Source organism: Phaenicophaeus curvirostris, chromosome Z (genome assembly GCF_032191515.1).
Source record: "Phaenicophaeus curvirostris isolate KB17595 chromosome Z, BPBGC_Pcur_1.0, whole genome shotgun sequence".
In the NCBI taxonomy this organism is placed as follows: domain Eukaryota; kingdom Metazoa; phylum Chordata; class Aves; order Cuculiformes; family Cuculidae; genus Phaenicophaeus; species Phaenicophaeus curvirostris.
Window position 1 is genome coordinate 24,007,472 of NC_091431.1, and position 144,179 is coordinate 24,151,650.

General features: G+C 41.6%; 1 protein-coding gene across 4 annotated transcripts; it reads right to left on the reverse strand.

Moving 5' to 3' along the window:
• Positions 1-10,178: 10,178 nt before the first annotated feature.
• On the reverse strand, positions 10,179-120,353 carry RNF38 (ring finger protein 38). Of its 4 annotated transcripts, XM_069879983.1 has the most exons (13): positions 120,289-120,353; positions 104,717-104,801; positions 61,606-61,676; positions 39,965-40,158; positions 35,144-35,357; positions 32,630-32,797; positions 28,719-28,889; positions 26,814-26,975; positions 24,236-24,342; positions 22,756-22,840; positions 18,424-18,545; positions 17,414-17,513; positions 10,179-10,927 (listed from the first exon to the last, which is right to left on the reverse strand). In XM_069879983.1, exons 2-13 carry the CDS (start codon positions 104,763-104,765, stop codon positions 10,865-10,867), a joined length of 1,506 nt encoding a protein of 501 aa, XP_069736084.1. In that variant the 5' UTR covers positions 104,766-104,801; positions 120,289-120,353; the 3' UTR covers positions 10,179-10,864. The 4 variants fall into 4 exon arrangements, with proteins under 4 accessions (XP_069736084.1, XP_069736087.1, XP_069736086.1 ...); XM_069879986.1 differs by lacking the exon at positions 104,717-104,801 and having other exon boundaries at positions 120,289-120,347; XM_069879985.1 differs by lacking the exons at positions 61,606-61,676; positions 104,717-104,801 and having other exon boundaries at positions 120,289-120,338.
• Between the last annotated feature and the right edge of the window lie 23,826 nt (positions 120,354-144,179).

The window sequence follows — 144,179 nt, forward strand, 5'->3', positions numbered from 1 at the left end:
AGAGGGTTGTAGTGAATGGGGCTACATCTGTCTGGTGACCAGTCATCAGTGGTGCTTCCAGGAACACCCTTCTAGGGCGAGTTCTGTTCAGTGTTTTTATAAGTGATCCCTTGTAAAGGGAACAGAGGGCCTATCTGCAGACTGGACCCTCTCCACAGGGAGGTCTGCTGCCTACCCAGGACATCAGTGAAGGACATCACTAGAAAACTTCCTTCCTTGGCGAAAGAGACAGATTATTACCCTCTGCTAGTATTTCAAATTGGCAACAATGACACACAGCACAGAAAGCTGGAAGCCATTAAGAGAGACTTCAGGGCTCTGGGGAGAACAATGGAGAGCTCTGAGGCACAAGTAGTGTTTGGCTTGATTCCAACAAGCTAAGGAATGAGGAGCAAGAAGTCAAAAAGAAACACTTGATTAGTACCTGTCTCCAAGCCTGGTGTGAGGAGAGAGGCTTTGGGTTCTTTGATCGTGGACTGGCCCACTCACCCCCAGGCTTCCTCACTAGGGATGGGGCACGCTTGTCTCCCAGGGGGACTAAAGTCCTTACTAACAATATAGCAGGGCTCATAATTAGAGCTCTAAACTAGATGTGAAGGGGGAGGGGGACAAGACGAGGCTAGTCGGGAGTGAGCCTGGAAGTGGAACTTCAGTGCCTGAGAGATGGTGTGCTGGCAATGACCACCAGCATGTCACCACAGAGCGAGTGGGGGCAAGTATGTCTGGAGACAGTAAGGATGAAACTGGCACTGAGGGGTTAGATATTCCAAGGACCAGTCAATTGGGAATGAACTCTATTCTCTTTATGAGGGCTGAAGTTTCACCAGCCCAGCTGAAGTGCATTTACACAAATGCGCACAGCATGGGCAATAAGCAGGAGGAGTTGGAAGCTGTCGTAGGGCAAGGAGCCTATGATGTCGTTGCCATCACAGAAACGTGGTGGGACAACTCGTATAACTGGAGTGCAGCTATGGTGGGGTATAAACTTTTCAGGTGGGACAGGAAGGGCAGGAGAGAAGGCGGAGTAGCCTTCTATGTTAGAGAGTGCTTTGATACCCTTGAGCTCAATTATGGTGATGACAGGATCGAGTGCCTGTGGGTTAAAATCAGAGGAGCCCACAAGAACGCAGATATTGTTATATGCCGTCCAGCCAAGAAGAAGCTGATAAGCTCTTCTATAAACAACTGGGGGTAGTCTCAAGATCGCTACCTCTTGTCCTCGTGGGAGACTTCAATCATCCAGATATCTGCTGGAAGTACAATACAGCAGAAAGGAAGCAGTCTTCCTGGAGTGCGTGGAGGACAACTTCCTCACACAACTGGCGAACGAACCGACAAGGGAAGGTGCCCTCCTGGACCTGCTGTTTGTCAACAGAGAAGGCCTTGTGGGGGATGTGACGGTTAGAGGACGCCTGGGACAAAGCGATCACGAGATGGTAGAATTCTCAGTTCTAGGTGAGGTGAGGAGGGGGAGTAGCAGAACAGTCACATTAAATTTCCAGAAGGCAGACTGTGGACTGTTCAGAAGGCTGGTTAGCAAAGTCCCATGGGAGATAGTCCTTAAGGGCAAGGGAGCCCACGAAGGCTGGGAGCTCTTCAAAAAGGAAACCTAGCAGTTCAGGAGGAAGCCATCCCCATGCTCCGGGAAAATGAGCCCATAGTGGAAAAAAACAGCTTGGTTGAACAGGGAGATCTTGAGAGATATCAAAAAGAAGAGGAATGCCTATGAGCTTTGGAAGAAGGGACAGGCATCTTGGGTGGACTACAGGGAGGAAGTAAGATCCTGCAGAGAAAAAATCGTGAGGGCTAAGGCCCAACTAGAAACCAGATTCACCAAGTCTGTGAAAGATAATAAAAAATCTTTCTATAAATACATTAACAATAAAAGGAAGACTAGGGAGAATATTCAGTCCCTACTGGATGCAAATGGAACAACTGTGACGGGGGATGAGGACAAGGCTGAGGTACTTAATGCCTTCTTTGCCTCAGTCTTTAGTAGTAAGTAAAGTTGTTCCCTCTGTGTACACATCCAGGAGTTAGAGGACCAGAATGAGGCTCCTGTGAGCCAAGAGGAGGCAGTTAGAGACTTGCTTACTAAACTAGACACCCACAAGTCTATGCGGCCGGATGGGATCCACCCAAGGCTATTGAAGGAGCTGGCAGATGTGCTGGCCAAACCCCTTTCCATCATCTTCCAACAGTCCTGGAAGACTGGGGAAGTTCCACTGGACTGGAGGCTGGCTGATGTTGTGCCCATCTACAAGAAGGGTCACAGGGAGGACCCAGGAAACTACAGGCCTGTCAGTCTGACCTCAGTGCCAGAGAAAGTCATGGAACAGGTGATCTTGAGTGCTATCATGAAGCACACGCAGGAGAACCGAGTGATCAGGCCCAGTCAACATAGGTTCACAAAAGGCAGGTCTTGCCAGACTAACCTGATCACCTTCTATGACAAAGTGACTTGGCTGCTGGGTGAGGGAAAGGCTGCAGATGTATCTTCCTGGACTTCAGTAAAGCTTTTGCCACAGTTTCTCACAGCATTCTGCTTCAGAACCTGTCAGCCTCTGGCCTGGACAGGCACACACTCTCCTGGGTGGAAAACTGGTTGGGTGGCCGGGCCCAGAGAGTGGTGGGAAATGGTGTGAAATCCAGCTGGAGGCCAGTGACCAGTGGGGTTCCCCAGGGCTCAGTGGTGGGTCCAGCCCTGTTCAATGTCTTTATCAATGACCTGGATGAAGGCATCGAGTGCACCCTTAGCAAGTTTGCGGACAACACTAAGCTGGGTGGAAGTGTGGATCTGCTGGAGGGTAGGAGGCTCTGCAAAGGGATCTGAATAGACTGGACCTCTGGGCTGAGTCCAACGGCATGAGGTTTAACAAGGCCAAATGCCGGGTCCTGCACTTGGGGCACTGTGGGAACATTTTACAGATAACAAGGCCTGGATGCTGTGAGACTGAACAAGTCTAACAAGGCCTTGAAACACAAAGCCAAAAGATAAACATAGGCCAGCTGAAAGGAATACAGCAGCTAGTTCGGTGGGAACGAGTACCAGCTGAAAGAAAAACAATCAAAGAGAACTATCAACATAATTAATTTTAGTGTAACTTGGTTTTTTAACATGCACGGTAGTTTAGCAAATAATATGTTAGTAGTAGCTTTATGGACAGTTACCTTTATCCAATAATACACTGTAGATACCCTCGTGGGCACCCAGTTATGTAACCGAAAAGGGTTTATAAAGAAACAGCTAAGCTCAATAAATTGAACACTCGCTGATCATATTGAGCTCTGTGTTTGATTCCATGATGCTCCATCAACAGGGCACAACCCTGTGCAGTGCTACAGACTAGGAGAAGTCTGTCTAGAAAGCTGCCTGGAGGAGAAGGACCTGGGGGTGTTGGTCGACAGCGACTGAACATGAGCCAGCAGTGTGCCCAGGTGGCCAAGAAGGCCAATGGCATCTTGGCTTGCCAGAAACGGTGTGACCAGTAGGTCCAGGGAGGTTATTCTCCCTCTGTACTTGGCACCAGTGAGACTGCACCTCGAATCTTGTGTTCAGTTCTGGGCCCCTCCCCACAAGAAGGATGTTGAGGCTCTGGAGCGAGTCCAGAGAAGAGCAACAAAGCTGGTAAGGGGGCTGGAGAACAAGTCTTATGAGGAGCAGCTGAGAGAGCTGGGGTTGTTTAGGCTGGAGAAGAGGAGGCTGAGGGGAGACCTCATTGCTCTCTACAACTACCTGAAAGGAGGTTGTGGAGAGGAGGGTGCTGGCCTCTTCTCCCAAGTCACGGGGGACAGGACAAGAGGAAATGGCCTCAACCTCCGCCAGGGGAGGTTCAGGCTGGACATCAGGAAAAAAAAATTCATGGAAAGGGTCATTGGGCACTGGAACAGGCTGCCCAGGGAGGTGGTTGAGTTACCTTCCCTGAAGATGTTTAAAAGACAGGTGGATGAGGTGCTCAGGGACATGGTTTAATGATTGATGGGAATGGTTGGACTTGATAATCCAGTGGGTCCTTTCCAACCTAGTGATTCTGTGATTCGATGAAGTGCAGACAGGGTCTTTATACAGCTGTGGATGATAAGCAAAAGGATAGTCAGGACAGTGATTCCTCCTTTTTATCAGAATCTGTCACAGATGCTTCATATTTCCTTTCAAAATACATTATATGACACATATAAAGTTTTGGCTGTTTTATTTGTATCGTTTGCTTGCAAGGTCCTGGTTCTGTGACACTTAAACTGCAAAGTCCTTTGAGATTTCTAAATTGTGAAAATCAAGTGGTTATTGGAAGGAGATTCTAGTACTTCTGCTTTTTGTTTTCCAGAGTTATTGATGGCTTGGCGACCCTGGATGAGCTGGAGAAGTTGCCTGTGAATGAGAAAAACTACCGACCTCTTAGTGATGTTCACACTAAGACATTACAATTCATGACAACCTTTTTGCTCCGTAGCCGCAGAGCTCCTGGACACGTTCTTTAGAGACTGGTCAGATTGACTGCTGGATTATGGGGTTTAAAGTACTCTTGAAAAGAGTTACTTGAGGTGGAAGAAGCGACAGTCAAATAGGGTCCCACACCTGCAAACATTACTTGATATCTTTATTACCTACCTTTCCTACTGCTCCCCTGGATAGTCAAGCTAAGTATGTTTCTGAGTATGTGACAGATTTGGACCATCACAGATTTCTAATAACATAGAAGCAACATGTTAAATAACTCAGATATTTTTTCAGAGTCAGACTGCTGGTTTCTATGCCTAACTTCAGGAGCTTAATTCAGGCAACCATTTTTACCATCTTTTTCATCAAAACCAGCCTGAATTTTCATCGGAAAGTGTTGTTAAGTTCTCATACCTGACCTGTTCTGCGGCTCTTACAAATGAGCATTTGAAACTTGTTATTCCTCATGGCTGAGTGAACAGATTAAATCTGGAGCTTCCTGGATGATGTACATCACAGGAAAGGCCAACAGCATCCCAGGCTCTGTTAGAAAAGGCTTCACCAACCGGTCAGGGGAGGTGGTGCTCCCCCTCTCCTCAGAGATGACACCCCCAGAGCTGCAGTGTCATGTCCAGTTCTGCACTTTCCACTACAAGGGAACACGGCCATGCTGGAGCAAGTCCAATGAAAAACAGCCAACATAATTAAGAGACAGGAACATCTGTTATACAAGGAGAGGTCGAAAGCCGCGCCTGTTTAGCCTAGAGAAGAGAAAGCTCAGGCGGTGTTATCAGTGTGCATGAACGCTGATAATGGATGAGGGGAAAAAAGACAGCAGAGCTGGACTCTTCTCAGTGGTGTCCAGAGACAGGACATGAAACACATGCTCAAGCTGAAATACAGGAAAGTGTTTAACCATCTCCAAAACACCTTTCTCCCTGCAAGAGTGAGGGAACACTTGAACAGGATGTTAAAATGTCTAGGTAGACACGGCCTGAAGCAAACTGCCCTATCTGACCCTGGTTTCAGCTGGTGGGTTGGGCTAGACCATCTCCAGAGACAACTTCCAGCCTCAGCCACTCCATGGTTCTAAACCATGGAGTTCTAATCCAAATTTTCGTCACCAGAAGATGGTGCTGTGCAGTGCGGTTTGAAAAACAGGTATCAGAACTGCCACCGATTATAATTGTTTTCCTGTCTTGGGAGCCTGATATTAGAGGTGCATTTCAGCAAGACTTTATTTGGTTGAGAAGCTGATTAATCTAGGCAGGATTTCTAACCTTTACAGCACAGCCAGTGGTCAGTTCCACAGTCTGCCTTTGGAACCAGAATTCCTCTGGAAATTCCTGCCGGCACTCCTAGGAGTTTAAAAATCTGAGTGGTTTAGAACCATGGAGTGGCTGAGGCTGGAAGTTGTCTCTGGAGATGGTCTAGCCCAACCCACCAGCTGAAACCAGGGTCAGATAGGGCAGGTTGCTTCAGGCCGTGTCTACCCAGACATTTTAACATCCTGTTCAAGTGTTCCCTCACTCTTGCAGGGAGAAAGGTGTTTTGGAGATGCCCACACTGTGCTGCCCACACTGGCTGATAAACAAGCCTGCAGTCCCAGCGCTGATTCCCAGTCCTGAAGATCCTGACTTTTATAATTTTTTTTTAATTTAATATTAAAGAGAACTGAGAGAAGTGATAAATGAGGCAAACATATATGTAAATGGGGTGTTAAGAATTTCTTCAGTTTATGGTCTTTTACATAAAACTGAAAGCAAAAAAAATAAATTAGACCCCCTTAAACAAATTAAGCCTTAGAGTTTGGTGCAGAAATTAAAGATGTTCAGAATCTCATAAAATTATGAGAGATCATGAATGTCATTAAATTTGACAAGAACAACTGCTGGATTCTGTAATTGGGATGTCGTAATGGTGGATGCAAGTACAACTTGGGAGAGAAGTGGCTGGAAATCACCCTGTAGAAAGGCATCTGGGAGTGCTGCAGGCAATTTGTGTGAGCAGTGCGCCTTGGCAGCCAACAGGGCAAAACTGCATCCTAGTTGTAACCAACCAGTCATACGAGGTGATTATCCTGCTATATTTAGCATTGATGCAGCCTCACTTTGTGTATTGTGTGCAATTCTGGAGCCCCACAACTTAAAAAGGATATTAAGGGACATGAATGTGTCCAGAGTAGGGCAGAGGGCAACAAATTTGGCTGAAAGGAATGTCCTGTGAGGAGGGGCTGAGGGCATAGGGTTTATCTAGTTTGGAGAAAAGGGGGATGAGGTGCAACCTCGTTGCTTTTTACAGCTTCCTGAAGCAAGGAAGTAGAGAGGGAGGTGCTGATCCCTTCTCCTCGTTATCCAGTGACAGGATGTGTGAGAAAGGTTCAAAGCCACCTTGGTGGAGGTTCAGACTTGACATTAGGAAACACTTCTTTACCGGTGAAGAGGGTGGTCAAACACTGAAACAATCTTAGTTTACATCATCTCATTAAAAACAAACTTTTTCTGTTTGTTTGTTTTGTTTTACCTGCAGCTTATTGATAGACCCCAGCTAATCAAACTCTGAATAATTCAGTTTAATCCTTAGCTCAGGATGCATTTTTTTTCCATTGTTGGAGCACACCGCAATCTGTAACACATCTTCAGCTGACACACAGTGCAAATAGTATGTCTAAAGAGCACATCTATTCCTGCAAATTTTTCCTTGGACAAAGTAACATCTTTAAAAGCTGATCTTTTAGGCAAGGCTTTGAGTTGTATGAATTACAGTTATTTTACACTTTCAAGAATAATATCCTCAAAACAGATTAATAAAAAGTCTACCTTGCACTACAATTGAGAAAGCAAAACTTCCCTCTACAACACAGTATCTAGAGTTGCATGATCATGCAGAGAAATACGCATGGTAATAAAAGGGAACAGTACACCTTTCTAAGAGAAAGAACAGGACAGAATTGTGCAAGTGTAGATCATACATTTATTAAAGAACAACTGTCTCAACTCCAAAATTGGGCACAGAGATTAAAAATAAAAATTCATTGCACTACCTAGTAAAGCATTACTAACTCGCATTAAAAAATGTACAAATTTTGTTAAAAAGTTATCGAGCCTTCAAATTATTTGGTTACAGATATTTATAATACATTTAAAACTACATGTTAAATGATACAGTAGAGGATGACTTAAAGAAAACTCATAAACTTCCATAAGGATAGACAAATCTGAAACAGAAGTAGCAAAATGAGGTAACAATGTACTAAAGAAAAAAAACCAGTTTTTACAAAGGCCCAAAGATAACTCAAGTCAAAAACGCGTTTTCTAGAATTAAAATTAAAAAGGCTGGTAAATCTCATTGCATATATCACACAATGTATTAACAGGCATGAAATCACATTCAAGAGCCTGTACAAAATGGCATACAGCAAAAGGCTTTATTTTTTTGTAAAGAAAGCCACAAACCAAGATGTTAGAATTATCTGTAGGCCTTGATATCCCCTAAAATGCCAAACTAAATCAATAGTTTATGTAAAAACACAGCAGTGCCAATAGCCTCCTCCTAGTAGGAGGTGTCCCTGCCCATCACAGGGGCATTGGAACTGGATGGTTTTTAAGGTCCCTTCCAACCCAAACTATTCTATGATTCTATGATAATGCAAACATGTTACAGGTTGTGGGGTTTATTTTCCCCAGGCTTTGTTGGTTTGTTTTGAGAAGAAAGACACAGGTGACAGCAGAAAGGCAATGAAAATAGAATAAAGTCTTGCTAAGTTAAGGTGCTGCTGGGCTCTATGGCAGGCTGTGGAATTACACACAAATGTGCACACCACATGGCAGTTAACAGCTGAACACGAACCCCCCTCCCTTGACAGCCACAACAGAGAGGACTTGGTTGTAGCTTGTCTGAGCCGATTCAGAACATATACGTGTGATATTTATACACACCAATTGCAGGAAGCAAGTCCAGACACACCTGCAGGAGTCCCATGCAAACAAAAAAAACTGTTCCAGAAAACAGATGCTGTAAGAGCACAGCAATTCATCTCAGGATTTTACCAGCTGGGACCGTCCATCTTCTAGATCTCCCAACTGTCACAGAGTTCTACTGGGGAAAGAGGGACATTACACATCAAGATTTCTCCAATTCTAGGAAGAGGACCACTTTCCTTTGGCTTCAGAAGAATGTGTCTTGTTCATTTGTACCTTGCATAGAAAAAGTGCCCTCTTTCTGTGCTCCAAACTGAATACTGAGCACAGTATTGTTAGTTACATTTAAATCTGTACACACAGATTTTTTTTCTTTTGCAGCTACGTGAAAGAATATAAGTTTTGTAAGACATGTGGCATATGCTTTTTTAAAAAACCAGAATTTTATTGGTTAAAAAATTACATAGTTTAACCTGCTCTGTTAATGTGAAATGCCTGTTCTTTACCTCCACTGGAAACAGAAATTCTATTATTTTGAAGTTGATGTAACAGCATATTTGTTTAATGTTCTTAAGTATGGAGAGGTATGTTAGATATGCTGTTTTTCAGAACTACCTATGTAACTAAACAGAGGGAAAAGCATCTCAAATAGGGCAAAATTGTGCTTTTATTGTATTTGCACCAAGAGCTGCAACTGGTCTGTAGAATCTTCAAAGAGGGAAATCAGCATGGAGAACATCTAACACTGTTTGAAATTATAGCTGACATTAAGCATAGCAGCATAAAAAAAAAAAGCATCAAAAATTACGAAGAATAAACTTAAAGCTGGGACTGTCAGCAAGTTGCAGTAATATTGCTAGTTGTGCCACTTGTGTTGCTGCAACCAAAGTAATGACACTGAATTTAGGAGAATTTTGTTGCGAAAAGTGCATCCTGTGAATAAGTATGGTATATGTAGACCTAAATATTTTGCTATAATGTATCAAAGATGTTAACAGTCTGAATATTATAAATTAAGCTAACTTTTTTTAATAGCCCAAACAAAGCATCATTCAGAGCACCTGAACAGAGGTTATCACCTCCTGCTTCACAGAACTATTCTCCTATAGTGGAGTGGTCTGGAAACTTGATTGCAAAAAACAAACAAACAAAAAAACAAGAGAGTTCCTTCATGAGATAAGGAAGGGCAAGAAGCAGCATATGGGCAACTGAATTTTGCAGTCAGTGACCAAAGCCACCTTCTCTTGTGGTAGAGTGAAGAAAAAAAAAAAAAATCAGAAGTGCTACTGCTTTGAGAAAGTGCAGAAAACTTTATTTTATTCATGAAACTGCAGGAATAAAATCATAACCTTTAAGAAGTAACTTCAGTTGTATACAAACTCCTTTATAAATGACAAAGAACGAACATGACTAAAGCCAACGTTTACAAGCTAAAAGATAACGTTCTTAGCAAGTGCAATGGCCAAAAGTGAAGAACTGTTGCACAAGACTCTCAGCATACTTTCTGCTTCCTTTCATGGAAGAAACATAACTGGCAAATCCAGCTAGAAAAATTTATAAGGAGAACAGAAAAGCATTGATATTCATATTAGCAATTAAAAATGTTAATAATGCTAAATGATTTGTACAATATTGCAACATTACATTGATAACATAACTTGTAAATCAGCCATTTAAGAAATCAGACTTTGTAACATTACTCTTGTACGAACAATCAATGCACTTTAGTGGTACACATTTAAAGCCTTCAATGAAGGGGAAGCGTAACAGCTGTTCGAATAGTACGTAGAACGGTCTTTATACCTGTAAGTACATTAGGGAGGGAATACTAAATATCTGTAACTGCTGCACCCTCCGCATTCAGTGTGCAACTGCAAACACAAGGAAAGGAACCAGTGTACAGTACTAGTACTGTTTAAATAACACACAAGATTATACATTGCAGCATAATTATTACTACACACATACATTCTCAGTACATGCTGGTACACAGGTTCTCAAACACACATGCACACTCAGCCACAAGCACGCTTCACGTATCCTCTCACAAGCAAACATACATTCACACCCTTCTTTCCCAGTCCTCCCACTCACAGTATCTGAAGGCTCTATAAAGGGTAGATTATGATATTGTTTGAAGCTACCACTGTTTTTTTTCTCCTTCACTTTCTTTTATATAAGCACATGCTAAAAGATCACAACCACAGTAATCTTGCAGCAACACTCTGAATGATCACACAAAAACCAGGGAATGTTAGTGCACACACAAAAAAATAAGCCAAAAAAAAAATCTTTGGAGTTCCAAGCACACTGTTAGTATAACAATCCCGTAACTGTGAAGACTAGTTATAAGCTTTGTAATCTATTAAGTCACACAGTGCAAAGTAAGGTCCATTCACCCTTCTGTGTAAAGGGCAGGCTGGAAGCCACCTGGGTAAGTTCAACAGATTGTTCATATATACATGTGATCAGGAACATCCAAACTGGATTTGTGCTCTTAGATTGGTCATTCTGAATCACGATGCACTTCTGAAGCATCAGCTCTACAAATCGGGCAGGTACGATTGGCCTGTGAAACCAAAAACAAGATTTACTGTACTGACAAATACATTGTTAAGGTAATGTGTAGATGACACCGAACACCTGGGATCATAATGACTTTGCTGCCTTCATCACCCTAGTACTGAAAACCAATTCCAGAGTACTCAAACTAAGTGAAAATAAAGCATTCTTAGTTTATGCCTTTTCTTTAGTTTGTTTTGTTATGTTAGAGTGGTGTGATAAGTTGGGCACTTCAAAATCATGTTTAGAAAATAATCTATGCCTTTTAAGATAAAGCAAAAGAACAAACTAGGCCTTATTTAACTGACGCTGGTTTTATTAATGCAGATTCATAGTTACAGTATATTGCAGTCAGTGGGACACAACTTAAAAGCTGTGCCATGTGCTGCAGAGAAACCCACCAAAACCAGACTAGCAACCTTGGGTTGCAAATAAATGTCCTATATAAGAGTGTCATGTGGTCACACATTCTACTGATGAAGGGTCACATGTCTTCATACCCTTATTCAGTTATTCTCACAGAAACCTACACTGGGTCAAAGCTGAAAACAGACTACATAAAAAGGGTTGGGGGCTTGTTAAACAGAAAGGAGGAGGGAAAAATAAAAAAAAGAGAGAAGGAGAGAGAGGTGGTGACCTGATGAAACAGGTATAAGTAACACACCCACGCAGGTCTACATTTAGTAAAGCACTCACTGAAAATATGTCCTGTAACTCTTTTACCGCTTCCTTAAACATGTAAGTCAGACGAGAAGTAACATCTCTTAAGCCACTGCAGAAGTATTTATGCCTTCTACTTCCCCTTTTCCAAATAAAGCCTAATTTCATTTTAGCAAATGAGAAGAAGCTCAAACTACGTAACATCTGTGGTAAAATATTTCCTTTTCAAAGGGAGAGTGAAGAGAACTTCTCCCTGCCCCAAATTCTGTATTTCACTGTTCCCAAAAGTGCAGGACCAACCACTGTCAGCTCCAGGTTTTCCTATAGTAGCTAAATTTTTCAACAAAATACATGTGACAGCATCAGGAAATGTGGCTCTGCAGGCCAGAGTTCAGAAGCCGGAGGCAGAGATCACTGCCACAAATTTCAAACCCAAAAAATAAATGCCAGTGGAAGTAGTACATTATTATTGGAAAGCATTACTTAGTAGTAGAAGTTAAAATGAGGGAATGTTTTTTCCATCAATTACTCTTATTATTGTTTTATAGTTTACATTATAGTTATTATTTATAGGTTTTCATTGGAGAATCAATACAGAATTTATTTCTTCTTCTCTCTCTGGCAGTTATATAATTACTTACTGACATTACATTTCTCAGTCACTACTTTGTACTTGCATAATTCTAGATACAATTCAGTTAATGCAACTTTTAAAATAAAAGGAAATGTTCATCAGAAGTCAATGAATTAATGGATAAAGTTTAATTAAGTATCTGCTATTTGTAGCAAGAAACAGCATTGAGTGGGGGTAATCTTCTGAAAGGGACTGCAGAAATAAATCCACTATGTAACAATAAAAAGAATATTCATGGACACCACAGCACTGCTTCTTAAGTAACTTTTCAAAATCCTACATGAAGACTTTTTAAAAATTCATTTGCATTCTTGTGCCTTTCATGAAATTCATTCTCCCTTCCCACCATTCAACATGACTGGTGTAAAAAGAAGAGTAAGGTAGATATAGTACAGTAATATTGGCCTTCTAAGTAGCCACTCTTTCAGGCAAATTTACATTTTGTCCTGTGAGGAGAAAGAGAGCTGTACAATTAACTAACAGTGTTAGTGGGTTTTTTATAATTTATAAAAATCTATAGCTAAAGTCAATGGCATTTTGAATTATGAATCTGTAGAGCTATTAGAATCCTCTTAAAAACATTACACTACTTTGGTATTAGTCTATCAGAATAAAGTTAAACTACAGTTACAGTTTGTCTTTTCTTATAGATAACACAGCATTTCTTATCAGAACGTTAAATACAGAGGCAAGTTTCCTATGTTATCTGGTTCTAAGCTCTCAGGGTGAAGACAGGTCATGTTTTAAAACTGTCCTTTGGAATGATGACTAATTCTTACTTAACAAAACAACAGATTTCTCATTTCATTTGTATTTGACCAAGTGGTTTAGGATATTAAATAATCAAATACTGTGAACTAAGAGAGCTGACAATACTATGAAAAGCAAGAGGATAACCTCCCTCTTGTTAATTCTGTTTCCTCCACTGTACTACATCTTCTTTCACAGATCTTTAACCTTGCTCAACCACAGAAGTTTAAATTTAAATGGGTAGCCTAATGCACTGTAAAAGAACATTTCTTTTCACTTGCTTACATTACTTAAAAAGGCAGCACTGCACATAGCATTATACCAGCAGAGCAGATTAAACATTTCATCCAAAACCAGATGGAGATCAGTGATTAGCGGTGTCACTGAGGGGTCTGTTCTGGAACCGTTGTTGTTTAATATCTTCATCAATAATACAGACGATGGAATCAAGTGCAGGAAGTTTGCAGATGACACCAAGCTGAGTGGCAATGCTGACACCCTGAGGTATGGGATGTCAGCTACAGGGACCTTTACAAGCTGGAGAAGTGAGCTTGTGAAAACCTCATAAGGTTCAACAAGGTGAAACGCAAGGTCCTGCATCTGGACAGGGGCAACCATCAGTACTGATACAGGCTGAGGATTGAAAAGATTGAGAGTGGCTCTGCAGAGAAGGAGCTTGGGGTCTGGGTGGATGAGAAGCTGGGCATGAGCCAGCAACACGTGCTTGCAGCCCAGAAAGCCAACCATATCCTGAGTCACATGAAAAGAACTGCTGCCTGGTCGAGGGAGGCAATTCTGCCCCTCTACTCACAAAAACGATCGAAGGCCTGGAACACGTGCCGTATAAGGAGAGGCTGAGTGAGTTGGGGTTGTTCAGCTTGGTGAAGAGTCCAAGGAGACCTTACTGTGGCCTTTCAATTCTTAAAAGGAGCTTATTAGAAAGATGAAAAAAAACCTTTTTAACACAGTCTGTAGCAATAGGACTAAGTGTAATGGTTTTAAACTAAAAGAGAAGTTCGGTCAGCTCAGTGACTTAATCAGCAAGTGACAGCAGCAGACATGCTAAGTGCTGCAGCTGGGCACTAGACTGAGGCAGAAAATACGCTCTGTGGAGCAAGGAAACCCCTCAACAGGGAGCAAGGGGCAGGCAGCTCCTGACTCTTGGTCACAGCAGCTGCCACAGAAGATTTAAACAGCCCCTTAGGAGGGCAGTGTGCGAGAGCAGTTCCTTTGTGAAGGCAGGGTGTACAGGAAGGGCAGTGTCTCCATGCTCAGGAGGTGAGTTCAGTCAGTGAGATGGAGCCCTGTCATGGCATCCACCCAGTGGGAGCCTGCATCCTCTGTACCTGCCAGAAGGGATGTGTCATTTCAGACCGAGCTCCCAGGAAAACATACACCCTCCAGGTCTCTGGCTGCAGGGAGAGCCACCAGCTCGCACTGGAAACAGAGGGCAGCAGGGACAAGAGCTGTGTGAGATAAGAGCAGGTGGAACATTTCCTCAGCCCAGTGGCAGAGCTGTGAGAGGGAGCAAAGAGGCTAAGGAGCACCAGGGAGTCTGAGCTAGAGACAGACTGGTAGAACCACACCCTGAGCTCCCTGATACAGGAACAGAAACAGCCACCAGAAAAAGCCCCTGATCACAGGGATTTGGTATCCTCCTCCCCACCACGATGTAGGCAGGGACTTAAAAGGAATGTACTGAGTGGAAGCAAGTCCACCAATGGGGCAGAGAACAACCCCCTCCTCCTTGCCCACACCTCCCTAGGTGCCTCTGCACAACAGATATGAGGCTCTAGCTGTGGAAGACAAACCAGAGGAAAATGTGGGTGATGACTTGTCCACATCAGAACAAAGGCCAAGACCAGAACACCACTCCCCTCCTATTACTACAACTGACAAGGGGAGGAAAAGACAGTCACCTACAACTATGACTTCCTTGCTGAGAGGAACAGAGGGTCCAATATGTCAAACAGACCCTACCCACAGGGAAGTCTGCTGCCTCCCAGAAGCCTGGGGGGAAACTCCCCAGTCCGGTAAGGCCCTCAGACTATTACCCATTACTGCTGTTCTATGTGGAGGGTGACAAAACTACAGTATGTAGTCCAAAGGTGAACAAAAGAGATTTTAGGACCTTGGCATAGCAAATGATGGAATCTGAAACCCAGGTGATTTTTTCCTCCCTCCCACAATGTCGTTGCCTGTAACTTGAAAGGCTCAGATGGGTCCAATCTATTAATACATGGCTCCGTGGCTGGTGCCACCGTAACAGCTTTGGTGGTCTTGACAATGGGATGGCCTGCATGCCACCATGTTTACAGGTATCAGATGGGAGCCGCCTTTCTCAAAGTGGGAGGAGGGTCCTTGCTCAGGAGCTTGCAGGGCTCATTGACAGGGCTTTAAACTAGATATGAAGGGGGATGATAACAGACTTGCCTATGACAAGTGGCAGGAGGACACAAAATGGTTGGAGGAATGGGGTGCTAGTATGGGTCCTCCACCTGCTGCCCTGGCCATGCTGGGGACACCATGGCATAGCTGAAGTCCTGTGGAGATAAGTGGGAGGCTCCTGAGGTAGCAGGTGCCAGGAAGGAAAGTGCCCCAAAACACCTTAAAGAAAATAAAGTGTCTTCCACTAAGAAGGTGAAGTGGCAGCAGCCCAGCTGAGTGCCTCTAGACAAACACATGAAGCTTGGGCAACAAATAGGAGGAGCTGGAGGCTACCACGACACTAGAAAGCTAGGATTTGGTTGCCACCACTGAAACTTGGTGGAATGAATGCCATGACTGGAGTGTGGCTATCAATGGCTACAGGCTGTTCAGAAGCAACAATGTGCAGATCTGGTGCTCTGTGAAGCAGAGGTACATTTTTTCATTAATAGCCTGGAAAGAGTTGTCTTTTTCAAAATTTAAATAATCAATCTTACCTATACAGACCTATAGCATCCATGATCTCACAGGATGCGTCAAATCATATTAGTTCTCTTTTCATAAAATAGAGTGACTATCATTCCTGGATACTCTGTTCACACCACAAATGATTTATGAAGCTTCATGCAATGGAAAGACTTGACATATCTAGTGTAAACACTCCTCAAGAGGAGTAGGGCGTCCCTGGAGAATAGCACCTGAAGAGATATCATTACTCTTAATTTGCAGTTACTGAACAAAGCAGCACACATCTATATAAATATTTTGAATATTATGTGGAGGGTGTGCGTGTGTGGCTTTCTAATCTGACAATAAACCAGCTAGGTGTTTACATTCCTCTTGCTGATTCTCAAGTACATTGATTCAGAAAGACATCAGTTCTACTGAAAGTTAGGACATTGTTGTAGTAACATTTACACTGGCCCTCGATTTTGTAGAAGCCTTAGGCTACCGTGGGTATTCTAGCCCAAGATCAATTTCACATCCCAGTTTTCAAAATGCTTCTCATTATTCTTGTTAGCCAAAAGAATGCTGTCAATGTTAACTTCATTTTTATATTCTCTGCACTTAATATTTCAGTGTATGCATAAGTTATACATTTTCTTGTTTTTATGAAGCCATAAAGATACGGCTTTTTAATACCTTTTTCCAAAACAACAGACACCATCTGTAATTCTCTAGCGACTGTATCCTATACTAAATTACGATCATTGCAAATTCAAATGTTCTATACAACACACTACACAAAGATTAAACTAAAGCTGAATACACTAAAACACTGAAACAAAGTGAGGCAAGATGGGGTCAATACCTTATTAGAAGTACATCTGGCTAATGCAATTTGTAGAGATGTCTGTATATCATCACCTCCTTATTTGTATTTCCTGTTTTTCACACCTTCTGTACTGCTGCTGTTTTCTCTGTCCTCTTACTGGGCTGCCCTAACGCTAGATCTTTTCCTTTCTGCTCAAATTCTCTTGAAAGGGTATATCATAATTTTGTAAAACTACAACTTCTATTTGTATACAGTACATTTCTCTATATATGTATATATGCATACACACAGTATTTTATTTGCCCCAGAACCTATTATTAACAGTAAATGGGGGAGAGAGGTATTAGTACTCATTGACATGCAGGATAGAACGAACAGTTAAAGCTACCATCATCACAGAAACTAATTCATACTTCCTATATCATGTTACTTTTTTGTTTTCAAGCCTTAATTTCATGAATTACTTGAATTTGCAGTCATTATTCTGTGCAAATGGAAAACACAGTAAGATCTGTCAATGAAAATAATTCTCTTGGTATTGATTTTACCTTGTTCCAAAGATCAACAACTTGCATCAGTTGTTAGAAAAATATAAGTAGGCAGTGCTTCCACTCTGTTGGCATTTCCAGGTTAAGTATGAGAAATGTAAAACAAGATGAAATCAAGTGGAACAGCAAAACACTGCCCTTCCTCCTCCTAAACCACATTATGAATTCTGTATAAGATAGGATTTTTTTTTTCTTTACCTTCAGCCATTTATCGACACACTTGGCATGGAACTCGTGGTTACAGGGTAAGACTCTAAGTAGCTGCCTTGACTCAAAATCACACATGCAAACCACACACCTAGAAAAGACAACAAACTTCAAAAGTATCTGCTATGTAAGAACAACAAATATATATTCCATCCAAAACTTTACAGGTATGACTGCAACATGACTGGTCATTTACCCCTTAGGTAGCTGTGTTTATATATATTTGTAGTTTAAGATGCAGAGTGTGACAATGTAAACTGAGAATTGCTGTTACATTTTTCCCTCCCCCGTGCTTTCAAAAAAAACAAATGCTCGTGCTTATGGGAGTTACCAAACCCAACCAACAGAACAGATGTTTAATCAAAATTCAAAATGATTGAGATAATGGTCTGTAGACTTCACTCCCTACTTATACTAGTATAAGTCACACTGAGGGTCACTGAGGCTGGAATATCAGTGAAAAATCCTTACACCAAAGTTCAAACATTAGATAGCATTTGGTACTAAGTCACTTTAACTACCTTTGTATCTTTACTGCCTATTCCACTTGGTTGTGCAGATCTTTCAAACAGAGTAAGTTAATGGCTTTTAAAAATAAGGAGATGTGCTCTTAAACCACTGACCAAGCTCTACCAGGAGCACTTGAAATTTCAACACTTCAAGTTATTTTCACAAGGGCCAAATTCAAAGTTGACAATCTTATTTTAATTTCTAGTATACTAAAGCCTAGAACACCTTCTGTCGTTTCAATCTAAGTGCTGAGGAACTAGATTAAGAACACAGCTAAATGACACGAGACAAAAGTAGAGGTTTCAACGTATGAATAAATAGTATTGGATCTGGAAAGCAATCCACACACATACACACAAAGAAAGAAAATTAAACTGTTTATGGACATAGCTGTTTTTATAGCCCTTCTGGCAGAGCTGAAGCTGCCAGTTAACGAAACAAAGATACAACCACTGAAGTTCTGGATCTTTGAAAGAGATCAATGTACTTACAATGTCTGTTCTGACTGGTGGTTGTTTGGATTGAACCTATAGGATAGAAGCTGTTCAATGTCTGCCTTTGTCAATCCTCGTGGTTTGGCTTCTCCAAGACGTTCTGCCAAATTCAGCAGTGCCTGCAAAACACGGAAACCAAATATTTAAAAATCCACTGCTTAAACAGGCTCTGGTTCCACTAGAATTGATGCTGATATTACACCTCACTACCCCACCTGGAAGGCACAAAACACCCTCTCCCCTACAACAAAACCCTTACGAAAAGTCTTTCAGAATTTAGCCATCTTTCTAATCACGTAATGTATTCTCTTCTGGGTTTCAAAACCTCCAGGACCTAACTTCCAGTTAGTCCTGTGGCTGCATACACAGTTACATAAGTATTTTACTCCTGAAGGATCCCCTCAGGAAGGATCCCATTATGAAATTAATAGTGCTGGGAAACAAAAATTCACAACAAATTTGCTTCCTAAGAACACATGAATCTGGTCTTGTAAGAGAAACCAAGAATTTAAATAGGCCAGGTTCTGATTCCTACTCTACTATCTTGGGCTAGCTGAAATGAAATGCAGCAATTTTATTCTAAATCTGGAAATCTGAAAAACAAATACATACCATCAAACTAAGTACTACTTTTGCTAAATTTTATGTTAATTTTCTACAAGCCAAGCATTGCAACTAAAAGCCTCTCATGCCAATAATTTCACTGTGTCATGTATGTACCTTGCACTCCTTCACAAGAATCTAGGGAAAACATTACTACAAACATGACGGAGAACCAAGACAGAAAAGTTAAAAACTTGGTGCAAGCTGCAAACAGTACTGATCAAAGAGACTTCTAATATAGTCAAACCTCAAATTCTCAGAAAAAAAAATGTTATGATGCTTCTGAACTAGCCTATAAGTTATTATAAAAGATGCAAAATGAAGGGTTGATGACAACTGTTTAAAGAGAAATCAAATAGAATCCAATAGTCTCGGAACTAGCAAAGACACAATAGCTGGGACTGTCCCTTAATTATTTATGATAAAGAGGGTTCTATTAGGCTGGTGCAAAAATAATTTATTTCTTTTTACAATTTTAAACTGTGGAAACTGCTAGCAATATCAACAAAGCATTTAGTCAGCAAGTGGAATCATCCACTACAACTTCCTGAACCTTGGTGTAAGCATCACAGCAGAGAAGTACTGCCAGGAAACAAAACAAAAGCACCAAGAACTGCAATGGTTATATTCAATATTGGTCAGTCAAAAAGGACCAGTTGCTCTTCGTGACAATACCCAACTGCAAGTTTTACAAACGACACAGCAGAAGCTGCATGAAGTGGTTTATGAAACTCTGCCTCATTCGGCTTACTCTCCTGACCTCTCTCTCACCAATTACAACTTTTCAAGCACCTCAAACACTTCCTGAAAGGTTTTCCACAGCCAAGCAGCAGTTCAGTGTCTTCAAAAAATTAATCAGTTCCAGGATTCCAGGATTCTGTAAGTGTGCTATCAAAATAGATAGGCTTGTTTCACGTTGGCAAAAAAAGCATAGATTCTAATAGTTCTTTCAATTCATAACGTTTATTCTTATCTGGGATATACTGCTTTAAAGTTGATGGTTAAAACCAGCAATTATTTTTGCACCGATCCAATACATCTATAGATGTGTATTACTGTATGCAGCCTCTTGAGGCCCAAGAAGAAAAAGCAGAAAATCAGTTTTATAAACACGATATTTAGATTAATTAATCCTATTACATTAACATTATTTGTTTAAACACTGTTCTGCGAAGTAATGCATATAAAACCAGTTACTTACCCTGTTCTTTTGAAAGTGCTTCAGTTCTGTTTGATATTTAAAATCCATTAAAATTCAAAAGGAGAAGAGTAACATATAGAATATAAAAGCTGAACAATTTAATGACTATTTAATGACAATTTTTTGACGGTAGCATTAAATTTCCAGAGGGCAGACTTTGATCTCTTCAGAAGGCTGGTTGGTGAAGTCTCATGGGAGACAGTACTCAAGGGCAAGGGAGCCCAGGAGGGCTGGGAGCTCTTCAAAAGGGTGGTCCTAGCAGCTCAGGAGAAAGCCATCCCCGTGGTCCGGAAAAAAAGCCGGCAGGGGAGAAAGCCAGCTTGGTTGAATAGAGAGATCTTGAGTGATATCAAGAAGAAGAGAAATGTTTATGGCCTCTGGAAGAAGGGACAGGCCTCTTGGGTGGACTACAGGAGGGAAGTGAGATTGTGTAGGGAAAAAATCAGAAGGGCTAAGGCTCAGCTAGAAATTGGATTGGCCAAGTCAGTGAAAGATAACAAAAAATCTTTCTACAAATATATAAATAATAAAAGGCGGACTAGGGAGACCATACAGTCCCTATTGGACACAGAAGGAACAACAGTAACAGGGGATGAGGAAAAGGCTGAGGTACTTAATGCCTTCTTTGCCTCAGTCTTTAGTTGTAAGGAGGGTTGTTCCGTCTGTGTACTAACCCAGGAGCTAGAGGAGCAAAATGAGGCTCCCGTGATCCAAGAGGAGGTGGTCAGAGCCTGGCTAGCCCGACTAGACACCCACAAGTCTATGGGGCCGGACGGGATTGACCCAAGGGTATTGAAGGAGCTGGCGGATGTGCTGGCCAAACCCCTTTCCATCATCTTCCAACAGTCCTGGAAGACTGGGGAAGTCCCACTGGACTGGAGGCTGGCTGATGTTGTGCCCATCTACAAAAAGGGCCACAGGGAGGACCCAGGAAACTACAGGCCTGTCAGTCTGACCTCAGTGCCAGGGAAAGTCATGGAGCAGGTGATCTTGAGTGCTATCATGAAGCACACGCAGGAGAACCGGGTGATCAGGCCCAGTCAACACAGGTTCACAAAAGGCAGGTCTCGCCAGACTAACCTGATCGCCTTCTATGACAAAGTGACTCGGCTGCTGTATGAGGGAAAGGCTGTGGATGTGGTCTTCCTGGACTTCAGCAAAGCCTTTGCCACAGTTTCTCACAGCGTTCTGCTTCAGAACCTGTCAGCCTCTGGCCTGGACAGGCACACACTCTCCTGGGTGGAAAACTGGTTGGATGGCCGGGCCCAGAGAGTGGTGGGAAATGGTGTGAAATCCAGCTGGAGGCCAGTGACAAGTGGGGTTCCCCAGGGCTCAGTGCTGGGTCCAGCCCTGTTCAGTGTCTTTATCAATGACCTGCATAAAGCCATTGAGTGCACCCTTAGCAAGTTTGCGGACAACACTAAGCTGGGTGGAAGTGTTGATCTGCTGGAGGGTACGGAGGCTCTGCAAAGGGATCTGAACAGGCTGGACCGCTGGGCAGAGTCCAATGGCATGAGGTTTAACAAGGCCAAATGCCGGGTCCTGCACTTGGGGCGCAACAACCCTATGCAGTGCTACAGACTGGGAGAAGTCTGTCTAGATAGCTGCCTGGAGGAGAGGGACCTGGGGGTATTGGTTGACAGTGACAGAACATGAGCCAGCAGTGTGCCCAGGTGGCCAAGAAGGCCAATGGCATCTTGGCTTGGATCAGAAACGGTGTGACCAGCAGGTCCAGGGAGGTTATCCTCCCTCTGTACTCGGCACTGGTGAGACCGCTCCTCGAATACTGTGTTCAGTTCTGGGCCCCTCACCACAAGAAGGATGTTGAGGCTCTGGAACGAGTCCAGAGAAGAGCAACAAAGCTGGTGAAGGGGCTGGAGAACAGGCCTTATGAGGAGCGGCTGAGAGAGCTGGGGTTGTTTAGCCTGGAGAAGAGGAGGCTGAGGGGAGACCTCATTGCTCTCTACAACTACCTGAAAGGACGTTGTAGAGAGGAGGGTGCTGGCCTGTTCTTCCAAGTGACAGGGGACAGGACAAGAGGGAATGGCCTCAAGCTCCGCCAGGGGAGGTTTAGGCTAGACGTTAGGAAAAAATTCTTTACAGAAAGGGTCATTGGGCACTGGAACAGGCTGCCCAGGGAGGTGGTTGAGTCACGTTCCCTGGAGGTGTTTAAGGCACGGGTGGACGAGGTGCTGAGGGATATGGTTTAGTGTTTGATGGGAACGGTTGGACTTGATGATCCGGTGGGTCTCTTCCAACCTGGTTATTCTGTGATTCTATGACTACTACCCTGGAAGGGTGGATTCTGGGGAAGAATAATAGACAAAAAATAAACTAAGCACTTCTAATACCCAGTACTGCAAAAAAAAAAAAAATCCAAAGGGACGGTTTCTGCATTCTGTTTTCACAGGTATTACATTTATTTGAAAGAAAAAAGAAGGATTAAAAGCAAAATATAATGACATTTTATTTATTGCTTGAGCTAACACCTATTCTTTCAAGGCAACTGTAGTTTGCACACCAACCTCATAGTTTTCCACCTCTCCGTCTTCCACATCCAACTCAAAGCTGAAAGCTGGTCCAACTGCAGGCGGCACTGGGAGTATTGATCTACCAAGAAAGCGAACAATGAGAAGGTTCAGCATTTGGCGGAAGAAAAGCACTGAAATGTCCGGCAGAGGAAGTTACCTTTACTGATCCCTCTCAAATAAATTTTCAGAGCTGGTAAAAAAAGTAAAGTTTGAAGTAAAAAATAGACATTTGAAGTGAAAGAGTCAAATGAAAAAGCTAATTCTGCCACTTTTTGATACTGAGAGTGCTGCTGCCTTTTTAATTGCATGCATGTCTCAACTGACACTTCCAACCAGGCTAGAGCTTATCTCTTGATTATTACAGGTTTTACAGAGAGCTAAAACTGACAATGAATTGATATTAAGGTTTTAAATACACTTTATTCCTTTAAGTTCTTTTAAATCATCAACAAAGATAAGGAATCCTAAGCCTACATGGCTCTCCAACTCAAAAGCTTTGCCATTTTGTAAGCCTGAAACACAAAATGATGATAAACAGGATATCCTACTGGACCAATGAGAGGCAAGAAAGAGATGGCTTTCCTTTTTTATATTTGGCAAGTGTTTTTAGCTCCCAAGATAAGTCCTTTGGGTCAAAAATGCACAGACATGGAAATCATGAATTCACAGCACTAAAATATACTAAAATCCCACTGAAATCATCAAGAACTACTGTGCTACATTGTGTCCTCAATGAACAGGTAAGAAGCTATATCACTCTCAATACTGTGTGCCAAGATTTGATTATTTCCTTGTCAATGTCATCTTTGCCACATCAAAATAATCTTTGTCTTCCAAACATTAAATACCTATTTCCAAACCAGAACACAGAAGAGTAATAAACCTCATGCCATACACCCAAACTCCCTGCAGCGGGTCTATGAATACACACTATTCCTAAATGTTAATTGTCCTGCATATTTTCCAGAAATACCTAATCACAGGCAGATCAGAAATTCAACACCTGTAACAGATTAGCAGTTCAGCCAATAAAGTGTAACACATCACAGAAAAGCACTCACCCTTGTATTTCATATAAGAACCAAACTACATGAATTCATTCTTTAAGAGAAAACTCCTAGGACTTTACCCTATAGTGTAATCATGCCTCTCTAAGAGCATCCAAGAACCAAGTTTTAAAGTCTGTTGAAGATTTTAGGAAGATTTCAGAACAAGAGGCTACTATGCGTCAAAAAAACTCTACAAAACTGCATTGGACAAAATTGCTCACCTATATTTTTCCTTGCTCAAGGACATAAGTTATTCAAAATAGGCTGAAAGATTTACACAGAAATGGAACTTCCCCTGCTCTCTAGGACAGCTGAACTATGCCTGTTCTCTGGCAGAGTCCAAACATAAAAAGTGCCATGACTACTGTTGAAAGTCACATGACTTCTAAATAGCCTACACTGAAGCAAATGTACTTTGAACTTACAGCACATAAGGTAGTAGGCTGGGATGGTAAGGATGTGGTGGTAATGGCTGCTGTGATCGGTATCTGCTGCGCCCTGTGAGTCTTCGAGGCATAAAAGGTGGGTAAGGCTGCAAGAAAGAAGAAAATAAGCTTCAGCTGGAACTCATGGAACTGGAACTCGCATCCAGTTCTGTGCTCCCCAGCACAAGAGAGACGTGGACATGCTGGACCGAGTCCAATGAAGGGCCACTAAGATGGGACCGGAACACCTCTCCTACCAAGAAAGCCTGAGAGAGCTGGAATTGTTCAGGCTGGAGAAGAGAAGGCTCGGGGAGATCTCATCAATGTATAAATACCTGAAGAAAGGCTGCAAAGAAGACTGAGCCAGCCTATTTTCAGTGGTGCACATCTGACAAAACCAGAGGCAATGGGCACAAACTGAAACACAGGAGGCTTCATCTGAATATCAGGAAAAACTTCCTTACCATGAAGGTGACTGAGCACTGGCAGAGTTTGCCCAGAGAGGTTGTGGAGTCTCCACCCTTGGAGATATTCGAAAGCTGTCTGGACATGGTCCTAGGCAACCAGCTTTAGATGGCCCTGCCTGAGCAGGGGTTGGACCAGATGACCTCCACTCTAACCTCATCCCATCTGTGAGTCTGTGGTCCAACATTTTCTTTTCTTAATCATCAAATAAAATGAAATCTGAAGATTGAAATCCAATTTCAATAGAGCATTCTTAAAAATATCCAGGCTAGGTTCAACTGTAAAAGAACCTCAGCCTCAATTCAAAATGATTTCTATCAATAATCACACCATTCCACATGAAAAAGCAGCAGCATACCACAGAAATCCTTGCAAGCTCTTGTGTGCTTAATCTACATGAAAGTTGGTTTGGGAAACAGGAGCTGGAACTCAATTTATTTAGTAACTGAAATTCATATATGCTATTGAATTAATCTTTGAAGGCCTTGAGAGTTGGTTGTTTTTTGTTTTTTTTTTTAAAAAAAACTTCTCTTTTTTTTTTTTTCAATGAAATTAAGAAAACACAAAAGCCTAAGAGCAGCAATAAATAAATCCCTCTAACTCTACAACAGAAATATTATTAATAGGTAGCCACGGTCATACATAAATTTTAAAAATGAATATAAAAACAATGCAAAAGAGCCAAGGTCTTTTTCCTGAAAGACCTCAAACTAGACACAGCAAATGTCAACTTCACTTTGTGAATTCTGCAGTCCAAAAATGTAACTAGAAACTGTTGCAGTCACTGAACAAGAGAATCAGAAATGCAGCCATTCCATCGCAATTTTTATAAAAATAAAACTTCATAAAGATTTAGGATTGCTTTACAAAAGACCATATGATTACTTCCAATACAACTCTATTCTACTCTTCATTGATACACAACCCAGAACAGGAGCATCAGAGAGGACAAATGCCATATAATCCACAAAACCATGGAATCATGTTCCTTACATACTCTAAAGCCTGAACTTAGAAATCAAGAAAGCCTCAGCTGAACCAAATATTTGTGATTAGACTGTAATTCATCTAACAAGCATACTGAATAAAAGAAAAACAGTCTGTGGAAGTTTTTAAGCATCTTGGTCTCCAGAGTGACTCAGAGCAAAGGAAAACTTTACTGAAAATCTGTACACCTTTAGTCTGAGTGGAGTATTTTTTTTTTAAATGGTGCAGACTTATTTGAACCTTTATAAAAACTGCAGCAAGCAAGCAATGATTTCCAGAAGACTAATTAAAAAGAAGTTATCTGTATATTCTGTAGTTACAGGGCCTAAAAATTTCATTCTTATTTAACATTTTAAATAACAATATCCTCTAAAACCTTCTCTCAACTTGATGCACATACTGAATATTAAAAAAATAGATTCTATATTTGACTTCTAGTTATTTCTTCAGGCATTACACAGGCAGGAGAAGTTTTAGAAAAGGTAAAACAAAAAAAAACCCCAAACATGTAACAAAACCTCTCAGGACAAATATAACTGCAGACTGAAGATCCTAGAGGTAGCACAGATACTGGACACACCACACAAGCACAGAATTCGGCAGAGTTTACCCTGCACCAGGTTTAATTTCTTTTGTGCTGCTGCAGCTGAGCTGCATGTGAACCTCCAGAAAGTAAGCCTGGCTGTTTTTATAATGGTACAGTCTAAATTACAGAAGCACTTTATACAACTGGTTGCAAATAGTCCGGAGAAGGACTGTTTTTAAAGCATTTTAGCTTTCCTGACTTTTGGAAACTCAACATATGACAAAGAACTAGCTAACGGTTATGTCAGCTTTTCTAAACTGTAGAGATTACTTTCTGCAGTTCAGGACTGTGCGGCAACATGGAATGTTTAAATAACTGCAATGACACTCTGCAGATAACATTACCTCAAACCATTTGCTGATATCATTAAATTATCTTTAACTGCATTAAAACAGGCTTAAAGAAAATACCTCAGTATGCAGATACAGCCAATAGTGGAATACAACTGCAAGAAGTGCCACTTTTCAACAAAATGTACTATATGATAAAGATCAAGAATGTTAATGTGGCATGAATGAGAAGGTAGCACAGAATACTTACTACACCAAATGACATCTCCTGGTGTAAAGGATCATGGGCTAAGAACTGTAAAGGAGCTGAGGAAGGCAATGCTGGTGGATGGGCTGAGGGAGGGTATGTAAAACCTCCTACAGGAAGATGTTCTCCAAGCAGTTCTACTTCATTTTCTATCCTTTGAAGAGGCTAGAAAATAAGAGATAGGCTTTGTTGCAATAACAAAGATATGATTTTTGCCCAATAAAGAATTGCCATCCCCACTGTATATTCTGAGCTGCTCTGGTCGGTTTTAAGGCAAAAAAAAAAAATTACAGTTTCATGTAGTAAGTTCGTGAACAATTCCTGTGTCATTAACACTACCAAAAAAGCAAAAGACAACACTACACAGTTGATATAAATTCACCTTTTCCAGCTAGCCATGCTTATAGACCAGGAATTTATGCGGTCTAGCAAATATAGGAGTGGCTGTAATTTCCTGTGTCTTGCATTTTTCAGGACAAATATTTGCTCTCCTTCTTGCCAGGCTGCTCTCATTGTACAACTATGTGAGAGAAAAAAATAAACAACCATAGACAAGAACTGAAATTGTGCCAGAAAAACTGAAAAGTGGTGACTCCAGTGGATTAAACTCCTAATGATATTCAGTAATCAAGCAGATGCTTTCCTAGAAGGGTCATGCAAGCAGTCCCACACACAGTCCACAGGTTTCAGAAGGAGATTCCTATTCAGTTTTGTAATCTAGTCAACTGTAGTACGTCACTCAGACCCAAAAGGGCTCAAGAAATAACCAGGAACTGTCATTGTTTCATTAATACACCTTTCCATTCCTGACACAGAATTCCACAGTTTCAAGAAACTCAGCTAAGAAAGCCACCTTGTGAACCAAAGGAATATTCTCTTTCCCTGTTATGCAGAGAAAAACTTTAAACATGAAGTATTCTTAGACAATTAAGATACAAGCTTTTTACCAGAGCTGAAAATTCACAGGCAATCCTAGTCAATAACCTAAGTAAGCAACACAAGTTAAAACCTGAGCCCATGCACTTTCCAAAGGGAAGTCTTATAAACATTACCACTGAAAACCATATTTTCCCAGCTGTTCTCCCATCATCAGAGTGACTACAAACGCTATCCGCTCCCGAGACAGGGTATGGAGAAATCTCAGCAGTGTCTGTAACAACTAAGATGTTTTCTATTTCTGCATTAGTGAAATACCAGCATCTTCCAGTCACAAATGGGCAAACAAATGGACATGAGTATACAGATAATCCCACAGTAAGAGCTATAGGCAAGAACTGAAAATTCAAAATTCAAAATCCAAAACAGGGTCACATTCTTCCATGTTTGCACAGTCTTTACCACTAAGCCAAGTCTGCTTAAGCAGAAGGCATCAATAACTTTCGTAAGTAGAGACAAAAAAATGAGAAAGAGGACTATAGGCTCCTGAATCTGCCTGGATCACCTAATGTCATTATGTTTTGGAAAACCACCGGTCATTTAAAAATTAACTGAGAAGTAATAAAGGAGAAGAATTTAATGAAAGTAACATTCAGTGCTTTCTTCTCTCTCTGCTAAGTTGTTCTCAGAGATCACCACTGCACTACAGAACCTCTCCTGGATTCTCTTCTGCTTCCTAGGAAAGAGATGCCTGAAGGAGCAGTTGGTGAAGAAACACACACCTTTTTGACACCAGTAAAGGCCTATGGAGAAACAGCACAGACAACAGCTAGCAAAATCTGAGGAGAAACACTGTAAGTTGAAGATTATTTTTTCATCTTCGCATAAGTGGTTACAGACTTAAGGAAGCATATGTGAAAACAAAATAGTAGTTTAAGCAATATCCTTCTGTTTCTTCAATAAGGTATCAGTACCATTTGCCCATCCAGCCCCACCAACTCTACAGAGAGAGGGCTAAGAAGCATTACTTACCGACCGTGACTGCTGTGCTTGAAAAGGAATAAACTGTCCTGGAGGAGGCAAGTGAGGAGGGTGGTGTGGAGAGATATGAGGAGGATGCAAAAGGAATGGATCACTAGAAATGAGGGGTGGAAATGCTGCATATGGTACAGGTAGATGCTGGACTGAGCACGCCTGAAGCATCTGAAATAAAATAAAAATAACATTTTTTTTTTCCTAGCACAAACACTCACTGGAAATACCTACTTAAAACAAAGCAGTTCTCTTGCCTCCTTGGCAAAGCTTCCAAAGCACACGCAAATAGCAACTCATTCAAATATATAAGGAAGAGTGATTAGTACAGAAGAGGCTCTAGAAGTACCATAGTGTGACATCTGCTAGATGCAAAGTAGCTCTCGCTTCCCATGAGGTCAGTGAAAGTTAGGGTTATCAATACTCCGGGATTACACAGACTCCCAAGTGATAAGCAGATACATTTACCCTACTTGATTTTATTTTTCCCACATATCACCTTCAAAACAACATGCCAAAATAACAGCCTTACAATCATTTTATGCTCTAGGTGAAGCTGGGGGTCTCCAAGCTGTCAGACTGTACCTAATATACCAAGTATAATTCATAAACTTGGCTCAGTTCTGCACTTTGAGGGGAGTCTCATGCTCAGAAGGAAGCTCCTTAAATGACAGCTACTGTGGGAAATAGCCTTTTTGACCTTCCTCATACAAAAGCACCTTCAGGCACTAAAGTTTGAACACTAATGTGATGAAGGCACTGCAGGGGAACTGGAACTGGAAGCAGAAGTGTTAAGTTTTACTCCCATCTTTCAATACAGAGGAGCAAGAAAACCTGAATTATTTTCTTCTTGCTCTTTGGTCCATCACCAGAATGTCAGGCATTTGTTACATTCTTTACAATTAAAAAAGCAGTTAATAAGACACTTGTTATCAAATCTTATGAAGAAAGAGGACTCGGTTTTGATCTCTTGCTTTTTCTTTTTGGTCCTGTCACACAACATGTAACGTGCATACTGACTATAATGGCATAAAATGGTAAAAAATCTAGTTTAAAATCACTGTACAGTAGTGGAGGTGGAATTATCACCTCAATTTACTGTGATTATTACTAAACAAATCTTTACACGCAATGAAACAGTAGCAGATTAATTTGACCACTATTTTTATTTAAACGCTATTCTTCACCCTTAGCTACTACATAATTTTTCTAGAAGAGAAATAAAACAGGCAAGTGTTTCCATTGTTAAAATACATTTTTAATTGTATCTTACTAAACTGAAAACATGAGTGAAATAGCTGAAAATAAATTTGCAGGCAGAACATCACATATCCTTCCATAAAACAGGAGTCACTTTGGGGAACATATTTAAACAGGTTTCATCCCAAGATCCTGTATGTTAAAGACTACCATGGACCCAATAAATGCTTGGAATGCTCTGTACTATGCCCATGGCACTTCTTAAGTTACAGCAAATGAGGCAAGTGGAAAGAATTGAAAACTACCTGTTCCTCATTCAGGCTTTTGGAAAACTTCTGTTTGAACATACGCTTCAAATTAGTTTTAAAACTGATTAAGGCATTTCATAAATGCCACTTGTTTATTTTGTAGCTACACATGCAGTGAGACAAACTAATACTGTAAAAGTCACAAAAGGATACTGGGAAGTTCACAAATGAAGATGGTGAGCAAACTGACGTGCTGGACAGCCAGGCTACCTTCCGGATGCAGTATTACAGGTTGAGGAAATAGGCTGACAGAAACTATGTGAAGTTTAAAGGCAAATGTGAAATATGGCAGGGGAAGAGAGTAAGTCCATGGAACAGGACATTTTGAAACTGACTGGATGGTGAGTAGATTTGCAAAAATAAAAATTGGGTTCGGGTGGATACATCAAAGGAGTTGCATACTGGCAGTAAAAAAGGCCTACTGTAGGCTGGGCTGCATTATTAACAATGCACCTGGAGGGCCCAGTGAAGTGGGACCAGGCTGCAGCAAATAAAATTCAGTCAGAGAGACAGTTCACTACAAGGACAGTCAAACACAGGAGCAGTGGCTTAGAGCAGTTGTGGAATCTCCATCCTTGGAAAGTGGCACTGTTCTTACCAAGTGACCACCAGATGACCACCAGAGCCCTCTCCCTAACTTACATTATTCTGCAACTCTGTGACATAACAGAAGAAAGTGCTAAGTCTGCCTGCTGACATCACATATACTCAATCTTCATTCTTTATAGAATCATAGAAAGAATCATAGAATCACCAGGTTGGAAAAGACCCACCGGATCATCGAGTCCAACCATCCCTATTAAGCACCAAACCATGCCCCTCAGCGCCTCGTCCACCCATCCCTTAAACACCTCCAGGGAAGGTGACTCAACCACCTCCCTGGGCAGCCTCTGCCAGTGCCCAATGACCCTTTCTGTGAAAAAATATTCACTTGTATTGCATTCATTCTCTCAACACACTTGATTAATTGTTGCATAATCAATCTAAACAACCTGGTTACTGCTTTATTCCTGTATATATTTAAAGGACAGCTGCATTGTTGAATTACAGTTTGAATTGTACAGACAATATACCTGTTCAAACCAGAGGGTAAGATTAGATGCTGTTTGGATTTCCCTAGGCCCAAAATAGTCTTAGCATTTTCTCTTTTGTTGTTTCCTAGGACATGTTGCTCTCTTCCCTTGCTGAATTTACTACATATGTATTGTTCCAGTCTCTGGGTACCCATTCTGAGATTGGTTTACCCCACTATCACCACTAAATAGAAGAAAAAAGTTCTCTCATCTTGCCTCAGTTATATACACTGATTCACATAACAGATTTACACCAATTTGAAAGGTAAGGGGAAATTCTGCTCACAAATATTCCAGACTAGTCAGCAGTATGCTGCAGACTTTGTTTTCTCTCATGGGCATAAACAGCACCTAGGCAAGATCAATACAGATTAATCTCCCTCTTCAACAAGCAGCTTAAAGAAATCAAGAGTTATGTTTCACTGTGTTCATGTCCTCAGGCCACAGAAAGTGCAACATGAAAAGTTCACTTACACACTGCAGGCAAATACATAGCTGGTAGATGCTAATGCTTATACCAACATTATAGATGTTTACTGGACATTGCATATCCTTTTGATGTACCATACTACTATGCTAGAAATAGGTGAGGGGAAAAAAGCTGTAACTCTTGCAACAGGTTCTGCAACCTTCTTCTGTACAGCTGAAACTTCCTGGGGCACACTTCTTCAGCCCTGGCATTTGTTAGTACGTAGTGATGAAATTTCCACTGAATGGTTGCAGCAGAATGCTATGACCTGGAAAGTAGTATCTCTGATCTGATACATAAAAATTCAAGAAAAAATTTGAAAAAAATCAAACTGTTAAGTTTGTTTGAACAGTTTGAACTGTTAAGTTCAGCCAGTCAAGGCACTTTATTTCATTCCCAGAAAGGTACAGGCGCTTATTTTTAGTGATCTTTCAGGATCTCAATATTTCTCAAGAAGCAAATCGACGTTAGAACATCAGAATGTTTTGTATATAACCAGTCCCCGAACAAGTTCTCTATGAAGATATTTTTCTAAGTAAGCTGCCAAATAAAAGCCTTAGAAACCTTCCTCTTACTAACCGAGAGTATGTAAAATAGCTGCTGATAAGAAGTCTCTTCATAAACTAGCATTTATTTTGACTAAAAAGCAATCACGACTCTATACTGTAGTCATACTCTATAAAGATAGTAGGCAAGTACCATAAGCTTACCAGCTGTAAGGCCTACATTGCTATACCACTGTGACTTAACACAGATTAAAAAAAGAATGCCTATTTCCAAACAATTAAAGCCACAGAGACACTGAAGCCCCAAGGTGCTATGTGCAAGATGGAAGCTGTGTAATTAGAGATATCTACTTACCGGGGGAGGCACACTGCAAACTGGAAGATGCTGCCCACTGAACACCACTGAGCACCCTGGGACCTGTTGTGCACTGCAGGCAGGGATATGCTGGCCTGTGCAAAGCGGTATCCCATGTGGAGCCACATTTGTAACTGTGTATGAGACAGGAACCGCACCTTGATGGATCTGCAGCAAAAAAAAAAAAAAATTACTAACTTAGTGTGAATTCATAACAGTGTTGTACAGCACAGTGAGGAAGATAACAAGCTTTTACCCACACATCAGAAAAAAATATACTCATAAAGAACATGTAAAAGGAGACACATGCTTGTAATTCCTTTTAATTTAAATATTCTTCTCAATGGAGTATTACTTACTGATTAGCAGTTTCTAGTCAAGGCCAAAAGGGATCTCAGCTCAAAATATTAAAGCTTCCAAGGAACCTTAGAGTCAACTCAGAAGTACTGCGGTTTCTATTAAGCCTGCCCTCCCCAATACCAAGTTCAGTCCTTACAAAATAAGAAGGCAGCAATTCCCACATAAATGCTAATCCACAAGTAGCTAAAGAATCTTCCAAGCTCTGAAGAGGCTGATTCAAACAGAGACTTATCTGTAAGGAACAAGAAAAATGTGTAGATTTTCTTTTCTTTCAAAGAAACTTATCTCTGAGATTCACTCACAGACCAAGACTTGTGCTAGGTTTCCTAACCTAAATATGACAGAACAGCTAATCAGATAACTGTAAAGGAAAAGTAAATATGACTATGAAGCAGCAGAGCCTAAGTACCCACATTTATATTAAGAAACAGGCCCACATAATCCAGTTGTCTAGCTAGTGATATTCCCTAGAATTGGATTACCAAACTATTATCCAAAAGTATTCTGGACTTATAAACCACTTGGGTTTTTAAGTCAGGTTTTTGTTTGTGCTTTTTCCCCCCAGCTCTGTTTGGGTTTGCGCTTTTTCCCCCCACCCCGCCCTCTATGTTTGTGTTTGTGCTTTTTCTAAATCAAGAAATCTCTAATTCTCTAACAAAACTGTAAAGGCTTAAGTGTCACAGAGCACAGAGTAAGAAAAGGTAATTATTTCAAGGAAGACCCCCCCTTCCTGCCTTATTGGCTAAAATGGAACCTTCTTGCTTAAAATGGAACAAGCAACAGTAGTATCATTAGGAAAGTGAGAATGAGTAAAGACAGCTAACCTACTGAACTGGTGGTGTACAATTAGAAACAGAGGCCAAAACAGAAAACAGATCACTGAATAGAACTTAAAATCTTAACCTGTGTATTATTAGTGACTGAAACCAGTCTCTGCAGAGACACTGAATTTCATCTGGTTCTGGCTCATGTACAAAAGTTGGGAATACAGTGCAATGCTGGATGCGATTCTGAAACATTTACTACTCAGAGTAATAAAAAAATGAAATCTCAAAATCCTTATGACCTTGAAGTATAAAACATCACCACAGGAGACTTCAGCAAGTCTGATAACACTGACTTCTGATCAGAGATGATGCTTGGAAGGCAGAGGCAGTGAGATAGAACAGCTGTTTATCCAAGCTTGTCATGATGGAATCTTGCAATAGAAAGGAAGTGCACAGTTTGAATTCTTGAGATGCTACAGCAGTACAAGTGTTCATCAGAAAGTAAGGTTGTGAGATGGCTAAAATACCTTCCACTCTTGAACTTCATACCAAATACAAATACTTCCTTACTGAGACTACAACACAGGAGTGATATGCACCTGCACTGAATGCAAACCAGTTTTTAAACAAAGGTGTTAGTTACACTATGTACATGAATTTTAAGAAGTGGACATTTAGATAACCGGTTCTATTTCCCAGTTCACAACTATGTAGCAACTAACACACTTGTACTGCAGCCCGCTGATTTAACAAACAACGGTTATTTCAATAGGACAACTTCTTTTACAGGTCCTCAGTTACAGAACTCTATGCCAACTGCTGTCACGGAGAGAAATTATTTACTTTCAGGACCAACCACGTCTCATTTTTTTCATGTCATTGAAGGAGGAACTGATTAGGTTTGGATGGCTACTTTGGTTGTGCAACAATACTATCATGAGTTCTGCTGTCAAACATCCAACCAATTATACACACTGTAAATTGAACTCCTATATAACATATTTTAACAATTTAAAGACTCCTAAGAGGTATTTTACATGAAATAGAATGCATTCTTAATCATCATATCACATCTTTATCATGTTAGTTTATTTCAGAAGCAAAGCGATAGCATTTCAAAGGTAAGAGTCGGAGGCCTCCAGAACTATGCCAATACATGCGCTGACAAATTGTTAAGTATCATTCTTTACTAAAAGTCTGGACTTTCAATTTGGTGGTTTTGGTCTCCCCCCCACCTACTACAGTGTTTCATACACCAATAATAGTCAAAAGAAAAACTTCTTTAAGAAACCAGATTTGAGGAGGAGAGAGATCTTGAAGATTTGAGAGAAAGAAACCCAAACTCCACATCTTCAAAACCCCTAAAGGTGTACTCTAAAACTCTTACTTGATCATGAATGTCAACCATCATGGCATTCTGCTGTGGTGGGTGAGCAGCTCGGTGGAACATACGAGGAGATACATTCGGCGGGTGAAAGGCTCGGGGCTCTTCTATTGCTGGCTGCTGTCCATAAGAAAGATGGTGATAGTTTTCATCCTGGCTGATGGAATTATGTCTAGACAAACAATCTCTCCTTGTTCTCTGACGTCGAACTGGAGGACTGGAAATGCATTAAAAAAATATAGATTACTTAAGTGACACAAATCACTTTTAATAACTAAACCCAAAACAGAATCAAGTGTCAAATATTTCACACTGGAAACATGTTTTTAGATTGGAAACATGTTTCAATGTTTTTAGATTGGAATAAAACTTCTTACTAACAAAACTGCTAGAAGCCTAAGAGATGACATTTTTTGGCAGCATAATAGTGCTTAATAGAGCATAGTTTAATGCTGTAAAAGAAACCAGGAGAAGAACTCTTATACAGAATGGCATTTGGAATCTTTAGTTACATGATCACAGATTTCCCAGTGTCCTTGCACCAGCCAGGCCACAAAAAGACTGATGACTTAGTGATGACAGACAAAGCAGTAGACTCCTCTGAAGAGGCAAATGAATTTTTCAGTTCTCATGTGTTCACTACATAAAAGAACACCTCATAGAATTCCCTCTACAAGATCTCAGAATTGTGACTGTGGTAACCTTTCATTTTCAGAGTGAATAATTGTTGTGTAGATCGATTTAGACCAAAACAACCACTTTTTTTGAGCAATTTTTTTTTTTTTTGAGATCTACAAGTGTAGGCTTTGATTATATATTCTTACATAATTGTGTACTGCTACTATCTTGAACCAAGAAGACTTCTATAAATAAGACCACCTCAGGTTAAACACAGAAAATCACACACATACAAGTAAAAACCTCCCTATTAGAAGTTTTGATCAAGTCACTTCTTATTTATTTGGAAGGGGAAATAACTGAAAGAACAAACCCACTCCCAGTACTTTCATCACCTACCATCCAATCTCCACCACATATACATGAAAGGTCCCAGAGGCAACAGCACATAAAATCTGCATGGGATGAAAAGGTTTCTTACTCATGGAACAGGCTGAAGGAACCAAATTGTAGAAGAGACAAGAAGGGTCTGTGACCGTTGGAACATGTCCTCTCCAACAGTGTATGGAAAAAACCTTAAGATTCTTCACTCTCACTATTCCCACTGCTATTTGATTAAAATTAAACAGATCTGAAACCTGATGGCAAATGCTATTCAGGTACTACCCTGTGTGATACAATGTCTCAAGCCACATTTTTCTGCCCTACCTCACAGGGACCACATGTCCAAACACAAAAAGCTGTGTTTTCTTCTAAGCACCTAGAACCTAAATTTACAGTCTTACTAATGTATTTATCTTAGTTCTAGTCTCTGTTCCCAGAGACTTTCTTGCATTCTCCATCTCCTATTACTAGTATGATACACACGTGTTACATTTTCATTTGTTAAAACCAGTATATATGATTTCTATCCACTGAGCTACTACAGCAAAAGATGTTTTATTTTTTGCAGTACTAAGGTTACCTTAGTTGCTATTTCCTGCTATGAAACAGAAATGCTCTAAATATTTTAAAATAAAATGTCTACGTGAGGATTTTTGCTCAGAAAAACTGCAGGAATAAAGTTACAGAATAGAGTTCCAATGTTTTGGAATTAGTAGTAGAGAAATTCTCAAACTGCCATCAGCACTTCAACAAGGCAGCTTCTCATAAAACTGTTCCTACCCAGTCTTTGTCAAAACATCTGTCTGTACTTCTTTATGAACCTAGAATTGTAAAGCACAGCCAGCAAAAGCTGGAAAATCTTCTGCAGTGTTTTTATTTAAAAATAATGGAGTATCATTTTCTGGAAAAAGCAAAACTGGGTTTTTTAATGTGCAGAGTTATAAAGAAACTACACTTTTCATTCAGCAAAATTCAGAGCATCCAGATACATAACTCTCTGGGCTTCTGGATAATTGGAAATGGCTTCAGAAGAATTGTCAAGACATGGCACCGAAGTATCATTTAACATCAGTAATGAACTTGTGCTTGAAGTCTTTAAAAAAATCCACAAAAAGCCTCCTCTGGTTCTACGTGCACAGTAAAAACAAAGAGACAGGATGGAAGTAGTGACACAAATGCAGAAACCCCTACCTTTAGGTAGGAATAGACATTAAAAGGTATTCATTAAGCAGAGCTAGTATTTGCAGAGCTTTGCATTTTCTAAAAAGGGTGATTTCTTTGCAGTAAAACAAACAAACATTTTCAAATATTGTTAGTTCAGAATTATGTTCAAGACAAGGAGGAAAGGAAACACAGACAAAAGGTGAGTCACAGCAATAGCACAGATATTGCCATTTCACAATGACTGGTAAACACAAATTGTAATGGCCTTTGCTGTTTCACACAGGCATGCATCGTGCTTTTACATTCATGTTTTACCTGTACTCTAAGTAGCTGGACAAAAATAACATTTTTCTGGAAATTCATAGCAGAAAGCTACCTTCCTAAATGCAACAATTGCTTACAATGAATCTGAAAATTCCCGCAACAAATTCGGGCGTTGTTGTGCTAGGCACAGTGCAAAATCCCTGACACAGATAAGGACTAAATAGTTAATCAGGTAATGGAAAAAATCCAGATACTAAAAAAACCAGCACAGCCTGTGCTGACTAACAAGAGTGAAGTGGTAGAACAGAAGAGTTAATGCTGATGAGTTGGGTCAGAGTCACTACACAAACTACAGAGGCTTTGTGTGCACTTGCCCTATTCTGTTCCCTTGATCTGAACGACCACTTTCAAGTGGAGTGGACCTTTCATCTTCATCTGAAAACTTCATTAACTCTGCAATGGGAAGAGAGAAAACAAAGCAGGGAAAACAGGGAATTGGCTTCAAAAGCACAGGCATAACCTCATCTAGACCATTAATAACAGATGCACCCACAACGATGTTAAGAAATCAAGTTTTGATACATGGGAATAGTTATTAGTTCTAATACAGCTCCAGAGCACCCTAAGATTCAGACTCCTGCAAAATAAGAGACATGTATATGTTGTCCTCCCTAATGACCCAGTTCTAGGAAAGGAGATTTGATGCAATACTACTCTGGAATTGACCTAGAGCCAGCTCAATCGGAACAGTGCACCCAAGCTAAAAAATGCCCCAACTCAAGTGCAGGGACATGAAGTACTTAAACATTCAAATGCTTTTATTTAGAGCAAAAGCAGGTGTTATTACCCAAGAGTAGATGAGATGACTCAAGGAAGAGTAATGCTTTCTGTCCACAATACTAACCTAACAACTCTTCTCAGACTGATGATGGCTCTGCACTGAAGGATCTCTCCATTTGCACTATGGTTTACTTGCAAGACACAGACCGCTACCCTGGTAATACCTAACTGCATTTGAATCTCAGATACTTGTCCTCTGCACATTAGTCTCCAACACATACCATCCTCCTCCTTCATCCCACAGTATATCCAAACTGTCTAGAGTCCACTGTCTGGCATTTAGCTTGTTAGGCACTCAACTTACCGTGCAGAAAATGTTAATGAACATTGCAAAGAAATCCATGTTAGGTTGGGTGGACATCAAGCGGAATGCAGAATATTCTAGGCAACTCAGTTCAAACTATTTTAGGGTTAAAAAACCACACTGTGGACCAAATACCCCTGTAGAGCATCCCTATATCAGTTTGATCAAAAGGCCTAATTTCCTGTCTTCACAGTAACCACTGCAAGTTCACAATTCAACCTTCTCAAACTGTTTTGAGAACTGTGTTTCTGAAAGCCACTGACCGAAAACTTTCAGAGTAATGAACCTGAAGCAAAGATACAGAACTAGTATCTCTTAGAGCCTATTGCCTCAAAATTACTCACGCCTCAGCAGAGTTGACAAATTTGGTTTGTGGAATCAGAAGAAAACCAGTTATTTATTTCTTAAATATTTCTGTTCATGAAAATAATCATTAAAAAGCAAAGACACTTCAATTTTAATACAAACCAAGCCACAATATACCTCAGAAGCAAAGAAAGGGACTGTGTTTTGACTTGTGTTAGATGACTAAGCATTTTTGAGACAGAATGCAAGGCAATGAAAGCTTGTGTTTGGGACAGTTAATTTAACTGGAATACTAAGTCTGTGGCTTTATCCTACACTATCATTCATTCAAGCATCAATTCAACATGGCCATCCAAATCTCTACTCTTCCATGACCAACAGAACTTCTTCCAAAATCTCCACTTTGAGAGGTTAATGAGCCACAAGCTAAATCCAACATGAAATTCTAACTCCTATCACATGTGAATCACACACCCCAGCATCCATTTGACACTACCTAGTCTCCTCACTCTCCCTAGCCAGTATCCCTAATCTTTACTTAGATTGTTATTATGTATGAAAGCAATTGTGCCTGCAGTGAAAATTATGGTATTACATCAGTAATATCTTAATATCTTTAAAAGTACCCTGACGAGAAAGATTTTCCTCACATTTTTCTAAATGCTTATTGCTCTATTGCAGACTGAAAGAGAATCAAGCTTATAATTAAAAATGTTAACAAGCATTCCTTTCCCCAAGTTGCCCATTTACAAATTATAGGATGAGGCACCAATGTGAACTACTTTCAGTAACTTCAGTTACAACTAAACCAACCTACAGCTCAACAGAAATGTTAACATGCTTACCATGTGTGATGTAGCCAATGCTGCCTGAAATACACCTTTCCCTTGAGCTGCTATCAGGAAAATGATGAAATTATTTCCCAATCTACATAGCTTGCTTACCTTCTCCTGTTTCGTGCAGGTGTGTTGCATCGTTCCCCTGAGAAGTGGTGATGGTTAGGTCGAGCCAACGAAGGCTGCCTATTTGATGTCATCTCCCATGGTCGCATTGGTGGTGAAGGGGCTGGTGATGTGGCTGTGTAGTCAAACACTGAATGGGAAAGGCGTTGTCGCTTGGGACTGGGACTGTCTTCGCTCTATGCCCGTGCAAAGAAAAAAAAAAACAACCCAAACCCCATCTCCGCATGAGTGGTGAATTACAATCCATACTTCAGTATTGCTTTGCAGCTAGCATTAGGAAGGACTTACTGAAGACTGCACTAAACCACCATGAACTTAAATACCTGCAAGTAGTTGCCTATTTATTATCTTTTTAACACAGATTTGTGATGGCTCCCTAACCACTAGAAGAATTAATACTAAGTTATATTTTAGCTCCTTTAAAAAACAAAAACTCTAGCATCCATGCAAAACCAAAGCTACATCAGAAAGGAGAAAAATATGAAGAAAATAAAGCATAATTCATTTGACATCCCTCCTGCCCTAGCATTTACAGGCTGCAGAAGCATCTTCACAACAATCAAATCTGGTTTTATTAGTAAGCAGATGTCACAGAGAGTTTACACTCTACATTGCATCCCTTTTCTATCAGGCCTGTACTTACATAGCTAATTAGACACTTGCTCTGAACTGCAGCCTATTAAGGTGCTTCATTTGAGGCGCTCAGGGACATGGTTCAGTGATTGATAGGAATGGTTGGACTCGATGATCCAGTTGATTCTATGATTCTTCTTCTACTCAACAGCAGAATTATGGTCTACTTATTAGTATAACAATGGTAACTGAAAAGTACTTACACATAACTTGAAAAGAACCCAGATCACCGATCTCTGATTAAGCCTGTGCTCTTTACTAAAATTCTGCAGTGACTACATAGTGCCTTGTCTTCAGTGCTAGAGATATGAAGGCCATTAATGTCCACATAATGTTCTCCTAGGTGGTTCTGAACGCAAGTAACTACCTCTTCTCCACACTGTCTGTTCACACTACTGAATCATTAAATAGAACTGTCACTCTTCGCAGAAGTTCATACAGATGCCTGTATCCAGCAGTGAATGCAATAACCATCCCTCCCCTTCAAACCAATATTCTGTCAAAATTATAACACAGCAGGCTGTTAACAAGCTTAATTTTCTGAAAATACAGAAAAAGTTCTGCAGAGCTCACCAACACAAACTACCACACTGGATCCATCCACGAGTACGAACATCACACAAACTTCTACGACAAAACCACTCCTGGTCAAAGCCAAATTGTAATGTTTTGCTGCTCACCAGCTTGTCCACTCAGCCCAACGATTCCAGTTCAGTCCACAACAGCATTATTTTAATTAACAGAAATCAAGCCAAATTTGCATTTAATTGCAGATAGCTGATGCAGAGAAAACGGAAATTGTCAGCAAGAGCTTTGTATTCCTAAAACACTCCTCTCAGAGCCTGGTAACCCAGATGTCTTAGAGGTCTTACTTCAAATTTACCTGTTGCCTGGACTATGGAACTATTCTGGTTCTCAGCTTTTCAGGGGCTTGTAGTTTTCAGAACACTATTGGTTGCTTCTTGGTAGGTTACCATTGACATATAGCTTGTCCTCCAGTGTTCTTTCCAGTGAAAGCACACTCTTTTTTAACACCTAAAAGTTTTGTCAAGACATTTAAGAGGAAAAAAAAAATCGTTTTTCCTCTTTTTTGACTTGGTGCATTTTTACTAAATTTCACTCCTTTTCAGACCCATGCTTTCAAACATTTCAACACAAATTGCAGTATTCAAAGAAACCCCCAAAACACCAACATAACCTAAATAAATTGGAGTATCCATCTGTCCAATGCAGAACATGGTTTTCTTAGGGAAGCAAGCTGATGATAAATGTATCTGCTTCTTACTCTAATTCTTGTAGCTACTTAATGAACTGCACTTGAATTTTACATACAAAAATAGGTCAGAAGATAGATATTAAAACTAAAGGTTTGTTAAAGTATTACATCCAGGCAAAGAGTGACTCTTCCAGAAGACTGCCTGCTCTCAGGACCACAACACTAAAAAAATTTAACAGCTACCTGAAAAGTGTCTTGAGAGCAAAGCTTCTGTGAAAATATATATTTTGTTAGGTTTCAGAGAACCTTATCAAAGGACAACTCAAAAAGAAGCCATGCTATATTTGTTCTGCCATTCAGAATTGCTTATTTAATCAGTTTTAGTATTGTGATAGAGCAAGTCAGAAAGAAGAGTGATTTGTTGCCCAACTTCAACCTTTCAGTGTGGGAGATTTTTTTACATCATGATGACTGAAGTCTATTAGGACACACAGGTAATAAAAATGCAGGTAAAGAAGGTCTGCTGGGGTCCTGCGAGCATGAACGGAGAAGTCAAATGAAGAAAGGAAACACTTGGTTTAGCGAAGCTGGCAGAAAACAAAACACTGAAACAAAAAACCCTACTGCTGTTCCACTACATTTTATACATGGCTTTGACTGGGGATCTCCCAGATTTAAATCTAGCACTTTTCCCAAGAATTAACACTAATATGCCCTGCCTCACAGAAAGCGGTCTACTTTGGAAAACAGTTCTTTTCTTATTTTTCCTTTTGTAAGTGGAGCATATCACTTAAAAAAGACAGTGGAGACGCAAATTGCTAAGTAGTTAGCCTTCATCGCCACTCTAAATTGCTAACTCACACAGCTATTTCAAACTCCATAATAAGCGCTAGCTGCCTTCAGCACTAAGCAACTGTATTGTCACTCAAAATTTTTCCCATTAGAAAGAAAATAAAGACAAAATCATTTTTAGAGCTATAAGTCTAGATTTAAAATGTAATTACATCTTCCTCTGTACTGAAAAAGAAGTAACTCAAAGCCAAGCCAAATTTATTTGCAAACAGATGTCATAAAAAATCCCCAACACAAACCTAAACTAAAAGAAGACTTGGTGTTTCATCTTAGTTTTTATTCAGAAACAATTCTAATGTGATAATTGTAGCAAGGCAGTACTTGTATGGAGGAAAGTATACGGGGCTAATGAAAAACACATAACCTATATAATTTTTGTTTTCAAGTCACTTTCAACAAGCCTGTAGAACAACTAGATATTACCAGTATAACTCTGCTATTTACTAAAAGGCTAATACGCTGTGCATTTTGCCTACCTTACCTGCAAGAGATCTATACACTCCAACAACAGTGACCTGATTTATATTCCAATGTATCCCATACTCTGATTTACCCACAACAGTAGTAAATTTTTGAGTTGAACAAACCAGTTTTGTCTAAACACAGCGGTTTATTCGTATGTCAGGACTAAGCTCACGTAAAGTACATTATTTAGCTCAGGCCTAGTAAACTCTGGAAGATTTGTGCCCCATAACCCTAGAAACAAGACAAATAAAGTCTTATTGGACTGGATGGAGTTGATAAAGCCCAGAAAGTTTCATAAGCATTATTGTCTTCTTCCACCTCATGCTCAGAAAGCAGCAGGGCAGAAGCTTAACTGCAGCATTACAAGGTAGAGTTTACAAGCCAGTTTAGTGCAGAGGTGTATTTAACTAACCTGTTATACTTCAAAGGATACTGTAAAGCGTAGTTGAGATTCTTGGCCACCAGATTTCTAAACAAGTCCTGGTTAATGTGTTTTCTTCCACTATCTAACCATTCCCCTAATCTATCATTACTCTCAACAATGAAGAAATATTAAAGATGCCATCTCTTCACCAGTCTGTCCCTCACAAAACTTTGAGTCCATCAAGTAGCTCCAATGGAAATTGGCCAATGTCTAAGAAAAATAATGATATTCCAACACCTTTTATGACAAAGAGCTAGTATCTGGTAAAGGGGGAAGACAGGGAGTGTAATTTCTACTGAGGAAAAGGTATACAAAACTCAACAGTTACATACTCTAACAAACACACGCTTACTGATCAATGACAAAAGTGTACATGCAATTATAATCCAGGATGCATATTAGAGACAGAGCTCTGATCTTTATTCTGTTCTGCATATGAGAGAAGTGGAAGCACAAATTAAGCCGCAAAGAGCACTGGAGTCTTGTTTCCAAACATAATTTATTTCTGCTGCAAGGATGACAGCAGTGTATTTACAGAGAGTTATTGTACACTAGTTTTCCTGTTAAAGTTTCTCCACGAATCCTGGCTGACAGATCATGAGGACCTTTTGTATTTGTCTACAATTTCTAAGCATCTTTTGAGGTGCATGGTACCTTTTTTTTTTTACCTTTCTAAAAAAAAAAAAAAAAATAAAATCAACAGATAAAGGTAAATACAACAAAATGCCCCACATGTAATTCTCCATTCTTCTCAAAATCTTACCTAAAATGCCACACAGAAGTGAATAATAAAAGTGGAAAGTTTTTGAAGAAGCAAGCTTAATAACAAAAGCATTTATTTGGAAGATGCAAAAGAACACATGTATAAAAATAATCTGAGACAGACACACACCATCTCATGAAAAAAAAGACCTTTGAAAAAAATCAGTGCTAGTACACTAGTTTTATATATTGGCACTGTCAAACAACTGTAATTTTCCAAGAAAGCAGAGCTTTGCCTTAGAAATCTACAAAGTTTTCCTGCTTATAAGAGAAGCAGAAAACTGTATTAAAACACTCTCTACTTTTCAATTTTGATACTAATGATAAAATGTAACTAATAAATACTATTATGAACAAGGAAATAGTGTTCTATCTGTTGGCTTCTGTGTGTGACTGAGGTACTTGTTAGAAGACTCTTCTTATGTACCTACAATCACATCTCATCCAACTTAAACGCATAAAAAAACCCCTTAAGTTTAATCTGATAGCAAATGAAGGACAACATAGGCTACAAAAACTACACCACATATTATATCACCTTTCTCTACTTGCTTCCACGCACCAAAGACAAAGTAGATTCCTTTAGACAGAAATTAGCCTTAGGTCTATTCTCAAGAGTCCTTGCCTGTAGCCTATCAACTGTATACAAAAGCCAGCTAACTAGATCTCCAAACAAATTTTGCTTAAAACATTTTCAAGGAAACACTCTCTAATACACTATTTTCAGGGCTAAGCCATCAGCTTGATTAATACCAAAATTATCAGTCCTCTGAAATGTACCTTCAAAAAACATTGTTTCCTCTGTCTACTCCAAAAACCATTGTTGCCTTCCTGTGTTTGATCCACATATGTATTAACTGTGTAAGAAGTACGGTTTGATCTTTGTCAATCTTTAGTCTAACTAAGGAAATGTGTTGGAGAAAAGTACTTATGGTTAAAAACTAGTAATAAGACTAATTATTTACACTACTTGCTGTTCCAGTGCATGGACCAGTTATCACTATGCTAACACATCTCATGTCTTTTCATTATGGTGACAGAACTCTTGATGCCCTGCATGTTGGAGGCTCTGAATACAAACATCAGGTGACAAAGCAGGAAAAGAAGCAAATCTCCTCTTTAAACAGTAAGGAAAAGAAAATTAAAGGGAAGTTACGTGAGGAGCGGGCACCTTCTCTGGGCCCAGTAATTCCTCCTCCCAGTCCAGCATGCTCAGGGAGCAGGATGGTGCTGGTGTCTTCATCCGAGGGTCACAGCTGCTGCTTTCCTGTTTGCAGGTTCAAACAGTAGTAAAACTAAGTATGCATCCCAGAGACATAGAACACAGAGAGCACTGACATGGCACATGACTTCATAGCACATGACCTCATGTGCTACCGCAGACAAGGCACTGCTTTCAACAGCACCTAACATATGAGACTCAAACACAAGAACAGAGACCCAAGCCTTCTCATGGGCCGTCAGGTATAGGTGGCACGCACATGATGTTCTCCAGGTTCCCAAGTACATTGGTGTATTTTTGAAGTACCATCACAGCCCCTTTGCCAACCCGGCCCAGGCCTCTCTTCCTGCCCCACACATCCTCAAGTCATCAGTTGTTCCAGCCGCATGCTCACTGCGGACACACAGCTCTCACACACTTGTCCCACAAATACACCACATACGCAGGTTCCTCAAAATACTAGCATGGGCCCTTGGCCTGCCTGACACGCCAATCTGGTCCCAAGGCTCCTCTACTCACCAAGTGGTCCAGCTTGAAGATGGCTAGCATTTACAAATACCTCCTCACCCTCACCATGCACAGCGAGTTTGGAGAAGATACTAACACTCATTCCTCTATAGCAGCTGACACCAGGCACACAGGCTATGACCTGTAGTCCTGTTCTGGCCACTGACATAGAACCTCACCCACCCTGGTCCCCATAATAGGCAGCTTTGGGAACACACCAGTCCTGCTCCAGGGGCTAGCAAGCGAGACACTCTTCCGTCCCAGTAGCTGGCACTTACACCGTACTTGCTCCAGTAATTGATATGGGCCAAGGGTGCCCACACCCCTGGCCTGACTCGAGTAGCTAGCACCAAGACCACTCACACTAGTCTTCACAGTGGCTGACACTATGGATATTATGACTGTAGGAAACCAACAAGATAAACCAGAGGAGTACACAATCCCTTCAGCTCCTGACATCAAGACCCCTACTCATTCCCACTGCTGGCACCGCAGACCTGGTAGAGCATCCAGCAAGACTCCACTTGCTGGCCTACACTCCAGTCAAGATGGTCTCACTTAGTCCCCGCAGCACTTGCACAAACGGGATAGAGTGAGATTACACCAAGAGACTTTTAAGAAAAGAACTAATAAAATAGGACAGACTGCAGTGATGAGGCACAGGGCTTGGCCAGACAAATGTGAAGACTGGCCACATTTTACATGACTGGCCCTTTTTCTGTCTGATCCCATTTTGTCTCTCTCCAACTCTACTGCCCTTGACATTACTTCCTCAAGCTAACATAGTCCCCCATAATCCCTCCAACAACCTAGACGCTCAGGCTTGCATTCTTACCAGTCACAAAGACTCCATCTGCAGTTTCCAGTTAGTGTGACTGACCAGGTTTGCTTCTTGTCTCTGACTCCATCAAGTTTGTCTGTCAGGTTTGTGCCTCTGTTTTTTGTTTACAGTTTTCCCCTTTCCCTTATAATCCTATTTGACAAACTCTTGAATCAAATAACCTCACAAAAAAACAGTCCCACATTCCACATACCCTCATCAACTCATCACTGACTAGGTTTAGTCCTTGTTACTACCTCCCTTACTTTTTTTGGTCAGGTTTTTGTCTCAGAATATTCCTATTTATTCCTGTTTTTCTTGTTATCTGCTTTGAGCACTGAAAAGGTCCTTGATTAGACACACCATACAAGCTGATAGTCCTACATTCCATATACCCTTACACAAAACATACAACTCTTCCACTAACAGTACACAGAAAAATTGTAAGGATACTGCCAGATCCTACAGTCCAGGAAAAGCAAGACGACTACTTCTGAAAACAGTAAAAACTACGGAGAGAGTGAAAAAAAAGCAACAGCCACCCTTTGCTCTAAACAAGACTATTTAACAAAACTGAAAAGGATGGATATAGGGCACAAGAAGACTTTGTTATGGGAAACAAGGACAGGCTGCCTCCCTCATCCAAGTATGTGAAGTCCCAAGCACATCATTGTGATAACCTGGAATAGTTTGTTTTCCTACCTATCTACACCTATTTTTGCCTAGGCACCTGCAAGGTCAGTCTGGTACAGATGTTGGAATTCAGACAACAGCACATGCACTATAATCAGCAAGTTCACTATTAAGCAAAACAAGACACTGCAGTTATACAATACGCTAATCAGCACCAAGTGTAATATTCCACCCTTGTAGTGCTTTCTCTTGACCTTCACTCCCGAGCAGGGCTCCACTGCATTAGATCCCCATTTGATCAGCACTGGTGTCCCAGGGCTTCCACTGTGGTAATGCTACGCTTTTATTTACAGCGAAGCATTCACTTGCTAAGTGTGGTGCCTCACCACTTTCCTTGTTACAATGAGTAAAAAGAAAGAAGAGGAAAAAAGTGTAATCATATTAACTGGTAAACTGACAGATGAAAAGCTCTTGAGGTTTATACATAAAGCCGGACATTTCCTCTGAGTATACTCTTAAAATTCTAGCTCTAAATAGATCTAGAAAGTAGCTAACAAAGAAGCAAATACACACAATAAATGTGTGCCACATTGGGAAAAAAGTTACCCATTTTATGGAAAGATGGGGTATTTCCAATACTATCTACTGCGCTTTTTCCAAGACAAAATAAACAATGATTATCTAGTTGGACAAAGGGCTGGATGACAAAGGACTTGTCTATGCATAAAGATTTGTCCACAGAACCATACCATGATAACATACAGCTTTTACTGGGAAAAACCTCTTTAGAGCACAAAATACTGCTTGCTCCTCTTCTAGAGCATGAAGCAGGATTCGGAATTCTGCTCCAACCCACCACAATTCATATAACCATTTCACCTGTTCTCATGAATAACAATGCCTGGAACAGACACCATGACTTTTCTAGTAAGAACTGGAAAATTTGATGGCTGTTGATAATGAGCACGATCTGGTACAACAAAGTTGTAAAGCGAAGGTAAAGGGGGTACATGGTGAGAAAATAAAAATTCTAATATTGCTGTCCACACCTGGCATCCTCAAGGCACCAAATTCAAACCCTAGAACAGGAACACTCAAGACAACTGCTTTAAACAATGCATCAGACCTTCTAAGTCCCATTCAGATTTTACTCAAAAACACCACTACCATTAATAGTCAGAACCAATTCTTTCTAGTCACATTTTGATTTCAGAGTTGTGACCAAGAGACAATTTGGAAACATGGCTGGCTGAGCATATACACAAGACAAACGCTAAGGTAATCTGAATTCAGCAAAGTAGTACAGTCCTTCCTAAAAGTCCTTCTGAAAGCTGGCTCAAATAAACAAGGCGCCTGAAAGGAAGGCTAAAATGAGCCAATTATTAGGGTAGGCCTAAAAGTCCTAAGAGAGTTCACCTGGAGTACTCTGCATGGTTCTGGGCACAAGAAAATCATCGGCATACTGTAATCAGTCCAATAAATGGCCTTGAAGATAGATAGATCAACTAAAGCATCCCTACTATCAAGTAAGACTGAGAGCAGGGACTATTTAACCTGGAGACGGGAAAGCTCAGGGGTATCTCATCAATGTGTACAAATACTTAAAAGGAGGTTGCAAAGAGGACACTGTCAGATTCTTTTCAGTGTTGCCCAGACAAGGGCAAGAGGCAACAGGCACAAACTGAAACACAGGAGGCTCCATTTGAACATGAGGAAACACTTCTTTCCTCTTTGAGGGTGACTGAGCAATGGCACAGGTAGCCAAGAGAAATTGTGCAGTCTCCATCCTCAGAGATATTCAAAAGCCATCTGGACACGATCCTGGGCACCTGGCTTAAAGTGGCCCCACTTGGGCAGGGAGTTAACCAGATGACCTCCACAGGTCCCTTCCAAACTCAGCCATTCTGTGATTCTGCAATAGCACAAAGGAAAGCAGAAACCGATTTTCATTCTATGCTAAATATTAGGCTTTTAAAAGCAATCTCCTGTGAAAGAAGCAAAGAGCAACTAAAATAGTACTTTGGGGCAGAGCTCCAAGAGCTAGCCTTGAGACACACAGTATCCCTGTAAGCATATATGCTTCCCCACTCGAACACTTTCCTTCCGCACTTCAGAAAAGACTATCAAGAATTAAGAAAATCAATATGTAACTAGTATTTGGGATGAAATTCCACAAACAGAGATCAAGAAACACTAAGCAAAACACACAGGAAAAAAAGTACAGAAGAAAGCCCCTCTTTGTATCCACTCTGTGGGATTAGGGAGAAAATATTCTCTATTTCAGTTCCTGAGATAGAAGAGTCCTCAGCAAGGTATATCATTCAGAAAGGAAGCCTACAAATATTGCCTCACCTCCAGCTTGCTTTTGAAATTTCATCTATGGCAAGAAAAAACCTAGTTAACAGCCCCTCAGAATGGAAGCCAATCTACAATGTCAGGTTGCCACTACAAAATTCGACATAGTAGGTATATATATACACATATATATATCAGATTTCTTAATTTCTGTGAATTAAAGAGCTCTTTTGATAGTGAAACTTTGAAAATTTACACAGTATTTAGTAAAAGGCAAACACTCTGTAAAATACGAGCAACACTACCAAACATGTTATAAAGAGGATGGAAGTCCATCTTATCTTTTTTCTGTTTCAAAGCTATAATAGTATATATCGATTAGACTGTTTTTGTTATCTAACAACTGCACAACACTCATCAGTAATCTTTTTTGGGCCATCCATAATTCACTCACTGTTAACAGGATTAATTCATTATTTACTGACAGTAAGCACAATGGCCAGTATTGTTCTTCAGCAACCATAACTGACAATGAATCCTCCATGCAAAGTGTTTCTGCAAAGATCTGAGGCACACAATAGCAAACCACATAGCAATAGCACAGAATATATTCCACCAAGCACAGCTCTTCATTTTACTTACAACCAAAACATATGAATAACCTGAAAATTTAATTTGTGTTTATTCCACATCAGACTGACAGCCATTTCCAGGGTATTACCTGTATTAATTTCTTCTCTGAAATGCAATTCTCATTAAGAGACCGCTAATCCTAAACTGCATGTTTCACACAGTAAATATTTCAAACAGTCTTAAGCACTCGATACTTGTGTCAAATTCTCATACCAAATGCTGGAATGTTTCTTTAAAACACAAAGCAACATTAAAAAAAATGAAGAAATCTTAACATTCTATTTGGCACACAGTAGCATTCTCAGTGGCAAGAAGAAAACATGCAAGTTGTGTTTAGTAGGACTTGAACTTTCAAGTTCCACTGCTCATACAAAAAGCACAACGCAACCCATAAAACACATTTGAAGAATCTCCCTTTCCAATACTGAAGGAGGTTTAAAAATCAAGGAAATGCAAAACCATATCAAAGCTCTTCATATTGAATTTCATTAGTATTTGTTAGCACCTGAAGTACTTGCTGCACACAAACAAGAATCCTTTCAAAAAAAAAACCCTGCAATAATTTTTTTTAAATATATGAACCAAAGCAATTTCAATGCTGCTCACAAAAAGGATAGTATTTATTTTTATATCACACCAAGGGTTTTTTTTTCTGAATAAAGACTATTACTTCTCATACTCCAACATACCAGCAAAACTTCAATAAGAGGAAAAAACTCAGCTAGATCTCCCTTTGTATTACAGAACAAAGTTGTTCAAAAAATATTAATTTTACTTCAAAATCCCAAATTTATAGCCTCAATTTTGAACTCAATTTTGTCAACAGAGTGGGTGATAAATGGAGAACAACCTGTGCTGTTTCTGCAGATGTTTCGTGCATAGTTAACTGAAGTGCTGGAGTGCATGCAAAGAGGAGCAACAAAGCCCGTGAAGGGTTTGGAGTACACGTCTTATGAAGACCAGCTGAGAGGACTGGGGCTGTTTATCTCCAAACTAAAGGAGCTGATCGCTCTCTAGAAATACCTAGAAAGAAGTTGTAGCAACATGTGTTAGTCTCTTCTCCTAAGTAAGAAGTGATAGGGTGAGCAGAAACAGCCTCAAGATGTGCCAAGGGAGGTTTACATTGGGTATAAGGAAGTATTACTTCACAGAAAGAGTGGTGAAATGCTTTAACAGGCTGCGCAGGGAAGTGGTTGAGTCACGCTCCCTACAGGTAAAAGAATATATAGCTGTGGTCCTCAGGGACATGGTTTAGTGGTGGATTTGGCACTGTTAGGTTAACATTTGGACTCTATCATCTTAAGAGCCTTTTCTAACAAGAACCTGTTTTAAGCTTATGTGGGCCACTTCATTTTTACTTATATACAGACTTGTTTCAACAGAGTTGTTTTATAAAGCTCTGGGGGAAAAATTTGTTCTTCTCCATTAGCTGAGATTTGTATACACCTTCAGACCTCAGTAGCTTGTAAAACTTAATCTTTGAGTGCATTAGGCTCACCACTGGCTCTATGAATATATTAACTGCTGCAACAGCAGCTTGTTCCTCTGCTCCTACAAAATACACATATTGGAAGGCTATAATATAACAGAAGTAATCTACATGTGTATATAATCCTTAAAATGGGATGTAATGGGCAGAGAACTTGGTCCTCTTAATTTAACTAAAAATTACGGGAAAAAGCAAAAGGAAGGAAGAATTTATATTTTCTGCTGAGTTAACTTAAGAGAAATATGAGAAAACACTGCAGGTCTTCAGCTCCAAGAAACAGCTAATACTTGTGTAGACTTTTTCATTTACTGAGAAAATAGGATTGCTCTCAAAGACCAGCGTAAGTTTTGTTTGAGAAAAAACAAACCACAAAACATACCAGGTGATACGCAAGGAAAAAAGCCTCACTTTCCCAAATGCATTCAAATAAGCATTGCCTGTTTACCTCTCAAACCTCACCCCACATTTTCACCAAGAATAAAAACCATTAGTATTGAAGAAATTGCAAAAGAAATTGCAATAAATTTGGTGAGATGTATACTTTTTTAATGCGGTCTCAAGCTGCTCCCTGCACTGAACAGTCACCATCACAGCTATAAACATCCACATATTGAAAGCGGAGTCAGAGAATACAGACACAACATTAGGCGTCTGTATTTGGATTTGAGGATGAGTACTCTAACTGTTTTGATACAATAAGGAAATGACCAGATGACATTAGTCTTGCCAGGTAATGTGTGTTCACGTCTGAACACTTTTCTTAAGTCCATACTCACTCATTTGGAACTTTCCTGTTCATCTTCACAAGTTCCTTCCACATTATTTAAAACAAATAACTTTTCCCACTCCAGTGCCTACAGTCTCTTCATTTACCCTCTTCTTCTACATTCCATTCCAAACGTTTTCCCAGAATTACACACAGAGGACACTAATCCAAAAACCCCTCCCTCAGTACTCGCCATCAAAATAGTTCTAAATGTCTTTGCAAGAGATTAGTTCCTATGAATTAGATTTTGAAAATTCAGCTTATCAAAAGTTCCAAAGCATCACAGCTTTTTAGATGAACAATCCCAATACAGGTCACCTAAAAAAATTACCTGAATAAGGAAAACAATGTCTTCATTTTCAATTGTCTAGTGACAAGAGCACTTCCTAAAGATTTCAGGAAGACTGCCAGACAAAGCATCTGCTCAGCAGCACCCTAAGTTATGCCATGAATGCTCTCATCCCTGCTTGCAAAAGGACTTACTGCAAGGTTAAAGAGAAATTTAGACAGTCCTGTCAGAAACACAGAGAGCTGGCAAAGGCTGACCACAAGGCTAAGATAAGAGCCTCTGGAAAAAGGACAGGACTGAGTTCATAATGTGTTCGCAGATTTTTGGGGACAGAAAAACTGCAAGACTGATACCATGAAAGAGCTACTTAAAAAAACACTAATTAAGCTAAAACCAGTACATGAATTTGTGCTCACATGAAGCATCACACTTTTTTGTAGTATCTGTGTGGAAACCACAAAAGCAGTGGTATTCCAAGCAAGCCAGGAGAAGTTCTAGGAATGCAAATCTGAAACATACTCTCTGAGAGCCATGAGCTGTGGACATGAAAGATAGAGAGTATTTTTTGGGATTTTTTTTTTCCCCCAACATGGGGAGAGCAAAGGCACCAGTATTGTTACAGCTAGAATGAAGCAAGTTTATGCAGCTTCACCATTTTTCTACCAGGTGAGGAACAGTTCCACTACAACCCAGAGAAACTGGCTGGACAACAATCAGTAAAATGCTTAAGGTGTAAAAGGGCTTCCTTCTTTTTTTTCCCCTTCCCACTGTTTTTAAAGAGCTGATGCTGTTAGCATTTTATTGCTATTACAAGACCAAAAATCTTCGTTTCGATGTTCTTACAAACAGGAACCAGTAGAGGGCACCAAAAACCAAAGCAAGTTTTACTGCTCTTTCAAGAGCTTAGTAAAAGAGGAACCTACCCACTCCCAAGTGAAGCTAAAGAATAAACCCCATGGAAATCACTCCATTGAATCAGACACCTAGACAAGCTTTGCCCACAACAGAATTTAAATATGCTGTATTAGATTATTTAACTTCACACAGATCCTTACATAGAGAAGGAAACCACAAGCTGTATGTCTGATTGAGCTCAGTAAGTCAAACCCATACCTTTCCAGAAGTTTCAAGAATCAGTCTTCAACGGTCAAAACAACTCTCTGACTAGAAACAGGAAAAAAAGAAATGTCACATTCTATCTGTACTCTTATTCCTACCTTTCTAATCCTTCTGGAGTAGAGGGTAGTGGTAGCTACATGCAAAGATTAAATGAGAAAACCTTTAGAAGTCTAAGACTTGCTCTGTACAAATTCCCATTACCTTCACTAGCAGTTCAGCCCATGTACCTTCCACGTACAACAGCTCTGAAACACAACATGACTACAGTTTAAGTTTTACTCAAAAGCAGCCCTTAAGTAACTTGTCTTCCTAACTGCATCCCTTGCGTAAAACCCATTTAGTTCTTAAAAACTTTCTTAGTAAAGAGTTGAAAAAGTAACTTGACTTCACCAATACCACTTTAGATCACATAAATTATGTCCTGTTACAATGTCAATAAAACATACTGAAAAAATGTAACTAGATAAAATGATGCATGAACTTCACAAATCACAACAGCACTGACGTCAGCTTCCAAGTCAAACCTGTAACTTTCAGAAAAAAAGACTATTACACATTATCACTTCTACACCACTGCAGGTACAAAGATAGGTATAATCAACTTGCAGCTTCAATTTAGTATTTATTATACTTTTATTTAAAAAAAATAAAGTTTCATCTGCTCTCTAAGTTTCACACAGAAGAATCTTGAGATCCCTAATGTATAAGCCCCTTCTATTTATACACCACTTGTTTTCTTGCAACTCTTAGTATGTACTGTCTCCTGATAACAATTCTCTGGAAATTTTCCTCACATTGTTGTTCCACGTATGCAGAGTTTTCTTCCCTACGGGTTTGGTGATTAAGGAAGATGAACAGCATTATCAACTTTCACTGGCCACTAAATCTGCCATGGAGGTAATTTGCTTTCCCATCTCATACTTCATCCTCTAATGACTGCACCTTCCTTTCTCTTACTGCACAACAAAGTATCCAAACAGAATTTTTCCGGACTTTCTCACAATAGTGATTCTAATAACACAGCTGCAGTACCCTCTCGAATAGAAAAAAAAGGTGGTTTGGGTTTTTTTTAATTCTTACAGTGCTGTGGTTAAGGAGCCTGTTGGGCCAGGAAATAGCAAGATCCCTGGATGTGGATAAATCCCATAAATTTGGCAATTGAAACCAAAGTAGTTGCCGTAGTGAATGGTATTTAAGGATAAGCATGTCAGCAGCAACACCTAATCAAGAAGTAAGCAAGACCCGAATAAGGCAGACTATTAGTAATCATACTCACCTTACCATTCCAGTCACCTCATTATACATCTGAAGAGCTTATTGGAACGTTTACATTTTCTCCAAATACTAGCCTTGAAAATCTGTTTAAAAATGCAAGTGCTATACATTCATAAAGTTTCTCATGACTTACACTTCCATGAACTTCTGTTTAAGGAAAAAAATACTCACTACAAACAATTATAACTTTAACATATGCTTCTTGAAAACACCTCAAAGCAAAATCAGTTTTAACACACACTTGTTGAAATAAGCATCTTTCTCGCCTGAGTACAAAAACCTGCCTCTTCACATTACATAGGAATAGGAATTTGCTCAGATATACTGAAAAATACTAACAGGATGCCCTAAAACACATGTTTGCTAACATCAATATTTCCAGTTGTTCTTTCTCAACTAATGTGAGAGTAGGACACGGCCCTGCCCACAGCCAGGGGGAGTGGAACTAGATGGTCTTTAAGGTCCCTTCCAAGCTGAACTATTCTGTGAATCTATGACCAAAGACACCTGAAATCTTCACCTTACTATGACAGTGGGTGGACAATCCGCAAAAGCTGATTCAGCGTTCACTCGCTCCCTCCCTGCTCCCAACACAGAATCACCAGGTTGTAAAAGACCCTGAGGATCATTGAGTACAACCATTCCTATCAATCACCAAACCACGCCTCTCAGCACCTCATCCACCCATCTTTTAAACACCTCCAGGGATGGCGACCCAGCCACCTCCCTGGGCAGTCTGTGCCAATGACCCTTTCTATGAAGAATTTTTTCCTGATGTCCAGTCTGAACCTCCCCTGGCAGAGCTTGAGGCCATTCTCTCTCGTTCTGTCCCCTGTCACTTGGGGAAGAGGCCAGCTCCCTCCTCTCCACAACCTCCTTTGAGGTAGTTGTAGAGAGCAATGGGCCTCCCCTCAGCCTCCTCTTCTCCAGAAGAAACCACCGACCGAACCTGCTTCGTCTGCTCGAGGACGTGTAACTTCTGCAGTTTTGGAAAGCCAGGAGATTTTTGGGTCTCGGTTTCCACCTTTCGCCACGAGCAGATAAAGCAACTTCAGGAGACCCGAGCTACTTAAGACCCGACCTCGCCAAGCTCCCGCCCTCCCCCACGTGGGAGCACAGGTTCCACTCTCGCTCCGACAGCGGCCGGTGCCCACGCGGTGCCGCCGCCTCCGGCGCTCGCAGAGCGGGCTCTGGGCTCCGCTCCCCGCCCCGCCGGTACCTGCGGCCCCAGCGAGTTTCCCCCGCGCTGCGGTTCCGGGAGCGCCGGTCCAAGCTCTCGCGCTCACCCGAGGGCGCGCGCCCCGCGCCTTTCTCCGGCGCGGCCGGACGTCACGCCGCCCGCGCGGGGCGGAGGCAGAGCGAGCCCCGCCCACTGCCCCACAACCCGCCCCCCGGCACGTGCGGGCGGCTACGTCACCGCCGCGGCTGGAAGAGGAAGCGGTGACAGCGCGCGACACCGCCCCCTTTCAGTTTCGGTTTAGTTGGAGCAGCTGCCGACTATAGAATCAGAATTGTTTGCGTTGGAAAGCCCATCCAGTTCCACCCCCCGCTGCCATGGGCAGGGACACCTCCCACTAGATCAGGCTGCGCCAGGCCCCATCCAACCTGGCCTTGAACACCTCCAGGGATGGGGCAGCCACAGCTTCCCTGGGCAACCTGGGCCAGTGCATCACCACCCTCACGGTGAAAAAGTTCCTCCTTATGGCTAGTCTAAATCTGCTCCTTTCCAGTTTATGCCTATTGCCCCTTGTCCTGTCACTACAACCCTTTGTGAACAGTCCCTCCCCAGCTTTCTTGTAGGCTACCAAACACATCTCTTCATTTTACTTGAAACCAAAACATATGAATAACCTGAAAATTTAATTTGTGTTAATTCCACATCAGACTGACAGCCATTTCCAGGGTATTATCTGTGTTAGTTCCTTCTCTGAAATGCAATTCTCATTAAGAAACCGCTAAGACCGAAGTGCATGTTTCACATAATAAATATTTTAAACAGACTTAAGCACTGGATTCTTAACTGTCAATTTCTCATACCAAATGCTGGAATCATAGAAGCGTTTGAGTTGGAAGGGACCTTAAACCCATCCAGTTCCAACCTCCCTGCTATGGGCAGGGACAAGTGCCGCTGGATCAGGCTGCGCCAGGCCCCATCCAACCTGGCCTCGAACACCTCCAGGGATGGGGCAGCCACAGCTTCCCTGGGCAACCTGGGCCAGTGCCTCACCGCCCTCATCGTGAAAAAGTTCTTCCTTATGTCTAGTCTAAATCTGCCCCTAAATATATGGAAGATTAATTGGGACTAAGGTAAAGCGTGAAGCTGGTATCGAGCATATTAGAATTAACATTATTAAAAGGACGAGATGTTCCAAGCTAGACACACAGGACGTCACATCTTGAATGTATGAGAAGGCTAGGCTGGAAAAAAAAGCCTGAGGATAAGTGAATTGGAGATATGACTGAAAACAGTCACAAGGGTGTAGAATGGACAAAACCAAATCCATCCTGTTTGTCTGAAGTTTGGAAAACCGAGGAACTGTATAAAGATCTGCCTGAATGAGATAAGCCAGGAGGAGGAGTAGCAGTGATAGTACTTTCTTAATTTGGCTTCTGCACGTCATGCTGATTAAAAGAACATAGAGAAATCTGCGAGGTCTGCATCTCCTTCATCGCCACAGCCATCCCCATGCTTTAAAAGGCAACAGAGCAAGGGAGCTGGTGGGAGACCCTGGGGAAGCACCAGTCAGGAAATACCCCTCGGAAGAGAGGGCGGGAACCAGCTTTGGGAGCACAACAGTTATTGCTGCCACCAGCATGGGGGACTTGGCTGAAAACTGATGCATCACAAAAGCCATCGGGCTTCTCAAGAACAGCTCCCTGCGGCCTGCTCAGGTCGTACTTGCACACTCTGAATGTTCATCTGCGTTCCTGATAAGCAGAAGGGGTGAGACTGACAATAAAAAGTCAACAAAAATCACAGGAGCAAAGCCAGCTGTTGATGAGTCATTAGAGAAGCATGACCAGCCTTTTGCTACCAGTACCACTGGGAGATGCAGAAATGCTGAGCAAATGAGGTGTTGGGGAACTGACCTACTGAAGCTGTTCCCCTTAAGTAAGGTATCATCACCGTAACTATGTTTACCTTTCAAACCTGCCTCCATTCTGTGTACTTAAGTCTAACTAAAATTTCCTCAAATGTGATCCAGGAAAACAAACCATCTTCTGTAGAAATAATTAATTAATGCTCTAAAGCAGGCAATTCATCAGGCATGAAACTGATTTAAGATCATTAAGTTACATCATCACAGCTGCCGGACGTGAAATGAAAATGGAAAAGGCATGAAGCTGCTTGGTAAGATTAGGTAGAATTAACTGAAACTAAGACTGAGGGGGCAGACAACACACATCAAGAGGAATGAACTACTGCTGTCCTAATTGGACAGGAAGATTTTTTTCTAGTTTTGAAATTGCAGAGGGCAAAATAAATTCTTTCTAATAGTCCCTTTTTTTTAATATACTGTATGTGTCGTTGTCCCCTCCTCCAACAGATCTGATTTTATAGATCACATATTAATTAAATGTGATGGACCTTAAAGGATCTGAATTCCTAAATCATTTTGAGTTCAGCTATGGATGAGTCTGTTAGGGTTATCCTACCTCACTCTGCACCATTCAAAGAGGAAAATGAAGAAGTGGATCCATTTTTAAGGATCAGAACTTGTAAAATACTTCCCCTTTTGTGAAAAACATCTTTTTAAAGAGTTGAAAGCCTTCTAGATTACAGACTGAGGACTGTGCCCATCGAGATAGACAAACAAAAGTAAGTTCAGGAACAAGAAATTGTGAAAGAAATGGAAGATGTACTAGCTGTAACTGGGACATTTTAAGGTTAGAAATAATGAATCAAGTTGTGTAGTTATGTATTTGGGCCATAAGTACCAAAGAGAAATTCCTTAAAAACTTTTAAGAAAGCAAATCTAGTAGGAGTAATACAATGAAAGTAAAGTAAGTTAAAATAAGTTAAAAAGGAGTAAAGCAAGGTAAATATTTGGAAATAATAGTTTCCAATGCCTTAGTGCTAGTGAAAAAAAGCTCCACTGGATTGCTCCCACAGTACTTTTCTTTACTCCTGCTGGGTAGTCAATTTTGGTTTTAACTGTGTGAAAACTAAGGAATATGTAACTTGATGAGAACTCTGAAAATAGATATCCCAAAACTAGTTAAGAGTTGTATCTTTGGAGTTTTCAAACTAGCAAACATCCTCTAATGGAAATAGGGCACTTGCAAAACAAACACCCAAAGGACAAACAATATTTTTCAAGCTAAACAAACTGAATATAATTGAAAGGCTCTGCAGGATAATATTCTTGCATCTATCTGTTGTTTAACACTAGCAGGACTGCTCGGACATTAAAGCAAAGTAATATTCCAAGGAATAACATTTCCTTGTTGCAAATACCTTTCCTTAAGTGCTCTATAAAGAAATTTATTCTGTTCTGTTATGTAATATTTTTAAAATGACAATTCTGTCTTTAAGTATTTAATTCATTTAAAAATCATAGGAATTAAACAAACACAGCATGATATACTTCAAAGAAAAATCAGAAGAAATTAGAAGCATAAAAAAAAGGGTCTCCCGACTCATGCACTGAGGCTTAAATGCTTCCACCTCCAAAGCCACAATTATTTTAAGAGGTACCTCAATTATAATCACTTTACAATACCAAGTAAAATGGAGAATGTACTCTGTATCTATGCTATTCTTGATCTTTTAATAAGGCATGAGGCAAAGTACTGGTTTTGGTGCTACAAAATTGACCTGGTTCCTAATACTATCAATAATTCACAATAATTAACAATAATTATCAATAATTAACAATTACATGCTTTTATTACAGTGAGGCCACACATGAGAAATCTTAGACTTTGGTTTCCTGCTGATGCCACTGAACATGAATTCAAGATTCCCATGTGCCAAGTCAATAAAATCAAGTAATTGGGGTGGAAGCCTGCGAATTGTTTTCATTAAGATTGCAACATTCCTGTAGCATGTGTGGTAGTAGAACTTTTCTCACGCTGTTGTCCAGGAAATGAAGACTGGCTTTTTGGAGAACCTACTATAAAATATATGTAGATTACGAGTCAAATACATTCCTTCACATTTCTCCTTTAATGCAAAAACTGTTTGCACATGCTCAGGCAGAAAGCAGTAAATTATTCCACTGAAACATGTGTCAAAAATATGTCAAACTATTCTGATGATACTATCTTCATAGTGTTTCTAGAACGAATACAAAGAAGTCCAACAATTAATAGAAATCTTAGATAAATAAATCAATTCAAGCCTATATTTTTATCTTTAAATGATATTCCCACCAAAATGAACAGGTGCTGTCTCTTAGTAATGGCAAAATTAATCAGAACTCTCATTTTATAAGTAATTCACCATCTTCTCTTAAAACAAGAGTTCAGAGGCACATTTGAGAAGAGTGCAGATGTCTGTTCTGAAGATTGTTCACTGGTTTTCCAAACAAGTGGTCATTTTAATCAAGGGATCAACAAGAATTTCCTATAAAATACAAGGCAAAAAGCTTCGTGTATTCTGAGAGAAAAATGAAAGCTCTTACCACATAAAACTGACATTTGAGAGAAAACATGTCTTTGAAATACACACAAAACACATTCTTTCTCCTTTTATACTACTTCAGTCAGCTTTTACAGTTGGGAGTTCTCATTTGGTACAGATTCAATACCAATGAGAAAGATTATTTTCTCCCGCTGTCCCTAAATATGCAAAAAAATAAAGCTGTAGCCCAGTTTATTAATATGGAGGTATATGGTGTGCCAAACATCTCAAAAGGTTATGTGATCTTACAAAATTTAAACCAGTTAAGCTGTCACAGCCTCACTCTTTTCCTTCCCCCAAACCTGTGTAGCGCCTAAAATAATTTCCAACAAGACTTAAACCAGTCTTAATTACTCTGATATGAAATAAATTAAGGGAAGACAATCTAACACAAAATTGATTTTCCATATAATGACAGAAAAGAAAGAATCTTAATAGGCAGTGCTAGTGTTAAGTTGGTGTACTAGGATGACTCTGAAAGGAATTTTCCCCTGCTCGCTCCTCACTCAAGAATCTTCCAAGAACAGAGTGCAAAAGGACCATGAAAAACCCCAATGCACATGCATCTTGTGAAGGAAACATTTATGTAAGCCTCACCTTGTCACTGTCATCACTACAAATGTGATCTTGATGGATTGAGTGGCATTGAAAGGATGTACCAATGCTACCTACAAAAGAAGGGGGAGGGAACACAGAAAAATAATCATTAAAATGACAACCCAATTCCTGTTAATGCTAAAAATAAAGACAAATTTAGTAAGCATTTTTCCCTACACAGAAGATTTAGTTGCCAGCTACATTTGACAAGTCATGCATTTAATTCTGACAACAGAAAAGGCATCAGAGAGACATTTTGCATAGTGTGCCAACAATGTCTTCACATATTTTTTCTAAACATTTAAGCAGAACTGTATTAGAACTTGTTTATCAATCCAAAACAAACATATGCAGTGAAATACATATGCACACATATAAACAAGAAGCTACACACTTCATGTTTAGGCCGTGAAGTCCTGTCCCATATCCATTACTGTAGAAAATTTTCAATACCCTGAGTAGCCACAAGACACACAGACCAGGTTGGAAGAGACCCACCAGATCATCGAGTCCAACCATTCCTATCAAAAATTTCTTTCCAGTGATAAGAATAATGGTGAGTGAAAAAAATCCAAGGTCAAAGCAGAAAATTTTTAATGCTATCTGTTTTGTTTGTGGTGGAATTTCGACCTGCTTATGTTCTTTCCACAGCTTTCTTTTTGCCTAGGAAAAAAGGGACAGCGAAGGCTTACCTCAGTCCTGAGACTTCTTTCCAAGGAGGGAGACAAACTAAAGTTTGATTGTATCCATACTGATTCTCAGATTTATACACTGTTTTGACACTGTAAAGGTTTATTTAATATGCTGTTTCCTTGCTCAGAAAGTACAGGAGAGAGGTTACTGCTGTTGTTGAATTTATGCTTCCCCAAGATGATTTTTTCCTGCAACTACTGAGCAAAATAATTAAAAAAAAAAAGCAGGGAGAAAAAGAGTCTCATTTATAAAGCTACAGTATTTTGTGATTTTCCTTAACAGAAGAACTTTTCTCCACAAGATTCTTGTGGTCCTTCTGTTATAATTTTGAAATGTTAGTAGCCCTATTCTGCAACATTTATAACGAATCCCACGAAAAAAAGTTTGCCATAAAGCCTTGCAGTCCATGTGTTGTTTCAGACCTGGACAAAACTGACCAAAGAAGATAAATTGTTTAAGCACCCATCCAGCCACAGACAGAAATAATGGCCAAATAGTGCAAGCCCCACCTCTAAATCCCTCTCTATTGTTTGGGGGAGAGGGGAGAAGGAGCATTCCTCACTGCTTATCATCATCACTACCTCACATAAGAAAAAATATATTTAGCACTAAAATTGCATTCCCCCTCCCTCCCCCAAATTCTGAAACAGAAAGTAAAGATTGGGAGAGATGGAAAATCAGTTGCCTTCTCCTTCATTCTTTTGTATATGCACGTGCACGCATGCACACCTTTTAACCAGGCTCGACATCAGTTAAGAATATCTTGCTGAATTCCAAGGAATATACTGTCTTGCATTTCAACTGCAACTGCTATTGCTGTCATTATGCCCCAAGAATTCTGTTGAAATTGGTTGTGGTAGATTTTCCTTCTTAGCTATAGTACAACACATCAATAAAGCAGTACTGTACAGTAGTGCATAGGCACTACCCCAGCAGTCAGCAAGAACAAGCCACTTAACGTTTGGATGTTGTTTATTGATGAGCTTGAGCCAATTCACATCATTCTGGGCTTGAATCACACCACTTGCAGACTACCTGCCTTTACAACAGCTACAAGGAAACTATTTATGGCTGCATGTAGATACTGTCCTGCAGTCTCCAGGTTCCAGCGAATAGTGCCCAGTTTTTCTGCCCAAAAGTTTGAAATTGTCTATGCTGTCTAAATAAAATTCAATCAAATTTCTAAATAGGTTTCCTCATCCACTCAAAAATTCTTTTCCCAATCAAAGAACCTCCATCAGATCAAATTTAATCTACAATAAAATTCCAACATACATTGACATTATTAAAAGTAATAAAGCATTCAACTTTTTCCTGAAAGGTACTATTAAACCTTTCATCCCCAAATGCTTACAATTTCCTTCTTTTCCACACCTGAATTGCTTTTAAACCTAACATTTCTTAAGTCATTTTTTAATGTGTAAGAGTGCAAAGTGGTATCTTACAAATGTTCACCAGTAGCATATTTTATTACACGCACTACATAAATCTCTTTAAAGGGATGGTCTCAAAAGATTCCATAGGTTACACAATGTATAGCTCTGTATCTGGCTAACGTACTGAGGAGGTAGCTCTCTTTCATTTTTACAACAAGTCTCTAAGACTTGATATGGACGAGTGCTAGTGAAAGTGATAGACATCTCAATGCTTACAGAATCATAATTCAATAGCCATAGATGTGATTCATTAGACTTTAGACCTTTAATTAGAAGCTTTCTAGATGAGCATAATAATATGCATTGTAATGTAACAGCAAATCGATCTGATGGCCTACCTTTGACTGTTTTACTGCTCTACCAATTTCCCAATAATGTGTTCAAAAATTAATGAACTTCTTAATTGCTTTGCATCAATTATGTCTCAAGTCTCCAGTTACAGATGTCAACTCAAATCCTGGCAGTACAGCAGACGTAGTGCAGTCAACATCAATGTCATGTACCTCCATGTGTCCGTTCCTTTGAATACACTTGTAGTTCTGCATTGTCTTAGGGTGCCGGTTCACCATAACCAAAAGTGCAAGTTGATTAATATTATTGTAGATTTAATGACATTTGGGGTTTCCCTTAAACATCTTTCTTTTTCAGTAATGCTGTAAACATTCCAGAACATTGTGAAAATTTACAGAAATATGCTTGTGAAGAAAAGCATAAAAGAATTCAAATGCAGCAATTGGGGCGGGGGGGGAACACACAAAAGGAAGAAGATTAACACACACGTACACCCTTTCCCCGCTGTGCATTTACATTCCCTTTTAATAGAAATTCCAGGCTTTTTGGTGGTCACCCTCATTTTGCAGAAATTTTGAGCTGGATGCAGAGCTATTAGATATTTCAGGAGAGTTTTCTATTACACGAGTAATGGATTGTAGAAATCCATAATAAACAATACAGTACATGTGGATATATATTATACACATACATTTATATACACCTATACATATGTGCAGGTATATATGTAAGTGTATATATATATATGAATATAAATAAAACATTCTGCATTTATGTGTATTATTCTATTATTTATAACAATATTGTATTATTTCTAGGAAATATTCTGTTATTTATAAACAGCCATTACTTAGAATTGTTTACTTTTGCAGTCAGAATACTTAAAATGTTACAGGATTAAACGACAATGGGACATAGAATCATAGAATCACTAGGTTGGAAAAGACCTTTGTGATCATCAAGTCTGTGCCTGTCTACTACTATATCATCTCCCTAAGCACTTCATCTGTCTTTTAAGTACCTCCAGGGACTGTGACTCAACCACCTCCCTGGGCAGCCTGTGCCAGTGCTTGGTAACACCGTCCATGAAGAATTGTTTCCTAATATCCAATGTGAACCTCCCCTGGCACAGAGTGAGGCCATTCCCTTTCATCCTATCAGCTTCCATCCACCTCCCTACAGCTTCCTTTCAGGTAGTTGTAAACAGTGATAAGGTCTCCCCTCAGCCTCTTCTCCAGGCTAAACAACCCCAGCTCTCTCAGCCGCTCCTCATAAGGCCTGTTCTCCAGCCCCTTCACCAGCTTTGTTGCTCTTCTCTGGACTCACTCCAGAGCCTCAACATCCTTCTTGTGGTGAGGGGCCCAAAACTGAACACAGTATTTGAGGTGTGGTCTCAACAGAGCTGAGTACGGAAGAAGAATAACCTCCCTGGACCTGCTGGTCACGCCGTTTCTGATCCAAGCCAAGATGCCATTGGCATTCTTGGCCACCTGGGCACACTGCTGGCTCATGTTCAGTCGCTGTCAGCCAACACCCCCAGGTCCTTCTCCTCCAGGGAGCTCTCCAGCCAGACTCCCGTAAGCCTGTAGTGCTGCATGGGTTTCTTGTGTCCCAAGTGCAGGACCCAGCACTTGGCCTTGTTAAACCTCATGCCACTGGTCTCAGCCCAGTGGTCCAGCCTGTTTAGATCCCATTGAAGGGCTTTCCTACCCTCCAGCAGATCAACACTCCCTCCCAGGTCAGTGTCATCTGCAAACTTGCAAAGGGTACATTCAATCCCCTCATCCAGGTCATTGATAAAGATATTGAACAGAAACAGAACTGGACCCAGCATTGAGCCCTCGGGGACACCACTTCTGACCAGCAGCCCTGGGGAACACCACTTGAAAGCACCGCGACCTGGAGCACCGCAAAGAGGAGCGGGGCAGTTTGACCGGCAGTTTCAGCGGCAGTTCGAGCAGGCAGGGCGCAGAGAGGACCTAGAGACTAGGCAGAAGACACCGAGGACCATGGTGGCCACCCGGCAGAAGACTAAAGCTGCTCCGTGTGCTGCAGCAGGCAGGATGGATGCTGCCACCCAGACAGAGCCACAGGGGGTGCAGGCAGCTCCCCAGACCCTGGGCTGCAGGCAGTGCCCCCCTCCCACACCAGCTCGGGCCTCTGTTACTGGCTCCACTTGCGAAAGCTGCGCTCGAGTGGGGGAGCTCCTTCACATGGTGGAGGAGTTAAGGGAGGAGGTAAAGAGGCTGAGGACCATCAGGGAGTGTGAGAGGGAGATAGACCAGTGGAGTAGTGCCCTCTCACTAACTCAGCAGCCTGCCAGAGCTGGTGTGTCCAAACACCATCCACCTGCAAACTGCAAGGTTGGGATTACAAGAGATGGGGAATGGCAGCAAGTTCCTGCCAGATGAAGGAAACCTGCTCCCCTCACCCAGACACCAAAACCCCAGATCCCCCTGGTGAACAAGTACCAGGTGCTGCGGGTGGAATCCAACCCTGAGGATGATGGCTCCCACAGCCTAGAATCCTTCCCTAGGCTGCAGCATCCTCAGAAAAAGATAAAAACATCCTCCATCGAGAAGAAGAGGAGGGTGATTGTTGTAGGGGACTCCCTCCTAAAAGGAACGGAGGGACCCATGTGCAGACCGGAACAGCTCCACAGAGAGGTCTGTTGCTTACCGGGGGCATCAGTGAAGGAGGTAGCTACAAAGCTTCCTTCCCTGGTCCAGGAGACTGACTACTATCCTCTGATAGTAGTCCGAACTGGTAACGATGATCTAGTAAACAAAAAGACCAAAACCATCAAGAATGACTTCAGGGCCATTGGGAAAATGATGGAGGGCTCTGGGGCACAAAATGTATTCTGCTCCACCCCAAGGCTAAATAGAGAGGAGCGGGAAGTCAGGAAGAAGAACTCCATTAATGTCTGGCTCCGAGCCTGGTGTGGGGAGAGGGGCTTTGGCTTCTTTGATCATGGGGTGGCTCACGCACCCCCAGGCTTTCTTGCTAAGGATGGGACACGTGGGTCTCCTAGCAGGGCTAAAGCCCTTGCTAAAAACCTAGCTAAGCTCATAAATCAAGCTTTAAACTAGATGTGAAGGGGGAGGGGGTTGAGCCCAGGCTAGACAGGAACGAGCCTGGACGTGGGGCAATGGTGATTCGGAGACGGTGTGCTGGTGTGGACCACCAGTACCTCACCACACAGAAAGTGGGGGAGAACACACCTTGAGGTGCTAAGGGAGATACAGGCACTCTGGTGCTAGCTACTCCAGTTACCAGGCAATTGGGAATGAACTCTGTTCCCTCTAAGAGGGCTGAAGGCTTGGCAGCTCGGCTGAAGTGCATTTACACCAATGCACGCAGCATGGGGAATAAGAAGGAAGAGCTGGAAGCTGTCGTAGGGCAAGGAGCCTATGATGTTGTTGCCATCACGGAAACATGGTGGGATGACTCATATGACTGGAGTGCAGCTATGGTGGGGTACAAACTCTTCAGGCGGGATAGGAAGGGTAGGAGAGGAGGCGGGGTAGCCCTCTTTGTAAGGGAGGACTTGGACACGGTTGAGATGGATTGTGGCGATGAGGAGATTGAGTGCCTGTGGGTTAAAATCAGAGGAGCCCAGCAGAAGGTAGATTTTGTGATGGGAGTCTGTTACAGACCACCCAGCCAAGGAGAAGCAGCTGATGAGCTCTTCTATAAACAGCTGGGGTTAATCTCTAGATCAATGCCTCTTGTTCTTGTGGGAGACTTCAATCTTCCTGATATCTGCTGGAAGAACAATAGAGCAGAAAGGAAGCAGTCTAGGAGGTTCCTGGAGTGCATGGAAGACAACTTCCTTGCACAGCTGGTGAATGAACCAACAAGGGAGGGTGCCCTCCTGGACCTGCTGTTTGTGAACAGAGAAGGCCTTGTGGGGGATGTGGCAGTAGACGGATGCCTAGGACAAAGTGATCATGAGATGATAGGGTTTTCTGTTCTAGGTGAAGTGAAGACGGTGGTTAGCAGGACGATAGCATTAAATTTCCAGAGGGCAGACTTTAAACTCTTCAGAAGGCTGGTTGGCAAAGTCTCATGGGAGACAGTACTTAAGGGCAAGGGAGCCCATGAGGGCTGGGAGCTCTTCAAAAAGGAAATCCTAGCAGCTCAGGAGAAAGCCATCCCCATGTTCCGGAAAAAAAGCCGGCAGGGGAGAAAACCAGCTTGGTTGAACAGACAGATCTTGAGTGATATCAAGAAGAAGAGAAACGTTTATGGGTTCTGGAAGAGGCGACAGGCCTTTTGGGTGGACTACAGGAGGGAAGTGAGATTGTGTAGAGAAAAAATCAGAAGGGCTAAGGCTCAACTAGAAATCAGATTGGCAAAGTCTGTGAAAGATAACAAAAAATCCTTCTATAAATATATAAATAATCAAAGGAGGATTAGGGAGACCATACAGTCCCTATTGGACGCAGAAGGAACAACAGTAACAGGGGATGAGGAAAAGGCTGAGGTACTTAATGCCTTCTTTGCCTCAGTCTTTAATTGTAAAGAAAGTCATTCTGTCTGTGTACAAACCCAGGAGCTAGAGGAGCAAAATGAGGCTCCCGTGATCCAAGAGGAGGTGGTCAGAGCCTTGCTAGCCCGACTAGACACCCACAAGTCTATGGGGCTGGATGGGATTCATCCAAGAGTATTGAAGGAGCTAGCAGATGTGCTGGCCAAACCCCTTTCCATCATCTTCCAGCAGTCCTGGAAGACTGGAGAAGTTCCACTGGACTGGAGGCTGGCTGATGTTGTTCTACAAGAAGGGTCCCAGGGAGGACCCAGGAAACTACAGGCCTGTCAGTCTGACCTCAGTGCCAGGGAAAGTCATGGAGCAGGTGTTCTTGAGTGCCATCACGAAGCACATGCAAGGGAACCGGGTGGTCAGGCCCAGTCAACACGGGTTCACAAAAGGCAGGTCTTGCCAAACTAACCTGATCACCTTCTATGACAAAGTGACCCACCTCCTGGATGAGGGAAAGGCTGTGGATGTATCTTCCTGGACATCAGTAAAGCCTTTGAGACAGTTTCTCACAGCATTCTGCTTGAGAACCTGTCAGCCTCTGGCCTGGACAGGCGCACACTCTCCTGGGTGGAAAACTGGTTGGATGGCCGGGCCCAGAGAGTGGTGGGAAATGGTGTGAAATCCAGCTGGAGGCCAGTGACAAGTGGGGTTCCCCAGGGCTCAGTGCTGGGTCCAGCCCTGTTCAATGTCTTTATCAATGACCTGGATGAAGGCATCGAGTGCACCCTTAGCAAGTTTGCGGACAACACTAAGCTGGATGGAAGTGTTGATCTGCTGGAGGGTAGGAGGCTCTGCAAAGGGATCTGAACAGGCTGGACCACTGGGCTGAGTCCAATGGCATGAGGTTTAACAAGGCCAAGTGCTGGATCCTGCACTTGGGGCACAAGAAACCCTGTGCAGTGCTACAGACTAGGAGAAGTCTGTCTAGAAAGATGCCTGGAGGAGAGGGACCTGGGGGTGTTGGTTGACAGCTGACTGAATATGAGCCAGCAGTGTGCCCAGGTGGCCAAGAAGGCCAATGGCATCTTGGCTTGTATCAGAAAGAGCATGACAGGCAGGTCCAGGGAGGTTATCCTCCCTCTGTACTCGGCACTGGTGAGACCGCTCCTCGAATCCTGTGTTCAGTTCTGGGCCCCTCACCACAAAAAGGATGTTGAAGCTCTGGAGTGAGTCCAGAGAAGAGAGACAAAGCTGGTGAAGGGGCTGGAGAACAGGCCTTATGAGGAGCGGCTGAGAGAGCTGGGGTTGTTTAGCCTGGAGAAGAGGAGGCTGAGGGGAGACCTCACTGCTTGCTGTAACTACCTGAAAGGAGGTTGTGGAGAGGAGGGTGTTGGCCTCTTCTCCCAAGTGACGGGAGACAGGACAAGAGGGAATGGCCTGAAGCTCCGCCAGGGGAGATTTAGGCTGGACGTTAGGAAAAAATTTTTCAGAGAAAGGGTCATTGGGCACTGGAACAGGCTGCCCAGGGAGGTGGTTGGTTCACCTTCCCTGGAGGTGTTTAAGGCACAGGTGGACGAGGTGCTAAGGGGCATGGTTTAGTGTTAGATAAGAATGGTTGGACTCGATGATCTGGTGGGTCTCTTCCAACCTGGTTATTTTATGATTCTATGATTCTATGAAATGAGTATATGGAAGAGTAGTACCCATTATCATCCAGACATTAGAAGACAACATTTATGGAAGAAGTTTAGTATAAATGTTTGGCACATAAAATGAAGGGGGACACACAGCAGCAGGAAGGGCTCACTTTGCTTTATCCCTTTTTGCAAGAAAATAAAACACAAGCAAGTTTATCTCAAATTTGTGAGAAGAGAACCAGTTACAGTAACTTACCTGTATTTACTTTGCTCATCATTAAGCCAAATATTCAGTACTTTTTTCACAGTGGGCATCACAATACCAAGCATAAATATTTTGATCCTCCCCTTAATGCCACCCAAAAATAACAGAGCCAATAATGCTATTTTACACGTTAAGATAAATTGGAAAACTAACACTAAATGAAACCTGCAGGTCTTTACATACTTTAGTTCTGCTGTATATAGACACAGCCAACAGCAGAAAATTACAATGAAGTTCCTTTTTGCTACATGTCTGAGAATAGATTTTGTTGCAGAAGAAACGGCAGCTGCAAAAAGCCTGGCATCACTGTGGTAAAAACTGTACCATAGCAGACAGAAAGCTCCAGACAAGAGTAGCAGCACGTTCCTCTTGGGTCTCTAACATCATTATGCAGCTACTCTGATAATATATTCTCAGAGCTCACCTGTCACTACTACTGATTTTTGACCCTCTTCCCTTACAAGATTGGCTTTGAGAGACTGTTGTTCCATGTTTTCAATGGGAAACCTGACATTTAGCACTGACAGTTCTGCTTATTGAAAAAAGTTTAAAATTCAGTATGAGGGAAACAAAATCCATTCTTGCTCAGCCTGCAAAAGAGTCTTTGCTGGTTTGTTTACAGATGTGTGCATGCTAGCAAATGGACCAGCTATAACACACTGCATTACTGAAATTGAATAGAACTAATGATTTTTTTTATTTTTTTTTATTTTCTTTTTAAATCAGAAGCTTCAAAAGATGTTAAACAATGTTTGTAACAAACTAAAATAAAATTGTTTCAGGAATTCAGTCGCACCTACTATTTACTACTGTGCTGTATATCAATCTACACACAGTCCCAGCTATATTCTGCAGCTGTATGTACACATACATATACACTTACATGTATGTACACACTGACATAACCTCCCCTCCCTCCCGTGCCTCCCCAAGCTGCTGAAGAGGGCTGCTGCTTTGCTGAGCCACGGGGTGGACAGGGGCCAGGTGGAGGTCTGGTGGCCACTCTACGTCAGTGGCCATAATGAAGCCCATCTGTGCGGCAAGGGTAAGGGGAGAATATCTCTGCCACTCGTTTGCTTATCAGGATGACCAAACTGGCCCATGGTCACCTCCTCCTCCCACATACCAGTGCAGGTACATGGAGATACATCATAACTGTGGAACAAAAACAAGACTGAGAGGTGATCCTCAAAACAAAAGTATTAATAAGATTTGTGAATTGAAATCTATACATGTTATACTTGGCTATGAGTTTCTTGTGATGGAAACATCCTCATCTACGACCCTGGGGTTGCACTGCAATCCACTGTCCCCCTACCATCGGTGCCACCGACAAAAAGTAAAGGAGATGCGCCGACTGGTACCCTGGATGTTATCGCTCCAGATCAGACTATAGGAGAATGAGAGGAGCAAGCACTAATGGGAGCTCCCTATCAGCTGGCCTGAGATCCCCCACAGATATCAACAATCCACAAGCATCGGAGTGTTTGCAGAAACTTCACTCACAGCAGCTTCAAGGAAACATGTAAAGACTTTATCATTGAACTCTGTGCAGGTCATACAGTCCCTTTCAAACCCTTATAGGACGCTAATATTGGTATAGACTTAAGCTTATATTCTTGACTTAGAATTGTAACATTATAGGTAATAAACTAAATGTTTAAATACAATTCTGGGTCCTACTCTGTCTACCTCAGGGTGTGACACACACACAGAGTTGTTTAAAAGTACATGTATATACACAGACATATATATGTTTTACATATGCGTATACAGATATGTTTTTTATTATGGATTTCTGCAATCCCTTATTGAGTTACAACATTTCAGTTACTAGGAAAGTAACTATGGACTTCATTAAGGATCAGACATCAGAAGCAGATGAACAACTAAGAAAGTTTGGGTTTAGATAAGGACTTGTAGTTACATAAAAAACCTGAGAAACACAGTAAACATGATTCCTGAAAAAAAGACCTGTCTCCAAAGCTTTGTTTTGTATTACTTAGAGAACTGCAGAGATAAATATGCTTGACAGAATATAGTCTCTAGGCAAAATACACCCCATGTTAAGGCTTTGTAAAAGACATCTCAGGAACACTGGAAAACAGGTAGGTTTGCAAATTAAAATATTACCTATATAGTTTATACAGAATGCTCACTCATACTCCCAGGCTCTTGTACTAGAACTTCACACTTTGATTACCTTGTTTCCTCTGTCTCTACACATCACTGCAGAACTTGTAAGTTGTCAGAGATTCTCTAAGTAAAATATCCCCAAGATGGATGCTGATTCTTATTCAGAGTTGTTAGGTTTAAAAATAAACAAAAAAACCCTTATTGAACAACCCACTGTTGTTCAAGAAACAATTATCAGAAAGACACTTAGGGAGAAAGACTGTACTACAAAAGTCAGAGCTTTTCCACATAATTTACTGTAGAGGCTAAGATGACAAAGCATATCTCAATTCACTCCTCTATCCTTGTAAGACTGCAAATAACCATACCCAACATCTGCAGTACCATTAAGACTACACATTATCCATTATGCCTTTTGTTTATTTTTTTTTCTGGAGATCGTGATGCAGCAAAGCACTGCTTTCTGAGAATTCACCTGCACTGCTCTGCACCCCTGAGAAGCCAGAGTTACCTCAAAACCAACAAGAAAGTTTAAGAAATAAGGTACTGAGAAGAGAAAGAAGTAATAAACTGAATCCTTGAGAAGAAAAATCAACAACAGTCAGCCAGAAGGCCATTTCTGATTGTAACACAACCAACAAGTCATAAAAAAATATGAAACTGATTTATTCTTTTCATAGTTCTTAGGCAAACATGAAAACTGATTTAATTCTTTTCACTGGAGAGGCAGGTATAAAAAAATTACTTAATTGCAAACTTATAATTTTCGACAAAACACTTATTTCTGCTCTACAAATTTATCAGTGTATAGTCCAAGACACAATCAAGACTTTTGTCAACAAATTATGTATGGAATGCCAGCTAGGTTCCTTGGTGAAACTTTTACCGGTGCAGATGTAAAGATTGATGAAAACATGTTAAAGACACGGCTTCATGAGTTCCTACTGAGTTAGATGGCTAGCTGACCTCTTCACACAGAACTGACAATTTGGGGGGGAAAAAAAGGAAAAGAAGAAAAAAAGAAAAACAGAAAAGGAAAAAAAAGAAAATAAAAGAATCTGAGAAATCAGAGAAAAAACAACTATTTATAAAAGTAAGATAAAAGCATTATTTGTGTCAAATTAACTGTTTAATCATAGAGTCAAAAGTAGGAAGTCACTTTCTATTCTGAGGACAACCTCTATGATTTGAGACTAAAAAGTGATGTTCATAAAGTAATACCATATAAGAAGTTCGAATCTGATACTATATGGCTACTCTAAACAAATGATGCCACAATTATGCATGTATTAACAGGTATATCCCCCCAAATGGCAGTCTAGATTTCAATCAAGACCCACTTCAAAACAGAAATTTAAATGCCTTTTCTTCAATTTGGATACAATATAGAATCATAGAATAACCAGGTTGGAAGAGACCCACCCGATCATCGAGTCCAACCATTCCTATCAAACACTAAACCATGCCCCTTAGCACCTCATCCACCCGTGCCTTAAACACCTCCAGGGAAGGTGAATCAACCACCTCCCTGGGCAGCCTGTTCCAGTGCCCAATGACCCTTTCTCTGAAAAATTTTTTTCTAACGTCCAGCCTAAATCTCCCCTGGCGGAGCTTCAGGCCATTCCCTCTTGTCCTGTCCCCCGTCACTTGGAAGAAGAGGCCAGCACCCTCCTCTCCACAACCTCCTTTCAGGTAGTTATAGCAAGCAGTGAGGTCTCCCCTCAGCCTCCTCTTCTCCAGGCTAAACAACCCCAGCTCTCTCAGCCGCTCCTCATAAGGCCTGTTCTCCAGCCCCTTCACCAGCTTTGTCTCTCTTCTCTGGACTCACTCCAGAGCCTCAACATCCTTCTTGTGGTGAGGGGCCCAGAACTGAACACAGGATTCGAGGAGTGGTCTCACCAGTGCTGAGTACAGGGAGAGAATAACCTCTCTGGACCTGCTGGTCACGCCGTTTCTGATACAAGCCAAGATGCCATTGGCCTTCTTGGCCACCTGGGCACACTGCTGGCTCATGTTCAGTCGGCTGTCAACCAACACCCCCAGGTCCCTCTCCTCCAGGCAGCTTTCTAGACAGACTTCTCCTAGTCTGTAGCACTGCACAGGGTTGTTGTGACCCAAGTGCAGGACCCGGCACTTGGCCTTGTTAAACCTCATGCCATTGGACTCTGCCCAGCAGTCCAGCCTGTTCAGATCCCTTTGCAGAGCCTCCGTACCCTCCAGCAGATCCACACTTCCACCCAGCTTAGTGTCGTCCGCAAACTTGCTCAGGGTGCACTCAATGGCTTCATCCAGGTCATTGATAAAGACACTGAACAGGGCTGGACGCAGCACTGAGCCCTGGGGAACCCCACCTGTAATTCCCATTTTTTTTGTCACTCCAGTGTAAAACTTCCATCCTAACTATTTAATATACACTGTTTATAAACAGAAGATGTTTAAATATAGTTTTAATTACAGGATAAAGTTAGACTATTCCCTCTCTTTTGTCTTTATACCTCCCTGCCTCCAGTAAACAGAGTTGATAAAAATCACACTGTTCCTGGCTATCTCATGTAAGAGTCAACAGAGCAGATTGCCAGTAAATCAAGACTAGGAGACCATTTAAGAATTTTGGAATAGAAGCCCTGCATTAGATAACTGCTCAAGTATCCCCAGGAAAATACACTGTGATTTACTTTCAACATGGCAGAAGCTTATTTCAAAGAAGCATAAAGTCATTTCAGTTTGAAAGGATCCAGGGAACTACAGGCCTGTCAGTCTGACCTCAGTGCCAGGGAAAGTCATGGAGCAGGTGATCTTGAGTGCTATCATGAAGCACATGCAAGAGAATTGGGTGATCAGGCCCAGTCAACACGGGTTCACAAAAGGCAGGTCTTGCCAAACTAACCTGATCACCTTCTATGACAAAGTGACCCACCTCCTGGATGAGGGAAAGGCTGTGGATGTATCTTCCTGGACTTCAGCAAAGCCTTTGACACAGTTTCTCACAGCATTCTGCTTGAGAACCTGTCAGCCTCTGGCCTGGACAGGCGCACACTCTCCTGGGTGGAAAACTGGTTGGATGGCCGGGCCCAGAGAGTGGTGGGAAATGGTGTGAAATCCAGCTGGAGGCCAGTGACAAGTGGGGTTCCCCAGGGCTCAGTGCTGGGTCCAGCCCTGTTCAGTGTCTTTATCAATGACCTGCATAAAGCCATTGAGTGCACCCTTAGCAAGTTTGAGGGCGACACTAAGCTGGGTGGAAGTGTGGATCTGCTGGAGGGTAGGGAGGCTCTGCAAAGGGATCTGAACAGGCTGAACCGCTGGGCAGAGTCCAATGGCATGAGGTTTAACAAGGCCAAGTGCTGGATCCTGCACTTGGGGCACAAGAAACCCTATGCAGTGCTACAGACTAGGAGAAGACTGTCTAGAAAGCTGCCTGGAGGAGAGGGACCTGGGGGGGTTGGTTGACAGCGACTGAACATGAGCCAGCAGTGTGCCCAGGTGGCCAAGAAGGCCAACGGCATCTTGGCTTGTATCAGAAACGGCGTGACCAGCAGGTCCAGAGAGGTTATTTTCCCTCTGTACTCAGCACTGGTAAGACCACTCCTCGAATCCTGTGTTCAGTTCTGGGCCCCTCACCACAAGAAGGATGTTGAGGCTCTGGAGAGCAACTAGAGAAGAGCAACGAAGCTGGCGAGTCCTCCCTCCTTCCAGCCACAGGCGGTAACATTGTAAAGATCAAATTTGTGCAGTCTATTAATAAATGGCTCTGTGGCTGATGTCACCATAATAACTTTGGGGTTTTTGACAATGGGATGGCCTGCATGGCACCAGGTAGGACCCCCTGGGACATTTTCCTCCGGGACAAGGGAGCAGAACAGAGCTGACAAGTATTTAAGAATGCTTTCCTTAAAGCACAAGAGCACTTAGTGCCTAGATGTAGGAAATCAGGCAGGGAAGGGAAGACACTGGCATGGCTGAGTCAAGATCTGCTGGTCAAACTGAAGAGCAAGAGGGAATTGCACAGGCAGTACATGCAGGGACAGGGAAACGGGGAAGTGTATAGGGATGCTGCCCTGTTGTGTAGGGATGGGGTCAGGAAGGCCAAGGCACAGCTCAGCTGAACTTGGCAAGAGAAGTAAAGACTAACAAGAACGGCTTCTGCAGTCAGAAAAGTAAGGTTAAAGAAAGTATATCCCCCCCAGTGGATAACAATGGTGACCTCGTATCAGCAGATGAGAAGGCTGAGGTACTCAACAACTTTTTTGCCTCAGTCTCTACTGAGAACCGCTCTCCTCACCCTTCCTGGGTCAATGGACAACAAGACGGGGACCAGGGTGGGTAAACTCCTTCTCACTGCAGAGGAGGATCAGGTTTGTGACCACCTGAGGAACCTGAACAATTATAAGTCTATGGGACCTGATGAGATGCATCCCAGAGTCCTGAGTGAATTGGCAGATGTGGTTGCCAAGCCACTCTTCATAATATTTGATAAGTCATGACAGTCAGTGTAGGAATCAGTGATAGCAAGGTAGACCTGTTTGATACTTCTTTGACTTGGGGTCCTTGAACTGACCCTGGGTTGTAGGAGCGCGAAACTGAACAAAGAGGTGAACATCAGAGATGTAGATCAGGGTGGAGACAGTATTTAGGGGCAGCTTGTGGGGTTTTGGAGGTCAACCAACCAAATGTTGATGCTGATGATTACAAGTGCATGGACAATAGGCCTGGGCCAATCAGGATGCTATGGGAAGTGCGTGGACAGATGAGCAAAGGTATATAAACCTGTATGTTCCAGCAATAAATGTCTCCGTTTTATATCTATCTGGAGTCTGTCTCGTCGTTTCATTCCTGCAAGTCAGAAGTAGTCCCTGGTGACTGGAAGAAGGGTAACATTGTTCCCAGTTTTAAAAAGATTAGAAAATATGACCCTCAGAACTACTGACCTGTCAGCCTCACCTTTGTGCCTGGGAAGATCATGGAACAGATCTTCTTAGAAGACATGCTAAAGCACATGGAGGATGGAGAGATGATTAGTGGCAGCCAGCATGGCTTCACGAGGGGCAAATCCTGTATGACAAACTTAATGGCTTTCTATGACGGGGTAACCACATCAGTGGACACAAAAAAAACAACAAATGTGATCTATGCAGACTTCTGTAAATCCCTTGACGCAGTCCCCCACAACATCCTCCTCTCTAACTTGGAGAGATATGGATTTGATTTGTGGACTGTTGGATGGGTAAGAAATTGGTTAGATGGTTGTATTCAGAGAGTAGTGGTCAGTGTCTCGATGTCCAGATGGAGATCCGTGACAAGTGGTGTCCCTTAGTGGTCTGTACTGGGACCAATGCTGTTTAATATCTTCATCAATGACACAGACAGCAAGATCGAGGGCACCCTTATCAAGCTGGCAGATGACACCAAGCTAAGCAATGCAGTTGCCACACCAGAAGGATGGATGTCATCCAGAAGGACCTGGACAAGCTGGAGAAGTGGATCTGTTTGAATCTCATGAGGTTCAACAAGGGCAAGTGCAAGGTCCTACAACTGGGTTGGGGCAATCCATGGTTTTAATATAGGATGGAGGATGATGTGATTGAAAGCAGCCCTGCAGAGAAGGACTTGGGGGTGCTGATTGATGAGAAGCTTGACATGAGCCAGCAATGAGCGCTCACAGCCCAGAAGACCAATCTTATCCTGGGCTGCATGAAAAGAAGTGTGGCCAGCGGGTCAATGGAGGTGATTCTGTCCCTCTAATCCTCTCTCATGAGACCTCATCTGGAGTACTGTATCCAGTTCTGGAACAGAACATGCAGAACATAAGAAGGATATGGAACTGTTGGAATGGGTCCAGAGGAGGGCTACAAGGATGATCAGAGGGCTGGAGCACCTCCCCTACGAGGACAGGCTGAGAGAATTGGGGTTGTTCAGCCTGGAGAAGAGAAGGCTCCGAGGAGATCTTATAGTGATCTTCCAGTATAAGAAAGCTGGGGAGGGACTGTTTACAAAGGCTTGTAGTGATAGGACTAGGGGGAATGGGTATAAACCAGAGAGGGGCAGATTTAGACTAGACCTAATGAGGAAATTCTTCATGCTGAGGTTGGTGAGGCTCTGGCACAGGTTGCCCAGGGAAGCTGTGGCTGCCCCATCCCTGGAGGTCTTCAAGGCCAGGCTGGATGGAGCCTTGGGCAGCCTGATCTAGTGGGAAGTGTCCCTGCCCATGGCAGGGGGTTGGAATTAAATGATCTTTAAGGTCCTTTCCAACTCAAACCATTCTATGGTTCCATGATTAAATACAAACAATGTTTTATTTTCCATTCTCCTCTCCTCTGCAGCACAGTAAGATGCATAGCTCCTACACTGGAACTATCTCTGATATGTATCAAAAGGAATTCATAATTTATTAGCAACGTAAAAAGGAACTTAATTTTCTGCATTAAAACTGTGTGAGAGACTGACAGTATTGTGAACACACTTTGAACAGCATGTCAAGTTGATGGTGTCTGGCCCCCATGGCAGCTTTGCTTGGAGGTTAGTTACACAGGTCTGTTGCAGCTACCTGGTGGTTATTTCATCAGGTGTTCTCCTGCACAAGTACAGTCTAGTAGAGGATGCTGTCATGCTGTACATATGCATTTGATGCCTGCTATGCCAGAGTTAAGCATAAAATTCATTTATTCAGATATATAGTACTGTGAGACCCACCACAGAAAATACTATCCAGAAGCCAAAATATGTAGCTGTGCCTTTTCAGATAAAGCCTCTCCTTGAGGTGGTTCAGATAGAAGGTACAAGGAAACTTTCTTCCTGTTCTTGTCATGTCACAAGAGAAGGCTAACAACAGTACCATAAGCCTAAAAGATACCCAAACAGTTACTTGAAAGCATATGGAAATAGGTATACAAGGAAAGAGAAGTATTTCAGTAACTCAAGGCTGACTTTTGCTGAAAGTAAATCAATCCTAGAACAAAAAAAATTAAACTGGCAAGCCACAAAGTGTTTTTTTAAAAGTCTTTTAACCTTGTTATGGAATTCAGTTTCTATCATCAGCTTTGTGGGAGCTGAAGCAAGAGATGCAGTCAAATACTCACCACGACTACATTCAAAGCCAAGTATGAGCAGATAAGAGCACATGGATACCCTTAACAGTGCTCTATTCTCATCCCAACAGGACTTTATATTAATGGTTTGAAAATTCACCCATCTTGAATTTCTGAGCCTCTTAAGTTATTTTTCAAAAGCTACCTGAAATTTCAAGCCATTTGTTCTTTCTTTATTGGTAACTACTGAAGTCATTTTCTTGAAATCAATCTTCTCTTGAGAATCTCATTAAAACCCTGAATAATCAAAGACTGCTTATGCACACTGTCTAGTAACTTCTTTTTGCATTCAATGGATAAACTGTGTTCTTTGGCTTAAATCTATTGTCATCATTGCAACAAAAAACAGGCACAGAAGCAAAACTTTAAATATTAAAATTTTTAACCTTATTGCCTCTCTCGTGTTTCTTTATGACATCACCCATCAAACCAGAAAACACAGCATCAATTTGCACAAAGTTGTTGTCTGTTTGTTTGGTTTCTAATAAAAGCCTTAAAGCTCCCACACAGCCTAGCCTGGAGAAGAGAAAGCTTCAGTGGTAAAAATGTTACTTAGCACTGCCTGACTCATGTCCCCTTGTAATACTGATACAAAACAGCAATGTTTGAAACCGTATCAATTCCAAAAGTATGGTTAAAGGCGTGTAATCAATTAATCTCTAGGAAATCATCTGAAGAGAAAGCCCAAGCCCTCTCTAAAGACAGCTTATCTGCTACAAGGGGAAAATATAAACACAATTAAAATTGGTCTCAGAGAGAAGCAAGAGTTAAGTAGCACTCTATTGTACTGAGTATGAACTTCCTGCAAGTTCAGTCTCCCTGCAGTTGAGAAGACCTTACTATTGCAATTTACATTAATAATTAGCAAGAGTAACTTGCCTGGACAAAATGAAAAAGTTAATTTTTATTTGACAGCCTGTGAAATAACTTCTCTTCCATTCCTGTCTTTCTCTGTCTTATTCCAATTAGTAAGTACTTGTCTCAGTCTTGTTTCTAAGAAGAAACCATGTTAACTTTCAGCATTTTATTTATGTCTTTTTTTTTCCTTACACTTGCAGAGGCCACTAGAAGCCAAAGACAGCACACCAACTTTTTTAAATATTAAAGAAAGTATTTAGTAATACTTTTGTTTCCTGACAAATCAGGTTATGATGATTATACCCAGGCTACCTAGAAGCAAAAAAGTTTGTGATCTGAGTTTAGCTGGGTTAGAGTTCCTAATAACCAGTATAGCATTGTTGGTTTTTGATTTATTAGGACAGTAATGTTGATACCACGCTGATGTCACAGTTGTTGCTACGTAGTTGCTAAGCTCTTGGCAGCTTCCCATGCTCTGCCAGTGAGGAGATTCACAAGAAGCTGGGAGGGAGCACAGCCAGGACAGCTGACCCAAACTGGTAAAAGCGATACTCCATACCATACAATGTCATGTTCAGTATATAAACTTGGGGGAGCTGGCTGGAGAGCTGCAATCACTGCTTGGGGACAGGCTGGGCATCGGTCAATGGGTAGTGTGCATCCCCTGTTTTGTGTATTCTGCTGCTGCCCCTTCTTCTCATCATCAGTTCTTTCTTTGCCATAAACTGTTTTTATCCCAATCCACAAGTTTCACATTTTTCTCAATTCTCTTCCCCGTCCCACTGGGGTAAGAGGATGCGGAGAGGTGGGTGACAGGAGGAAGCAGGCAGCTGCATAGTGCTTAGTTGCAGGCTGGGGTTAAACCACAGCACGTCACCAGCACACCTCTTTTATGCCAGTGCTGAATATGCACGGTGATAGAGATTTCAACTCAACAATATCACAGTTTTCCCCCCTTTCTGGATATATCAAGTCTTAATCTGACAAGGTTCAACAAAGACAAAAACTTTCTGAGGAACTTCAACTTCCTTTATCACAAGCAGCAGTATCATTGTAGACAATGAGGCAAAGATTCTGAGAAATTAAGAGGCAAATTTTGTACCTACACAGCTGAATGTTTCTCTGCAAAACCAAGTTCTGCTTTTTTTGGAGTACCATTCAGTAAGTAAATTACATCAAGCTTTACAGCACAGCAATTCTGTGCTAATTTGTTGTGCCTCTCAAGGTGAAATCCTGAAATTTTTTATCTTCTCCAGCTTTTAAAACCAATATTCGCTATCACATACTTGATCCCATTTCATTATTGCTTTCTCGGCTGCCCGTTCTCGCTATGTTTTCCTAGACACCTCTGCAGCTGCCAGACCCTGTCACCATCTAGACTCCACTTGCTTTTGTCCACACTACGCTCATTTGCAAAACCTTTTTCTTCCACACTGTCTATCCTGAGAAGGAAGGACAACAAAGTCCCTAATTTTAACTTTGGTACAAATCAGGGCACAGTTACTACAGTGTAACCTGTAGGTAAAACTACAAGTGTATCAGCTAGTAATCAGAGATACAGAAAGCACCATGTTTATTGCTTTCAATTTCCAGCATTTCTGAATGCTGATTTTTTTTCTTTATGATTTTGATTTTTAGAAGTCTCTCTTCAGTCTGATTGAAATGGATTTCCAAGAGGATGGCAAAAAAAGTCCAGACTTCTGCCAAATTTTAAATCCCAAGAGCATGTTACATAACCAGAAAATTTCTCATGAAGAGATACTCTGCCAAAATGCATTTCTGTCTGCCCCGGACTTTGGAGAACGCAAAACATTTCTTCTGAATTCTTCCCAAATGTTGTGCTGGAAAAAATCCCATCTAGCATGTCATAATTTGGGAAAAAAAGCTATAAAAAACTGAACAATTTCTTCAGTTTTTCAGGGAACTACTGCACTCTGACCAGCTCAGCTATCAGGGAATTAGACACATCCTTCATCTACACAAGTAACTCCCTTTTCAAGTAAAATCACACTCTTATTTCTAAGACATTCAACTGCTAATTTAATTTCAAAATTAAGAAAATCAAACAATATACATTTTTTTCTCATCATGCCTCGCTATATCTGTTTGAAAAGGCAGATGGTCAACATTTAAAGCACATGCCACCAAAAAACATGTCCTGCTGCTCTAGACTGTTCATCTAATCATACCATTTCTTCCTTTGTTTTGAGAGCTTATAATTCATTTTAGTATTGCTAGAGACTGTAACAGACAGAAATACTCTTCTGAATACATGCTACAAAAACAACCATATGTCCTAGGATGGAGGTGAAAAGCTGCTAGGGTTAAACAGGCTTGGTTTTTTGGTTTTCTTTTTATCATCAGCAAAACCCCTGCATTGCCCTATTGAACAGCAATAAGGCAACCTTTCAGCATAGTTATGTCAATCACTGTTTTTTCATGCAGTTGTACTTTCTCTTTTAAAAACACAGAAATTCTGTGGCCTATCTTTCCTGCTTCCATAGACCACCAGGTCTTAACACGTTTATCAAACATTCATTAATATTTTGACATACACGCAACACCCAGATCAGAAAACAGTCTGCCATGGAACAGGCTGATTTTGTAAATTGGAGTAAATGAAGGAGCTAAACAAAAAATCGATGTTTACATTTATTTCGCCATTATTAGACATTAGTAAATCTACTCAAGGCACTCTGGAAGCTTACTACCTAACAGCAAATAATCAAGCTTGGACAGATGACTTGTCTAAATTTGCATCTTGTTGCAGTGCTCATAATAACACATCTGTTTGGAGTGAGCACAGAAAGCAAAGTACTTAATTTCTGCTTCTTTTGTTACAGCCTATCAGTTCACAATAACCACTAGTTCTGGGGTCCCTGATCTGCATGTTGGTGTTGATTAATAAACAGTGATGGATCCATCCCTCATGAATGTTTCTAACCATTCTGGGTTTCCTGCTTATATACTAACTATGAACTTCATTCAAATCTTCCCTTCTGATAATCCTTGCATTTCCTAAAATTCACCTAAGGTTCTTAACAGAGGTTCTTAAGTATCTCAGCAGAACAGAATCTTTTTTTCAAAGATCACATTAAAAATTAGTGCTGACTAATATGCTTTTCTCCATTCTTAAACATACTATCAATTTAAGCAGTTAAAGACATGCAGAACTAAACCCCTGTCCTGTGATAAAGGAACACTGTTACAAAGAAACCCAAGTTTTCACTTACTACTTTGTTATTCAGAATTAACTGGTTCAGGTGATTCTGAAATCACTGCAGCTAATATCCACCAGGAAGTTAATTTACCTTTCTGCCAAGTAACACAAGCTAGGTTGTACCTATCCACTTATGCTAAAAATTTGGAATCGAATGGTCTAACTTTACCAAGATCAAAATCATCAAGGTGGAGAGCACCACGGCTAAAGGTAAAGTACGGAGGATAGAGGCAAGTTGTCATTAATTCAGAGCATGGAGAAAAAGTCTTCTGTACCCACACACTCAAATACCTCCACTTTTTGAATATCACAAATTAGCAGGTAAAGAGATATCAATTTAAATTAAGACATTGAATTTAAACATAATCAAAGCTATTTTTAAATGTACCTGAAATTGAAGCCTAAGTTGTCTAGAATGAAGGGAAAAAAAATAGTAATTGGCTATTTCAAAGGCATATGTTAGTCCTGTAGTTTAGGATCAGTCAAGCCTCTGGAAAAAGTTCTTGGTTAACCAAATGAAGTCAGAAATGTTTAGCCTTTTTTTTTAAGCCTTTTTTCCCTCTTTCAGTTAGAGACAGAGTAATTTCTCTCAGCTTAATTGCTTATTCAAAACTTAGAAATTTGTTACAAATTGTAGGAGAAAACAGTCTAATTTTTACAGACTGGAAAAACAAAGCAAAGTGCAACTGAATACTAAATGACTAGTTGTGCAAATATACATGCCTAGAAAAAAAATTAAATTTGCAATGCCTCCAAACACTTTTCACTTTCTTTATTTTTCTAAGCTATTTTATTCTCAGCACACTGACATATAAACATTTACCTGCCTTTTAAGAGTGTTCTAAGAAGCTTGAAGTCTAAATTTAATTTCATTACATTCCTTTTCAATAACAGCCCACCATCAATTATGAAATACAGCCTAATCTTACAAATGAAAAAACCCAAACATGCTGTTTTCCAAAAACCTAAAACACAGAACATAAGAAGCCACTAAAATGCTAGCTACATAAATTGCTCAAGTGTGCTTCCATGTCACCTCCTTTTGTCACAAAATTTAGCAAATTGTACAGTACCATACAGAACAAAAGCTATGTTCAATCGGAAATTTCTTAATTAACTAGCAAGTTTCATGCTTTCTTTAGACGAATGCTGCAAAGTTAAACAGGAAAACATAATTCAAATAGGTATCCTACTATGCAATTTGAATTAATTAAAGCAAATCCAACCTAGCAGATGTATGAAGATGGTTTGTGTAGTTGTCTGAGGATTTTCTTTGAGGCTTTTCTTCCCCACTGTAAAGGTGGAAAGCAAGCATGCACGAATTGGTATTTGTTGTCAGATGTACACCAGGAACATTGTAAATTCTTTCCCCTATTTTTTACACTTCAATTATTTATCAGCACTAACATTGCACCATTAATTTATATAATTTATTTTATATAATTTCAGACGCTGTTCTCTGTTCTGTAAGATACATTGGTAATTTAGCAATGATAATGATAATCTGTAGGTGCCTGATGTTTCAGAAATTCTCCAGTTTTCAGCTTCCTCTCAGATACACTCATGAGCGTGCATCAGTACACATGTACAAGTCCAGGCATCAAATACTTGCTGGGCCTTTCTTTACTGCCTCACACCTCCTCTTACAGCCACAAGCACAAGGAGCCAGGCATGCATATAATCACAAGAGTGATTTGGAATCAAGAATTTCAACAAGAAGTCATGGACCTTGCTGCTGCCTTCCTTCATCACCCTCCCACAGATATGCTTGGTGGCTCCTCATGCTGCAGTACAAATATTGCTCTCTGAGCACCCATGGTCTTCCCAGACATGCTATAATTCCACACTTAGCAGTCACCAACTGACAAAAAGGGACATCACCATACTAACTGGCTTAACATTACCAAGCTCAACTGTAAATGAGACTGTCTGGTCTGGAGCAACTTAGACCAAAATTGCCACAGTGTCCAACTCTCCGGTACGGGCAAAGAGTATTCTCCCCACCCTCTCTGCCAAACCACTATATAGAGAGGTATCATGAGAAAATTAACTATTGTTTATTTTTTAAGCATCAAAAGCATGTTCGGTATATGGAAAATTTTTACCTTAGTTCTAAAGACTACATCCACTTTGATACTACGTCTATAAGCTCAAAGAATTGATGAACATAAATTTCCCAACGCAGAACTGTCCCTTGCTGCAATTAAAACAGTCTTGTAACTTCATTATACTTAGCAAAAATAAAGGCACAGGAAATCAAGCAGCCACAAATCATTCATTCACAAAACACACACAGCACAGAGTTTGCCTGTAAACATTTCCATGTACTGTATCACTACAAGGAAACTAAAATACATAGTAAAATTACAAGTATTATGGCTTATACTAGATGGGTTTATCAGATGTTAGGCAGATGGCAAAGTGCCTTCAGCTACCAAACAAGTGAACTAAAATCCTACATTAACTATAGTGAGCTTATTTTTTTTTCTTTCTTTAAACATGTGTGGAGAACTATACCTGCCTGTTTGATAGCTGGTAAAACTTGGGGAGCTGCCTCAACACAGTGCAGAGTGTAACACAAATTATAACTTTATTTCTTTACTATCAGCTTTAAAAGGACAAGGCAACATCTATAAATTTGAACATTTTTTTTTAAAAAAAACATATACAATACTTTGTTTCAAAAGCAAACCTAGGCTAAAAATAATTTTTATATATAAGACTGAGACAGTTTTTACTGGCAGAATATGCTATTGCTAATAGAAACTCCTTTAGTGTTGGGTATCCGGTTTCCTAATTGTACCAGTTAACTCATACTAGCTAAACTCTGTCATGCAACACCCCTACGACTCCAAACAAAATGAAGTCTTGTTCATAGTCCTGCTCCAGCTACTGCTCACCAACCTTGACTCTAACCCCTGCTTACCGTACATAAGGTTTACCTGCACTTTTCCAAAACTGTAGAAGCTAGGAAGCAAAACAGAACCAGATGCAGAGCTACCTACAACTGTCTAGTACACATCCACTGAAAAGGCTTCTCTCAAAATCACCCTCTTGAAAAGTAATTCAGAGAGACTTCCTTTTAATCACCTCTCTGAATCACTGGGATCAGGGCACAGTATCTGCAGCAAGAGCTGAAGAGAATGAAAAACAAGCAGAAATGTGTACATGCTCATGTCAGGAAACCCGGCTCAGGAAGGCCAAGCTATGCTATTAGTCTCACTGAAATGAGCAGAAAGCACGCACAGGCAAACAGAAATTGCCAAAGTCACAACTCTGTTTTGTTTCCATAAACAAACTGTTTACGCATATGCAGCCTGTTTCCGTGTGCACTGGGACTCATTAAAATATATTCAAATAGGTACAAAATAAGTCCCTGAGATTTATTCTCTTGACATAAGTTTTACTGTTAGTTAACAGTAAACATTCAAGTAAAATTTTAACACTGTTTACATACAATAGAAACAATTAGATCACATTATTGAACTAATAACTCAGCAATTATTATACAAGTGAAACATAGCTGTAGGAATCACAAACACCAGCCAAACCCACAAAACCTCAATTACTTGAGCTCTTATAAATTAAAATGAAATAATGTTATTAGATTAAAAAAGAAACAAAGCAGACAATAGTATTTCCTTGGGCTCTGGCCAGGAATGCCAAGTTCTGTTGCCTGCAGTATGTTTTCACCACAGAGTAGTAAACTCTGCCATAGATGAGGTTACAGTTGCAGTAGCAATTTTTAGCTACAATACTAGTAATGAAACAGTCTTTAGTTTTACGTCATGAAACTATTCTATTTTTATTCTATTTTAAGATTTTAGTTTAGTAACCAAACGTTTTTTCCTCTCCTCGTTTTCTGGAACAGTCTTTTAAAAAGCCAAACACAAAACATCAATAAACCAACCCCTCCCCCAAAAAAAACCATCAAAGCAAGATTTTGGCAAATATCGGTGGGTGCAGAGGGCAGAAGGCAGCTGGCATGAATGAATGCAGGATATTATGCTTTCCATTTACTTCCTTGCACAGCAAGATCAGTGAAGGCAATAGAGAATCTTTTTCAGTTAAACTACTTTTTAACTCACATTATCTCCAATTGGAACGGGAGGCTTTGTCCTACAGTTAAGAATTGGGGGACATCAGTAGCATGTAAAGTACTCAAGTGAAAGGAACAACAGGCACTTCAGAAGCCACGTTACAGAGGCTTCCTATCCAAAGTGTACATGCACAAGCACACGCAGCCTGGGAACAGACATGAGGAACAAGAGCTCTGCACACAGTCACAACGACTGGAATAATTGAGGCACCATAGGAATGACTGAGTTGTGATGGGACAGACAGATGCTCTTCAGAAGAGGCAGACAGGGATGTTGAAGGGGTGCATTTACGCAAAACAGCAGGGGGATATCTGGGCTTTTTTAGAGGACAACAGCTGGGTGAAAGCTTGTGGGCCTACATCAGAAAAGAGGTCAGTAAATATGGCATCATGGCAGAAGGCTTGATCTTACTTATGATCATCTTGAAGGAACTTCTAAGACATTTTTACCAGAAGTGCGTAACAAGTACTATGATCAGCATTAGAGGGGCCCTGCTTCCAGCCAGATGGTGGAGAAGGATAGCTGGGTTTATTGGACTGTGTAGATTAAATTGCCTGGCACATCAGGACCACAAGAGTGTAAGAGACTCTAGTGGATAGCAGTGCAAAATGTATCCTAACGCCATCCAGCATTAACAGAGCAGAACTCATCTGTATTTGTGGAGTAACAGGGAGATCCCAACAGTTAACTCTACTGGAAGCTGAAGTAAGCCTAACTGGGAATGAGTAACAAATGCACCCCACTGGGACTGGTCCAGAGGCCCTGTGCATCCTTGGCATAAGCTGCCTCAAAAGAGCATATTTCAAGGACCTAAAAGGGTACCAGTGAGCTATTGGTCTAGCTGCCGTGGAGATGAAGGGAATTAAACAGCTGTCTACCTTGTCAGAGGACCCTTCCATTGTGGTTTTCCTGAGGGCTGAAGACCAATAGGTGCCAATTGCTACCACAATGGTGCACCTGCAGCAACATCACACCAACCTAGACTCTCTGATTCCCATCCATAAGCTGATTCATCAGCTGGAGACACAAAAAGTGATCACCGAGATACAGTCACCCTCTAGTAGTCCCATATGGCCAGTGCAGAAATCTAATGGAAAGAGTGAAGATTAACAGTAGACTACTGTGGCCTGATGAAGTCACGCCACTGCTGAGTGGTGCCACGCCAGCCACGCTAGAACTTTAATATGAACTGAAATCAAAAGCAGACAAGTAGTATGCCTCAATTGATCACAAACACATTTTTCTCTGTTCCTTTGGCAGCAGAGCCAGTTTGCTTTCACTTGGTGGGGCATCCAATACACCTGGAATCAATTGCCCCAGGAATGGAGACACAGCCCTACCGTTTGCCATGGACTGACCCAAGACTGCACTGGAAGAAGGTGAAGCTCCAGACTACCTGCAATACATTGGTGACATGGTGGTATGGAGCAACACAGTAGAAGTTTCTGAGAAAGGGAAGAAATTAGTTCAAAACCTTCTGAAAGCTAGTTTTGCCATAAAACAAAGTAAGGTCAAAAGGACCTGTGTAGGGCATGCAGTTTTTAGGAAAAAATGGCAAGACAGGCTTCATAAGATCCCAATGGACGTGAACAACAGAATAGCAGCTATGTCTCCACTGAATAGTAAAAAGAGAACACAAGCTTTCTTGGGTGTTGTGGGTTTTTGAAGAATGCATATTTCAAATTGCAGTCTGTTTGAAAGTGCTTTCTATCAAGTGATCCAGAAGAAGAATGATTTCAAATGGCGGCCCTGCGCAATCCATCAAACAGATTAAATGGGAGACTGTTCATGCAGTATCCTTTGGGCCACTCTGGGCAGGAGAACACATAAAGAAAGTCCTGTACACTACAGCTGCGGGGAATGTCCCTACCTGGAGTCGCTGCCAGAAAGCACCAGGGGAGACTCAAGGCCAGCCTCTAGGGTTTTAGAATCATAGAATAACCAGGTTGGAAGAGACCCACCCGATCATCGAGTCCAACCATTCCTAACAAACACTAAACCATGCCCCTTAGCACCTCGTCCACCCGTGCCTTAAACACCTCCAGGGAAGGTGAATCAACCACCTCCCTGGGCAACCTGTTCCAGTGCCCAATGACCCTTTCTCTGAAAAATTTTTTCCTAATGTCCAGCCTAAATCTCCCCTGGCGGAGCTTCAGGCCATTCCCTCTTGTCCTGTCCCCTGTCACTTGGGAGAAGAGGCCAGCACCCTCCTCTCCACAACCTCCTTTCAGGTAGTTATAGAGAGCAATGAGGTCTCCCCTCAGCCTCCTCTTCTCCAGGCTAAACAACCCCAGCTCTCTCAGTCGTTCCTCATAAGGCCTGTTCTCCAGCCCCTTCACCAGCTTCGTTTCTCTTCTCTGGACTCACTCCAGAGCCTCAACATCCTTCTTGTGGGGAGGGGCCCAGAACTGAACACAGGATTCAAGGAGAGTCAGAATACAGAAGATCTAATGCTCACTGTGCTCCAAGTGAAAAGAGAGAGTGGCAGCACTTGAAGGAGCTTGAGCTGCTTCAGAAGTGACTGGCATTGAAGCACAGCTCCTCTTAAAACCTAGTCTGCCACCGCTGGGCTGGAAGTTCAAAGGGAGGTTCTCCACTATACATATGCAACTGGTCACACATACAGTTAGTGTCACCCAGCAGGCTTGGATAGGAAACCTCAGTCATTCAGGAATTTTTGAAGTGATCAGGTACTGGCTAGAAGGCAAAGATTCAGAATATTGCCAGAGGATGAGGTGACACATGCTGAAGAGGCCCCACTGTGTAATAAACTACCCAAACATGAGAAGCAATATGTCTTGTTCCCTGATAGGTCCTACCATATTGTAGGAAAATACTGAAAGTGGAAAGATGCTCCACAACAGGTCACAGAAGCTACTAAATGACAAGGTGAGTCAAGTCAGATTCAGATTGCAGAGGTGAATGCCATCCAGCTGGCTTTAGATGTTGTTGATCAAGAAAAATGGCCAGTAATCCATCTCTACTGACTTATAGACGGTATCCAGTACCCTGTGGGAGTGATTACATCAATGGAAGCAGAGCAATAAACAGCACCTGGGCTGTCACATTGTGGCAAGATATTGCTGCCCAGCTACAGAATCTGGTTGTAAATGTACATCATGTAGTTGCCCATGTACCTAAGAATTGGGCCACTGAGGATCATCAAAACAACCAGCAAGTGGATTAAGCTGCAAACATTGAAGAAGCTCAGGCAGATTTGGACAGACAGCATAAGGGTGAATTATAGCTCAGTAGGCCCTTGACACCTCTGGACATCAAGGAAGAGATGCAATATATAGAGATAGGCCCACGATCAATGGTCAGACGTGACCATGGGCACTATTGCATAGGCTATCCATGGAATGCGAACCATGCACTGCAACCAAGCAAGCCAAGCAGTTTAAGCCTCTGTGGTATGACGGATGATGGTTGAAACATAAATACAGGGTGGCCTGTCACACTGATTGTATCACACTGGCACAAACCTGCCAAAGCAAGCACTACCTGCTTACAAAGGTGGAAGCAACCACTGGATGGCTGGAAACATATGCTGTGCCCCATGCCACTGCCTGGAACACTGTCCTGGGCCTTGAAAGGCAAATCTTGTGCTGACGTGGCACCCCAGAAAGAATGGAGTCAGACAACAGGGCTCGTTTCAGAAACAGCCTCAGACACTGTGGCCAAAGGGCATGGCCTTGACTGGGTCTATCACACTGCCGGTCATGCAGCAGCCTCCGGGAAAACTGAATGATATAACAGACTGCTAAAAAATACCCTGAGAGCAATGGGTGGTGGGACCTTCAAATTCTGCGATACATGTGTGGCGATAGCCATATTGTTAGTTAACACTAGGGAACACACCAATCAAAAAACCTCACATACATAAATTCCAAAGTGTGGAAATACAAATGTATATAAATTAAAAGGGAAACTCTGATGAGATAGATTTCTAAGCAGTGAGACAGTGAGAATGTGAACTTTCTGATTGACCTTAGAAAAGGAAAAGTTGGTTTTCTAATGGTACGGTGATTTTTTTCATGGAGGGTAATGCACTTTTAACTCCTACCCACAGCTGCTTTTGCCCCCTAAGTAAAAATATCACATGCAGTGAAAGAAATTCACAAAAACATTCCAACAGCAGAAGTACATTTCACCTTTGCGGAAACTAAATTTCTGAGGTTGCACCCCAAAGCTAGACAAGCAGTCCTCTAGGTTGTTTGGACACACTCCCTCTCACTCCAGCAAAATACAGACCATTAGAATAGGTTTTTCCCCAATACAGAGCAGTGTCAGAAACACCTCTTAAGTAACATGACCCAGATTGGTATTTTTCATATTCACTAACATTTCCTGAGCACTTCAGATACTGGAGTAACATTTTCCAATATAAGACACAGACTCAGTCACTGGAAGAAGTAGAAGATGTATTGGTAAGGTGTGATAACGCTGTAGAAAAATTTGACCCACCATGCAAAAGCGGGTACTGGCCCTTAGAAATATTAATTGCTACATGCAAATGAACTATGCATGTGATGTGCTGGTGGGCAGGAAAAGCTCAGACAGCAGCCCTTGAAAAATCCCAGTGAAGCCTCTGACACTGCACTTCTGGTCAGCTGGAGCTTCAATTTAGCCAAAAGGCAATTAATATTGCTGAACAGTTGGTGCAGAATTTTGGTAGCATGCTGTTAGAGCTCAAAGAAAGTACCGGTTCAACAAAACTATCAAGCATTTCAGTTTGTTTGACTTCAAAATTACAGGAGTATCTGCTGTAGGACGTGAGCAGTTTGATATAAACTATTAAAGCTGTTGTAAGCTGGTTTCTAAGAAGAATAAAATGCTTCAGATTACTTCTAATACAAACTCTACCCTCACCAACTTTCCCAACATTTTTATTACAAAACCCAAACAATATCAAGAATGCATATATCACAAAGAAGTTGAGGTCCAACAACTCACACACAAACCAAATTGCCATGTTTTCCTTATGTCTTCTGTACGACTTTCAGAGTCAGAGTAGCTGCAATGGCCAGCTACCAAACACAGGATTTCCAGCAAATACTTTTGTTGGCAGCAATACACAAAACAGCCAAGCTTGAAATGACCAGCAGACTTCCACAGCGCTTGAAAGGTGTTCACTTTATTCAGTAATACCATTTTCACTAAACAAGGTAAATTTGTTAGGATCGCTGTGACCGAAGATCTTGTAGCAGTTGCAAGGTCTGACCTGATTCATTTTTCTGAAGAACTCAGCTTCTGTGTTTTGAACTTCTGCCAGCATCCCAGGCTAGCTCTGCGAGAATGACCACAGTTCATTTCTTCATGGAAGCTTTGGTGAACTGGCTGCCTATGCCGTGTCTAAACAGCAAAGTGCTTCACCACCACCACTCCACCCCTATCATTTTTTCTGCTAAAACCTAAAAGCTTACATATGGTATTTCAGAAAAGCTGTACGTAGAAGTGATAGTAATTAAAAACTGGCCCAACAGATCTTTTTGCCTTGTGCATTTCTCTGGAAAGATATAATTTTTTTTTCTAGGAGCTCTTCTTTGATTAAGAAGGAAGAGAGTTCTTGCAAGGTAAAGTGCACTGAATTAAACAACAAATGAACAGATATCCCTCAATGATCAGCAGTTTACACTACTGACACATCTGAGTGTGAGCCTTGGTTAGACCATCTCATCTATCTGCCACTCCAGAGACAGAATATACATTTTCACTTTATAGATTTATCAGTAATACCTCATTTTTCAAAGAACATGTTTATTTTCTTCTTCTTTCCTAAAAGCTACTTTTTTCTATCCATAAAATTAAAGAGGTTTAAAACCTCATGAGGTATGAAGATTAACAAAGAGCTCAATTTGTCAAGGAGGCAGATGCAGAGCAGCAAGAGTCAAATGCATAAACTAGGTTATGACTCAAACCTGGCAGACAGCACAGAGCCTTGCAGCAAGAAGGATCAGGACATTACAAGATCATAAAAAGACCAGGACATTTCAGCTTACGGACACTGTGCTTAAGCCTAAAAAGATTCATGTGATGAAAATAAATAGAGAGCAACTACTTGCTACTTCTCTCAGGACAACTGTCAGCATTGTAAAGTTGTACAGTTGAGTCATAATTTTCCTACGTAATCCCTCTCTTGGCTGTGGAACTTTTTGCCATAGGATGCCACAGACAGCTATGAATCCAAAGCAGTTGTAGACCATGAGATCACCATCCATTACTAGCTGCCAAAAACTAGAAGCACAGACAAAGAAAGGATCCTTCACTGTTTCTTTTACTCCTAAACTTCTCCTGAAATGTCTACTAGTTACTATTCAGTGAAATAAAAGAGGCCCAAGGATTCAGAGTCTTTTGCTCCTACAACCTCACTCTTTTACACCCAGAGCCAGCAAATTCCAGAAGAAAGGCGACAACTTCCCAAATACTGCTTTAAACTCTACTCAGTCAAAGTCAATTCACTTACCTTCTTATGATGGTTTGCAACTTCAGCATTCTTCAGAATAGGTAGGATGCTTCTACAGCCAGGCTGATCTGCTTCTACTTACAATACCCACCCAAGCTAACCCCTGAACATCCATGAAAGCCAGGATTATTATCACGGAAAAAGGAACAAGAACTTCAACTGATGTTCTAGCCCATCCTTCGCAGTCCACTGAATGTGGTAGTGTTGGAATGGGTTCAGAGGAGGGTCGCAAAGATGATCAGAAGGCTAGAGCAGCTCTGCTATGAGGGCAGTTGGGAGTTCAGAGCACCTTAGAGGTGCTACAGAGAAATGAGACAGCCTTCAACCCATTGATCATAACCCGCTTCAAGATCATAACCCGCTTCAAGAACCCGCTCTTGAAGGCAGCAAAATCTATAGAACTGTACACCAACCAACTAAGTCAGAAGGGCCAAGGCACTTCATAACCGAGAAGCAGTTCTACTCTTGCGATACAAAGTGCCAGCTGCGGCAGTCACTTACTGAATGTCACTTACCACCCCTAACCTGCTATCATTGTCAGGCAGGCTGTGAAATCATGAAAATGATACTTAGCCAGCCATAGCCTACTCTCTGACAGACAAGCAACCAAGCACAATTCTTCTGCCTCATCCTTCTCCTGTGCAAAGACAGGTTAATTGTCCAATACTTCTCCAAAATCTCTGGAAGCAAGGGGAAGTGCTAGCAGTCTAATCAAACTACCTCTACACTTACTCCCTACAGGTTTTTGTGCTGTCATTTCTGCTTGTGCTCCTTACAAGATAACCTTGCAGTCAAGTTTTTAATACTGAGCACCTTGTAAGTGTTATACTTTAATACTGAAACAAGAATACACACATACAAAGCTGCAGTTATGAAAGTACTCCACTGAAACTGAAATGAAGACAGTCATTGAAGCTGTTCTGGTTTTTAACATGGTTTTGAGTAGGATTAACAAAAAAGCATGAATAATCTGATTGCATAGAAGGCTTTGTAGTCCATACAAATAATAGCAACACTGACTTGACTTGTACCATATGTGGCATCCTTTGACCTTAGACAGGAGGACTAGACAAGTTTCAAAAAAAAAACACCTGAAAATTCGGAAGTCAGGACAGAGTTTAGTTGCATTAAAGGCATAAACAAGTCAAAATAGTCTGCTGCAGAAATTTATGATGGGGAAACATCAGAGAGTAAGAAGTTTAGGTAACAGTATGAAAGTTAGTGAGTAGGCAGGGAAGAATGTCTCTGAAAAACAAAGAGCAACAAAGCTGGTGAAGGGGCTGGAGAACAGGCCTTATGAGGAGCGGCTGAGAGAGCTGGGGTTGTTTAGCCTGGAGAAGAGGAGGCTGAGGGGAGACCTCATTGCTCTCTACAACTACCTGAGAGGAGGTTATGGAGAGGAGGGTGCTAGCCTCTTCTTCCAAGTGACAGGGGACAGGACAAGAGGAAATGGCCTCAAGCTCCACCAGGGGAGGTTTAGGCTAGACGTTAGGAAAAAATTCTTTACAGAAAGGGTCATTGGGCACTGGAACAGGCTGCCCAGGGAGGTGGTTGATTCACCTTCCCTGGAGGTGTTTAAGGCACGGGTGGATGAGGTGTTGAGGGATATGATTTAGCATTTGATAGGAACGGTTGGACTCGATGATCCAGTGGGTCTCTTCCAACCTGGTTATTCTGTGATTCTGTGATTCTGTGAAAACTACAGGAAAGACAAATCAGCAGTAAAAGCAAATGGTCAAGGGGCATAATGTAAGTTAAAGAGGACAACACTGCAAAAATTCTTAAAGAAATTACCCAGAAGAAGCTTTGATACAGCTTTTTTGTTATATAAAACACAAAGTGCATCTGGCACGAGATAAATATTATAACAATTTTATTGTTAAGTAATATTATATAACAAATATTATAACAAATCATAACAATTTCTGGAATAATCACACATCACAGCATTTAATCTGCAGTTCCCTTAGTTACACAAGACATTTTGAAAGTTAAGACTTTACACAGGCAAGAAGCTGCTAATGTTCCTCGCAGGAGAAAAAAGGCAGTGGAAAAAAAAGATCACGTAGCTGCCTTAGCACCGAGGACCTGAGTTGTGTTCATAAAACAGTCTTGTCTCACCCAGAACCAAGAAGTGGAAAAGCAATCCTATGTCTCTATGGCTATAGCAAAAACTAAATGACTGCACAGGAGTTTCTTCAGTATACTAGGAAGTTCACCCTTTAAGCATACAGTAGTACAGTACCATATATTTTGCTCTAACTGTTCAATTTTCTTTCTCTCTTAATCCCAAATATGCCAGAATTCTTTGCTACTGTAACTAGATCTGCTGTCCCATCCAACACAAGTAGCAAATCATCCATTTCTTTCAGTGCAGTATTTTTTTTATTTCTTTCACAATCCATCTTTCATCCTGGATATTACTGACTACCTGAGGCATCCTGCCAAATAATACAAGATTGGTAACATAAAGTTAAAACATCCAGCCAGTAACTGAGGCCAACAAACATGCTAATGATAATCTACATCTCCCTGAGGACTTTTTTATAATAGAAAGTATTAACGCTATCCAGACAGGACACTTCAGCTTCCACACCTATCAGAAGACTTAAATATTCGCTCATTTCTTAAGTAAGTAAGTAGGTTTCATGCACCTGACAGGTCAGAAGTCCAGTGAGGGCTTATTTGGGAAACAAGAAGAATGTGGCTGAGACATTGATGAAGTACGGCACCTCACCAGTGTGAATCTTTCGCCTTTTCTATTCCCACAAACTCAAGTGCAGATATAAGATATCAATTCTGACTCTGGCTTTTCCACTACTGAAAAAGCTCACAAGGACTCAGCCCATCCTTCTTCTGTGACACCTGCCTCAACAAAAAGTCAGTATATTTTCAAGACCACTGTCAGAATACAATTTACTTTGCCTCTGAAAAGTGAAGTTCACAGAGGAAGGAGACTGCCCTAGGATGTCACTATCACATTCAGGACACTTTTCCTCAATAGTATTGTTTAAACCTTATTCAAGAAATTTACACAGCTCTAGGGATAATTAGCACACCAAAAGCATTATTTCATTCTCTGTTTAAAAGACAAACAAACCAGACTTGAGACATACTTTTTGGCACTGCTAACTTCAAAGAAGAACCAAACTGCTTTAGCTAGAGGACAGAACCCTAACTTTCCAAGCAGGTGCTAAAACACAAGCTAAAATCGGAATACAGCAAACAGATGGAAGCACTTCTCACAGCAAATGACTAGATTTATGCAGGTATTCTAAGATTTTTCCAATCTCCATCCAAGTCTAGGGAAATTACAGCTTTGTATACTCTGACTTGACAGCAAGATTGGATCTCTCTAAGAATCATATGGGGAAGAGGCAATCCCAACAGTGGAAATGTGGAGTGGACACATTCCCAGAAAGCAGGGGAAGGAGAGATAAGTAGATTCCTAAGTCATCTTGAAGAAGCAGTGAGGGGTTACTATAAAAGCTTCCTAATTATTCCCAGCAATTAAAAGCAAGGCCGTGTACCTGAAACCTAGTTACTCACCCTTTAAAGAGCGAAAATGGTTTAAGTGTTTTCAGAAGTAAAAGCAGGGAGAGGGACAAAAAATACTTTCAAGAGATAAAAAGGGGAAAAAGAAGACAGAATCATGAGTAATGTCAGAGTGAGCTACTTCTGCCATAGACCTTTGTCCCCCTTATCAGGGCATTGCCTCCATGTTTCCAGAACACCCTCAAGGAGGTGCTCTGTTCAGGAGCAGGCAGCCTAGCAAACTTCCAGTAAAGTAAACGTGGGAGACATGACCCAGCCAGTTTCAGACAGGCATGCAAACGCGCTGGATGAAGTGGGGGCAGAACTGTTCAACCAAGAACTGCTTATCCTCATATGTCTAGCACCATTCTGCAATCCTAAACAATGCCTCAAAAGTCTCAATGAAATCCTCATTTTCTAGTCTATTAAGAAGAGTAACAGACATGACTCGTGGTCAAATGGAAGATAAATAAAACAGAATTATGACAAGATATAACTATATCAAGTGAGGAGCAAATAAAGTGACAGATGAAATTCAGTACCAACAACAACAAAACCCACACAAGGAGAAAAATAATGCCAGATATACTCATGGGCCAAAAGCTTCCTTCTGCTTCCTCTACTTAAATGGAAATGGTCTTTAAGCAAAGCTTCTGATAAAATTAACAGATGAACATTTAGAATTACAGAAGGGGACTACATAATAAGACTAAAAATTACATACCCTCAGATTTGCTAGTACCTTGAAAACTGCATTCTTAAAAGCCTGTGATTAGAGTCATTAAGCAGTGATAAAGTGGGGGGTGGGGGGAAGACAACATATAGACCTGGACTCTCCAGCTTAAAAATTAAATGACTGAGTAAATATCATGAGTGCCATCGAGAAGGTGGACAAAGAAAAGTTCTTCTTTGTGCCTCAAAAAAATAGATACAACTGATCATGACTTCCTGAAGCTTGGGTAACAAAATGGGAAGAATTACTCAGTTTATGCCTCACTCAAACTCCATACTTAAGCACCGACTGAAGGCCATAAGTAGCAACCAGGTTGTGGTAAAAGGGACTTGCCTAACTTCCCAAGGCAAATCTTGCAAGATGGGGCAAACAGTGAAGTCACTGTGACTTTGCAAACAGAAACAGTTCAACTTGAGCAACTTTATCTAGTGAAGACAGATTGATCAGGCCTAACACTCAGATCACCTGAGGTGAGGCAACGGCCTCACAGCCTGGCCTTTAGTTAAATGCAGAAAGACCTCCGAATGCATGTGCTGAGCTCCCCAACCCAACAGCATGACAAACTTCTTTTGATGACACAGCAGGCCTTGCCAAAAGTAAATCAATATAAAATAATTTACTTACTCCCATCTCACCAAGAGGCAGCAGTGAGTTTTCAAGAAGTCCAAAACTGGCATGTGAAAACTCTTTCTTTGGGTGAGGAAAATTGATCACTGTATCTCATGGGTGGGTCAACGGCATCTCTCTTCCTCCCCCAAGAAAGGATGCTTTTTGAGCCACATGCCTCTGGCTCTGCCAGAAGTACCCCCAGGAAGACATCCACCAATATATTTTTTATATATGTATATATATACACACACATACATGAGATCGTTGTTAACTGACTATAATCATCCAGCACTATTGCAGCAAGTGAATTCATCAATGGCAATTCCAAACTTGTTTTTATCTGTTGCATTAAATAAATTACCTACTGCTTCAGCATTTGCAAAATTGATCTAAATGGGAGGGAAATTCCCTCCTTGGGAGATCTCTGACAGGCATTATAAAACTCTTTGACTGCTCTGGTGACAGCCCATTTTGCATTCTGCTGGCAAGTATTAACCCTGTGGGTGATAGTACTCTCCAAGTAGCACTAACTCTGGTGGCCAACTTGTACATATGTTTCCACATAATCCTTTATACATGAACCATTGTCCAACTCCAGGGCTAGGGACAGATCCAGCTACATCTAGGCTTCCCATCTGTGTGGAAGCTTAGAAAGCAAAGGGGTCTGTCCTGAATTTCACGACTAAACCAGAGGGCTTCCCTCAGCCATGTAGCAGAGCCCTACCTACTTACATGATATGGGTAGAATCCAGACTGACTTAGGACTAATCTGTATCTGCCAATACAAGAATAATTTGCTCCAAAACCACTGTTCACCTTCCACAAGCATCCCTCCAGACTTTTAAGTCCAGTTGTGACAGACATTGTGTGGTTCACAGGGCACAAGCAGTTTTCCACAGCCCTGGCAGTGCTATCACAGACCAATAAGTGCCTGAACAGGGCAAAAGAAACCTCCTGGCACCAGGTCAGATAGAATCTGTATGACATTTTATTCCTGGCCTGAAAGTAGTCTGCTTGATTACCAGTTTTTCTTTCTGCACTATCCATTTGCAGCACTTTGCAAAACACAGCCTCTCTGAGCACAACAGAAAGGTAAGCAAAAAGCTTCTGCCTCATGAAGCAATAAAGTATGGCATATTATTTCCTGGTTCAGAAGCCAGGTACCAAGCCTGTGATTTTCCTGGAACTTGATGTTGATTTCTAGCAGGATACAAGGACCGAGGAAAGACAGAACTTTCTTTAGATTGCCTAACAGCACAGGACAGACCCTTCTGTGCTCAGGAAACTGAAACTAGAGGAAGTAAGGGCAGGTAAGGTTGGATCTGGAAAAGTCAAGACAGAAGAAAGCAGCAAAGAAAATATTACATACATCCTATGAAAAATGTCTTCATTTCTCTTGCTCCTCAAGACACCCAGAGGTAGTAGATAGTGAGATAAGTTAGAATGTAGGGAAATTATCAGGAGGTGGGATTGTACCAAAGAACATGTGGCCAAGACTAAACATTAGGAAAAAAACAACTGGAAAGAACACCTCCCAGACACAAGCTTAAGTCAGGGACTGCTTAATATTAAAAGATTCTCACTTCTGCCAATAGTGTGACACTACAAAGAGTTCAAAGTAGCCTTTAACAAGAACCCAACACAAAGCAGCAATTAAAGTTAGGAAGTCTCAATACAGACAGTCTCTCAGAAATCATCAGAAATACTGGAAGACACTGATGAATGCTCCTAATAGTCCTATGTCTAGATCTCCTTCCAAGAGCTACTTTGAGACAGAAAAGCAGAATTCAGATCTTGTAACTTCAGTACTATCAGCACCCTGCTTCACTAAGCAATTTAATATTGGTCCTCCTATAGTCAAATGACTAAAATGTGCTCTGGATTTCTAGACAAAGATCCTCATTTGCCTAACTGCCAATGTTTTCTACTTTATTTTCATAACAGATGCAGCATCTTATGACGGGAAATTCTCCCAGTTTTTACAGGAAATTATCTCTCTCCAATACTGACAACTGAAAAGAAGTGGTTGCCACCTTTCTGCTTTCATTTCTTGATCCCATGTTAAGGCAGCAAGGACACCAAGGGAAACGCTTCCAGCCCTATCATATACCATGGGTATGCATCTGTAAGAGCACCCAGTGAGCCTGGACAAGGGATTTACTTCAGTTAACATCTAATTCTCGCATATAATTGGAGTAGCTCAGTCATCCAGTTTAGGAGTGAGGTGGTCAGAAGCCAGGTCATAACGGGCCATTTTCTGCTATTCCAGCTATAGCTTAACTATGCATGAAGTTATGACCTTAGAAACATAGTTAGTTTTCAGGACATTCCTTATATTGTTTCTTGACAGCTAATAAAGGAATGGAGTCCTGATTCAGAGCTTCATGACATGAATGAGAGATAATACACAAAGCAAATGCTTTATGAACTCGGAAAAGAACAGAACTGTCCTTATCTCCCTTTATGCAACCCATGCCCATCAAAAAAGAACCAAACCCAAACCAGCTCTTGCAGCATGTCCTGATTTCACCTTCCTCCTTTGTTTTGCCACAAAGATCCCACAGCCTCACACTCAATATAAAGAAAGAAACTGCCCAACATTGAAAAACTGCTAGCAATGAATGCAGGCGGTGTTCTTTACTCTAAAAAGACTGTGCCTCATCACAGTAAAGGCTTCCTGGAAGGACCACCAACCTAAGCACTGATGAAAAAGTTGTTGTTCCCTCACACCTCTTTTCAGCGAAGAACTGATGTCTTCAAAATATTTAATAAAATTTTCTTCAAACAATACTGATGTCTTGGATAGCAAGCCATAGCATCTGTATAACTTTGGAAAGGGCCAATTATCACCATACTACAAAATACAAGATGGGTCATCTAGAGCAACACCAAGAGATCCTCACAAATACAAGAGTTCTTAGCCCTTTCTTCTTGGTATGCAGTCCAAATGCTAACTCAGAAAGGAGCACTCCCTTAGAAGCAGAAGAACAGAAGCCATTTCCCTTTCCTCCTAACTCATAAACCCAATGCACTCTTCCAGAGACACAGCTTCGGAGCTTACTACTCTCTATTTCTTACATGAAAACACGTAACAAAGCTCCCTCTGTCTTTCTGATGGATGTGACTGCTTTCTGAAGTTATTCTGAACATCACAGCTATCAACATATGACTGCAATATAGGTATTAGACAGATGTAATCCACTTAGAAGATTCTTGCAAAAATACACACAAAAATCTGGGTAACGCATTTAAGAAAGAATAGAGAAAGTGCAGCAATTTTATCAAATGACAGAGCAGCAGGTCACTCAGAAATAGATTTTACTGCAAGTAGAGATCGTTCTTAATACTACTGTTTACATTCCATTGACAAGGCTGGATTATTTCTGCATCTGTTTTATCCTGCAGAAGCTCTCTCTCTGCTGTGAGGGGGGAACCACAACAAACAAAAAACAACAAAACCACAACAAACCACCACCCACCACTACCACAATACCCAACAACTTCTGGAATCCTTCTAGGTAAAGTTAAAAATCTGAAATCCCCGAAAGCTAAGCAAAACCTTTTTCCACATCAAAAGGTTTCGGCTTAACATTTCATTTTTAATTTGATAATTTTATTGTCTTTACAATTGCAGAATTTTCCTCCACGGCAAACTTACAAATGAATACAGTATCCTAAGATTTCTGACTAGTGAGTAATCTAGGCAACATCAGTACAATTCATAGACTTTATCTAGACCCTCCCATTTATAGACATTTCTTTATTCAAAATAATGGCTGCTGTGCAGCTCATTTTCAATTTTAAATGCAAACTAGAGGACAAGGAGCCCAGAAAAAACTGCCTTTGGGGTTAACTACATTACCCTTTTCCACTGTATAACTTTCCTAGGCAGTAAACTGCTTAAGTCATAAGTAATTACACATAAAAAAACCACAAGGTGCTGAGTACACTCTCCTTCCCTATGCTATCTTTTTCACCCAGCTCTTCATGAACTTTATCTTGCCCCAGTATACCCTGTGGGAAGTAGCTGTGCATCTTCAAGCACCTGTCTTGGCACTGTGACAAAATTACGAACTCAAATGCCTTGTGTAATCCAAGGACAGATTAAGCACATACAGATAGGGAATGTCTGACTGCACTGATTATCTATGTGAATAACTCTACGTCCCTTTATTCCAGGCTATCTTGTATTTGGCTTAGGTGGCAAGGTTTTGGTAGCTGTGGACTATAGGGGTGGCTTCTGTGAGAAGAAGCCAGAAGCTTCCCCTATGTCCAATGCCAGCCAGCTCCAAAAAAGGACCTGCAGCTGGCCAAGTCTGAGCACATCAGTGACAGTGGTAGCACCTCTGTGATAACATATTTAAAATGGAGTAAAAACTGCTATGCAAAAGCAGCTGAGAGAAAAGTGAGACAAAAAAACTCTGCAGACACCAAGATCAGTGAAAAAGGAGGGCAAGGAGGTGCTCCAGGCACCAGAGGAGAGATTCCCTAAAGCCTGTGCTGAAGGCCATGGTGTAGCAGACTGTCGCCTTGCATACCATGGAGGTTAACAGTGGAGGAGATATCCACCTGCAGCCCATGGAGGACCCCTCATCAGAGCAGGTGGATGTGTTCCATGTGTTCCATGGACAGCCTGTGCTGGAGCAGGTTTCTGGAGCACCTGTGGCCCTGCAGAAAGATACCCACACTGGGGCAGGTCTTCTGGCAGGACCTTCTAGACTGACCAGGGACTCACACTAGAGCAGTCCGTTCCTGAATAGCTGCATCCCACGGAAAGGTCCCATGCTGGAGCAGTTTGTGAAGAACTGCAGCCCACGGGAAGGACTCATATTGTAGAAGTGTTTCCCTTGGGATGGACCCTATACTGGAGCAGGAGAACAGTGTGAAGAGGAAGGAGCACATGTAATGAACTGACCATAACCTTCACTCCCCATTTGTCTCTGCCACTGCTGGGGGAGGACGAAGAGAAGTCTGGAGTGAAGGTGAGCATGGGAGGAAGGGAGGGGTGGGGGGAAGATGGTTTAAGCCTTATTTATATTTCTTATCATCCCATGCTGATTTTGATTTGCAATGAATTAACTTCCCCAAGCTGTCTGTTATGCTTGTGACCATAATTATTGATCTCCCTGTCTTTATCTCAAACCATAAGCAGTTGCCTTACTTTCTATCCCCCATCCAGTTGAGGAGGAGCGTTAAAGCAGCTTGGTGGGCACCTCATGTCCAGCTAAAGTCAAGCCATCACAGCATGATAACCTTCTTTCTCCACAGGATTTCACTTTAGCTTCCACAGTTGCTAATTTGTTGTGTTCTGTGCAAAGGAACTGCACTCAGAAATTTTCTTCATGTCTCCTAATTCAGTAACAGGCTACAGAAGTAACCAGCTCACTTTTCTTTCTAATGGATTCTTAGTGTTCCCTTCGCTGCAGTTGCCAATTCTCAACTTCTGATATTTTTTGCTTTGAATTAAGTACAGTATCTCATTTCCTGGTAGTCTTGCCCAGCTAGCTGTCACCTGCTCTCACTCTCTTCCAATCAGGAGTTCCCACAATCCCATCACACTCTTACCTTTCTCAAGAAAACAAGACCCAGCTCTCCCAAACACTCCTATTACCATAGCTCCTTGTGCTCCAACTGATACTCACGGTAACATCTGAAAGCAAAAGCAGCAACACAGATGCATGTCAGCCAGTACCTGTGACATATCGACACAGCTCATTAGTCTTCAGTTGTTCATCTAGCAGCTTAACATCAAAAACACCCATTTGAGTTCAAGCTCTATATTAGACACACAAAAACTCTGAAAAAGTGGGCAAGTTACTGCAATTACACCCAGTCTATAAAGTCACTTTGAGTGACTAACGCCTCTGATGGGGACTTCTATTACCAATATCTTTGTACGACTGAACACATTACCACTTTTGCTTTTAATGAAGGCATATCTCTATCCAATTCAAAAGAGTGGCTCTCAGATTTACGCATAATGTATATACACAGATTTTAAAAAAAACATATATAATCTGGTTTACTTTTAGGCAAAGACAAGATCTCATTAAGTAGAGTGTAGAACTGGAAGAGAAGTGTCTAAGTAGCCGGATCAGCCAACCTCAGTAGCAATTCATTAGCTGGTACTTCTATATTGTAGACAGTCTCACAAAAGAACCTTGGAAAGTTTACAATGCATTCAACATATATAAATCTAAGATGCAGTGAAGTCAGTTTTCTCCTCAGCAGTACCTCTTTTTGTACCTTAAATAATACACTGAGGTAATTATAAGTCAAGGAACGTGACCAGTGCTAAACTGTAGATCTCTCTAAGAGATACAGAGGTGGCTGTTTCAGCAACTGAGGTATATATAAGTTTGTGTGCTTCCCAGTCACCATTCTGACATACATGTGGTGTTTGTCTCTAGCAAATGAGCAACTGAAATTATGCAAAGCAAAAGAGTTAGAACCAAAGTCACTGAGTTTACTACCGGTTGTGTATGTTTCAAAAGTTCAATATTTCTTTGAGAGCATTAGTATGCTAATAATAGTAATAACAGCAAGTGGGAAAATAGAGAATATTCAACAGGAATGTAAATGTATACTTAAAAGGTGCCATTCAGCTCAACGAAGTACTCCTATCACACTTTGAAATTTGCTCAGTCAGCAATAGCCTTTAAAAGGAAAAGCTTAACTGGGTTGGGAGGTAGCAAAAGCAGGGTAAAAGCCTGAAAAGCAAAGTGATCAGTACGGGAAGCTCTAGCATGACTTGTCAAATGAGCTGGGAGAAGCACAAAATTTTTGAGCACATGAATCAAGAAAAAAGACCAGCTGGACAAAAAGGTTGAGTGCTCCAAAAAGGTAAGACACGGGCCCCCAAGACAGCTGGAAAGCTCTTTTCAATACCAAACATAACTGTTAGGAATTCTGAACTTCAGACAGCTGTGACTTGGTGCTCTACATAAAGATCAAGGAGGAGTATTGGTAAGCAGCGGTTCTCCAGGAGCACTGTATCTATAACCAAAGAACAATGGGGTTTATCAAGCCAAAATATTCGTATCAATTACTTACCCTGTTTCTCAGAACAGGACAAACAGAATAAGCAATTCAAAGTCATTTTCATGTCTGAGAAGATCATCTTCACTACTTTAGATATACTGATTAAGTTAGCGTAGCGTAAGCTTCCAGCACAGACAAACCCTAAGTAATATCTACAAAGATGCTGGATAATATCAAAGCATGTCAGCACACATATTAAAACGGACTTAAGTATTTTCACCTATTGCTGTGTACAGATATCATAAAATCTTTAGTGGTGTGGTTATTCTAGGCCCTCTATCTACACAATAAACTTTAGCCAGCATTCTTTCTACAAATTGTGTAAGTTCAAGATCTTCAGAAAATCAAAATTAAAAGTAGTCCCATAGGCAATAATTTTGGTATCTCTTTGCTGGACAGCCTGCCTTAATTTGAAAAAAACATAGAGATATAAAAAGCCTCCAAAGCTAAACCTGGTGCCCTGAAAACAAAGCTCTACTACAGCTTTGTACAGAATGATTTGCTATGTCTTGGCTCCTAATGCAGACTATTAAATTCTTCGGTATTCCTTTTTTTGTCACTCTTGAAGTTGAGGGGGGGAAAAATAGGAAAAGGGTAAAACAGCAGAAAGGGAAGAAACACAAAGGTAAGGAAGAACTAAGCTACTACAAGTGTTTTTGTCTCTTTGGGACATTAGTCCTAAATAGAAAATGCAGCATCCCCCCAAAAACCCCAAACTGATAGGAAAAACAATTGACCTAACACAGAAACACAATATTAAATAATAATAAATTAAATAAATAGCACAATTCTTTGCTTCAAAATGCTTTAAAGTCACTTGTGCCCCACTTAACTAGAGTCAAGAATTCCAGAAAATTTTGGTACCTGGCCTTACTAACTGCTTTGCTGCATAGCCTCCACGCAGTTGCTTAACCAGAGATACAGATAAAAACAAGTCCATAACAATATGGGCGACTTGTTTACTTTGAGAATTCTCTTTTATGACACAGATGTTTTACAAGTGATCCTCAAATCAGTAGAGAATGAGCAGCAGAACTGATAAAACCAGTTTTCATGGATTGGTATTCTGTAATTTTATGTTCTTTCCCCGAGATCATCCCCCAAATCATTACAACTCCCACTCCCTGCAATTCCTTTGGTTTCTTGTCCTTGATACCCTCCATTCCCTTCCTGTGCCTCAGTAAGAGAGACCACATACTGCAGACATTTGGAAGCAAATCACTGGCTAACTGCCGAGGCTACTTATTACATAGAACATTAAGCTAAACAGCATCAGCTCTATTCAGAGTTTTCAGGGGGCAGGCTAATTTATCTGCTACTTCACTGTGGATTTCTTATAATTCATTTTAAGAATGAAAAACCCTCCCTCAACTCAGGAGCTATTTACACAGAAACAGGACTAGCAAGACAGCTTTACAGAGAATGCCAACTTCACATTTACACGGGAAGGTGACCTGAAGGGGTCATTCACAACAGTTTTCTGCTCCTTGCCTACTTTCGTCTATGCTCATATTTTATGTTACTGATTGAATTATTGTTTGTACCATTTTTCCTTAAAAATGCTACAGAAGATTTATGCTCTAGTAGACTTATCACACCATAAGTGTTGGTTAGTTAAAGAGTAACAGAAAAAGCTGAAAATACATCAGTGTATATCTTATTGCTTTCTTTATTTGTACATATTTTACTCATATACTTTAAAAGCTTGAGAAAAGTGCTCCCATTACTGAAAAACATATCTGTTAATTCATTTATCTGGCACCTTCTGAGAAAGTATATCGAGCATGACAGCAAAGACAAGACTCAACACCTCCATCACCTCTAAAGACTGAAAAAAGTCAAGTGAATACTTTTGTCTGTCAGAAGAAAACAAACTGCTTGTACATAAACCAGTAAGCAAATAAGTTAGGAAGAAGGGCTGAAGAGGGGCAGAAATTTAGTTCTGCTTTCAGCTCTTCTTCAAACAGCTATTGATGCTTTATCCAAAAGCACTTATATACAAAATACCATGGCAAAATGTATTTTGGTAAAAAAAACAACCTTCACAAGGCATAGGTGACACTGGTATGCCTATGTAAACTGAGTTTTCACCATGACTTATGACCACCTTCAATTAAACCAGTCCCAAATTACTGTTACTTCTCTATTTACAGTGCCTGAAGCAGGCATCCCCACACCAAGGATAACACATCCACTACAATGTCATCCAGAGTTAACCAGGTTGAGAGGTACTTCTTGAGGTCACTTAACCCAATCCCCCACCTCAGACCAGGTCAATTTAAAGCAGGCTGTCTAGTGCCTTGTCTGGCTAAATTCTGAATATCTCAGAAGTTGTAAATTCCATGCCTCCAGTTTCTGTGCTTGATCACCTTCATTGTGAAAAAATTTCTTCCTAATTTCTTGCATGCGTTGCAGCCTAAATCCTCTTCCCAGATTCCTGCCTTACCAGTGTGCAAGGAGTTTAGCTCTAGCTTTTCTGCATCCTCCCATGAGAGCAGTGTAAACAGCACTGAGACCTTTCCTGAGCCAGATCTTCACCAGGCTGTGCAATCCTAGTTCCATTCACATGTGCTTCCAGGTCACATGTTCCTGCCCCTACATGGTCTTGCTGTCCTCAAGGGAGCTCACTCCACTAAGCCAATATCCCCTCTTCCAGCAGAACTGCTACCCACCCAAAACTTTGCAATTGCCTATGTCGAATGCCACGAGGTTCCCAGTTCTCCAGCCTGTCAGGGTCCCTCTGAATATCACACCTGCCTCCCAGCATACTGACTGGTCCCCACAGCACAGAATAATTTGTGAAACAGCTGGAGGACCCACCAGAGAGATAGGCTGTTCAACAAGAAGAGGGTCTGTTTTCAAGTTTGTATGGTGGCACCATCCTAGTCACTGTTGTCATACCATTTTTACCAAATTTACCACATTTACCACTCTCATAACTCTTCCCTAATCCCTTATGTTCACTATGCCCGTTTTTAAAAAAGGAGCCAAAATGCAACAAATCCTTCATTATTTTTTGTCAGTGTCTAAATTCTTTATTATTAGTACTTTTTGTACCTGACTGCAAAAAAAGTAGGATCAGTAACATTCATGTTCCATCCCATTCTTACTTCCTTGTGTCCCTCCCACCCCCACAGAAAAACAAACAAATAAATAAATAAATACCCATTTCCATTTTTCCACACTGGGAGCTAACCAGTATATTATGAATTTACAGACTGGCTAACTGAATTGGCAATCATTAATGAAATTTCTGTATGAAGCGTGCTGTATCTTGGTTCCCTGCCCTTGCTGCAGTCCTTTAATATCTGTAGGCTTTCTTACTCCCCTGGCAAAAGCCATCCTTTCCTCCTTTTCTTTTCGGACCTATTTGCACTAATAGCTCTGCAAACTAGCTTTTCAAATTATGCTATTCAAGAACATATCGAAAAGCTTCTCCTGAAAACTCCAGTGCAGGTTTCAGAATGTAACTGACTGAACCACCAAACTCCAGGTCATTCCAGACAACCAAATTTTCCTACCCTTAGACTAATTTAGAATTAGGAAGATCAAAATAAATGTTTAATATTTCATTAATCCAAAATTGTAGCAGATTATTGGTTTAAACAAGGGTTTATAGAGACACGTATGGCTTACCATCATGGATGACCAACCAAAACATTATGCCATCAACAAGTGAGAGACTCTATGGGCACAAGAGACTGACAACATTTTAAAAATAAAATTAATTTTATCTACTTATTAAGTATATCTTGACTTCCACTTGAAATATGCCTCTGTAATGTGTACCAGTTTGCTCCTTTACTTGTTTGCTCTTTTATTTCTTTACAAGTCACAGATTACTTAAATTTTAACACACTTCTCATACCAGTAAAGGCCTTTACTCCTTAGCCTCCAAGAATCAAAATGAATTTCTGAAACTGTTCAGAAGTCCATACTGTATCCAACCTCTGAAATTACCTCCAAAACCAATTCTCAGATCACATCATAAACACTTTATGTAATCCTGCTCAAAACCACACACAAACTACAAGGACCATAGATGCCAAGGTTTCTGAGCCAAAGGGCTCAATAACCTACTACTAAATCTGCACAAAAATTCTTTCCAAAAGCTGCTGCTTATTGCTGCTTGGCTTGCTGTCATACCAACTTACAAACGAGAAAAAAGTGATGCCATGCAAAAGATCTATACAGAAAGCCTGCACATATGAAAAATAGGCATATAAATTCATTTCCAAGGGGAATAAAAGTAACTTTAAAATGTCATCCTGTAGGCGAGGAAAAAGAATCCCCACAATTCAGATCCTGCAGACATTTGCACATTCTCTTAGTGACAGCAAAAGCACCTACGTGTCTAAACCCCGTATCTTCACAGAGCAAGAACCCAAGCAGATAGTCATTGTATATCTCTGATGTTTTCACTTTAGAACCTGAACACATGCCAGCGCAAAGCCGCAAAAGATAAAGAGGGGATAACTTTTCAGCTGTGCTGAAAAAACATGCAACAAATGTTTTCAAACTGTACGTTGCAGCTTCTTGGTGCAGGTTCACTCATATACCACTTATGCTGTTCCATGTACCCTCCAACAGACACAACTGTTCTACACACAGTTAACATTACTAGCCTTACTCTGTTACTTAATAGTTACTCCACAGGCTCCCATACAAATAGAAGTCATGCAAACAAATACTGTGTATGGCTTTTAGCAATTTATAAACTATTTAAAGGTAGTCTTCCTAACTGGCATTTTTCCAGGTGTGCAGATTATGTATGATGTTAATAACATCCACTGAATTCATATTTTACTCCTCAATAAACAGTCTGGCAGAAAATACATAATATAAGCAACAAGCTTCCTCCTGCCCCTCTTCCAAAAAAATGTGCCCTGGAGCACAAATCAGTAGCATTAAAGGGAAAAGGTGCAATTCCCTTATTCATAAGGGATACTGAAAATAATCATAAACACCCTTTAACAGTCTAATGACATTCTTTTTTGATGCTGGCTGCATGCCTAGTTGCGTACGTTATACAAAAGAACAAAAATTCAATGAAATATTTAAGTAAGCTTACCTGACATTTTGGGCTTATATTTTGGTTGGTGGTATTTGGGTTTTGGTTTGGCGGTTTTTGGGTTTTGGTTTGGCTTGGTTTTTTCCCAATTGAAGTGATGGGGTATGCCTCCTTTTAAGATTCACATGCAGAACAGTTTGCGTTGGAAGAGACCTTAAAGATTATCTAGTTCCAACACCCCTGCCATAGGCAGGGATACCTCCCACTGGATCATGTTGCTCAAAACCTCATCCAGCCAGGTCGTGAACATCTCCAGGGATGCAACATCCATGACTTTTCTGAGAAACCTGTCCCAGTGCCTCGTCAATCTCACAGGAAAAGATTTCTTCCTAATCCAAAGGTCCACTTTCAGCTTAAAACCACTACCCCTCACCCTATCACTGCACTCCCTGATAAAGAGCTCCTCACTAACTTTCCTATAGGTGCCCTCTTAGACCCTCCTCTGGACTCACTCTAACAGATCCATGTCCTTCCCATGCTGAGGACTCCAGAACTGAACACAGTACTTCAGGTGAGGTATCACAAGACCAGCGTGGCAGAACCACCTCCATCGACCTGCTGGTTTAGCAACAACAGATGCAGGCCAGGATACAGTTGGCTTTCTGGGCTGCCAAGTGCACACTGCCGGCTCACATTGAGCTTCCCATCCACCAGCACCCTGGGGTCTTTCTTTTCAGGGCTGCTCTCAATCCACCGTCTGCCCAGACTGTAATTGTGCTTGGGACTGCCCCAACACAGGCACAGGACCTTGCACTTGGCCTTGTAGAACTTCCATGAGGTTAACACAGGCCACCTCTCAAGCCTGTCAAGGTCCCTCTGGATGGCATCCCTCCAGTTTGTAAAACATGTCACACAGTTTGGTGTCATCAACAGACTTGCTGTGGGTTCCCTCAAACCCACTATGATTCTTTGCAACAAAAATGTTAAACAGTCCCAATACCAAACCCTAAGGAATGCCACTCGTCACTGGCCTCCACTTGGATATTAAGCCATTGACCACAACTATTTAGGTGCTATCATCCAGCCAGTTCCTTATCCACCAAGTAGTCCATCTGTCAAATCCGTATCTCTCCAATTTACTGACCAGAATGTCATGTGGGACAGAGCTGAATGCTCTGCACGGGTCCAGGCAGATGATGATGTTTACTCTTCCCTAATCCACCAATGCTGTAGCCCCATTGGAGAAGGCCACAAAATTTGTCAGGCACACTTTACCCTTAGTGAAACCATGCTGGTTGTCATGAATCACCTCCTTATTTTCCATATGCATCACAGTTTCCAGGAGAATTTGCTCCATGATCTTGCCAGGCACTTATTACCTTTTTTTGAAAATAGGAGTTGTTTTCCAGTCAACAAGGACTTCACTGGACAGCTTTTCAGATATGATGAATAAAGGCTTAGCAACTTCATCTGCCAGTTCCCTCGGGACCTGCAGATGCATCTTATCAGCTTGCATGGACTCGTGCACCTTCAGGTTCCTTAGGTGGTCTCACATCTGATCCTTTCTTAGAGTGAGCAGTTCTTCCACCTCCCAGTCCTCATCTTTTCCTTCTGTAACTTGAGCGGTGTGACCTAAGCCCTTACCAGTGAAGACTGAAGCAAAAAAGTCATTAAGGACGTCAGCCTTCTCCACATCCTGAGCAGATAGGTCTCCTATTTCTTTCTGTAAAGGGCCTATATTCTTTTTATGACTGATATACCTAAAGAAATTTTTCTTGTTGTCTTTGACTTCCTTGGCCAGATTTAATTCTGTTTGGGCTTTAGCTTTCCTAATCTGATCCCTGGCTGCTTGGCCAGCTTCTCTGTATTCCTCCCAGGCTACCTACCCTTACTTCCACTTGATGTAGGCTTCCTTTTTGAGTTTAACTTTGTCCAGGAGTTCATTGTCCATCCTTGCACATCTCCTGGTGGTTTTGGATGACTTCCTCTTTGTTGGGATGCACCACTCCTGAACTTGGAGAAAGTGATCCTTGAACATCAGCCAGCTTTCTTGTGAACCCCTGCCTTCCAGGGCTTTATTGATGGTACCCTACTGAGCAGATCCCTGAAGAGGCCAAAGTCTGCTCTCCTGAAGGCCAAGGAAGTGAGCTTGCTGTGTGCCTATAAGGCTACCATGTCCCACTTGTGACTGCCCAAAAAACTGGTGATCAAGTCCAAATGCTTAGAGTTGTGAGCTCTGAAATAATACCATGTTTCATTGAAGGCCCATGTCCACGAAACTATATAAGCTGCTGGACAATGCATCAAGCAACATAAACTACCTGTGTGGATGCTGAACCCCAGTGACTACAAGAGAAAGTGGAGAAATGTCTTGACACATTTTACCACCAACAGACTGATCACAGATGTTACTTTTTCATATGTCACAGCTGCAAAGGGCTTGCATAAGAAGAAAGATGCAGAGGCTTGACCTAAACACAAAGCCAGTAAGAATGATAACAACAACCTAGGAGCTTAGAGCTGAGATGCCAGGTTCTCCACTGAGAAAGATTTAGGGAAGACTGTTTTAAGAAGGAACATGTGTGTGCATTTGAAAAACTCAGGGGGAAAAAAAAAAAAAGTGGTACTTTGTGCTTGCTTAAAATACTTCTGAAAATACCTACGACTTACTATCTAAAAAACGACTTTTGGCATCTTTCCCTAAATAAAGTGAAGCAGGCTTTTTTTGCTTTACATTGCACATCAAGTACCTTCCAGGAAGAACCTTTACTTTAAGCCACTGAAGGACAAAACCAAAAGCAATTCTCCTCTCAAGAATGGAGAATCTTTTCCTCACTCAGGAAATTCTAACAACCAAGAATTTACTGTTCTTCACATACACAAAGAAGAAAAAACTAGTTTAGAACAAATGCAGAAGAATACATCCAGGTGTTGGAAAAAACCCTCAGCATCAAAAAAAACCATAACCAACCCGTAACAAAACAAATAAAACTCAGAAAAACAAAGGTGGGAGAAGACAGCATGATCATATTAAAATATTTGTGCAAAAGGAGCTCCCACTTCATAAGATGCTCTCTGACATTTTTGTATTCAACCTTCTTGTCATCCCACTCACATCTTGCACCACATCAACAGGGACAACTCTTACAATTAGATGCCATCTCCATACGAACTTCTGGCATGAAGCAGATGCCATATGAGAGACCACTTAAGATATCTGAGGTGCAGGGACCAAGAACAAAAGCTGAAAACACTATTGATTGAAAAAGACTTGGAGCCAGTCTTTCTCGGGGGTGGGTGGGGAGGAGGAATAACATAATTGTGTTTATTAATAACCTTCAAAGAAATGTCTCATTTTAGCCTCTTTGTGACAAGGCAAACATACTTCCCAAACTATGTGGAGATGAGTGTTGGCTTTTCACTCTTTAAACCCACCTGAAAGCATAGGTGAAGCAGTGAGAATACGAAGCAATGAGAGTACAAAATCTGCCTTGCTGCCTAACTTTTTTCTGTAGTAATTTAATCCTGGAAAGAAATAGCTCAAGGCTCAGCTAGCATGTGAAATGTGTCTGGGATACCAACTTCATGTGGAGACAAAAATGTAAGCATTGCAGCATTGTGATTAAATACTGAAAAATCATGCAAATGTAAGAGGGAACTGTTAGAATATGAACGAAGGTAACGTATGTGTGTTGTCTACCTGTAATTTTTCATGACATTCCTTTTCTTTGAATGGCATATGGAATCATCTATTATCTGTTACCAGTTACTTTAAATATGATGAGACCATCAGTGTCAAAACCAGACAAACTCTAACCAAGACCTGTACCACACATCAGACCTAAAGTGTTTTCCAGCTGCAAAATGCATGCAGTTTTCACTAGTGACTGTGGAGTGAATCAACACACATTCACACCTAACACTTCCCTTCTTAGTGAAAATTATTCTCTCCACCATGTCCCTGGCAATTAACAACTTTTAGCCAAGGCAGTAGCTAACAAGCAAGTTTACAAACCAAACCATTTGCCAGCCACCTTGCAGCTCTGTGTTATGTTTTTCTCTGTAGCTGCCCAAACTCACATTCCTTCGGACAGCTAACAGTTCATTTCCAGTAGGATCATCCAGTTCAAATCAGCAGATAGAGACAATAATCATTACCTTGATGGATTAGACCATAAGGATGGTCTAGATTACTTCATAAGCAGATGTTGCAAATCAGAGCATGTATTTCAAAATCAAATGCTTATATTTGGTCTTTTTCTTATTATTACACTGAATTTTGTACTGTCGAGACAATTTGGAACTTTTCATACCTGTGCTCCTGCATATTTTACATTTGAAATACATTGGTATAAGCAAGGATGAAGTTCTTAGTACTGCAAGTACTACAGTTAAAAGATTTGCATATTAATTTTATCAACTTTCCTTAAACTAAATTTATCTCAGTGTTGCACTATCTTTAAATACTTAAGCCAGGGGTTGGAAATACCAGCATCCTCTAGCAGTCACATGAGGTGGTTGGTGTTGGCATCTAGAAAGCACACCTCTTCATAGAGTACATTTATGGCATAGAACAATTTGGGCCTTAAATTATCATTCTAGTTCATATAAGCACTACATATTAATTTACCAAAGAAAGTAAAAGTGAAATAAAAAAAACAAAGTGATAGAGCAGTCGCAGAGAATGATTTTAAATGAATGTACATTATTGGAAAATAATTGTTAAGGAAGTACACTTGCATTTATTTCCCAAATCAGTTGTACATTTATTGGATTAATTTCTGTTATAACTAACTCCTCGAAATAAGCATTCAATGTATGTTTGCTAATATTAATTCCATGATTACTGGAATCTGTTAAGAGTAAACACTTTCTGTAAAACGCAAAGCCTTCTATCTTCCTTTATAATTAAAAACTAGCAAAACCCACACACCATTATAATAAATAACTCTGAGATGCTGAAGTTAATTACAATCTACTGTCCAAGACGGATTACTTCTACCCAACAAACACGCACAACATGCACGGTAACGAGTTTACAGTATTGCGGTATTTCTTACCAAGATGCACCACTAAGCCACTTCTTTGCTTACAAACATCGCACTTTAACCAAATTTAAACGAAGGTGCTGCAATGTTAGTTTCTGGTTTGGGATATTTTTGTTTATTTGTTTGATTATAGTCTATCAAAATCAATCAAAATCCTTGAAAACCATTCACATACAGAATGTGTTTCACTTGCTCTTACTAAGAAGGCATCTTTCCATATTGCTTTATTTTACATGGTTATAAAGCTGTGAAGGCATCACCATGACACAAATCAGAAAACTTTTGTCTATCTCCAGGCATGACAGAATTAAGTATGACACTCACTGTAAAGAAACAGTAACTGCTTTCCAGCCTGAGAACAATACCACACATACCTTTCATAGGTGGTTTAACTATACACAACTTCTATGGGGACAAAAGCTTACATGTGGTGATACAAACATACAAGAAGTTCTAGTACTTCTATAAAAACTTCTTAGTACATACAGCATTAGGCAGAAACACTGTGAATTTGAACAGGTTTCTACTGCACTTAATTGACATACTAGTACTGTCTTTACAAGTTAGTCCATCCCTTCACATTCCACAGTTAGGCATGTATTTGAAAACTGGCACTGATCCTTTAATCAGCAGTTTTAGTGTCTCCGCACTGAAAGACTCAGCAGATGCCTAGTTATCTGCTTAGACAACTTAGTCTCATATGTGCATCTTAAACCATAATTTTAAAGTTATTTTCACTAAACGCTTTGCAATATAAGGAGGGCAAACGATATTAACGATATTAATTAAAATTAGTACAGTTTACCAGACAACATCTGAAAGGTGATATGCAGAACAAAGATGTTTAAAAGAAGAGCCATTTTCACTAGCTATGGCCACCATAACAGTATGTTAAACACGCCACAATTTTCAGAAGTCATCTTTCCTTTCCAAATGCTGCAAAACCTGCAAGTGTTTAATACAGACCTTACAATAAAATATGAAGCTGAAAAGGTCTAATAATCTCTACTATGGACACACTTTTCTCTTCCTAGTTGACAACTTTGCCTCCAGATGAGCTTCTCTTTTTCACTCAGATGTATGCACGCCAGCAGAGGCAAAGTATTTTATGGAAGGGGAAGTGCCTGTTAAAATCAGGATCAATCTCCCAAATGAAACAAAGAATCAGCTCTTCGCTGCAGCATTTTCTAGTCTTTCACTAATCTGACAGCTGCGAATAGACACTTCAGTTGATAGAATTCTGTTGATAATATTGGAGAGAAAAATACAAAAGAGACAACAACAACAAAAAAGATACAACCATCACTGAACACTTTGATGCTGGGAGGAAAGCAGTAAACACCCTCTCAACCTTGCTTGTAATTACTACAATAAAAACTACAGTAATTTCACTAACCCCTAATGTTTGAAGACCAGATCACAAAAGTTTTTCATCAAAACTTAATACATAAGGCCCAAGAATAGGAGACTGCTGCTTTCAAGAGCATGACTAAAGGATGCTTTGCAAAACAAGGCAAGTTTGGCCCTGATGCAAGAGTTTGATGCATCATTTTTCCTCTGGTGGCAAATATTTGAATGAAACAGGTAGACTTTCACTAAGTCAGAATAACAGTCTTTCCTTATGAAGAAAAAAGAAATACATTTCTTATATCCAATATAGAACTCTCTTGGATCTGTATTTAAATTATGGCATGCTATCTCAAAACTAGAAGATGAATCAGAGATTATGCTACATGAAAACATTTTATCTATTTTTGAGATTGTGAATACTCGAATATTCACCTGCTGCTGTGGCTTAAATATACTGTAAAAGTTAATCACTTAATTTGGGCATCTGCAAGAGTTCTTTTGAGCAAACTGTTTCTGACTATTCCAGTTCCCACTCAGCACAGGATCTGTGCTAGTGAATAACAAAACTTCAGGACAAACCCCTAAGGCCCCTTCCCTTTCTGGAAAAGAAAAACATCAGCATTCCCTAATCCAATAGTAAGTTCTTTGTACACTAGGCCTATGATGAATTCATTATACGATAAGGGTTATAAGTCGAAGGTCTTACAACTTCTCGGAAATCTAAAAGCTTTTGTCTCCTATTAGTAGCATATGAGTGTGGAGAAATTTTACAGAGAAGAAGGCCTGGGTGCTATGGGACTGATTGATACTGAGCAATTCTAACAAGGCCTTGAAGCAGAGAACTGAAAGAGAAACAAAGGCCAGTTCGGTGAGGAGAAAAGACAACCTTCTGATAAGCAAAGGCCAGCTGAAAGGAATACAAGAGCTAGTTGGTGGGAACGAGTAACAACTGAAAGAAAAACAAAGGAAGAGAACTAACAACATAGTTAATTTTAGTGTAACTTGTTTTTTTAGCATGCGTGGTAGTTTAGCCAATAATAATAATAGCTTTATGGACAGCTACCTTTAGCAAATAATACACTGTAGATACCCTCGTGAGCACCCACTTATGTAACTAAAAAGGGTATATAAAGAAACAGCTAACTCAATAAAATGTCTTCGATCCATCAGATTGAAGTCCATGTGATCAATCCCCTCATACTAGGTCAATTTGTCTATCAGATTATTAACAGCAAGGAATCGTTAGGGGAAGCATTGAGATCAGGTTTTAAGAGAACATTATCAGGATGTCCAAGCAATTTTAAAACAAAAAGTGGAAATAACAGTTTCATTGGGTAAAACCTCCATTCCCAGACCACCTATACTGGAAGGACAACTTTTGTCCTATATAGTTTATTTGGAAGACCATAACAGCTAAACAGGAGACACTGACCTTCCCCATGTGTTGTGTAGTCTCAGCACACAGGAAAAACTATTTCTGAGCCATGTAATACAATTCAAAGGTAAAAAAATCAAGTTCTTCCTCAACTTTCTGCACAGTAATCCTTGAATGTGCTCTTAGCCATGAATTCTGACAGCACATTATCTATAAAACCTACTTAATTTCGGAACAATATTTCCACCAGTATGAACAACTGTACTGCAGAGTCCTGTAAATCATGCAAATTGAGCACCACTAAAAATACATTTTGAGAAACGACTGATTACACATGTCATTTCTTCACACTCCTGGCCATAAGAATGATTTTTGTTTGTTTGTTTGTTTTCTGCCTTTCTCCCATACCACTTCCTGAATATTGATGTCATAGCCCCCATTCTTCGTGCCATTCACAAACATCACACACACAAGTTTCATTCTCGTTGCCATTCACAGCTTCGGAAAACGTCTAAGGCCCCAGTCCTGAAACCACAGAGTCACTCGTTTAAATCCAAGCATGTGAGAAACTCCGCTTCAGCCCTGGAAGCAGCTCTGCTGTCTGACAACATCAATCCCGGCGCTGGGACCGTAGTCCCGAAAACATCGTAGCCCCAGGACGGGAGAACAACACGCCCAACACCAGTCCCGAAGGGAGAACTCGCTGCTGGCTCTTCCCAACGGGAAACTCAAGAACGCGCTTCAGGGGCGGCTGTTTTGGCCCCCGAAGGTGCGGGGCCGGGGGTGCCAGCGGGAGCAGCCGAGGGGGCAGCGGGCGGGGCGGTTCTCGGAGGCTCGGCGAGGGGTTGGCCGGGGTCCCCGCGGGGGGAAGGGGGGACACACACAGCAGGGTCTCACGGGGGCAGCCGGAGGTCCCGCGGGGGACGGGCCTCGGGAGGCTCGGCGAGGGGCGGCCGGGGTTCCCGCGGGGGCGCACCCCGACTCTCGGAGCCACCGCGATCCGCGCCCGGTTCGCGGCCGCGGGCAGCGCCGGCAGCGCCGAGCCCGGTTTGGGCCGCAGGCCGGGGCGGCGGAGCCCCGAGCAGGCCCGCGGGCGCGGAGGCGGCGCAGGCCGGGCGAGCACCGGCAGCGCGGGGCGGGGCAGCGCCCGCCGACAACCGGAGGCGACGCCGCTCGCCCCGCGGCGGCCGGAGGGTCCCGCTCCCCGCTCGGGGCGACTCTCGGCCGCCCCCGGCGCCGCCAGGCGGGGCGGGACGGGGCCGCCCCGGAGCCGCCGCCCCCCTCCCGCGGGGCCCCTTCTTCCCCCGCTCACCTGGCAGCGGGGCGGCGGGGCTGCCCCGGCCCTGGCTGCGCGGCTCCGACAGGCTCGGGCCGCGGGGCGGCGGCAGGCGAGCGGCCCCGCCGCTCATGGCGAGTCCCGGGAAGCCGGAGCGAACGCGGGGAGGCGGCGAACTCGGCGGCGGGGGAGGAGGCGGTGGCGGAGGAGGAGGAGGAGGAGGAGGAGGGCAGGAAGGGGGCGGCGGGAGGAGCGTGGCGGCAGCCCGGTCCCCGCGGCGGGCGGCGCTCGGCATCGCTCCCCGCGCCCGGCGGACGGGGCCGGGCCGCCCTGCCCGCCTCCCGCCGCTCGGCCCGGCCTCCCCCGAGCCCCCGGGCGCCCTTTGTCGCGGCGGCGGAGCGGGGGCAGCGACCGGCTTCGCGCTCCGGACCCGGAGGGACCCGGGGGCGGCTCGTCCCGCGCCGCCGGGACGGGGGTAACTGCGGTGCAAAAGGAAAACCGGAGGGGCCGCCGCGCTCCTGGGTTTGTCGCGGGAAGGACGGTTTATCGCTTTGTTGTCAGACAAGGAAATTGGAGAGGGGCAGATACAGGCTAGGCGTGAGGCGGAAATTCTTCACGCTGAGGGCAGCTGTGGCTGCCCCGTCCCCGGGGGTGTTCGGGAAGGGGCCTTGGGCAGCCTGGTCGAGTGGGAGGTGTCCCTGCCCGCGGCAGGGGGTGTAGAGCGGGATCGTCTTTAAAGTCCCTTCCAACCCAAACTGTTCGGTGATTCTAAGTGTTCAAACTAATCCGTTTGTGGGAGAAAGCGTAAGGAATGAAATCAAGGGTTTCTCTTAAAGTAAAGATGTCTCTGCGTGCCTGCGTTTCTGTGTTCAGGTGAACAGCTGTGTTGCTGAAAAGTAAAATATCGGGAAAACTGATACACACGTAGGCAAAGAAAAATTACCGCTTACCAAAATATACCGCCTAGAGGGATGTACTTGCTATTGTCAACTATAACAATTCTCCGATATCTAAATGTGCTGATGGACATGTAGTCTCATTTTGCTCATCACAGCAGTGCCACCTTCTCCTCTGTAGTGCTGTGAGTGGGAAAGGTTTTGACAAAGAACGCCTTTGCCAGCGCTGCCCCTCCATGCTACCCTTTTCCTTCACTACTTCATGTCATTTGGTTGGAGTTTTCACCTAGTGTGGGAAAGGGTGACAGAGACTTCCCAGAGGGCTAGCACCTCTGTGACTTGTAGCCTACTGCTGACATGGTTCACGCGTCCCAGCAATTCTATAAGGCTATTCAAAGCCTTTCTATATTTGCTTGCTTAAACTCCACACAGCTAATCCCTTGTATCTCGGGCACCGAATCGGGAAACAACTTTGACAGCTCCTGTCTTGTGGTGCTGGTAACACAACGATCTGAAGTACTTTCCCATCACATCCTCTGCTTCACCTTTTGGAGGTATCTGCACCTCTTTCAGATTGCTGTTATCACGCAAGCACATGCAGCCTGGATGAAACTCCTGACAGCACACAGATGACAGAAAAAGATGGACGCAGCCACTATTGCTTTTTAATGATTCATTTTTCACTCACTTCCTGGGAGGAAATTGCTTCAAAACTATTCTCATACTGAAGATATTGCACAATACTGCATTGTGGCAAAGACTTCCTTTTCTGTGAGCCCTCCGAAGTTTTGCAGATTTGAATACTGCAGGATTTCTAAACGAAGAAGTGTGCAAGTAGCATGAGTGAGTCCTTCAATTAGGACAGTATCTCTAACTTTTTTTTCCATAGATTATATTCCAAAAATAAGCCAAGAAAAGATATTCCTGCAGTTTCAAGTTACAACAACCATTAAATGCACAGCTACAGGCTATCTGGAAGTTCAGGAAGTCTGTTTCTGTTCAGTATGGGCCAGCAGTCTTGCAGACACATAACCCGCCAGTTTCTGTGCATTGCGTTTCATTGAATTCTGGAGCTGAGGAATTCTATCTTATTGTTGGTTCTGAATTGAAATCGAGCATGTTCAGGATAATATTACAAGAGCTAGACCCAGATTTATTTTTTTTTTCCAAGGGTCTTTTATCTCAAGTGGGATGAAAAGAGGTAATACCTTTACCCTAATAACTAATTAAGGTAATTACCACATTTGGAAAAGAGAAAAGCTTTTGGCAGTGTGCAGAAAGCCTTCTTCAAATTTGCTTCAGATCTGCAGGTACTTAAAGTTTTCTGTCTCTAAGGTTTAAAACAACATGTATTTTAATTCATTTTTCTAAACAGAAGCATACTGATGGATGTGTAGAGTTAAACTCACTGATAGTTTACATCAAACAGATCCACGGAAAAGTAATAACAACTGATCTTTTTTTCTTATTCTCTTTTGTGGCTTTTGTTTTGAAGTATGCAAACTTCAAATACTGCAATGGTCAGAAAGGTACTACACTTAGTATTGTAGACTTCTCTTCAGTTGAATTCAGACTTCACTGGTTTGAGTTATAACAATCATTACAAGAACATCTGACACAGGTGCAAGCTCTTTTGCAGACTAGAGGTGCTTGCTTTTCTTCATAACTAATTCTGACTAAAAAACAGCATAAAAATTGAGTCTAGATTTCCGTATCTCCAAATGATCTGCCAGAATCAGTTGTTAAGGTACAATTCTCAAGGCTCTTACTGTGCTCCAGTGCTGAAAATGGTGACATTAGGTATATTGTTTCACTAAAAATGGAACAAGTTAAACCTTCACTGTGCCCAAGGCATCTCTTAAAAGCTGATAACAGGAGTAGTGGTGTTTAAGGCTTAGGGTAGGGGAGACTTTGCAATGGGGTGATTTTTACCTTGAATCCTTCTTTATCTCTTCCCCCCTACCCTTGGTGCTGCTAAAGTACCTGATTATGAGAGGGACATGTAGAAAATATCTGGTTTAGGTAAGACTGACAAGATGGTAGTTAGTTGAAAAAAGTTAATTTAACAGGGAGTAGTGTCAGATTTTTTAAAAGTACACCTCTCTTAACAGAAAGCTGATATGCATATTTTAAAAGTGTTTCCTTTACTCCACAGGCAAGTAAACACATTCACCTGCAAATATCTTGTAGAGAAAATGCATATCCAGCTTCTTGTGGACATTAATTGGTGTTTTAAGTGGTTGAGAAAGACACAGAAACTCTCATTGAAACTTGAAACTTTCATTGTGATGTGCAACAGATGGTGTACAAGATATTTCCACTGGTGCTAACTTCATGACTGCTGTATTTTCCACATCTGCAGGTGTCTGCTGCTTACTGCAGGTGTAGCCTTACTTGCCATTTATGAATTGGAGGCCAGGCGTGCCAGATCTCTGGACACAAGACTCCTACAGGAGTCACTGGCTTAACATCTGGCTAAGAACTAGATCTGCAGGGACTAAAGTGAATCTGTTATTGAAGCTGCCACTGAGAGATTGCTAACTTCATTGAAGAATGAGAAATGCAAAAGCATAAGGTGGGACACATGTCTCAGTAAACAAACATTTGTAATGCACAAAAATATGTTCAGGTCCTCTGTTCTTCCTGGAAAATAACATATTCCTAAGACTGTACGCGGAAATCTTAGAGCTTTAAGATGGGCCCTCTATTTTCCTTCTTCATACTCCATCTCAGCATTTACTTGAAGTTGCACTGTTCATGGGCTCTCTATTCTCAGTCATTTCTGTACTTTGCTGTAGTGACTGGCTGAGAGTTGAGATTGATTAGCCCGGAGAAGGCTCCCAGTACTTAAAGGATGCCTATAGGAAAGCTGGTGGAGGGCTGTTTATCGGGGGGGTGTAGTGCTATGACAAGGGGTAATGGTTTTAAGCTGAAAGAGGATGTTTAGATTAGAGATTAGGATGAAATTTTTTACTGGTGAGGTGGTGAGGCGCTGGAACAGGTTGCTTATTTGTACACAAACAGTATTAAGGAATGTATGTGAAATGAGAAGTGCTTTGCCAATGCATGACAAGAACTCATTGTACTGTTGACAGCTCTTGCAGGACATACTTATTACTTCCTGACAGCTCACCTGTATGTAACCCTTAAGGGACTTTACTGATATCTGAACACAGAAAGAGCAGAAACACTTTAGCATTCAGAGTGACTTTGATAGTGCAATAGAAATGGTGCTGTGGAGAAATACTCTAAATAGAGTAATAGAGATAGACCTCAGAGATAAAGGAGTGTCAAATACTACAGGTTCTCTTGCTTTTGCATTTGCAGTGTGAAAACTGCAAAAAACCTCAGCCCTGAAAAGCTTGCAATCTAAATATGCAGAGGAAACAGGAAAGCAAAGTAATGGAAGAGTGCAGTGATTTGCCCGTAGAGATGTGACATCTAGCTGGCAGAAAATATCTCATTTTTCAAGTTTGATGCCATCTGAACATACACCATCTCCCTCCGGTTAAACTCCACTCCAGGGTGGAGGATACTGCCCTCCCTAACAGTGCTTCAGAACAGCAGAAGCACTGAACTTTTCATCAATAACCATGAAGTGATAAAGCAGATCACCACTCATAAAGGCAGAACGGCTAAGGTAGCTGTGATTGTTCTCTGATGTGCATTCGAAGTCAACCCCCTGTGAGAAAAATGTACAGCTTTTCCCATTCATCATTGTCTTTGTTTCAGGTAAAAGGGTCCTAGAGGGATGAACCATCATTCCTGTCAGACATCACCTTCCTGAAGGGATTGTACTGATAAGAAGAGGGAATGCAGAGACGAGCGTGACTTAAGTTAAGGGCTGGAGTGGATTCACTGCCTTGACATAATAGTACCTGGTGCAGCAGAGTGCACACCCTGCTGGCAATCTGTGTTGACCTTCAGGGGCCAAACCAGGAGCCAGTTTCTTACAGGGAAGCTTACACCAGTGGAAAGACCATGCTGAAGTCAGGATTCAAAGCTCTTTGGATTAGTGTCGTCAAAGCACAGTAGGAGTGGCTTTCATCTTGACAGGCAAGTGGAGAGTCTGCTTCACACAGGCCATTTTGACCAGTAGGCTCATGCACAAGTATAGTGGGGGCATAGGGTTAGGCAACAGTAACAACAGAATTGGGTGGCAGCGAAGGCAATCAAACTTGAGCTGCCTGTGTTTTCTTGAGAACCCTTACCAAAGCACGTCTAGCCCCTCAAACAAATACATCGAATCAACACACAATCGTAATCCCACGTGCTATCACAATGGCAACTGCCTCTTGCTTTTGTTGCCACTGTCTCAAACCTGGCCACAATGCAATAGAACATGCCCTGCCTTTCTAGCCACGAGACTAGTTTTGGAAGTGGAAGTTGGACTTGCCTCCTTTTAAAGGACAAATCACAGTGATACACTGCCCTGTTAGATAAGGAGCTGGCTGGGTGGCCATGTCCATGGAGTTACAGTCAATGGCTCAGTGACCAAGTGAAAATCAGTAATGAGTGTTATCCCTCAAGGTGTCCCCACCTGTACTGGGACTGGTAGTATTTGATATCTTCATCATTTATATAGTCAGTGGAATGGAGGGAAGCCTTAGCAGGTTTATGCATGACATCAACATGAGTGGTGCAGTTGATACATTTGTTGAAAGCGATGCCATTCAGAGGGACCTTGACAGGCTTGAGAATTGGGCCCATTTGAACATCATGAAGTTCAACACTAACAAGTAGAATGTGCTGTGCCTGGGCTGGAGCAAGCATCAATATCAGTACAGACTGGGGCGTGAATGGGTTGAGAGCAGCCTTGTGGAGAAGGACTTAATGGATGAAAAAATGTATATGAGCTGGCAATGTGCACTTGCAGCCCAGAAAGCCAGCCATGTCCTGGGTTGCATAAAAAGGAACGTGGCCAGCAGGTCAAAGGATGTGATTCTCCCCCTCTACTCCGTTGTGAGACCCTACCTAGAGTACTGCACTGCATACAGCTCTGGGGTCCTCAGTACAAGACAGACGAGAACCTGTTTGAGTGGGTCTCGAGGAGGGCCATAAAAATAACTAGAGGCCTGGAAGACCTCCCATGAAGAAAGGCTGAGAGCATTGATGTTATTTAACCTAGAGAAAAGAAGGCTCTGGGAAGGCATTATTGTAGCATTTCAGCATATGAAGGAGGAAGTGGAGTGGGAAGTGTTAGTCCCTCCTCACCAGTGGCCGGTGACAGTATGCGTGGAAGTGCTTCAGAGCTGTGTCAGAAGAAGTTTAGTCTTAACATTATGAAATATTTCTTTACCAAGAGGAGTGAAAAAGATTGGAATAACCTTCCTAGAAAGGTGGTCAATGTCCCATGCCTGTCAGTGTTTAAGAGACATTTGAGCAATGCCCTTAATAGCACACTTTAACATTTGGTCAGTCTGGAGATGGTCAGGCAGTTGAACTAGATGACTAGGTCACTTCCAATTGAACCATTATATTATATTATATTATATTATATTATATTATATTATATTATATTATATTATATTATATTATATTATATTATATTATATTATATTATATTATATTATATTATATTATATTATATTATATTATATTATATTATATTATATTATATTATATTATATCATATTATATTATATCATATTATATTATATTTCATTCTGTTTTCATGGAAAAGTCTTCCAGTGTTTTCACTCATCTCTAGAGAACCACTGATGTTGGCAGAAATTAATTTTGCCTCTAGCAGAGAGTTCTTCGTTGTCTAAGCGATGGAGCTATCAACACTGAACAATTTTTGGAGCTTCAGATGCATTTTCAAGGATCCTGTTGTTGCAGGACATAGTATACCTTGAAAATAAGTAATATTGTACCCTGAGAATGCCACCACAGGAGTAGAGGTCTGGTTGGATAGGCTTTGATAGTCTATTTGGCTGAAGTCACCCACTGCTCTCTGTAGAAACAAATGGGCTTATACTCATTTTTACTCTACTGCTGTTATTGAGACACCTGAACAAGACTCCTGTCATGAGCAGAGTAAATAACTTGTCTTTAAATCAATAGCGAGCCTCTTCTTCTAGCTTATCTTAAGCTACCCTAAATGTATACCACAGGTTGATATTATGTATTTCTGTTGTTTACTGCCTGAGCAGTGCAAGACTACCCCATTGCAGAAAGATAAATCTTGCATGTAATATCTCAGTATCTGCCTCTGTGAGGCTAGTTGGGAGGTCCAAAGTCTGCACACTAGCAGGAGTGCAAGGTAGCCCCTTGCTTGTTGCCGGTCTCATGAGAGACCCGACGTTACCTACAGAGCAGGAAAATACCAGGCTCACCTCTGTTACCCTGCATTTTGCCATGTGTATTGCTGAACTTGCACAGAAGAGATGCTGGACTCCTAAATTATTTGTTGGATTTAAAATAAAATCTGCTAATTATGAAATGGCTTGTTCACCTGTTTCTTTTTCAAGGGTAGAAGGTCTGGTTCTGGGGAGCAGCAGCGCAAAAGTCACATTCTCAAACTCCCAGCGACACTTCCTCATGCTTCACAGCCTAATGGATTATTCAAGCCAGCTTTTTCATGTGTCTGTGAAATCAGGAAGGAAAGACAATTTTATCTTCTCAATGTTCATGACTTAAAAGAGGTTATTATAACATGAGTCCCAAATAGGAAATTCAGCTTACCGATAAATTGCATTGTGTGACTGGTGTTGGTAGCTCATCCATTTGATTTCTAACAATAATTTCCTAGACCTGTGGCACCCTTTTTATGTCCCTATTTTAATGCTGCTAGTGATTTGTAGCTTGACCCTGAGCAAGTGACACGGGTAGGTAAGACAGTGTGTTCCCCAACCCAACGCAGAACATTTGTGTGGAAGAGCAACCATGTACTTCAAACTACATGCTTATCTGAAGACATCCATGGCAGGACCTTTTTGCACTTGCTTTTTTTTCCATTGATCATTTCTGTCCTGCAAGGTCTGTAGTACCTGGGTTCTCAGATTACCTTCCAAGGAAATGGTGACTGCCCAGCAGCCACCTCTTTCTCATACGTTATCTGCCCTCTGAATGATATTTTTGGATGGTACAAGTCATCTACCTTCCACCTTTTTCAAGGGTCAGGGCTGAGACTGCCTCTTACCTCCACACCTCAGTGAAGACAGTATCTTTTGAATTACAGAATTCTTAATAATTACAGAGTTAATGTTGAAATTAAGCTGCAGGACATGTCATTCCCTTTCCTTCTTTTCATTATGATATTGGTGAATGTACCTATATCTGCTACATTTCATCTTTACCTGATGGCAAAGATGGGGTATGGACCATGGCTGTCAATGTCTAAACTGACACCGCCAGGTTCCTCCAGATCACTGCACATGCATGATCATTACGTTCCTAGTACCAGCTGCAAATCCAGAGGTAAAGCACAAGACAATACTTCAGCGGCATTTTTACTGTTATTATGTTCCCTGCTTTGTGGCTAATACCATTCTTTTATGGTTAACTTGTCCCAGAAAGAGGTGAATCTAAATCTGCTAAATGTTCTCCTCCTCTGGTAGATCTGTTAGTACTCACTGTCTATAGAAAGCACACAGAAAAGTACAAACAGTGGTTAGATCTAGCTAAACACTAAAGGCTGGATTTGTCTTTGCAACATCAGCTGCACACACAGCTATGCATTTTCTAGTAGAATCAGAAGGAAAGGAGGGGAAGTTTGAAGAGAAATCTGTTGTTTGCTTAAGGTCTGCACAACCTTACAAGGGAACATACATGGCCTGGCCTTGTCCACTTTCACTTGTGTTCCGCGTGAGCAGCTGCAGGTGAGTAGGACCATGTTCTCCAACCTGCTTGTTCCCTCCCACCCATGAAATGGGCAACCCTTTCCATTGCCACAATTAGGGGTAGCAGGGAAATATTCTTATCCTCTCTTTCTTCAGCTCCAGATTCCTTAATGCACCTAACAAACTTGAAGAGCCTTGGTAATACTGTCACATATGGGCGCTGTAACTGATTTGCAAAGCTATTACAAGTATATATACGAATGGTATAGAAATGTTTTGACAAGGCTCTCTGTCACAATTGCTAAATATTTCTTTTAATACCTGAACTACTGAGCTCCGAGGTGTGCACACATGACTTCAGCCTTGCACAAATGACACCAACATCAACTATGAACACTATACAGAGCCTTCTAATAGAGTGTGGGATGCTCTGTGCTGTTTCTGAGGAATCCCAGTGTGTCATCTTAATGGTGTTAGCAAAAGGCAGTACAGGTCACAAATCCATTCCAAATTAGTCATAGGCTCACCAAATGTCTGCTTCTTATGTTACATCCTGTGATCATTGTATAACCATGTTCTGATATAGTAGATATTTTATGATTATGCTTCTATATCTGTATTTATCGCTTATTTCACCATGTTGAAAACACATACCACCAATTGTTACTTGATTACAAACTCTAAAGACAGATGAGTGTAAGTGCTCAAAACTTCTGCCTACCCTCACCCAAGCAAGGCAAGAGGAGTAACAGTATCTCCAGTCACTGAAGTAATGTGTGGAGTGTGACTCACTCAGCTCTGCTCAGATTTTGAGACACAGCTCATGCTAAGGCCTAATGCATGCTAAGAGCAACACTATTAGGTTAGAGCGAAGGCGACACACAGGGAGGACAAGATGGGCAGAAGGGGTTAAAAGTTGTTATGCAGTCATCATCACCTGCAGCTTCCTGCCTCCTGCAGCTATAACCCTTGCATATTGACGGTCGGACAGTTTCTTCAGGGCAAACTTCCAAGCTGCAAGATATAAATGTGTCAGTTTGCCCCAAAAGATTTTGAAGTAGATCCAAGAGCAGCTGTACTACTGAGGCTTTAATGCTTCCTGGTGTGATGCAGGGAATGGGTAACTGTTTTGCTTATAGGTGCACAAGTTACAAATTTCAAGTTATGAGTTATGAGTCATGAATTATAGAACTTGTGAGTTAGAAACCTCAGTACTTAAGTGATGAGTTAGTGAATACATGTGTTAGACTAGTCTGTGCAAGGGGGATTGAGCCTTTGTTTGCTGTGCTTTCTTGTTTTCTTTCCTAATGAGCTAATAAAATAAATCTAATTTACAGAGTATGTTGTCCTGTGAATTTGAGAGGTCTGAATGGACCATGATGCTGGACACCTTGGTCTTCTGACACATGCTTAAAACAGTGGCTAACTTCTTACTGACCACAAATCTCAATAAATATAAAAAGACCATGTTAGGGTCATCCTTGAGAAGGTGGAAGTCTGCTACCCAGTGCCCACCAACATTCTCTGACTTTCCTGGACTGGGTCTTGTATAAGCACCAAATGTATTCCAATATAGTCACAACTTAGTCTGTAGCTCTGTATCTTATTCTACAGGTTACACTACTCCAGCCAACCTACTTGTCTTTCTTTCTCTTGTGCTGTCATGGGTCTATTCAGAGGTGAAGTTCTTCCTTTGTGAAAGAATTTTGTTGCTGGGAAAACGTTCAGCATACTTCATTGTAAGCAGCTATCTGAAATAAGCAAGATAGAGGTAACTATGATTTCTGTCATGTTTCTCAGGCATTCCACAGCCTCCAGAAGTCCCCATTTTCTGAAATGCCAGGTGAGTATGTGTTTGTTGCCACCATGCTTACCTTGGAAAGACTGTATGTCCTGTTTGGAAAATGCTCAGTGCTGTACCTGCCAAGCTCAAATGGACATAGCAACAGGCACCTGCATAAGTTGGCTCTGTGACTGGGAGTAAGGGTTCCTCCAAGAACTTCCCACAAAGCCTCCAATGAAAGAGACTTCTAGCAAGCTCCAGGTTGGTCTGCCTGAGAGATTTGGACAGAACTGCTTTATCCCTTCAGTAAGAAGAGCAGAGCTGCACACACAAAGAACAGAGTAACTCCTAGCTGTTGTGAGATAATCATAATTATCTCTGTCTCCCCCTCTCTCTCTCCCCCGCACCTTTCTCTCTCCCCATGCAGCAGAAAACTATAAGTCAAAGAGGAATCATATAGTCACACTGCCTGCTAGGGATACTATTTTGCAGTTTCTTGTTCTCAGAGTGAGCACCACTGACACTAATAAACACACTGTAACTGTGTCCAACAGTACTAAGGACTGCATAAATATATAGACATATAAGATTCCTGACTGTGATCAATTGATCGATTAATCGAATAATAAAAATAGTGTTTAGCATCTGTACTAGAGAAGGCAATGTCCAAAGATCGAGAAATTTCATGGGAGAAAGACAGGCATTAGGTTTGCAATGATCTCAGCCCCCTGTTTTTGGGCCACAACTCATCAAAGGAAGTCAGATCCATCAAGTTTTCCTCCAGCTGGAGGACTCCAGTCTACATTTGCCTGGTTAAGGACAGCCTATGTTCTTTGTAAAGTCTGAAGAAGGAGGTCATCTGGGGATCTGTTACTCCAGAGTCCTTTTTTTTCTGATACTACTCTGCACATACTGTGGCAAGGATGAAAATCATCCTGATGCCCGATGCTCATGTCTAAAGGACAGAAACTGTGTCGCAGAACACAAACTTCAATATATTCTCCCTAAATTTTAATAGCATCATTCACTACATTAATTAACACAGCAGCCTAATAGAAGTAACCCATTTTTTAAGGAAAAGGGAACAAGGGAGAGTAGACACTCTGCGCTACTTAAAAAATTCTGACACTCTGTTATTTTCTTAAAAATTCATATCTCATTACAGTAGCATTTATGTGAGTGTATTGGTATTATCTTCAATTTGGAAGAGTATCTTCAGAACATGAGGCCCTATCTCCAGTTTGCCATAGTTACTAGTGAAATCAGATTTAAAAAAAAATGTGTAATTTTATGGAGGTATCGTATTGTTACAGTCTTTAATAAGTAAGATGAAAGTAGTTCCAGTTTGTGAAGATCCATTCCATTGAAAGGCAATGATATTTAGCTGCCAGCCCTAAAATCAGAAACACAGATGTGAGGACCCTGCTGCAAGTGGAGGAAACAACATGGGGTTAGGTAATACAGCTACCTTGTAATACAGCATTCTGCCTCTGTTGGGTCTGAGGCCTATTCCCAGTGTTATGTTAGGGACATTTCAGTCATGGTTGAGCAGCATTTACACAGCGTCAAGGCCTTTTCAGCTTCTCGTGGTTGCCTGCCAGTGAGAGGATGGGGGTGTGCATGAATTTGGGAAGGGGTCACAACTAGGGCAGCTGACTCCCAACTGACCAAAAGGATATTCCACGCCATATGATATCATGCTTAGCAGTAATAAGCTGGGAGAAGAAGGAAGGTAGGACATTCAGAGTGATAGCTTTTGTCTTCCCAAGTAATCATTATGTGTGAGGGAGCCCTGCTTTCCTGGAGAAAGCTGAATACCTACCTGCTGAGGGAAGTAGTGAATTAATTTTTTGTTGTGCTTTGTGTGTGTCTCTTTTGCTTTACCTGTTAAACTCTCAACCTATGAGTTTTCTCACTTATACTTTTCTGATACTCTCTCCCATCTCACTGGGTGGGAGCAAGCAAGTTGCTGTGTGGGGTTTAGCTGACTACTGAGGTTGACACGTGACAATCTGCCAACAGTAAGCTCTGGCCATTATATGTGAAGTGGAAAGGTTTCAAACAAAACAGAATTAAAAAGCCATAAGATATTGACATATGTTTTTATTCTGATGTTGCTATTTTTAACTTCTTACACAGCCCTGTGATGCCTGGCAAACCACTGGTTCCTGATTCTGCAAGCAACTTCAAAGATATTTTCCTGGGTAAGAGTGCAGGGCCAGACTCCAAAGCAGCATCTTCTGTTGCTTCTCCTGGTGGAGAGTGGCAGTCACAGCTCACATCTTCTTCATCTGGTCTTTTAAGTTCAATTCCTTTGCTGGTGCAACATACCTTGAAATTTAGTATGTGTGGCGCAATGATATTCTGGGCCTTGAGGCTCAGTATAAGCGTTAAAAAAATAATTCCACAAATAGCCTTGTACACCTAGTAGGATTGCCTACACAGAACAAACTAAGAAGGGGCTTTATAGGCCTGCGTGTGTACCTGTCATTACCTTTATTCAAAAGTTAAAGATTTAGTTGGAAGTGCTTAGATGCCTGCACGGCTCAGGCATCAAAGTCCAGTTTGGGAGGTGTTAAGACCCAGAACTTCAAAGGCAGACATGTGCCAAGCTGTCACAGATTTGAGCAGGAGTTAGGCAGAGTGGCTAGGACTTCAAAAGATGAATGCACGGCACTAAAATTCTGGCCTTCGTGGTGTCCACAGGGGTTTGTGAAAACAGCAGTTTCAAACTGAAGTAACTGTATACTCCTCTTTCCCACAGCTATCTATTGTTTTTTCAGTATCTGCACAGAACACCCATTTCAGCAAAAATACAGTTAAGTCTTTATCTTCTCTAGAAATTATGCTTTAATGAGCTCTAACAAATGGAATCAATAATGCTAATTTATATATTTAATGTTTTAAAAGACTGAAAATTGAAGGCATGATTAAAATATTAATTAAAAAAGCCTGCAAAATGAACTGTAGTAAATTTTGGGAACTTGGTTTTGTGAGGCTCAGCATTGTCATCAGAATTGCAGTGTGTCCACTGGTACAATATGTGGAATATTTTGAAACTTCACAAAATGGATTATTTTGATTTAAGCTAAAGTACAGTTAAGTTTCATCTAAGCATTTGTGTTTTTTTGAAAGCTAGACAGAATATTTTTCTGAGAGGATGTTTTCTTTAAAATGGTGTTTTCCAGACATTGTTTGTTTCTTGAAGATGATAATGCCTTGTGTGAAGTATGATCTATACTGAACAGACCATACTGTTTCTTCTTCTGTAATCATCTCTGTTTGGAGCCTTTCCCTATCTCAAAGGCATGGTCAGGCAGAGACCTGAAGCCAGATCCAAATTAGCACGAGTTTTGACTGTTGCAAAGTTTCATAACATTAAATTTAGACCTTGGAAAGCAATAGAATATGCATAAGATTTCTGGGAATATTTATACATATACATGTAAAGGGGAAATCTATTCTGTAACTAGCTTTTGTCTCATGGCACATGATTGATTGAGATTACTCCCACATGCTGCCCAAGCCTGATGAAAGCTGATTGAGTCTTAGAGCATTTTATTTATGGGCATTTTCAGTAGCATTTTGACACTCCAGGTGAGACTTGCTCTTAGGATTTCAGATCTCTGGGGGTTGAGGATGCTCCAGCTGGCATCTGAGAACTTCTCAAGGGGGAGCTTCCGGCCCATTGGAAGTATTGGAAGCAAGGATTCCACTGGTAGGAATTAAAGTATTAAAGCATCTTTTCTGGATTTTGGTTTGGTTGCCAGCTCGTAAGTCAGAGGCGAAAGCCTTGCAGGGTTGGGCTTGAAAGGTATCTAATTTGCATTTGGGATTAGAGTCCCCAACCTGGTATTGTGGTACATTTGGTAGTCCGAATTTTGGTATTTGGTATTTTGGTTTGGAGTTAAAATCCCCAATTTGGGGATTTACATAATTGTGATTTTTCTTTCAGTTTGTTTGTGATTTGTTGTTATATGATCGTCTGTGTGACTGTCTGCATGAGGGACCCTCCATTTGTAACTGTCTCTGTGAGAGCTGACTGTGGTTGTCTGTGTGAAGGGTTAGAGTCCTAATTAAATTTGGAAAACTGATTTTGGAATGGTTTGGTTACCTATTTTGTGTAAACTGGCTTTGAAGTGGTTCACTGATCTGTTCTGTTTAAGATCTTGAGACTGCCATCTGTTTTGGTTTGTTTCTCACCTGTCAGCAATCACCTGTTTTAACATGGGTGCAGGATCATTGCAAGGAGCTTCTTTGGTCATCGCAAGGAGCTTCTTTGGTTTGGCTTCTTTGATCATGGGATGGCTCATGCACCCCCAGGCTTTCTTGCTAAGGATGGGACACATGGGTCTCCTAAGGAGACTAAAGCACTTGCTAGAAACCTAGCCAAGCTCATAAATCGAGCTTTAAACTAGATGTGAAGGGGGAGGGGGTTGAGCCCAGGCTAGACAGGAACGAGCCTGGACATGGGGCAATGGTGATTCGGAGAGGGTGTGCTGGTGAGGACCACCAGTACCTCACGACACAGAATGGGGGAGAACACACCCTGGGGTGCTAAGGGAGATATGGGCGCTCTGGTGCTAGCTACTCCAGTTACCAGGCCATTGGGAATGAACTCTGTTCCCTCTAAGAGGGCTGAAGGCTTGGCAGCTCAGCTGAAGTGCATTTACACCAATGCACGCAGCATAGGGAATAAGAAGGAAGAGCTGGAAGCTGTCGTAGGGCAAGGAGCCTATGATGTCGTTGCCATCACGGAAACGTGGTGGGATGACTCATGTAACTGTAGTACAGCTATGGTGGGTGGGGTACAAACTCTTCAGGTGGGATAGGAAGGGTAGGAGAGGAGGTGGGGTAGCCCTCTTTGTAAGGGAGGACTTGGACACGGTTGAGACGGATTGTGGCGATGAGGAGATTGAGTGCCTGTGGGTTAAAATCAGAGGAGCCCAGCAGAAGGTAGATTTTGTGATGGGAGTCTGTTACAGACCACCCAGCCAAGGAGAAGCAGCTGATGAGCTCTTCTATAAACAGCTGGGATTAATCTCTAGATTGATGCCTCTCATTCTTGTGGGAGACTTCAATCTCCCTGATATCTGCTGGAAGAACAATAGAGCAGAAAGGAAGCAGTCTAGGAAGTTCCTGGAGTGCGTGGAAGACAACTTCCTTGCACAGCTGGTGAATGAACCAACAAGGGAGGGTGCCCTCCTGGACCTGCTGTTTGTGAACAGAGAAGGCCTTATGGGGGATGTGGCAGTAGGTGGACACCTAGGACAAAGTGATCGTGAGATGATAGGGTTTTCTGTTCTAGGTGAAGGGAAGAGGGTGGTTAGCAGGACGATAGCATTAAATTTCCAGAGGGCAGACTCTGAACTCTTCAGAAGGCTGGTTGGCAAAGTCTCATGGGAGACAGTACTTAAGGGCAAGGGAGCCCATGAGGGCTGGGAGCTCTTCAAAAAGGAAATCCTAGCAGCTCAGGAGAAAGCCATCCCCATGTTCCGGAAAAAAAGCCGGCAGGGGAGAAAGCCAGCTTGGTTGAACAGACAGATCTTGAGTGCTATCAAGAAGAAGAGAAACGTTTATGGGTTCTGGAAGAGGGGACAGGCCTCTTGGGTGGACTACAGGAGGGAAGTGAGATTGTGCAGAGAAAAAATCAGAAGGGCTAAGGCTCAACTAGAAATCAGATTGGCAAAGTCTGTGAAAGATAACAAAAAATCCTTCTATAAATATATAAATAATAAAAGGAGGATTAGGGAGACCATACAGTCCCTATTGGACGCAGAAGGAACAACAGTGACAGGGGATGAGGAAAAGGCTGAGGTACTTAATGCCTTCTTTGCCTCAGTCTTTAATTGTAAAGAAAGTCATTCTGTCTGTGTACAAACCCAGGAGCTAGAGGAGCAAAATGAGGCTTCCATGATCCAAGAGGAGGTGGTCAGAGCCTGGCTAGCCCGACTAGACACCCACAGGTCTATGGGGCTGGATGGGATTCATCCAAGGGTATTGAAGGAGCTGGCAGATGTGCTGGCCAAACCCCTTTCCATCATCTTCCAACAGTCCTGGAAGACTGGGGAAGTTCCACTGGACTGGAGGCTGGCTGATGTTGTGCCCATCTACAAGAAGGGTCGCAGGGAGGACTCAGGAAACTACAGGCCTGTCAGTCTGACCTCAGTGCCAGGGAAAGTCATGGAGCAGGTGATCTTGAGTGCTATCATGAAGCACACGCAGGAGAACCGAGTGATCAGGCCCAGTCAACATGGGTTCACAAAAGGCAGGTCTTGCCAGACTAACCTGATTGCCTTCTATGACAAAGTGACTCGGCTGCTGGATGAGGGAAAGGCTGTGGATGTATCTTCCTGGACTTCAGTAAAGCCTTTGCCACAGTCTCTTACAGCATTCTGCTTCAGAACCTGTCAGCCTCTGGCCTGGACAGGTGCACACTCTCCTGTGGAAAACTGGTTGGGTGGCTGGGCCCAGAGAGTGGTGGGAAATGGTGTGAAATCCAGCTGGAGGCCAGTGACAAGTGGGGTTCCCCAGGGCTCAGTGCTGGGTCCAGCCCTGTTCAGTGTATCAATGACCTGGATGAAGGCATTGAGTGCACCCTTAGCAAGTTTGCGGATGACACTAAGCTGGGTGTAAGTGTTGATCTGCTGGAGGGTAGGGAGGCTCTGCAAAGGGATCTGAACAGGCTGGACCGCTGGGCAGAGACCAATGGCATGAGGTTTAACAAGGCCAAGTGCCGGGTCCTGCACTTGGGGCACAACAACCCTGTGCAGTGCTACAGACTAGGAGAAATCTGGCTAGAAAGATGCCTGGAGGAGAGGGACCTGGCGGTGTTGGTTGACAGTGACTGAACATGAGCCAGCAGTGTGCCCAGGTGGCCAAGAAGGCCGATGGCATCTTGGCTTTTATCAGAAACGGTGTGACCAGCAGGTCCAGGGAGGTTATCCTCCCTCTGTACTCGGCACTGGTGAGACCGCTCCTCGAATCCTGTGTTCAGTTCTGGGCCCCTCCCCACAAGAAGGATGTTGAGGCTCTGGAGCGAGTCCAGAGAAGAGCAACAAAGCTTGTGAAGGGGCTAGAGAACAGGTCCTACGAGGAGCGGCTGAGAGAGCTGGGGTTGTTTAGCCTGGAGAAGAGGAGGCTGAGGGGAGACCTCATTGCTCTCTACAACTACCTGAAAGGAGGTTGTGGAGAGGAGGGTGCTGGCCTCTTCTCCCAAGTGACAGGGGACAGGGCAAGAGGGAAAGGCCTCAACCTCCGCCAGGGGAGGTTTAGGCTGGATATTAGGAAAAAATTCTTCACAGAAAGGATCATTGGGCACTGGAACAGGCTGCCCAGGGAGGTGGTTGAGTCACCTTCTCTGGAGGTGTTTAAGGCACGTGTGGACGAGGTGCTAAGGGGCACGGTTTAGTGTTTGATAGGAATGGTTGGACTTGATGATCCGGTGGGTCTCTTCCAACCTGGTTATTCTATGATTCTAAGGAGGTGTTCGTGTGGTTTAGAAATCCCCTCTGTGGTGCATTTTAATGCATTGGAAACAACTAGGTGGGCCTCCAGGGGAAACGACAACAAAACAAAATTTAATTTAATACTGTAATCAGTGGTGGTTGTAGTATAAATCAGATGAAGGAGAATGATGGCTTTCTAGTGTGTCACTGACTTATAATGCTTTATTGCAGTTAATGCTTTTTCTAAGAAGAGGACAAAAATGGGATGAAACTATGTATTCGGATATGTTTTAAAAATTGTAGAATTACTCAAAGCAGCAAAAAGGATGCGATATAAATTTAGCGACTAGTAAACTCCTTGTTTTAGCCTTGGAAAAAAAGAAGAGAAACACTTTGAAAAAATGTTGCTCTGCTTGTAGTATTGGGCAAAGATGTTCACAAGTTTATGAACAATAAATAGACAGTGAATCTGAGGACAAAATTGGCTTATTGATCACTCCTGGATGCTGTCTTGGAGGGTCTCACAATGAGGGATCAGAAGTAGATGAAAGAAAATCATTGTTGATGGGAGCAGAAGGTTTCAGTTTGATAGCAGTGTGAATGAGACGTAAACAGAGAGAAGTTGTACCAACTCCCTTATGTTACACTGTGGGAAATGTAAAACCAGTAATTTATTAGGGAATCTTTATTTTTCCTATTTCTACTTCTATTGCTGATTTGAACATTTGGAAATTAGCAGCTGGAAATCACAGAGACAATTCAAATTGGACAGTGCTTTTAAGAGAATGATTAAAATGCAACGCTCTGACTGGAAAGAGATTAGAGCAATTATGCAAGTGTTGTTCGATGATTCATAAGGCAGAGATCAGGACTTTTACAGGGAACAGTAACTGTTGTTTTCAAGGAGCTGAGTCACGAGACTCAGGAAAGTTGTGTGTTACTTGAGTGACTTACAGAGAGAGGGAGAGAAAAAGAGATTAATGGTGGTGCTAGAAGGGAACACTTGTGGAAAAGAGTATATAGGAAGGATACAGGGGAAGGGGTTGAGGCTGGAGTCCCTTACCACAGAAAGTCTGGGTACGGTCAGGAGAAAATCATCCTGTTTAATGTAAATAGGAGGGGCACTGGAAGCAGGAATGCCATCTTTTGCATTAAGGTATTCTTTCAAATACCATTCTCTGAAAAACAAGATTAAAGGAGAATGGAGGAATTTTCTGCAGAACCTCTGATTAAAGTCAAGCTAGGGGAAGAGGAAATTGAAATTCTGGTGCTAGACTTATAAGATGCCTTTTCTGTATTTCCCTTGAATAGAGAAAATCAAGACCTTTTTGCTTTCGAATGGGAATATCCTGAAACTGGCAGAAAATACTCAGTACACACAGACTGATCTACCCCAAGGATTTGAAAACAGTCCAACAGTTTTAAGGAATCAATTAGCCAAAGAACTAAAAATATGGGGAAAGAAAATGATGGGAGAACAATATTACAGTATGTGGGTGATATCCTTGTTGCTGCAACTGCTCGAGAAGATTGTTTGTGACTCACTAAAAATCTTTTAAACTTTTTGGGACCGAATGGATACACAGTTTCCAGAGAGAAGGCTCAGAGAACAGTGACTTGGATTTCAGATACAACAAGAACAGCGACAACTGGGAATGAAAGAAAAGAAACTATTTGCCAACTACCCCAGACAGTTTGTCAGTAAAGAACTTTTCTTGGGATGGTGGGATGGTATCAGCTCTGGATTTCAAATTATGGACTGTTACTAAAACCTTTGTATGAGTATTGAAGACATCTCCCCCTGAGCACCTGGTTTGGACTAATAATAGCAGGGCAGCCTACAAATATTTGAAATTGTCTTTAATAAAAACACAAGCACTCAGGCTTCCAGACTTATCAAAATATTTTGATGAGAGGCATGGGACAGCCCTGGGAGTGCTATTGCAACTTCTGGGAGAGCAGAGACACGCAGCTGCCTATGTCTCCAAACGACTGGCTAATGTCAGCCAAGGATGGCCAAACTGCCTGAAAGCAGTTGCTCCCTCAGTAGTATTGATCTGGGAAGCTTGCAGATTTACAATGGGTCAGAAGATGACGGTTTATGTACCACGTACGGTCATCACTGTCTTGGAACAAAAAGAGAACATTGGCTCCCTCCTAGTCAAATGTTAAAGCACCAGATGGTATTATTACAGTGAGATGATGTCCTCCTTAGGACCACCTCAGTTATTAACCCAGCAGTGTTTCTTTCTACTGACCACATAGAAGGGACTCCTGAGTATGATTGGTTGCAGATGGCTGAAGAAGTATATTCCAGACACCTGGACCTTAAAGATCAACCATTTGAGAATCCAGATTCGTAATTATTCACAGATGGGAGCAGTTTTGTGTGAGGAGGTAGAAGGTTGTCGGGGTATGCAGTTACCACAAAAAGCTCCATAGTGGAATTTCATGCTTTGCCATGGAATCATAGAATAGTTTGGGTTAGAAGGGACCTTAAAGATCACCCAGTTGCACTCCCTCTGCCACGGGCAGGGACACCTCCCACTAGACCAGGCTGCCCAAGGCCCCATCCAACCTGGCCTTGAACTCCTCCAGGAATGGGGCAGCCACAGCTTCACTGGGCAACCTGTGCTAGTGCCTCACCACTTCACTCATAGTAAAGAAATCCATTGTTATGTTTAGCCTAAATCTGCCCCTCTCCAGTTTATACCCATTCCCACTTGTCCTGTCACCACAAGCCTTTATGAATAGTCCCTCTCCAGCTTTCTTGTAGCCCCTTTCAGGTACTCGAAGGTCACTATAAGGTCTCCTCAGAGCCTTCTCTTCTCCAGGCTGAACAACCCCAGCTCTCTCAGCCTGTCCTTGTATGGGAGGTGCTCCAGCCCTCTGATCATCTTTGTAGCCCTCTTCTGGACGTTTTCTAACAGCTCCATATCATAGAATCATGGAATCATAGAATAGTTAGGGTTGGAAGGGGCCTTAAAGATCATTCAGTTCCACCGCCCCTGCCATGGGCAGGGACATCCCACTAGATCAAGTTACCCAAGACCCCTTCCAACTGGGCTTTGAACACCACCAGGGATGGGGCAGCCACATCCCTTGGTGACATGTTCCAGTGCCTCATCACTCTCATGGTGAAGAAATTCTTCCTAATGTCTAGTCTAAATCTGCCCCTTTCCAGTTTATACCCGTTCCCCCTCGTCCTGTCACCACAAAACTTTATGAATAGTCCCTCTCCAGCTTTCATGTAGGCCCCTTTCAGATACTGGAAGGTCACTATAAGATCTCCTTGGAGTCTTCTCTTCTCCAGACTGAACAACCCCAACTCTCTCCATCTGTCCTCATATGAAAGGTGCTCCAGCCCTTAGATCCTCTTTGTAGCCTTCCTCTGGACCCCTTCCTTGTTGTGTTGAGGATTCCAGAACTGGACACAGTACCCCAGATGAGGTCTCACAAGAAAGGAATAGAGGGACAGAATCACCACCCAAGTCCTTCTCTGCAGGGTTGCTCTCAATCATATTGTTCCCCACCGTTTACTGAAATTGGGGATTTCCCTGACCCAGATGTAGGACCTCACACTTGACCTTGTTGAACCTCATGAGATTCACACAGGTCCACACAGGTCCACTTCTTTATTATAAATAGAGCATGAGAAGCCTTTATCAATACATCCAGCTGTTCATAGGTTGAAGTACCAGCCCTTGGGTACAGCTTATGGCTACTGGGAAATGTGCCATGGATTACCACATTGTCTTTTACTGAAGAAAATACATCTGTAGCCTTAGGCCTCCTGACACTGTGCCCTTTCCGGAAATGAAGTGAAGCCCTATAAACGCTTGGTATTGGGGAAAAAAAACCCAGAAGAACCAGATAGGGATAATTAGCAAAGGCTAAGCACATCCAGGGAGGTAGGATGGGGATTACAGAGATTTTTACTCCCAGGATGACTGCACTGGAAAATCACATTCTAATTGAAAGTCTTACATGGCAAGCGGAAACTCTGCCCCATTCTGTTGCTAAAGGATTTGAATTGATTAGTCATCAGGTACAGGCCAATACAAAGGCGGTATTACAACATTGTCTGGTTTTAGATTTATTGCTGGCCAAAGAGCATGGAATCTGTGGGCATCTGAAATTGAACACAGATCATTGTTGCATCCATATCCCAAATGTAACGGAAGATCTTAATAAGCAGATAGAACAAATTCAGGCTGTTGCTTTCTAAAACTTCAAAATGAATCTTAGAGAGTTTTATTTGCTGCTTTTTTCTGTATCACCACCATGGATCTTTTCTTAGGCCCTATACAGAAGTACATTGGAGCACTGTCTGTAATTGTGAGATTGCAGATGGGCTTTTTTCCCCTAGACCATTTACCTTATTCATCTTACACGATAGACCCAGGCTGGATGTGAATAATGGTTTTCCCAACCCCTGCCCTCTTTGAAAAAGATTATGAGAGCGTGTTTGTCAGTTTTGATTGCAGTTACATAAAACCTCACTTCTGTTAAAAATAAGAACTACATGGGGTGAAATATTTGCATCCTCTAAATCAGCAGAGATACTTCTACAGTTTCAATGAACAGAGGATGTATTTGCTGCAGAGTGTTAAGGGAAATGAGAAAATATAATTAATATATCCATGTAGGACTTAGATATTATTGATAGTTTATTGTGATAAGTAAGAGTATTGTATTAAGAATATAATAGGAACAGGTGTTGGAAATTAATCTTTATGACAACTACAAGAATAGTGTTCAATTCTCCTATGTATACTCCCAGTCCAGCTGAATCAACAGATTGTGTAAGAAATGTCAGACTTAGAACACACGTACTAGATTTTTATGACTGGAGGAGGAACATGACCTGGTTGAAGCATCACTTCTGAGGCAGAACCGAAACAAAACAGTGGAGATGAATTGTCAGGGTGGACTTTTATGGACTTTGAAGTTAACGAATAATAAAGAACTAGAAGCACATGGAAAAGCACCAAGAACTTTTCAAAGAAAATACCTATTGTTTAATGCTATACAAATATTTGCTGATTTTGTGTGGGCCTTCATCACTCCTGGAGGTGATGGCCCAACTCTGAGTTGTAAATAAAGCAAGCCTAGAGAGAAAATCCTTTAACACAGAGAAACATAGTGACATTCATACGTACCTACTCAACTGGCTCAGGAAGCTGTGCAAAACATTGTGTTCCTTCTCCATCACGCTCATGGTCTTTACCAATGATCAATTCTGATTACACAGATAGTATTTCCTTTGATGCTAGGTACATCCCATTCTCTATTTCTTTCTGTTTCTGGTTTCTTCTGTGTTTTAAATACTCGTTGTTGACTACAAAAGGACATTGTGCAAACTTTCCCTTCAATATAAAAGAACCTCTTGTGGATGCATCTGAGGGGGCTGTGCACCTCCTTACATAGGAGTCTAAAGTTCAGTTAGTTAATGAAATGTTAAAAAGTGGAAGGATGAACCAGAAATATTATCAAGTATAACCACGCCCATAGATGTATGTAAAGCTGTCACATATTTTCCTCTACTATGGTCAGCCTTTACCTAAACCCATTAATCCTTTATGGCAACATTTTCTTCATCAATAGAACAAAAATACTGTAGCCTGTAGATATGACTTACAGGAGGCTTTTGAAGCTGTATTGTTATTTGTTTGTGTGCTGTAACAATAGAAATGAAGGCCCTCAGTGCATGGCAATTTACAGCCACTTGTGGTTTATGACAAATGCAACCAGTCAGCAAATCAAAGGCTTGGATAAAACCTCTACTTGACTTTACAGTGTGCTTGGTAAGCTGAAGGTTTTCCTTGAGTAATGACTGCTTGTGAACTGCTTGTGAACTACATCAGATCACTGCTCAGAAGATATGCTGCCAAAAGTGGTCTGTGTATTGGAGGTATTACCACAGAATGCAACAGTAGATTGCAATGAGAGGAGGGGAGATTACTGGTTGGAGCAATATTCTACCCGAGTCTAACTTCCACCACAAGATATCATC

Bases quoted from the DNA above. Each gene is read 5' to 3' on its own strand.
- RNF38 (XM_069879983.1), bottom strand. From the start codon at position 104,765: ATGGTAATAGGAGTGTTTGGGAGAGCTGGGTCTTGTTTTCTTGAGAAA. The intron at 18,546-22,755 runs GTTGGTGTGCAA...CGTGTTTTGCAG, and splicing joins GAGAGGTGGAAAACTATGAG to GCACTGCTGAATTTGGCAGA. The intron at 10,928-17,413 runs GTAAAGAAAAAA...TTGGTTTCACAG, and splicing joins GTGTCGATAAATGGCTGAAG to GCCAATCGTACCTGCCCGAT.